This window comes from Electrona antarctica, assembly GCF_951216825.1.
Source record: "Electrona antarctica genome assembly, chromosome: 8".
Lineage (NCBI taxonomy): Eukaryota > Metazoa > Chordata > Actinopteri > Myctophiformes > Myctophidae > Electrona > Electrona antarctica.
This window is the reverse complement of record NC_136789.1, coordinates 1,602,501-1,745,000: the sequence shown is the minus strand read 5'-3', so window position 1 is coordinate 1,745,000 and position 142,500 is coordinate 1,602,501. Positions and strand designations below refer to the sequence as shown.

General features: G+C 41.8%; 10 protein-coding genes and 1 long non-coding RNA gene across 13 annotated transcripts in view; 8 read left to right on the top strand and 3 right to left on the bottom strand.

Moving 5' to 3' along the window:
- Positions 1-3,529: 3,529 nt before the first annotated feature.
- LOC306928063 (olfactory receptor 10A6-like) lies at positions 3,530-7,381 on the top strand (the record flags this gene model as incomplete). Its single annotated transcript, XM_079507982.1, has 3 exons — positions 3,530-3,906; positions 5,734-5,960; positions 7,005-7,381. 3 exons carry the CDS (start codon positions 3,530-3,532, stop codon positions 7,379-7,381), a joined length of 981 nt encoding a protein of 326 aa, XP_079364108.1.
- A 1,879-nt stretch (positions 7,382-9,260) lies between these two features.
- LOC306928062 (olfactory receptor 8G17-like) lies at positions 9,261-10,208 on the top strand (the record flags this gene model as incomplete). The annotated part of the gene is made up of 1 exon (XM_079507981.1): positions 9,261-10,208. Exon 1 carries the CDS (start codon positions 9,267-9,269, stop codon positions 10,206-10,208), a length of 942 nt encoding a protein of 313 aa, XP_079364107.1. The 5' UTR covers positions 9,261-9,266.
- Positions 10,209-17,139: 6,931 nt separating this feature from the next.
- Positions 17,140-18,090, bottom strand: LOC306928061 (olfactory receptor 8G17-like; the record flags this gene model as incomplete). Its single annotated transcript, XM_079507980.1, has 1 exon — positions 17,140-18,090. Exon 1 carries the CDS (start codon positions 18,079-18,081, stop codon positions 17,140-17,142), a length of 942 nt encoding a protein of 313 aa, XP_079364106.1. The 5' UTR covers positions 18,082-18,090.
- Positions 18,091-28,368: 10,278 nt separating this feature from the next.
- LOC306927520 (olfactory receptor 52N2-like) lies at positions 28,369-29,735 on the bottom strand. Its single transcript, XM_079507281.1, has one exon. The coding sequence runs from the start codon at positions 29,724-29,726 to the stop codon at positions 28,776-28,778; it is 951 nt and encodes a 316-aa protein (XP_079363407.1). The 5' UTR covers positions 29,727-29,735; the 3' UTR covers positions 28,369-28,775.
- Positions 29,736-32,237: 2,502 nt separating this feature from the next.
- LOC306928060 (interferon-induced protein with tetratricopeptide repeats 5-like) lies at positions 32,238-37,751 on the top strand (the record flags this gene model as incomplete). The annotated part of the gene is made up of 2 exons (XM_079507979.1): positions 32,238-32,299; positions 36,371-37,751. 2 exons carry the CDS (start codon positions 32,238-32,240, stop codon positions 37,749-37,751), a joined length of 1,443 nt encoding a protein of 480 aa, XP_079364105.1.
- A 7,137-nt stretch (positions 37,752-44,888) lies between these two features.
- nhp2 (NHP2 ribonucleoprotein homolog (yeast)) lies at positions 44,889-47,735 on the top strand. The gene is made up of 4 exons (XM_079507403.1): positions 44,889-45,444; positions 46,237-46,306; positions 46,551-46,656; positions 47,060-47,735. Exons 1-4 carry the CDS (start codon positions 45,285-45,287, stop codon positions 47,183-47,185), a joined length of 462 nt encoding a protein of 153 aa, XP_079363529.1. The 5' UTR covers positions 44,889-45,284; the 3' UTR covers positions 47,186-47,735.
- A 1,007-nt stretch (positions 47,736-48,742) lies between these two features.
- Positions 48,743-56,755, top strand: dnajc18 (DnaJ (Hsp40) homolog, subfamily C, member 18). Its single transcript, XM_079508302.1, has 8 exons — positions 48,743-49,159; positions 50,090-50,261; positions 50,847-50,992; positions 51,691-51,900; positions 52,031-52,143; positions 52,927-53,036; positions 53,715-53,887; positions 54,507-56,755. The coding sequence occupies exons 1-8, from the start codon at positions 49,024-49,026 to the stop codon at positions 54,629-54,631; spliced, it is 1,185 nt and encodes a 394-aa protein (XP_079364428.1). The 5' UTR covers positions 48,743-49,023; the 3' UTR covers positions 54,632-56,755.
- A 172-nt stretch (positions 56,756-56,927) lies between these two features.
- On the top strand, positions 56,928-59,765 carry LOC306927786 (cornifelin homolog B-like). Its single transcript, XM_079507638.1, has 4 exons — positions 56,928-57,420; positions 58,177-58,290; positions 59,130-59,284; positions 59,575-59,765. The coding sequence occupies exons 2-4, from the start codon at positions 58,197-58,199 to the stop codon at positions 59,695-59,697; spliced, it is 372 nt and encodes a 123-aa protein (XP_079363764.1). The 5' UTR covers positions 56,928-57,420; positions 58,177-58,196; the 3' UTR covers positions 59,698-59,765.
- A 6,116-nt stretch (positions 59,766-65,881) lies between these two features.
- On the bottom strand, positions 65,882-101,874 carry ppp3ca (protein phosphatase 3, catalytic subunit, alpha isozyme; the record flags this gene model as incomplete). Its single annotated transcript, XM_079507280.1, has 14 exons — positions 65,882-66,060; positions 68,751-68,804; positions 70,534-70,631; positions 72,365-72,449; positions 72,720-72,797; positions 73,404-73,529; positions 75,516-75,610; positions 76,007-76,084; positions 80,384-80,523; positions 80,947-81,092; positions 82,954-83,065; positions 83,590-83,714; positions 89,316-89,516; positions 101,820-101,874. 14 exons carry the CDS (start codon positions 101,872-101,874, stop codon positions 65,882-65,884), a joined length of 1,572 nt encoding a protein of 523 aa, XP_079363406.1.
- Positions 101,875-118,339: 16,465 nt separating this feature from the next.
- On the top strand, positions 118,340-119,118 carry LOC306927653. Its single transcript, XR_013790555.1, has 4 exons — positions 118,340-118,411; positions 118,495-118,611; positions 118,714-118,795; positions 118,965-119,118. It is a non-coding gene; the product is annotated as an uncharacterized lncRNA (long non-coding RNA).
- An 8,521-nt stretch (positions 119,119-127,639) lies between these two features.
- cxxc5a (CXXC finger protein 5a) overlaps positions 127,640-142,500 on the top strand; it is a 30,711-nt gene continuing 15,850 nt past the window's right edge. The window contains exons 1-2 of one of the 3 annotated variants that reach the window (XM_079507554.1): positions 127,640-127,966; positions 142,096-142,500. The exon at positions 142,096-142,500 is cut by the window's right edge and continues 670 nt beyond it. In XM_079507554.1, the coding sequence (XP_079363680.1) occupies positions 142,355-142,500 (146 nt within the window). In that variant the 5' untranslated portion in view covers positions 127,640-127,966; positions 142,096-142,354. Of the gene's footprint in view, positions 127,971-128,099; positions 128,218-142,095 lie in introns of those variants that run through there. The other 2 variants (XM_079507555.1, XM_079507556.1) reach the window with 2 other exon arrangements.

Sequence of the window (142,500 nt, the reverse complement as noted above, 5' to 3'; positions counted from 1 at the left end):
CGCTGCACCCTAATTCCTTGATAGTAGTTATTCTGGGGTCAATAAAGGTGTACATTATTTTATTTTATAATTGTATGAATTATATTCTGTATCTTTTCACTGCTATAAACATATGAATTCGAAAGCAGACCGACTGTCAAGTGTCTCAATATTTCACTTTTATTTGGGTTTCCATTTTTCCATACCATGATGGGAGCCTAGATTGAAAAAGCCATTTCCACCATGTAAACAATAATGCACATTTTAAGTAAATGGAGACCAAACCTTTCTACTATATTCATGTTAGTATTTTGATATGAAAACCCAGACAGACAGACAGACAGACAGACAGACAGACAGACAGACAGACAGACAGACAGACAGACAGACAGACCTGTCTCTGGCTGTTACGGCCTAGAGGAGATAATTACTGCAGCATTACAGTTGTTTGCTAAAAGCTCAAGAGACCACCCCTAATGGTGACTGTTTCATCCCTGCTAACCCGACTCCTCGTCACTTGTCAGAATAACATCACTCCGTGCAATAGGAGACGGTCATTAATGAGATCCTCTGTGAACTGGTCTGAACAAAACACCTATTAACAGTATATGATGATAATTAGGCCCAAGAGAGCCAGAGAGCGGCCAGGCAAAGGTTGTTTATCAGACCTATCTGGAACTCAGAAGATAACACTAATCACAGATTAGATACATTACACATGATAGTGATAGCTAATTCAAAATAAGTTAAGCTATTAAAAACTAATTGTCAACCCTGATAGCTCCTGGGATATAGAGGGCCTTGGAATTCACTCTCTAAGGCACTGCAATATTCTAACTGAAAACATTTCCTTGTTCTTCAAAAAAGGGCTTTGCATTGCATACAAATAGTATGAGTAATATATATATATATATATATATATATATATATATATATATACATACATACATACATACGCACGCACGCACACACGCACGCACGCACGCACGCACACACACACACACACACACACACACACACACACACACACACACACACACACACACGCACACATATATAACATATATAATATTAAACAGCACCAAACAACAGAGAGAGGGAGAGAGAGAGAGAGCAAAATGAGGAAAATAATTGGTACAGTAGGGATAAGAAGTGAGCCCTCTGCACATCCACCACTGAGACCTAAGTTGACCTACTGTATGTCCACTGGCCCTGGAGTCGGGTCCCAGATCCTACAATATGTTATCCCTAATTCTATTAGCTGTTGGTCAGTGGGAGCGATGGGGTTACCTTTGAGCTCTGAGCCCACACGGACTGCTCATTACACACCACACTGTACTACTGTACCATTGTACCAGTGCCATAAACACAACCCTTAACATACATGAATGCTCCTGGATTGTTACTCAGTACACACTACGCACGCACACATGCATGCATGCACGCACGCACGCACGCACGCACCAAGCTGAACCCAGACAAGACTGAGCTTCTCTTCTTCCCAGTCAAGTCCTGCCCGATGCGGGAGCTAACTATTTCCATAGACAACGCCTTGGTAACGTCTGTCCCAACAGCCAGGAACCTTGGTGTTGTCCTGGACAGTCAGCTCTCGTTCAAAGCACACATTACAGCCGTCACTCGATCCTGTAGGTTTACACTCTACAACATTCGACAAATCAGACCCTTCCTCACCCAGGAGTCAGCCCAGCTCCTTATCCAGACATCAGTCATGTCAAAACTTGACTATTGTAACTCCCTCCTTACTGGCCTACCGGCATGCGCACTTAAGCCTCTACAATTGATCCAAAATGCCGCAGCCAAAATTCTCACATGTCACTCCCCTTCTCTGCTCCCTCCATTGGCTCCCGGAGTACAAAACTCTGATGCTGGCATTCAAAGCAACTAAAGGTATGGCACACCCATATCTTGCAAGTCTGATCGCACCCATAAACCCTCCCGTGCGCTCAGAGCAGCCGACAAACGGAAGCTGGAAGTACCTTCGCTAAAAATGCCGGGACAACGCTCCACACGTCCCAAACACTTCTCCCTTCTGGCTCCAAAACTATGGAATGCACTTCTCATTACAATCAGAACTGCAAACTCACTCTCAATCTTCCGCCGCAGTCTAAAAACCCACCTCTTCAGACTCCATCTTAGCCCATAGCACTTGCCGTAGTACTTGCCCTGGCCTCAACCTCCTACAGGCGTATGCATAGGCTCAACTTATGTAACTTAAATAGCACTTTATGTAGACATAGCACTCTATAGTGTATACACATAGTTTCATTAGATAGACATTACACTGTTAGGTTCTTAAGCTTACGTATGATTCATGATGACCATTTTTTATGTATTTGATGTATTACCATGTTTTTTGTTCTTGCTTACTATAAATCGCTTTGGATTAAGAGCATCTGCTAAATGCCTAAATTGTACATTTTAATATAAAAAAGTGCTATAACAGGCCCAGGTAAAACATTTGGTGTAAAACATTTGCGGCCCTATTTTTGTTAGTGTCTTACCCCTTACCTATTTTTGTTAGTAAGTAAGTAGCCTTGCCGAGCCTATCTCCTGTTTCTGTAGCGTGAGGGAGCTTGATGTACAAGTACACCCCCTGGACATGACGCTAGTATGTCGCAGGGACTTACCCCCAATCCAACCCTTGATGCTGAGTGTCAAGCAGGGAGGCACTGGGTCCCATTTTTAGAGTCTTTGGTATGACCCGGCCGGGGATCGAACCCCGACCTCCCAGTATCAGGGCAGACACTCTAACCACAAGGCCACTGAGCTGGTTTGTTAGTGTCTTACCCCTTATCCTTAAAGTTCTATTTTGAAAAACATTTTTAAAGTGTTCAATTAGCTGATCTAGACCGACACGTTGTGAGCTTGTATGTAGATCGTCTATCTGAACTATTAAAAAATGTTTTTCAAAATAGTAAAAAGAAAAAAAAAGGCAAAGAAGCTTAGGGATAAGGCACTGATGAAAATAGGGCACCTTTACTTGGTGCACACATGCACACACACACGAACACACACACGCACGCACGCACACACGCACGCACATACAGGTTGCAAAACATAGTCTCGGCCACGCCTTCGGCCTGGCGGAGACAAAAATAAAAAAATAAAGTGACATCCAATTATAAAATGGACTGCCAATTGATTCTTCTACTAGGACAAGAGCACACCTCACACAGGCAGACCACAGCACACATCTCAACATCTAGAAGTTTGTATACTTTCAACAACTCTGCAATCTCATTATGATATGAAACGGTATGTTATATGAACGGTAATGTTTTTTGTAGATTCAAGGATACAATTGCTAGAAAAGATAAATAAGTTAATGGTGTGTAATTTAAATCATGAGACATGGATATACTATTTCAGTTACTGTTGCACATGCAGCGATAACTTTCACACACACACACAAATGGGAGGAATACAACATAATGAATGGTCAAATAACTTGAATTGAATTATGAATGAATTATTAACCTGTGACATTGTTTCCTTTTTAATTATTCTGTTTAGAGTTCTGTTGTTTCGGATGGAAAACGTGACAATGGTTACTCCCCTGAAGCAGCCGATTGTGTTTGAAATCGTGGGCTTTCATGTGCCAGAAGGCCAGGGGCCTTTGCTTTTCTTCCTAGCTCTGCTCAACTACCTGATGGTGGTGCTGGGTAATGGGCTGGTGGTGAGTGGCATCGTATGCGATAGGGCCCTGCACAGACCCATGTATGTGATGGTTTGCAACCTGGCAGTTTGTGATCTGCTGGGAGGAACGACTGTGCTCATTCGCCTCATGATATACTTCTTGACGGGGCAAAAGAGGATCGCTTACAACACTGCCATCTCCCAGGCCATCTCTGTGCACATTTACGGTTGTGCAGTGCAGACGATTCTTTCAGCAATGGCCTATGACAGGTATTAGACTAGTGCAGAGCACTACATTTAGGGTCAAAAAACACAATTTTTATTATGTACCTTAGAACAGTGATTCTCAAACTTTTGCAAGTCAAGGACCCCTAGAAGAGAATATTTGTTTAAGAGTTTTTAACATTAATACATTTTTTCAAGATTTTCTTTTAAATGCAAAAAAATTGCAGATGTAAAAGCTTAAGGCAGCAAGACATGACTACTTCTACAGTATATTCATAGACCGTACATATTTTCCTAGCTACTCACTGTTGAAAGACAGTCATTCTCTCTCATTATTCACTTTTGGTATAGTGTACACATCTTCTTAATACTATACGTCTTTCTTAATACTATATTTATTGTTATTTGTAGTTTGTGCATATTCATTCATATACTGTACTTGACAGACTGTTAAAAACTGCATATATCCAGCTCTATACTCATAGTTGATAATCTGTGCATACAATAATTCAGAGTCACTGCCAATAAATGTATAGTGATATATTTATTCATATATTCACTGTGCAATTATATTTATTGATTGACTGTACATATATATATAATCTTTTTATAACAGAAGCCCAGCTGGGGCAAGTATTAAACAGACATAATAAAATATAAAAATAAAACTCAATCCCCTATCCCACCCTCCCCCCACCCACAATCCAAAGGATAGTCGGAAAACATATACAAATAAATAAATATATCTATCTATATACACATATACACAAAAATACATACACAAAAAACAAAAAATGATCATAGCAGAGCAGATTTTGTTATGTGCATACGCACGGCACACTATGCAGTTTGTGTGTTGTGGTAGAATGTCATAAACGGGCCCCAGGTCTTGTAAAAAAAATCTCAGAGCCTGCAATTGAAAACCTTAACATCTCCAACTCGAGACAAGACATTATATCACGAAGCCACTGATGGAGACTGTACATATATATTCAATCATTCAGAGATACAGTGCAGATAATAGTGTATATATATAGCAGCCCAGCATTACTTTATGACACATGAATTTCCATCCGGAGATGGTACGATGTTTATCTTTATCTTGTGGCAGCGGTGGCCGAACGGATAGCGGCGCGGTCTTGATACCGGAAGGTTCCTAGTTCGAATCAGCCGTCCGACACGTTAAAATTACCACCGCCGAAGTGCCCTTGAACAAGGCATTGAACCACTACGATGAAATGTGTTCTATGAGCAGGGCCTGGCTGGAAACAAGTTCTTGAGCTTAGCCCAGATACCCTGGGTAAATATAGATTTCATTTCATTTCATTTCAACAAAAGGCCCAAACCACACCAGTTGCAACTCCTTGAGACAAAACCGTTTTAAGGTCAACCACACCAATGCAACGCCTTGCAACGCAATGAGTTGCATTGGTGTGGTTGACCTTAAAACGGTTTTGTCCCAAGCAGTTGCAAGTGGTGTGGTTTAGGCTTTAGAGTTGAACATATACTATCAACATGCTGAATCTTCACTAATAACTTTTTGTCTTCAGCATTATGGTTAGAACATTGAGGTCCTGAATTCAAACAAGGGTGAATTAATGGGCTAATGATGGATGTGCATTAAACGGTGTGGTCATATACTATACTGTACTGCCATTCGTGCTACTCTACTTCAGGACTGTATTGTGCTTTCTGTTTTCTGTGCCTACTACTAATACTAATGTATCTAAACAAAGCCTTAGTTTTGACCTGTTTGTGACCATTGCCCATATAAAATGTAAATATAGATGATGAAGTGAGATGATCAAACTATGTCCTAGATGCGACAACTGGTTCTACTAATACACTAATTATGATGACTTTGTTTCACAGGTATTTGGCTGTGTGTCAGCCACTGAGATACCATGCCATTATGACGTCTTCACGGCTGGTCTTCTCATGTGTCCTGCCCTGGCTGGTTGCTTTTCTCTGCATCGGTGTGCTCTTTGCCCTCAATGTGGGCACACCGCTGTGTGGCGCCATCATCAACCATGTCTACTGTAGTAACCGCTCCATTCTGCAAAATGCCTGTGCACCCACACCAATAAACAATATCTATGGTCAGGTTTAAGAACATTCAATTCACAATAAGATGTTATAAACAAACTTTGCCTATTCTTACACATTTTGGAATGAAACAAAGTGTTTATTAGCTTTATTAGTAAAGTTATCAATAACTTACTTCCAACAAGGAATTGCCTGTAGCTGTTTTACACAGCTGTTTTACACAGAAAAGGACTTATATTCTATTCTTTATTGTGTAGTTTTTTTTGTTTCTTAACAAGTTATTCATTGGTGTTTACAGTGTTACCGGTTACCCTGGTTACAGAGTCCTCACAGAGTCCCCCCCCCCCCCTATTCATGTCAGTGGAAGTTGCGCAGTGGCGTTTTGAAGCACCCGGAAGAACCATCTACTTCCGCATTTGACCACCAAATTTTGGTGGTCAAATGCGGAAGTGCAACCGAGCTAGCCTGGCTAATAAGCCAGACTAATATCACACAACACTGTCGCGGTATATTAGTCTGGGCTGGCTCCACTTGGATTTCATTTCCCGGGGGGCGGGTTCAAACATTTTCTCTTCGACGCAATTGGTCAGAGCTACTGTCAGTCAAAGGTCTCAAGCATTGAACGTCACTGTACCAAAGCCCGCCCATATTGCATACCGTGTCCCGATTGGCCCGACCTGTTCTCGGTTGTAGGAAAGAGGCGTGCTACTGAGCCTCGCCAGACCCTAATCCGCTGGCAGGCAAATTTTTTTTTTGCCAACGGCTGATTCGGTCTGGTTTATTAACCAGGCTACAACCGAGCGCTCAATGTTAAAGCCCAGCTGCACAGGGTTTCCCTGTCATGAATCCACGGGTCCGCCTGCAGTCCCTCCTCTTACCACTAGGGCCGAGCGCCTCAACATTGGAGAGCCTCACTGGGGCCTTGAGGGCAGTAGCATGTTTATAATCTTCTATTGGTTTCCACTACGCTTCAGAGTAAGCCTGCCGGAAACCAATAGAATGAAAGGTTAACTCATTGTTAACTCTCTTCACTGTCATATCACAGTGAAGGGTTCGAAAAAGTGTAATGTATAAATGAGTCCCTTGTCTGTCTTCAGGTTTGTGCATGTCCTGGTGTCTGAGCACCGGTACCTTCCTCGTTATTGCCTTCTCCTACATCAAGATCCTCCAGGCCTGTGTTAGGCAGAGCGCCGACAGTGGGAGTCGCAGCAAAGCAGTCCAGACCTGTGCGACACACCTGGTGATCTACGTCTTCTACGAGTTGTCCTCTGTGGTCATCATCATGAGCCAACGATTCAGCACGGCATCTCCGAATGTCAAGAAGTTCTGTAGCATTCTATTTGTTATAATTCCACCAGTCATTAACCCCATTATCTATGGCCTTGTCACTAAAGAGTTGCGCTTAAGTATAATTAAGCAATTAACCAAAAAAAGAATGCTCAAACGGACCTCGACTGTCAAAGCTAACAATTGAAAGGTGCTTTATGGACCTGTGTTTTTGAACATCTGGTTTCACAAATTAATTCCGCATTGTCAAACCACTGAACCCAAAATTGCTCCCGATGTGCTGGTTGGTACCTTGCATGGCTTCCGCAGCAATCGGTGTATGAATGTGTGTGTGATTGGCTGAATGTAATGCACAATCTATGTAAAGCGCCTTGGATAAAGGCGCTATATAAATGCACCATTTACCATTTACCATTTGCAGATTCTTTGTTCATCTTCATTTTATTGTAATTTGAAACATTTCCTAATTATCAATTGATATGTAAAAATACACTGTAGGTTAATATTTTATTTACATAATTTGCACCATCACATTCTTACACTTTGGGGATTACCCCCCTTAACGTGGCGTTGAAGTGAAGATTATAGCACAGACCCTTATACATTATATAAGAGCTTATTATATAAGAGCTTATTATATAAGATTATAGCACAGACCCTTATACATTATATAAGAGCTATAGGGTAGCATTCCATTTTGTTTGTCTTTACTGAGAGACAGCCAGTAAGAAATCTGAGACTCTTCTCATGGGATTTGAACAGACAAGCGAGGGCATTATATAGCCGCAATTATAAATGTTTGTCTGCCTTTGTGTATGTACTGTATGTCTACAGTATGTAAATAATAGTGAAAACATATGGAGACAACATATGGAGTGTATAATAATCAAAATGTATACTTTTGAAAATGGCAGAGGCTATGCCTTTTTTCATTCCACCCTATCACAGATATTTTACCTACAGAAGCCGTACATACATAACCTCACACCTATTTTACAGTATATATGAAAATAACCAACATGATATTGATAGTTAAATTATAGCTATATCTTCTGTGACACAAAAAGGATGACCAAGACCTTCATGGCTGTTGAAATTTAAGCTTAAGAATTTTGAAAATAAGTTGTCATATTGTGTTTTATATTCATATCAAGCTAAACGGCAAACCTTTGATCTAAACAGAATGTAAAAAGACTTCATGTCTGGTGGACTTTGAAAATGCGTTTGAAGTTTTCCTTACAGGAAAAATTGTTAAGTTGTTGAATAAAATTTCGTTCAACTAAATGAAAATGTATAATGTCCTCATTACTTCTCCCTGGAGAATATGTTGACAGTTACTATGACAGCTGACATCTTGCTGACATCTTGCTGAAAACAAACCCTTCTCCACCATTTATAAAAACAGACAGAGGGTGTTCTTGTTACTTGCTTAAGGTTGTCCGGTGAATGTTACAACAGGAACAAGACGGACTGTTGAGGAACGAGGAAGAAGAAGAGCAGGTATTTCTCCATCTAATTTTTTTTATTTCAAGAAAAATATTTTCATCATTCCAATTTAAGTTGAATGTCTTCATTCTAAAGCAAAAACCAATCAACTATATGGTGACTCATAATAATCTATATTGAGTGATGCTGCTTTCTTGGTTTTTCCATTGCTTTTTGTAGACAAAGTAATTGTAATTTCCTAACCTTATAGTGTCACCATTCATACTAAAGGCAAATTGTTTTATTTTGTTTGTTTGTTTTTTATCATGGAGTCAAAATATCTAGAGTAGATACTGCCAATCATTCATAGCAGTGGATAGAAGAGTTCATGTGAGCTTTAAACCCAGATCTGTGCATTTGCAACCCCCACTAACCTTGAGTACTAATTAAACATGGTCTGACTACTGCATGTTCTTCTAAAACTCTGACATGTTTGTTTTGTATTTCTCCAAAGTAGAATCCTTCTCTTCAGTTTCTATGTTTTGCCTTTACTTTAACAGGAGACTACTATCTTCTACAATATGTGACTATGTGCCTTGGGTAACTGTTTTGAGTCCTAACTGTGTCATCTCTCTTGTTTTAGGTCGATGGATAACTACACTTACAACAGCCTCGTACTCCAGCTTGAGGGGTTAAAGGTCACAGAGAAATCTGTGGTCCCTGTCTTTATCTTCTTCTTTGTTTCCTACTTGTTTATTATGTTTGCCAACGTGGGGATTGTAGTTCTGATTGGCATCGAAAAGAGCCTTCACCAGCCCATGTATATTCTCTTTTGCAGCCTGCCAATCAATGATATCATTGGGAACACTATAATGGTACCTCGTTTGCTCAGAGACATTCTGGTGCCTCCGTCTGAGCGGCTCATCAGTTACAATGAGTGTGTGGTCCAGGCGTTCTGTACGCACATGTTCGGTACAACCTCTCATACAATACTAATGATAATGGCTTTCGATAGGTATGTGGCCATCTGCAATCCCTTGCGCTATACCACCATCATGAGTGGTAAAATGCTGATTAAGCTGACTGTGTCTGCGTGGGGTGTAGCTTGTGTTTTGGTGGGTATTCTACTTGGCTTAACCATACGGCTGAACAGATGCAGGACTATGATCACAAACCCGTTCTGTGACAATGCTTCACTGTTCAAACTTTCTTGTGAGAGCGTTTTTATCAATAATGTCTATGGGCTCACTTTCACTGTGGTACTTTTTACATCATCTATAGGGGGTGTAGCTCTCACCTACACTAAGATCACAGCTGTTTGCCTGACCAGTAACAACAAGAGTTTGAACACTAAAGCCCTGAAGACATGCAGCACTCACCTGTCTGTATACATGATTATGCTTTTATCTGGAATTCTTATCATTGCTCTTCATCGTTTCCCACAGTTGTCAGACTATAGGAAGCTCTCAGCCATTCTGTTTCACATCATCCCTGGCAGCCTAAACCCCATCATTTATGGAGTGCAGTCTAAAGAAATACGCAAATTCTTGTCAAATGTATGTCGGTCCAAACAAAAAGTGTTTCCTTAATTTTAAGTTTACTGGCTTGTTAGTTTTTTCTTTCTTTTTTAATTACTAATGATGAATCCTGTGAAAACATGCACCTGGAGTGTCTTGTTGCGATTTCATGTCTTTTGTTGGCATGTATGTATTATACCTACAAATGGTTGCAGTTAGGTGAATTATAAATAAGTATTAAAATATGTCTACGGTCATTTTGATTGCTCAACTTATTATACGCCACACAATGAATGAAATTATAAATGTGAATCAATTTTGAAGTTGTACATCATTTGTTTTAGGATTGGTGCCAATCGGATAGTATTTAAAATAATTCCCCATCAGTCCTTATTCTTGCTTAGAATATGGATTGTTTTTTTATATACAAAAAGAGCATCTACATACTCTGCATTCAGAATAAATGTCTTGAACCCACAATGTATAAACTAAAATAAAACATAAAACATGCAGATAATGGGCTTGTTTAGACACAGCTTGCTAAAGTCTGATAACATAATTTGAACAATGAATTTGGTACAGAAATACAATATTATTCTGATTTGTATATTTACAGCACTATATGACGTTGCGGGCATCCACGCACGCACACACACACACACACACACACACACACACACACACACACACACACACACACACACACACACACACACACACACACACACACACACACACACACACACACACACACACACACACACAGTAGGCCTATATGTCAACACAATAATATATGTATGTATCATGTAGTACTATAGGGTGTGTAGGATGGGTGACAAATTCCAAATGTACTTGTACAATGAATTTAGCTTTCTCTCTCCATTCTGTCATAAACTATAGTAAAACCAAACCAAAGGGGGTAGAGTGGCTGGATGGTAACTGCAAGGTTGCCAGTTCGAACCCGGGCTCCCCCAGAGTTGGTGTCGAAGTGTCCTTGCACTATATATTTCTAAAACATTTCAAAGATTTATTTTCAGGCAAACATGTCCACCGTAAGATGAACCTAAATAGGTTTGAATGGGGTTTCTAGGTGTAAGTATGTAGGACAAGTAGCCAAAGTTTGTGTAATTGCCATTGAGAATGCATTGGGCGTTTAAGTTAAATAACTCCGAAACTACAAATCATTTCAAAGTAAAAAGTTTCAGCATGTGTCTCCACAGTAAGCTGAATTATAAAATGTGTGAATGGAGTTTCTAGGTGAAAGTGCTTTTTTGACGTGCCAATATCTGCCATTGAGCCCCATTGTGAATTTCTCAAATTTGAAAGCACTATATTTCTAAAACTATGAAACATTTCAAAGATTCCATTTCAGGCAAACATGTCCACCGTAAGATGAACCTAAATAGGTTTGAATGGGGTTTCTAAGTGTAAGTATGTAGGACTAGTAGCATGGCAAAGTTTGTGCTATTGCCATTGAGAATGCATTGGGCGTTTAAGTAAAATACGGGGGGGACATATTTTGACAGCAGAAACTGCCTGTCATAATTTCTCCCTATTCCAAAGCCCCCCCCAGGTACATTATATATTTAAACTATTTTCTGCAATGGTACACTTATATCATATATATTTCAGTGGGTAGATCTTGTTGAGCTGGTCATTTTGAAAGTAGATCTCACGTCATAAATGTGTGGGCACCCCTGATGTAGGCCTACCGATTTCAACAGTTTTCCGTCTGAAGTCTGAAGTCCCTAACACAGATCAAAGGAGCAAGCTGAGGGAATATCTCACAAAGTTTGTGAGATTTGTGTTCTCAATCTGAGCAGGCTGGGTTGCACTGCTTTGATTGATTGATTGATTGATTGATTGATTGATTGATTGATTGATTGAGTACTTTATTAGGCAGAAATGTAAACAGAGAACAGTTAACTTATTTTACATTCAGGTTTTTACATTCAGGTCCTGGGTATTCAATTCATAATCATGACATGAAAAATCAAAATCATCACAAAAAATTATAAAAAAAGGTATAGTTTGGGGAAAAAATAAAGGGGGTTATAAAGAGAGTCATGCACTTGACTAAGGGAGGAGCGATCATTTTGTCTCCCTTTGGCCTGTTGAAAGGTAGATTTTCAGACATAAACGTCAGTGATTTGGACGTCAGCGATTTGCATTTCTTTTAGGGAAGGGGTAAGGGCATTCCTACTCATCTGATGGACTCCGGCGGTGCACCATCTATAGAAGATGGAACTTGGAATATGCAAAGGACAGACACAGACATTGACCCGGTTTCCCAAAGGACACATGGTGTAAGAGGTATGGTGTATAGCACATGCTCAGATGCCCTCTAGGCCGCACACAGAAGCCTAGTGTGAACATAGACATTCCGTGCATAGATAATGCATGGAATATTATATAATATTATATATTATATAATATAATAATAATAATATAATATATATTATATTATATATATAATATACAGTATATATATTAAGAGTAAAGAGAGCCTACTGTCAGCTGTCCAGCAGTCCAAATATTATTCAATTGCATTTCAGAATGGTAGACCTGAGGCCTACCATACTAGGCCTGAGGCCTGAGGCCTACCATTGCGTGGAACATCTATGCACGGAATGTCTATATTCACAGGCTTCTGTGTGCGGCCTAGAGGGCATCTGAGCATGTGCAACACCATACCTCTTACACCATGTGTCCTTTGGAAAACCGGGCCAATATAATTTTGCTGTGCTGTGACATACTTACAGAGATCTCTGAAAGGTATAAATGCACTTGTACCTGTACTAGTACTTGGATGCCTGTCTATGACGTCTCTGACGTCAGTGCAGACAATCATTGGTTAAGGCAAGGGTCACTCTTCAGTCTTCAACGCTCCCCACTACATATTGTATAAAATTGCATGTGTAAACTTTTCCATAGATTTCATAGATAGCTTCATAAACTATCATCAGTGTTGTGTGAATTCATGTTTTGTTTGTTTACACATTGTCTTGTATATGAATATGTTACATTCATGTTGATGTGTATTTTTAGCCATTATTTAACCACTTAACTCTCAATACTTAGGCCCCGTCCACACAGAGACGGCTATTTAACCACTTAACTCTCAATACTTAGGCCCCGTCCACACAGAGACGGCTATTTTTTATAAACGACCCATATAAACAAATCTTTTTAAAAACTCAGTAGAGATTTTAAAAACTCTGTTTATGCGTCCCCGTGTGGACAAGATAAACTTTAGCTATAAAAATACCTATAGGTGTTTACGAAGCCTTAGTAAGCTTGGCCTTGGCTCTATACTTGGTCTTTTATTTCTTCCCTATTCTCGAGAACTCGAGAACCGTTCGCCCCACCGACTTCAAATTCAACACAGGGAGTGCAGTGCCCGGTGTCGGTCGGACCCACGGTTGTCCAAAACCGCCACAAAAGGCTACAGCTGACATCACAAGGCTAAAATGGGTGCGTTAATTTGGGCACTGCGCCAAGGCGCTACACGGTAAAGCGGCCATTAATTACTCATTGGTGGGCGTTACTTTAATCAAACCAATCAGAGCATCGGCTGCCGTTCCCTTTAATCCTATAGAACACTAAACACGGGTGATTTTTACCCGGACGATGTCTGAGGTGAATTTCACCCGTGTTTACTGTTTAGTGATAGAGAAAAATCCCATACAGCCACAATTGGTATTTTTTTCACTGGCCCAGGAATGGTCCCCAGCTCCTTTTTTAAATAAATAATACCCACATTTTTCTGATTTTGCCACCCTATGATATCTATTTATTTATTTTTGTGATGATGAAAAATGAAAGAAGACTACCTCAAGTTGCCATGTATTGTTGTACTTCAATATATTTTGATAAGATATTTTTTTGGGAATATTTTACATTGGGTAACATATACCCGGGTTAAAATTATTGATGGTTTGACAAAAAGGATGTTTAGTGTTCTAGCCAAATTAACCATTGGGCCAGTGGGGCCGTGGCCCAAGGGCCCATTGTTCTCAGGGGCCCTTGGCTCTCAGGGGCCCATTGGGGAAACTGGACTACACGGTACTGGGTTTGAGGTCCTTCATTGTTATAAATGTAGGTAAAAAATAATATTCTGCACGCATGCGCGCTATGGGGGCCCCAAATAAATGACAGGCCCAGGGGCCCTCGTTGGGGTTAATCCCGCTCTGGTTCTAGGGTTAAAGATCAGACACAGTCTATTGTCTGTGCGTTAAGTGGTGAGACCAAAAGAAAATGAAACATCATAATGTAATGTCCAAGTGATCGCAACCCCAATGCTTGCATTATAAGACATAGCCTTTCATTGCATTTGAATAAAACCACACACACACACACCACACACACACACGCACACACGCACACACGCACACACACGCACATGTCTTTCAAAGTGTTAATGCATGCGGTGTGTGTGTGTGTGTGAGAGAGAGAGGGACATGTCATGTGTGTTCGTTCCCTGGGTATTGAACTTTTTAAAGATTGAATGAAGTGAGTGAATGACCTATGTTAATATCTCCTGCAACCAGCTTTACTTACTTACTTTATCAGACGTACGTAGGCATTGTCGCCTGCATCAACGACACGTCTGCTCATGAGGGGCACGGGACGGGTAGCATGAAAATAAAGCATGCTACAATCCAGGTCTAGTGCCTGCTTACTGTACGTAATCGCCCCTCAACTTATCCGCGCGTCCAAAATAAACTTACGCCTGTCAATTCTCAAATAGGCCTATAGTGAAAATAGAAGATCTACAGTACACACTCACAAATAAGTTACACGCAAATAAGTTACACGCAAATAAGTTACACGTTGAGATCTTGATCTATTTTTGCCCTTTATTCGTTTATTTTAAGTTGATCATCATGACATGCCCAAAAAGGTTGATCATGATTAAAATGTACTTTTAGATTAAAATAATGGATCAGGATGTTTACTGTCCTAGTGTCCTGGATAGTTGCTAGCTAGATATTCCATCCCAGCCATAGCCTGATGTTTTGTAGTGGAAGAGAACTACTAATGCATGCGATTGTTATAGTTTGTGGAACTTTGCTAAACTTAAATATTCTACATTTTCAAACGGTGTATCTAATATGTTGTTAATGTAACTAAGATAGGCCTATTAGATGGTAAAACAATTATTTGCCAATAACATTGAAGCTTTGACTGTTTACTGTTGTTTTATCCTACAGTAGCCAGCTTCTACAGTGTAAATATAATGTACTGCTAGTGTAGGTCTAAATTAAAATGGTGATTAAATACATGTGCATTAACAACCCTCTGGTGTCTTGCATTGCTTTAAAATACAAAATTACTATCCTTTTTCTTCAGGACTGACATCTCCGATTTTACGGTTTTAACTCACACACCGACCAGAGTACAAATATTGTGTTAAACCCAGAAGCCCTCTGGCCTGGGCCGCGGTCCAGGCACCTTGGCCGGTAGCCCAAGCCTGGCAGTGTGCCGTGGGCTCGACTCCCGATCCCGACGGCCTTTACTGCAAGCCTACTGTCTGTCCCTCTATAAAAAATCACACCCGTGTGAACTGAGTGGTGCAACTACACATTTATTGTTATAGTTACTGTACATTAGAACCAGGAAAGCATCTGTGTCATAAGTACTCTTATGACGTCACATACTAACCATACTAACCTGCTCGTTTTTTTGGTTGCTAACCATAGCAACCATGCTCGTTTTTTTGGTACGAACAAACACAGGTACACGGGACACGGGTACAAAGCCAGTTGTTGGAGTGGTTTGCACCACTCAAAAAATAAATAAAATAAAGGCGAAAGCCACAAGAAAACATTTAAAAAAAAACAGAAGCCCTCTCTTCAGAAACGACACAAGACATTCCAATCATTAACCATTAGGTTTAATGTTCAACTTCATTTTCATACACTTATATATACATTAGCCCCCTGGCTTTCTCATCCATTATATCTATAAAACCATGCAAATACTGTAAATGATAAACAAAAGTGGGGGGAAAAACGAAAAGAAAAAAACTAAAGCCTATATGGTTTTAGAAAAAGTTAGTATAGTGCTTCTGGTTCATTATTCTGACAGCCTGAGGGTAAAAAACTGTCTTTGAGGTTCCAAGCCCTGATGTCTGAGGGATTCTCTGTTTAAAGACATATCTGTATGTACAGTATATTTGATCAGTTCAGCAGTGTAAACCAGTTTAAATAAGCGGCTTCATGACAGTTTCTGCAATAATCTTTTTTTTATACCTTTTTCTTGAATTTTTATGTTTTCACATAAAGATGAATGAAAGGTATAAATTATAAGCACTGCAATAATCTTTTTAACATCATCATTAGTATTGCTTGTAGGAGGCACACTATAATGGTTACATGCTAGTGCATATACCGTAAGAATGATTAAATAGAGTAGTACTGCCTGTAACACAGATAGCCACATTCAGTGACAGATCGCCCATAGCGTATGGATCATGCAGCTGTTCCACAATGACAATTTATAATATGGTACTACTACTAACTCATTGTTACTCTCACATGACTGGTGAATCTCAGCAGCATACCGCTATGAGAGAAGCGAGAAACTGAATTTTCAATTCAAACTTTCAATTTGTTTCCCACAGTTCCCAGGTAGCATCAATGTATAATCATATTAGCTAGGTGCTAGAATTGTAATCATATAATGCCACAAAGGCATTATATACACAATGAATATATAAACAAGTGAAGTACAAAAAAAGACCGGCACAATGCAAAATGATACTCCAGATGTGAGGTTTACATGAGGATCAATCACAATCATTTCAACAAGATTTGTAGAATTTGCATATTAAGATAATGAAAACACTTTTTTGGAGCTAAATGCATTTGTCAAGAATTTGCGTATTTCTTTAGACTGCATCATTAACCCTATAGTAATTTAAAAATGCGTATTTCTTTAGACTGCATCATTAACCCTATATTAAAAAAGAAAGAAAAAACTAAAAAAACAGTACTTAAAATTAAGGAAACACTTTTTGTTTGGACCGACATATGTTTGACAAGAATTTGCGTATTTCTTTAGACTGCACTCCATAAATGATGGGGTTTAGGCTGCCAGGGATGATGTGAAACAGAATGGCTGAGAGCTTCCTATAGTCTGAGTACTGTGGGTAACGATGAAGAGCAATGATAAGCATTCCAGATAAAAGCATAATCATGTATACAGACAGGTGAGTGCTGCATGTCTTCAGGGCTTTAGTGTTCAAACTCTTGTTGTTACTGGTCAGACAAACAGCAGTGATCTTAGTGTAGGTGAGAGCCACACTGCCTATGGAGGATGCAAACAGTACCACAGTGAAAGTGAGCCCATAGACATTATTGATAAACACACTCTCGCAAGAGAGTTTGAACAGTGAGGCATTGTCACAGTAAGGGTTCATGATCATGGTCCTGCATCTGTTCAGCCGTATGGATAACCCAACAAGAATACCCACCAAAACAAAGGCTGCACCCCATGCAGACACAGTCAGCGTAATCAGCATTTTACCACTCATGATGGTGGCATAGCGCAAGGGATTGCAGATGGCCACATACCTATCGAAAGCCATTATGATGAGCACTGTGTGAGAGGCTGTAGCATACAAGTGTGTGGTAAATGCCTGGACCACACACTCATAGTAACTGATAACACGCTCAGAGGGAGGCACCAAAATGTCTCTAAGCAAACGAGGAACCATAATGGAGTTACCAATGATGTCAGTGAATGGCAGGTTACAAAAGAGCATATACATAGGCTGGTGAAGGCTCTTCTCAAGGCCAATGAGGACTACAATCCCCACGTTGGTGAACATAATAAACAAGTAGGAAAAAAAGAAGAAGAGAAACACAGGATACATAGATTTCTCTGTGACCTTTAATCCCTCCACCTGGAGTATGGGGCTGTTGTAAGTGAAGTTTTCCATCAACCTAAAACAAGAGAGATGATGACGTTATGACTCAATATGTGGACAAAATGCCAGAGTGGCTGTTAACAATAATGCAAGACAGTTCCTTTAAGCTTCAGCAAGAAAGTAAAAGATGCTGTCAGTGATTTTCTTTTTCTTTGTTAAAGTAAGTGTTACATGTATAGCTACTGTATGCCCATAGCAATCATTGCGATAAAGTGTTGGTTCAGTAACGGGCCGGGTTCAGAGTAAGTATCCATCCATGGGAACCAATGTTTCCCATGCCATGTGGCACATAGAGCAGCAGCCTATCTCCTGGTTCTCCAGCATGATGGAGTTTGATGTACAAGTATACACCCCCTGCGACACTTTAACCACAAGACCACTGAGCTGGTTCTCCTGCTCTTAAATAAAAATAAATACATTTTCAGGTCAGGATACCAGTTGCATCCAATCAGTAGAGAGAGATATGTTTTCCCCTCAATTTTGTTCTACACATGTCAAGCTGACAATTGCATAGTGGCAGTACATTACATTAATTTTGCATTTTTGAAGAGAATTTGTAATAATAATACCTTCTTCCCTTGCTTCTGTTGCCTTAATCTTTAGCTCAACAACTCCAAATATTCACACAAGCCTGTCTTCACTTCTAAACTAAAGACCTTATCCTCTGTCCCTACTTTTATAGACCACTTTCAGACATCTGAATAATGACTTGCATTTACATGATGTAATACTTGTCAGGTGTGTCCCATGGCAATGGATCCCATGTCACATCATTGTCAAAAAACATGTTCTTAGATGGGAATGCAGCTATAGTACTCGTGTTGAAAACATTGCAGACAAATTCCAGTATTGTTTTGAATTATTTCGTTTTTGCAGTTTACACCAGCCAGTGATGGGCAGTACTCACCGGTACGTATTTCAATTACAAAACGGGCCAATCCTGCAAACTTTGAAAGCCAATATTAGCCAATTAGGATGGAATATGAAATATCGGACAGATAATATCAACAAATCTATTTTTCAAAAGTCAGCCTCCTGGTGGCGCTATAAATGGTAAATGGTGCATTTTATATAGCACCTTTATCCAAGGCGCTTTACATAGATTGTGCATTACATTCACCCATTCACACACATTCATACACCGATGGCGGCGGAAACAATGCAAGGCACCAACCAGCAGCACATCAGGAGCAACTAGAAAAAGTGCCCTTCTGGGCACAGGTCTCCACCAGGAGGAGAGGAGTGTGTGTGATGTTTGGCAATATGCCTTTGATGGCAATTGGATGATTTGAGGCATTTTGTTCCAAAAATGTGTTTTGCAAAAATCAACCTGTTGGTGGCGCTATAACAGGCCAATGTGAAAAGGGTGGGATATATTCCTCAGCCTAGTAAGAAAATGTGTGAAAGATTTCACGTAAATTGCACGCTGCGTTCATGATTTGAGGCTTTTGTTCAAAACGGGGCAATCTTGCAAACTGTGAAAGCCAATTATAGCCAATTAGGATGGAATATGAAATATCGGACAGATCCGACTTGAGCACATGACCATAGAGATACTGTGTAACGATTTGTGAGATTTTTGGACAGAATCTGGAGGAGTAATATCAAAAAATTTGTTTTACAAAAGTCGGCCTATTAGTGGCGCTGTAAAAGGCAGATGCGGAAAATGCAGGTCAAAGGTTTGTCCTTGGCCTCTAGGGAGTGTGCATGGAACGTTTCACGCAGATCGGTGCAGTTTTAGGTAAAAAATGTGAAAAGCTGCCTCATGGTGGCGCTATAACAGGCCATTCTGGAAAATGTGGGGCAGAGGTTCATCGTTGGCATCCAGGGAGTGTGTGTGCAAAGTTTGGCATCGACCGGGTTAACGGTGCCGGAGATTAGCTGGTAACGGACGGACGGACGGAAGGACGGACGGACGGACACACGGACGGAGTGCAAAACATACTCTCTCCCCATGCCTTCGGCCTGGTGGAGACAATTAGGGGTTCAGATTCTTGCTCAAGGACACTTCGACACTAACTCTGGGGGAGCCCGGGTTCGAACTGGCAACCTTGTGCTTACCATCCAGCCACCGCCACCCCGTTCTAACAGGCCGTTCTGGAAAATGGTGGTTCATCATTGGCATCCAGGGAGTGTGTGTGCAAAATTTGGCATTGTCCGGGTTAACGGTGCCGGAGATTAGCTGTATACAGATGGACACACACACATGGATGGACGGACGGACGGACACACACACGGACGGACTACAAAACATACTCTCTCCCCATGCCTTCCGCCTGGTTGAGACAATGAGAGGCAGAGTATATGGGTTGTCGCCCTTAGGGGGGTCAGATCAACATATGGAATGAATTCTGTACTGGCCATGGAGCGTGTCTTGAGTATATGGGGTTTGATGAGGTCAGATCAACATATGGAATGTCAGAACAGGTCAGCTCCATATGGAGATCTAAGGGTGGCAGCGGGGGCAGTGTCTTGAGTGTACAGGGTTTGATGAGGGCCCACGTAGGGCCGGGCCTGTTGAGTTGAGAACTCTAGTTTTTGCCGGCTGCCAGGTGCGGCTGGCGGCTGCAATAGTAACTTTGGGGCAGGCCCGTCTAGAGTTTAAATGGACAGGTATCAGTCAAAAGGGAGACATCAAAGAGGAAGGATGGATGGGGAAGGATCGACATATGGAATGTCAGACCAGGTCAGCTGGTCTGACATTCCATATATGGAGATCCATATATGGAGATCTAAGGGTTTGAGGTTTGAGGTGAGATGTAGAGTTGCTGGCCAATATTGATGACATCAGGGATCTCCATATATGGGTTTAATATTGAGGACATCATGTGATGTCACGAGGCATGACCATATATGGGGCGTGGCTGACTGACTGATTGACTGACTGACTAGTCGACTGACTGACTGCCTGACTGCCTGACTGACTGACTGACTGACTGACTGAATGCACAATTTCCTAGTTAACCTGCGGTTGCAATTATTCTAAATAAAATATGTGCACAAAATGTTCTCTGTGAACTAATATATATTAACGCAAACTGGAGGCCCAAACTGAGGCCCTCTACAGGAAGGCTGGAAGGGAGAGAGCAAAGCCATTCTTCCTGAGGAGTCTTGGTTCCTTCAACACGTGTAAAAGGCTGCTGCAGATGTTGTACCAGTCTACCACCAGTCACTCCTAAATGTGTGTTCTATATCATCCACCTGTTGTAGAGGGTTTATTTCTGTATACCGTTGCTCTGTATTGTTGATGCTTCTTGTTTGTTTTTCACGACTACTTTTTCTTTTTCTTACCTTTTTCTTAAGGGAATGGTTGCTATGAGAACTTCATGACGTAATGGTACATCAGTGTCTTATCCTTCAGATGGAAGACATCTACAGTAGGGCCTATACAAATCAAGACAGAGCAGTCAGGTGACTTCATGCTGAAGCAAAAATCAAGGGAACAAAATGGAGCAAACCAGGTACTACTATGAATTTATTCGACTTTCCTCTCATACATGTCATAGACTACTTATTATTCCTTACTGTAAGTTCCAATAGCCTGCAACATAACATGATGCAAAATGTGCTTGTCATGTAATACAGAAGTAGGACAAGAATACATTTCTCAGTTCTTGCTGTTTCATTCAATGGCTTAGCTACTACTTTGTCAAATCTTAATCGTCTCTTTTTGCATTTGAAATCCGAATAGGAAGCTACTGTGTCAAAGGTAGTATTATAGCTTTCTATTCGCATCTTCCAGACAATATACAGTACTACATCTTCTCTCACATGCATCTTGTTTTAGGTTGAAGGAAAACTACACTTTCAACAGCATTACACTCCAACTCGAGGGGCTAAAGGTCGCAGAGAACTATTCACACCCTATTATTGATGTGCTTATTGCCTCACCTGGTCCACTTTTTATGTGTGTGTCTGTGTGTGTGTGTGTGTGTGTGTGTGTGTGTGTGTGTGTGTGTGTGTGTGTGTGTGTGTGTGTGTGTGTGTGTGTGTGTGTGTGTCTGTCTGTGTGTTTCTATGTGCAGGGCGTTGCTGAAAATGAGCACCTGTGCTCAGCTACTTCCCTGGGTAAAAAAAAGAAAAGAAAACTGACACTGTATTGTGTTCTTACGGCTGGGCACTAAAAATGATCTGCACAAGGGCACTTATGGGGATTAATCTGGCCCTGCTTGTACATCATGATTCATGATGATCATGCGTAATGGGTCTTTGTGTATGTCAAGGATGCAACAACAAAATGTCAAAGAAATCAAATAAGGTTATAACAAAGCAAAACACTTCATTGCCAAGTATTAGGGCTGTAGTATTCAAGACCAGTCTCGCCTTAACTTTTTTTGTCTTTAACAAAAACATATTACTTACAATTGTGTGCCTTCAATTCAGCTATTTAGCCCCTAGTTATGACCACTACAGTTATTTGTATCAACATTTGTATCAAAATAAATTAACCTGTGTGTCTAGATTTTGTCATGTATCCTGTACCTGAATCACACAGAAGTATGATTAATCAGATGTTTTTATTTATTCCAAAATTGGGAATGTATTTTTGAGTGGTGCAAACCACTCCAATAACCAGCTTTGTCTGTATGTTTGTGTACCTGTGTACGTGTCCGTGTACCTGTGTACGTGTCCATGCACAGGTGAGCATGGTTACCATGGTTAGTGTGTGATGTCACTGACATAGCTGATCAGACTATATAAGACCTTGCAAACATAAACATAACATGTTGTTTATTTATGTTTATTTATTTTTCTTTACAACATAGTAATTTCAAAGCAATTATTTACATATATTCACATATATTTCACATATATAACCCCATTAAAACCAGTAACGCTGACTGTACTGGATCATCACCTAGATCTGCATATATGGAGAGGACTTTACTGCATGTCTCCGCATCTCTCTCCATTTCCTGTCAGCCTACTGTCTGTCCCTCCATAAAATATAAAATAAAGGAGAAAGCCACAAAACAAAAGATACAGCTGCCACTCTTAGATCTCCATATATAGAGCTGACCTGTTCTGACATCCATATTTTGTTCTGACCTCATCAAACCCTGTACACGCAGGACACACTCCATATATGTCCAGTACATAATTCATTCCATATGTTGATTTGACCCCCCCATGTCAAAGCTGAAGTGTGCACGCGACCTCAGGGCGTCTTACTGCATGGTTGTGTAGTACAATAATTGCATATGGTATGGTATGCCAGGGGGAAAAAACATGAATGTACATAAGTCAGTGATTTGAACTCCCCCCTGTCAGGTGTAAAGGAGCAACTTGGACACCCAGGCATGAAGGAAGCATGAGTTCAAGTCCGTTGCTCTCCCCATGTCCCCCATATATGGGGACTAGGTTGGTGGAGGGTGTGTAGAGCCCAGGATCACATTAGATGATTGACACAGGGGTGAAAAATGGGTTACAAAATCGTGGGATAAATAAAAATAAAAATAATTAACCGGGATAAGTACAACTAAAGTTTTAACTGATTAAATAATTGCAAAGTAAATCAAACATGTAACTCAAAATATTGCAACAAAGTAAACACAAATAAATGCAGATAATAAGGCTTAAGATGTGCATGGCTGAGCTTGCTTGAGAAGTGAGGGCTGTGAACAGAGTGGGAGCTTTACAGTCTCTCTCTCTAGGTCGTCCTCAGACGAGCCTTCCATCGTCGTTTCCAATCATCCCGGTTCTCCATACATCTGACCAGCTCGTTGGTGCTTTGAGCTCCTGCATCTTTCTTGAGTACATCCACATATGTTAGTATGGGACGTCCTCGTGACCGGTGCCCATGCATGTGTTGGTTCCCACAGCACCAGTTTGCTGGCTGGGAGCTCTTGGTGTCTTTGGCAGTGTCCTGCGAGTCTCATTCTGGCTGCTATTTTGTCGCTCACCCTGAATATTCCGGCATACAGATTCTCGTTGGTAACATGTGTACTCTTGCTGATGTTGAGCACTACACGTAACATTCTGGTGTAGCACCCGTCTAGACCCTTCTGCAGAGTTGGCTTCAGGGTCCAGCATTCACTGCCATATAGGAGAACAGATTCTATACCGTCGCATAGAAGAAGCTGAGTTTGATTTGTCGGGGGAGGTTGGAGTTCCATACACTGGCCATGCCATTCAGGGCCCTCCATGCAAGTTCCTTCCTCACTTTTAGATCTTGCTCTGTTGAGTTGACCCATGTGAGCCCAAGTACTTGAAGTCATTGACTTCCTTCAGAGCAGTGCCTCCATGTTGTTGTGAGAGGTGGATGTTCCGTTTGGATGTTATAGGTGATCACCTCAGTTTTCTTGGCATTCAGCTGAAGACCAACCTTGGCACACTCTAGCTCTGGCCTTAAGTAAAGGCTATGGACCAGAGCTAGGCACACTCAGACTCCACTCTGCTCAAGAGCTCCTGTGCTTGCTCCATGCTCCATGTGGTTGGAGAGCAGGCTGATGTCATCCGCGTAGTCTAGGTCTGTCAGGACTACTGCAGGGTGTCTTCTTGACCTCCTTGGTGTAAGAGTGAGGCTAAGATCCTGCTCTCGTCCACGGATGGCCTTCCTGAGCGCGCAGTCCAGGACGATGACAAAGAGGAAGGGTGTCTCCTTGCATTACCCCAGCCAGGATGTCAAACTCCTCACTGTCGCCATCTGTTGCCATCTGGGGTCACCACCGCTTTACAGTAGAACAACTTTATCTGTTTTATTTAGCGGATTGTTGACTTTATTCAGCCAAAAATCTAATATCATCATCATCATCATCATCATCATCATCATCATCATCATCATCATCAATAGAAAAAGAGAATCATCCAGTGCATGGGATAAAAGTACAAATTATAATTGTGGGTCAACAAAACAATATCCTGTGCAGTTTGCATGGTGCTGGGGGCAGGCTAACCTGCCCAGGGCAGCGACACTCCAATTAGCCACAGCAATTTGGGTGCTATTAATTAGCAAAAAATGAGTTCTCCACTGCCACTGGAGGAGGACTCACCTGTTCCCAACTCCCAGCACAGTCGTAGATAGAGACAGTTTCATTATTAACACCTATAGTCTGCCAGCATTTATTAATAACTTTGATATAATTCACGCCAGCATTTTCCCCCATTCAACTCTTATTTTGAAGAGCCAAAAACCCAGACCGGATGTTATGATCTTATATTATTATATATTATATTAGTGTGTGTGTATTAGTATCTGTTTACCATCCGGGCTACTAAAACCTGATGGAGGGAGGGTGATGACATCGTCGGCTCTGGGCCGTGGAATAAACCTTTGACCAGAAATGCCATCTGGCCCAGACGGTGGCGTAACCGCCTGGGCACCCGACTGGTAATCCAGTCGCAGTGTGCCGCGGGTTCGACTCCCGAGCCCGACACGGCCTTTACTGCATGTCTTCCCCCATCTCTCTCCCGTTTCCTGTCAGCCTACTGTCTGTCCCTTCAAAAACCAATAAAAGGCGTAAGCCGCAAAAAAATATCTTTAAAAAAAAAAAAAGCCATCTGGGAGAAGGAATAGGAGATACAGGTGATTGAAAGAAACAGATGGGTTTGTATGCGCATCAAGATGGCGCGTTCCAGTGTTATTGATAACACTAGCTAGCAACCCAAAGCTAACGTGAGTAGCATTACGACTTGATCAATCAAAAGCACTATAAAAGACCAATTGCCATACATCTACGGCATTGGCATTAAGCGTAACATTTATGAATCGAGTAGATCATGTGTTCCGCCAGGATTAATTCATTATAATGCATCTCTACCACCAGGATTTCCAAATGTTACTTACACTGTGTGTGGTGTCAGATCCATATCCGGTCTCCCGCTCGGCGTGCGTGCGTGCGTGCGTGCGTGCGTGCGTGCGTGCGTGCGCGCGTGCGCGCGTTTTTAGGCTGATCAACAGTGTCACTTTAGGTCACCCAGCGGTATTGCAGCTGTTCATACTCCAAACATACATAGGGACATAGGGATACACACATACCGGTACTCCAAACATACGAGGGACATATATAGGGACACACTATAGGGATACATTACACTCTACTCCAAACATACATAGTAACTAGCCACATGCGGCCAGTCATTGCAGCATTGTGCACTGCTGAAAACCCCCAGAAAAATAGATATCATGGGGGCCGGGGGGTGATTGATTTTATTTATTTTGATTGATACTTTATTAACAGTTTGCAACAAAAGGCACAGTTGCAGATTCATATACATTGTCAATTTGTCACCTGCCACACCTGCGTTGTGAATAGAATGTGTTTAATACAATAAACACTGTGGAGCTGAGACTCATGTGTGCGGACTTCTTTCTTCTCTGTATGCATCAACCTTTTGTCCAGCACCAGCGAGGGACTGGATGTGCGGTGCGCTAGCCACCTGTTTTTAAACAGATTTATATAAGAACATGTAACCCGAGAACACTAATGTTGAAAATCACTAATGTATATTCTACCCGATATAATACATTCCATAAAAAGGGAATTCCACATTCTGGCAGCATAGCAGTAGAATGAATTTGGTGCTGTGAATGTGTGTGTTTTCACGCTATAGAAGTAGTCTGACAGGTTGGGTGTTTCTGTTTTCAGACCAGCATTGCAAGGGGTATTAGGTGGGTTCTGGGTGTAAGGCCTAGTAGTAACGGTTTGTTTTGAGAGGTCTGCAGGTGCTTAACGCAGTGTTTAAAACAGGGATCAGATTTATACTGAGTCCAGTGTATACTAAAGCATATACTCTCAGAGTGTACTACCAACCTGACATTTTTCACAGAAAGCTCACGCAGACACAAACAACGACTGCTGCACAGACCTGCTAGACAGGTGTCTGCTCAGGATCCTAGTCCTAATAGTGTACCCAAAGCAGACCCCAGATTTCCACCTAGGACCTTGCAGCAGGCCACCTGGCCACCCACCCGCCTAGTGACAATTATGAATTGGTTTTATGAAAAAATAAATCTTCTCATAGGCTCAGTGTCTGACATATTAACATCTTTCTTTTTCTCTCTCTCTCTCTCTCTCAGCTCCCTGCAAGATAATTTTGCATCATCTGCTCTTGACTGTCGAGGTGCTGTAGATTTGTTGTTGATGACTTTGCAACTCCAGCACGAGAACATCAGTTGCTCTTGGGAGGAATTACATTTCCAAGGCTTTTCTTCCATGATACTGTGGAATCTAATCTAACCAATACATCATTGCACTGAGTGCAGTGCACTGCTCTCAGGGTATCATTTGATTGGTCTTCTAGAATCTAGATCATAAAATCACTGATAATATATTCAACCTAATCCAACCCATCTTGCCACTTCACCATGTGTATTACAGCCTTCTCCAGCCTGGAAAATACTGAGCACCCTGTTGGTGGTTGGTTAGTGGCTGAGGAGAGACTTCCCAGCATTCATCAGGGTGTGCCCAGGCCCGGTGTGTTATATTGTGTATTTGTTCATTCATTGAGATGAATGTAAACTTTTATGTATGTGCAGTTCAGGGAAATCATGAGCGATAGAGGATGTCATGTCGCATTTACACTGATTAACTGGGTTTTGTCTTTGTGTGCTTGCTGTTTGACAGACACAATTGAGATTGTTATTTTAATTGAAGAGTTACCATGTTTATTGATCCCACTGTTCATTACAATGCCACAAACCCCCAGACTCTGCATGCAGTGGGGCAGCTACTTTCCTTATTCTTATTTTACACAGTTAACACTTCAAATGCCTGCCCGACTTTAAACTCATAATGCAGGAGGCAGCAGGAGGTTGCTTTACTGAAAACGAGCGCTTCCATACTCCAACACTCCAACACAAAAATCACCTGCAAGGAATTAGCTCATAACATCAGGGGTGGGTTTTTATGAAACAAACACTTTGCTGGCAAGATTCATACATTCAATCAGGCAACCCATTAATTCTTGATTTATAGAATAGATAATAGGTGATGTATTAATATATAAATGTATTGGTATTAGAAACATGAACCGTACGTGTAATTTGTTTTTGTTGTTATTTTGTTTCCTTGGCCTGTTTTATGATTGTATTACATGTTCTACTATTGCACTGTGGATAGACTACGGTCTACCTGTTCTCTGGATTGCACTTTGGGTCAACTGCTGTTGTTTTTAAATGTGCTATATAAATAAAATTGACTTGACTTGACTTGACTAATACTTCTGGTATTAGGAGATAACTGAAATGCAACAACTATTTCAATTGTTCTTTTTGTATTATAATCAGAACAATTATTTCTAAATAAATTGATGTGATATTGTGATTTCTTTATTTCTTTATTCATTTTATATAGGTCGTGAAGAAGCCCCTTAGCGTTTTTGCATTTGCCTGCACTACTGCCTTCCTTTTTTCAAAATCATGCAGATAAATTAGTTTCTCAAAAAATTAAAATCAAATAAAAATCAAACAATGAAACAACTTTAAAACAGATACATGTTTAAACATTTGATGTAATGAACATAAATACAAATTATACAGTATATTGTGTAAAATATATGCATGAACTAAATGAGAGCAGCTCCTCTAAACAATCAAACAATCTAATCAGCTTGCGTGCGATTAGATTGATCAGCTGGGAGATCACTAACGGCAAGTACTAACGGTACACAAGTACTGTTAAAACATCACGTATTCAGGAAGCGCAAGCATCTGATTAGACTGAGTAAACATTTCCATCAGATACTTAACAGATGCCCGGCTGCTCTCATTTCCTATCCGCTGCAGCCACTTTGTTATTACAAAACATGCCGGTAATCTTGAGTCTAATTTCTTTGATCTGCAACCCATAGATAACAGGATTGAGTACAGGGGGGACCACATGACCCATAATGCCTGCCAGTTTCCTATGATCAGCCCAGTGGGGGTAACGGTGCAGAAAAACAATGGTGAAACCCGAAATCAGGAGTATGATATAGACAGCGAGATGGGTGGTGCAGGTCTGTAACGCCCGACTGTTGATGGTCTTGTTCTTGCCACTCAAGCACACAATAGCGATCTTCAGATAAGTGAGTGCTGTGCTCCCGATGGAGGAGCCTAGGAGTAGCACGGTGTAGCACAGACCATAGATATTATTGACGAAGACATTCTGGCAGGAGAGCTTGAACAAGGAGGCGTTGTCACAGTAGGGGTTGAATATCATCCACCTGCAGCGTGACAGGCGGATGGTCAGGGCTAGCAGGATGCCCACTAGGACCAGAGTCACCCCCCAGGCAGACAGCGTCAGCTTCACCACCATCCTGTTGTCCATGATGGTGGCGTAGCGCAGGGGGTTGCAGATGGCCACGTATCTGTCAAAGGCCATGACCATGAGCACCGTGTACGCCGTGCTTCCGTACAAATGTGCAAAGAACGCCTGGATGACACACTCTATGTAGCTGACGAACCGCTCTGTGTTCACCACGAAGATGTCGCTCAATAATGGAGGAATGACAACGGTGGCCCCCAGGATGTCATTAACGCTCATGTTGCAGCGGAGCAGGTACATGGGCTGATGGAGGGTCCTCTCCTTGAAGATCAGAGCCATCAGGGTGAGGTTGGAGATGATGATGATGATGTAGAGGACGAGTAGGATGATGAAGGCAGGAAGAGAGGACTCATTGGTGACCTTTAAACCCTCCCGATATAAGACATCCTCTCTGAAAGTCTGGTTGTCCATATTGCGGAGGGTCCATAAAACCTGGTGAAAATAGTCAAACATGCATGCTGTAGTAATTAGATCAGTGGTCCTCAGATATTTTTGTCTCGGGTCACTCCTGTAAATAACTTTTTCATCCATGGCAACCCTGAATTACATTGTTACTTTATAGCACCTTTTGTCCTATATTGTCCTATTTCACAAGGAGGAGAGAATATTTGTTTCCATTAGGACAGACGGAAAATACTTTTATACTGGGCGTTTAAGCACTTACACCCCGGCCAGCAACCCTATTCTGGGGGGAACATTCAGCAAAAATAGCAGATCTGTGACATGTTGCGAGCCTGTAGATCTGGTATTTTTGGTGAAGAGACTTTGGTGTACTGTATATAAGGGTGTAAGTAGTTAAACTGAAGTGACAATGATCAATTCCAAATATTATTCCTTGGCCTGTTTTATGATTAAGTATGATTAAGTATTCTGAGGCACCCCTGGACAAAAAACAAAACAAAAAGTGTTGTACCCTGCCTTTTTGTTCTTCTTTAACATTGTGTTTATTGTCATGATTTGTCATGAGCCGAGTTGGCTTTGTCCACGGCGTAAACGTCTTTAAATAAATACTTTTTGAAAAGCCTATGGGGGAAATGAATGGGGAATTATTTCCTGGACCACTCCTGGACTGGACGCTCTATAGTATATGCAATATGTCACTGGCCCTCTGGAGTGAGTGTGGAAATAAAGTGGCCCTCTCCATCATTGCAGTTGCCCACCCCTGCACTAGACTAGACTGTAGACATATACTAAAAATATCAAATTGATCAATGTGTAAGCATCATGTCTTGTGAACAAATGAAACACGAGGCTGGATTGGTGAAATTGGGTCAACTCCTTATTGCACTGATAATTAAACATCATGTAAACAACTCAAAACTGTGTATATTCTGTTAAAACATACAAGATGAATATTTCATATTATTAGTTAGTGTGTGTACAGGTACAGGTACACCTTACCTTGTGTTACATAAACCACCCTCCACCCCAGAGCAGAGCTCAAATATAGGCTACTTTTTATAGTGTTATAGTGGCCCTGGAAGGCATATTATCTGCTACTGAATTCTGAAGGGGCTGTGACTAGGCAACTGTTGTTTTTGACTTTGACTTCTCTTTTTCCCATGGTGCAGAAAACTTAACTTTGACATAGAAATAACAAGGTTTTGTGTGATCCCTGTGAGGGATTAGGCTACCTATCTCAAGGGAGTTTCAAGTCCTGGATTCCTTGACAAACAAGACCAAAGAACCACGGTGCTTTGCAAAATGAACAGTAGTAATGACAGGTAGGCTAATGACTTGAGAGGGCAGGTGGACGGACCATGGCCATGTCACTCGGACATAACACAAACCAACCATAGCCTCATCACTATGATTCATTGTCACCGTTAATTTTGTATTTTTTGCATTGAACATTGAAATATATACATCCAACATTTAATCCTACATTTAAGTTGACCTTTTAGGATTTATTTTTCTGAACACTTTTTTTTTTTAATTAAGATTAGTTTTTTGGCTTTTCTGCCTTTACTGATAGTTTCAAGTGAAGACTGACAGGAAAGAAAGAGAGAGAGAGAAGGGGAGAGACACGCAGCAAAGGTTGTCATGAACGGGACTCGATCAGGCCATATGTGGCATGCGCCTGGGCCGGTGCCCAACCTTTTAGGATTTCTAAAGAAACATTGCACAAGGCACAGAAATAAGAAATAACTGACCAGTACCAATTATTTAACAGAAATAGATTCACATAAATTCACTACCGTATACCGCATAAATCCTTCAAAGTGGAGTGTGGAGCTGGACTTTTTCTTTTTTTTTAATCCACTTGTGTCTTCAACTACTGTTAACAGGATGAAAACTGTTTTCATGCCGCTGTGGATAACATGGCAGCATGCCATGACATGTTAAAAGATATATTGTAAATGTTGTATATTTTAATCAGTATCGGTTTCCTATCCTTTGGTTCCTCAATTTCATCACTTTTTAACTATTTCTTCTAATGCTTATCCTGCCAACCTAACAAATTAAGCGCGAGAAGCCTTCCTTCCTGTGTTTCTCTAATGTACAGCATATATACAGTACATCCAGGCCTCTCATCCTGTGTCCAATCTAATAAACATTTAACTAGTAAAATAACTTGGATCATGGACACACACGAGTGTGTGTGTGTGTGTGTGTGTGTGTGTGTGTGTGTGTGCGTGCGTGTGTGTGTGTGTGCGCGCGTATGCGTGTGCGTGTGCGCGTGTGCGTGTGCGTGTGCATGTGTGTGTGTGTGCATGTGTGTGTGCCTGCGCGCGCGCGCGTGTGCGTGTGCGCGTGCGTGTGCGCGTGCGTGCGTGCGTGCGTGCGTGCGTGCGTGCGTGCGTGCGTGCGTGTGAAATAGGCCACATCTAGGGACAAAATTAATGTTGTACATACAACTAGCTGATTGGGGTCACATTGGGGACAAAATCCCCCACCCCACCCCCAAGGAAAAGAATGTGCATGGCATCTAATGAGCAGTCCAAAAGGCCTGGAAGCTCAGAGCTGCTCCAGGTGACCAAGAGGTAATAGAATTAAAGATAACAGATGCATTCCGAGCCAACGGACAGTCAGGGATCACTTTGGGCTCCCGTGGAACAACAGCCCTGGCCCATATCCAACCAACATCTTCTTAGCCTGTGTAAACAGGACAACATCACCCAAACTGCCCTTCACTGGACACCAGGATAAACGTAAAAGAGGCCGACCCAAGAACACCTGGCGTAGGACAGTGACACACTGACATCAGACCCTGCATCACACCTGGGGTTCTATAAAAACTCTAGCCCAGAACAGACAGGAGTGGAGATAAGTAAGTAAGGAAGTAAGCTCACAAAACATGCATTAGCTTGTTGATTAGCTATTTTTACTTAAAAAAAAAGAAATCTGTTCGACAAGTTGGACTGATATCACATTACATTGAGAACATACAGTAGGCCAGAAAGTAGAAGAAAGAAAGTTATGATTTCTTTCTAGGACTACCTATAAATCGACGAGGCCTTTTCCATTTAGATTTAAAAAAAACTTAGTGGCATGCCTGTCCTGTGGTGGAATAACGCATCACTGCATGCCTGGCTGAAATCTCACAGTGGATGTCTTCCAAGTTCCAACCACCTCAAGCTGAACCCAGACAAGACTGAGCTTCTCTTCTTGTGTCCCAACCATAGACTGTAAAGGTCCCAACAGCCAGGAACCTTGGTGTTGTCCTGGACAGTCAGCTCTCGTTCAAAACACACATCACAGCTGTCACTAGATCCTGCAGGTTCACACTAATCTAGACAACAGTCTTGTCAAAACTTGACTATTGTAACTCCCTCCTTACTGGCCTACCGGCATGTGCACTTAAGCCTCTCCAACTGATCCAAAATGCTGCAGCTCGCTTGGTCTTCAACCAGCCAAAATTCTCACGTCTCCCCCCTTCTCCGCTCCCTCCATTGGCTCCCGGTCGCTGCATGCACGCACAGAATACAAAACTCTGATGCTGGCATTCAAAGCAACCAAAGGTATGGCTCCCCCATATCTTGCAAGTATGATCGAACCCTACAAACCCTCCTGTGCACTCAGATCAGCCAATGCAGGGAAGCTGGAAGTACCCTCACTAAAAACGCTGGGACAATGCTCTGCACGTCCTAAAAACTCTTCTCCCTTCTGCCTCCAAAACTATTGAATGCACTTCCCATTACAATCAGAACTGCAGCCTCACTCCCAATCTTCCGCCGTAGTCTGAAAACGCACCTTTTCAGACTCGTAAGGCCCGTAGCACTTACCCTAGCCCCTTAGATAGCACTTTTTTGTAGACTTAGATAGGATTTTATACAGACTTATAGCATATTATGTAGACAGCACTAGAATTGCATTGTATGTAGTCATAGCACTTTATAGTATATGTATAGTATATGTATAGTTTCATTATAGAGATATTCCACTGTTACGTTCTGTAAATCACTCTGGATTAAGAGCGTCTGCTAAATGCCTAAATTGTAAATTGTAAACTGTGGTCTACTAAAAAAGTTCTCAGATAGACAGATCAGAAGTTTTGATGTTTACGTAGTATCTTAATAGCACTTCATTGTATTCTTTGGACTGCGTTAACTTACTTGACCATGTATGTGGGGAGGGGGAGGGTTGTGGAGGGGTTGTTTGTGTATTTTTGTGACATTTTTTAAATAAAATAAATACCATTTGAGCTTTTGTTGACTACTTTCACAAACTGTTATGTTGTCAGTGTTGTGATCTAAGTCTGATAAACATCCATTACCTGGCAATTACCTGCCCCCATCAGGACTAATTATCATCACAAACAGTTAATAAGCTCAAACCAGCTCACTGAGGATCTCATTAATGAGCATGTAAACTCCCTTGTGAGTGTTAAAAAGTGTGCACCCATTAGAATTCATCGCATCATTATGCTATATTGCAACATGTGCTATATGAGGTTATTCTGATGAGTGGTGATGAAAGAAAAGGCTACTAAATAAGAGACCACTAGGGAGCATTATGGTCTCTTGAGTTTTCAGCAAACAGTCATTTTAAAAGTTTGTTTAATGACTTAATACATTTAAACTCAGTGAGAACAAACTTATTTAAATAGCTACAATGATTAAAATAACAAATGTGTTTAGTTAACGATTTAAACCCTTAATATTTCTATTGTAAATCACTTTGTAACCTGTTTCGATATATGCAATTGCAAATAAAGTTCATAATACTTTGTTGTACTGTACATCAATGGCGAAAATAGCAGATCTACAAGCTCACAACCCATCACGTTGTGATGCATTGTGAGCTTGTAGAACAGCTATTTCTGTTCAGGTGCATAGTTAACTAGAAAAAGTGCCCTTCTGGGCATAGGTCTCCACCAGGAGGATAGGAGTGTGTGTGATGTTTGGCAAAATGCCTTTGATGGCAATTGGATGATTTGAGGCATTTTGTTCCAAAAATGTGTTTTGCAAAAATCAACCTGTTGGTGGCGCTATAACAGGCCAATGTGAAAAGGGTGGGATATATTCCTCAGCCTAGTAAGAAAATGTGTGAAAGATTTCACGTAAATTGCACGCTGCGTTCATGATTTGAGGCTTTTGTTCAAAACGGGGCAATCTTGCAAACTGTGAAAGCCAGTTATAGCCAATTAGGATGGAATATGAAATATCGGACAGATCCGACTTGAGCACATGACCATAGAGATACTGTGTAACGATTTGTGAGATTTTTGGACAGAATCTGGAGGAGTAATATCAAAAAATGTGTTTTACAAAAGTCGGCCTCCTGGTGGCGCTATAAAAGGCAGATGCGGAAAATGCAGGTCAAAGGTTTGTCCTTGGCCTCTAGGGAGTGTGCATGCAACGTTTCACGCAGATCAGTGCAGTTTTAGGTAAGAAATGTGAAAAGCTGCCTCATGGTGGCGCTATAACAGGCCGTTCTGGAAAATGCAGGGCAGAGGTTCATCGTTGGCATCCAGGGAGTGTGTGTGCAAAGTTTGACCGGGTTAACGGTGCCGGAGATTAGCTGGTAACAGACGGACGGAAGGACACACACACACACACGGACGGACACACACGGACGGAGTGCAAAACATACTCTCTCCCCATGCCTTCGGCCTGGTGGAGACAATAATACATGATAAGTTTCATTTTAGTAGAAGCCAAACCTATATGTGAGGTAGGCTACCTAGTATCATGATTTTGTTGTTTTGTGTGTGTGTGTGTGTGTGTGTGTGTGTGTGTGTGTGTGTGTGTGTGTGTGTGTGTGTGTGTGTGTGTGTGTTTGTGTGTGTGCATGCGTGCGTGCTTGCGTGCGTGCGTGCGTGCGTGCGTGCGTGCGTGCGTGCGTGCGTGCGTGCGTGCGTGTGTGCTGTGGAGGAACATTTTATTACATGGAATGACAGCTCCATAATGACAAAACGGTCAGTGACAGACTATTGTGGTGGTGTGTGTAAAATGTGTATTTAACCCTATCTCTGGGAACAACATAAAGAGACAGAAATTATCTATATCTATGAAAATATCAAATCCATGTGTCCTGTGTCACATTTTCCACTGTGTATATTCTCTGACTATGCAGATAATACTTATATCTGGGTATGCAGGATAGATTCACTGGGCAGCAGAAAACTCATCTCAACAAGTTATGGGCCCAGTGAAACGAAAGTTAAACCTCAAGGTACAACTTTATTCCATACTATTATCGCACCATATAAGTTAAACATGAACTTTTAAGGTGCCACTCCCAGACCAGGGCAAATATACAAAAGATGTTTAGAAGTCGTACTCAAGAGATTACGGCATTGGCAAGAAGTAGCGGCTACCACACACATACAATGAGGTAAGCACTAAAAAAATCTGTATTTGTTTTACAAATAAAACAAAAATGTGGTCTATCTATTCATATGGAATATTTCCCTATACATTTCTCACAAATAATAACATAAATCCGTATAAGTAGATATAGTCTGTATAGTCTGTAGCCTATATTACTTCTTCATGAAAAGAATAATGAAAAGATTCACATGGAAAATATTATATTTGCCATTTCTCACAAATAACACCATAAATCTAATGTCCGTGTTTTGGTTTTTTTTTACTTTTATCGTTAACCAGTCAAACAACATTAAGGACTCAGCTGGAGGCACTGGAGTGTCACTTCACATGGGGGATAGACTACAGCAGATTCAAACTATTGCATCTCCGAGATGACCTAGAGGACATTGGCACTGAAGTGGGATACCAATGGCTGGGTCACATCTATAACCTGCAGGCATACATTCACTACCAATTAAGCTCTCAAGACCTGGGTTCCACTACAAATGATGCTTTGTGCTGCTTCAGCAAGGCAGCAGAGGCCTTTCGCCAGATTAGAAACACCGTTTCAGATGAGGGTCCCTGGCTACTGGTGAACTACAGCAACATGGCTTGGCTGCACTTCCACCTTGAAGAACAAGCAAAAAGCCAGGAATATGTTGCAAAAGTAGAGGCTCTGCTTCAAGAATATCCATCTCCATCTCCAGATGAGCTCCATGCAGAGGTCTATGCTGAAAAGGCCTGGACCCTGATGCATTTCAGCCTAGAGAGAAAGCAGAAAGCCATAGAATATTTCCAGAAAGCTATCAGTATGGAACCTGACAGAGTGGAGTGGCTCAGTAGCCAGGCCTTGGCCATAGCGAGCACTTCACTCGACTCCACTGCACTGAACCACACTCCAATTCAGGAAGTTGAGCTCTTGAAGATATTGAAAACTGCGAAGGAAAATGATTCCGAAGATTTGTATTTGGCTGCGATCTATCTTGGCAGACTTGCTAATACAGGCGAAGTGATCGAAAATCAGGCACGTGCGCTGGCTCAGAGAGTCTTGCTACAGCCTGTGAGCAGCTACAGTGGTATTAGGCCATTACTGAGACTTTATAGAGAGCAGAGACTTTTTGATGAAGCTATTGACTTGGCAGAAGAGGCTCTGGAAAGGCATCCCGATGGACCAAGTAATAACCGCTATCTGAAAAAGATTCTAGCAACATGCTACAAATGGAAAATCTTTCAAGGGGACAATCTCCTGAAGAAAAGTCTTACTGATCGGGCCATCAGCCTCTTTGAGGAAGTTATCTCCCTTTACCCCCATTCTTCTCCCCCATTCTTCTCTTTTCTAAATCTAGCCCTTGCCGCTGTTTATGCAGAGTCAATTCAGTACACGGCAAAAGCTGACCCGATATATAAAGAAATGCTAGAAAGTAACCCAGAGCCAAAAGAGTTACAGATGCTTTACAACAAGTATGCAAAACACTTAAATTATCATGTAAAAGACCGCCACATGTCAATAGAATATCACATGAAGGCAGCAGAAATACCACTACCCTCCCAATATCGTATCAATAGTATAAGCATTTTGAGACATATTCAAAATCGGGGGATGAACAGAAGGTGTCAAGAAATACAAGATTTCTTGGCTACACTTCAAGAGGAGCCTGACACCCTATACCGTGGGAACTAGGTGTACTTGGGATGCGACTGCCCACCCCTTCCCCAGCTACCGCCCTGCACAGGAGGTTGAGGACGTTGAGAATGTTCTGGGTTGAGAAAAAACCCAGAACAAATGCGGTTTGCAGATCTGTAATGTTCGGGGCTATTTCAGTATGGAACACGTTACTGTTGTAATCTAAGTACTGGACACTCGTCTGGTTCTGACAGACAGGTAGTGTGTGCAGGCTGGGTGGTGTGTGACAATCCTGTTGAAGTATTACTTTGGTACGGCGACGGCGGGTACCCGGGAGAACAAATTAACGAGACACGAGACAGTATCACGCTAAGGTTCACAAAGTTTATTACACAAACAGGAAACATATATAGTGCTGGATCATAATGACGTGACAATAAGATATGAGACAGAAGAACGTGCCTACTGCAGCAAGGCTGACCTTGCTGCCGCCTAGATGTCTCTCGTAGCCTATCTATAAAGTATGCTACAGTACCAGCAGTACACAATACATATCAAGTACACTGTAGCTCATAGACTAAGATGTACTGTGCATGGGCTAATATCATAACAGTTACCAACTATAATCACGGAAGCACGTAAGGCTAGTTTTAAGAGGCTCCTTAAAAGACACCTGATCAATTACCCCAATTTTAATTTTAATTAACTGACATCATTTAAGGGGATGTCTTGTTTAGTGTTTTTATTTCTCTGTATTTTTAATGTCTTAAATGCATTTGTATTTTGTATTATGAATGTATTTTTTTCCAAGATTGCACCTGTTTTTATTGTGCAGTGTTATATGTATTGTTTGTTATGGACCCCAGGAAGAGTAGCTGCTACTTCGGTGGCAGCTAATGGGGATCCATCTGAATAAAGATAAAGAATAAAGTACATTTCAAGCACAAACTCAATACAAAGACTGTTAACTGTGAGTGGACGACCCAATTAAGCATTACACTTGTTTACAAGAGGGTCCACCTTGTTCAATTCATCAAAACATTTAGAGACGTACAAATAGACACTTCTATATACCGGTAGTCAAAGAACAGAACAGGAATTCATCATAAAGGAGGTAAAAAGGGAAAAGAAACATATACAGTGAGGGGGGAAAAGGGTGGGCGGTGGGGGGGGGGGACAGAAGGTGAAGGTGAAGGAACAGAAGGTGTCAAGAAATACAAGATTTCTTGGCAACCCTTTAACTGATAGGCCTACCCTAGCCGTGGGAACTAGGGGTGCTGGTAGTGCAGCCACCCCACCCTCCCCCAGGCACTCTGCTAAATGCTTAAAATGTAACTTATTATATGTTTTATGGAATATGAGTTATATTTTTCCATCATTTTCATTTTAATTGATCTGATTAATTTTGAGCTAATAAAACAACTCACACAGATGCACAACCAACAGCAGATTATTTTATTTCTGTAATACATGTACCGGTATTATACACTGTAAAATGACAGTGTTACTGTTACATACATAGGCTGCAACAAAACAATGTTTACAGGTACTACACCTTCAGCCTGGGCAAAAATGCAAAACTATTGCCTGCATTTATTCTGAAAGGTTCAGTTATGACAGACCATTATTGTACAAAAACAACTCTGAACTAGAAAAAGTGCCCTTCTGGGCACAGGTCTCCACCAGGAGGATAGGATTGTGTGTGATGTTTGGCAAAATGTTTAGGAGTAATATAAAGTGTGTGTGTGTGTGTGTGTGTGTGTGTGTGTGTGTGTGTGTGTGTGTGTGTGTGTGTGTGTGTGTGTGTGTGTGTGTGTGTGTGTGTGTGTGTGTGTGTGTGTGTGTGTGTGTGTGTGTGTGAGTGAGACGCGGCCTGTTGTAGCGCCACCATGAGGCTGATTTGAAAACTGTCAAGTGGCATTTCTTCCTCAACCTAGTAGTGTCAGGATGGATAATTATGAGAAATCAAACAAATCACATGATCACATAACTATGGAGAGCATGTGTACCGATTTGCGTGAAATTTGGATAAAATCTGAAGGAGTAATATTAGAAAATGTGTTTTACATATGTCGGCCTCCTGGTGGCGCTATAAAGAACAGATGTGAAAAATTCCAGGCAAAGGTTTTTCCTTGGCCTCTAGGGAGTGTGCATACATGGTTTTACACAGATCGGTGCAGTTATAGGTAAAACACAAATCGACCAGTTATAGCGCCACCATGAGGCTGAGTTGAAAATATTCAAGTGGCATTTCTTTCTCGACCTAGTGGGAATGTGCGTGCAAAATGTCACGGAAATCACACCATGTGTTTGAAACGGAGTACTCCTGCGAACTTTGGAAGCCAATTTTAGCCAATCAGGATGGAGTGTGAAAAATCTGAAAGACCGGTTTCGTTGAATGGCTCTAGAGAGACTGTGTACCAATTTGCGTAATGTTTGGACAAAATCTGTAGGTGTACTGTCAAAACATTTGTTTTGCACAAAGCGGCCTCCTGGTGGCGCTATAACAGGCCAATGTGAAAACTTTGGGGCAGAGGTTCAGCTCTGGCATTCAGGGAGTGTGTGTGCAGAGTATGGCTGCGATCAAGCCAACGGTGCCAGAGATTAGCTGTTCACAGACGGACACACGGACGGACGGACGGACGGACACACGGACGGACGGACGGAGTGCAAAACATACTCTCTCCCCATGCCTTCGGCCTGGTGGAGACAATGAAGAATAAGCACATATAGATTATTATAATTGCAACACAGCTTCTGTTGGTCAACACCTAAAGACTTCCAATCGTTTTCAATATATGATGTAAAATAAATAGTGTCAGAGTTAGAGGTTCATTACTGGGCAGTAAGTTTACAAGTTAAAAAGAAATCCATGAAAACAAAAATAGATCACTCGTTTCCTCTTTGAACTCTTGTGACTCTTTTTTGAAAAAAAGGGAAAAAAATAAAGAAAAGATCCATTAGGCATCCTTACTCAATCTAGAACCCTAGAAAATAATTTAACCCCATGAACCATGTCGCGTCCCTATTCTGGGCATGTCATAATAGTGAACATTCTGCAAAAATAGCAGAACAAAAAAAGGGGACCAAACATAGACCCCGGGGGACCCCGCTCAATGAAGTACCGTTTAAGAGATTAAAGAATGGTACTAACTTACTGTACATACAAACATTGGAATATCCATATGCAATCATCCAGGTAAACTTAAAACTAATTTTTTTTGGATCCTTCACGTATATTATTAGACTTGCTCCTTCAGGCTGTACCAGTGTACCACTCACCTCTCTCGGGATTTGGAGTGACTGCGATGTCTGTGACTTCTGACCTGGTGAAATGAATGTTACTTTAGAATAGGTGGTGCATATATCTGTCTAATCAAGCTCCATTACAACAAGCTCCATGTTTACTGAAAACCAGGCATACATCAACAAAAATAGTTTCAAAGGAACACACACGTTTCCTTATTGACATCAACATACTGGGTGAGGAGAGTGTCATGTACTAAAGTCACAAAGTTCAATCCTACTACTACTACTAATAATAATAATAAAAAGTGCCCCTCTGGGCACAGGTCTCCACCAGGGCAGGCCAGGTTGTGGCCTCCTGGTGGCGCTATAATAGGCCAATGTGAAAAGGGTGCCATTTCTTCATACACCTTTGATGGCAATTGGATGATTTGAGGCATTTTGTTCCAAAAATGTGTTTTGCAAAAATCAACCTGTTGGTGGCGCTATAACAGGCCAATGTGAAAAGGGTGGGATATATTCCTCAGCCTAGTAAGAAAATGTGTGAAAGATTTCACGTAAATTGCATGCTGCGTTCATGATTTGAGGCTTTTGTTCAAAACGGGGCAATCTTGCAAACTGTGAAAGCCAATTATAGCCAATTAGGATGGAATATAAAATATCAGACAGATCTGACTTGAGCACATGACCATAGAGATACTGTGTAACGATTTGTGAGATTTTTGGACAGAATCTGGAGGAGTAATATCAAAATGTGTGTTTTACAAAAGTCGGCCTATTGGTGGCACTATAAAAGGCAGATGCGGAAAATGCAGGTCAAAGGTTTGTCCTTGGCCTCTAGGGAGTGTGCACGCAACGTTTCACGCATATCGGTGCAGTTTTAGGTAGAAAATGTGAAAAGCTGCCTCATGGTGGCGCTATAACAGGCCGTTCTGGAAAATGTGGGGCAGAGGTTCATTGTTGGCATCCAGGGAGTGTGTGTGCAAGTTTGGCATCGACCGGGTTAACGGTGCCGGAGATTAGCTGGTAACAGACGGACGGAAGGACGGACACACACACGGACACACACACACACGGACGGAGTGCAAAACATACTCTCTCCCCATGTCTTCGGCCTGGTGGAGACAATAAAAAGACATGATAAAAGAAGAGGTGAAAGAGACTGAGTTTACCAGCCCGAGCTCAGTCAATATTTTGGAAGGGCCCTGCTTGAGTATCTATAGCGGCAATCAGCCTCATCGGAAGGAGCCTCTGCCATTCAAGGCTAAAATAATAATAATAATAATAATAATAATAATAATAATAATAATAATAATAATAATAATAATAATAATAATAATAATAATAATAATAATAATAATAATAATAATAATAATAATAAAATTAAATAAAAAGGCAAGGCAGTACAATCAATTCTCAAACTCACACGTCCTCCAAAATCTCCTGATAGCTTGTTGTCGACTCTGGACTTGATATAACAGAGTCGACCAACACCAGCCGGTGACACGGCACCCAAAAATCATCACTGACCTCACACTGAAGTCAACGCAGCCATCTACCAGGAGATTTTAGAGCAAGATGTGCTTCAAACGGAGAGTATTGGGATGTGTAGCTGCTTCAGTCTGTACACAGGCTACTGCTGCATTCAGAAAGAAGGTAGGAAGTCCGCACAACGTTCTTTAAGCTCCCAGTAGTTTATTAGGAAATCAGGAATCAATGTTTCAACCCCTCCGGGTCTTCATCAGGATCCCTGATGAAGACCCGGACGGGTCGAAAGTTCGAATCGTTGATTCCTGATTTCCTAATAAACTACTGGGAGCTTAAAGGACCACTTCACCACTTTTCAACCTATCTTTAATAGTTCCTCACTAGTAATAATCATGATAAAATAGCACGATTTGTTTCTACTCAGTCTGTGTCTTATAGGAGGGATGTGGGCAGTTTAGAAACCGTCCTCCAGTGACATCATCATTAGGCAGATTTTTCATTTCATTTCATTATCGTGAGAACGATGGCTTCCATTTTCGCATTGCAACTTTTCAGAACTAGAAAGCCTGCCGTTTCTATTAGCTTGTATTCCCCATCAATGATGTCACTGGAGGACGGTTTCTGAACTGCCCACAGCCCTCCTATGAGACACAGACAAAATAATTGTGCCATTTTTTCATGATTATTAGTGAGGACCTATTATATGATAGGTTTCATAGATTGAAAAGTGGTGAAGTGGTCCTTTAAAGAACAGTGTGCGGACTTCCTACCTTCTTTCTGTATGTATATTTTTGTCCTGCACCCGTCAACATTTTTTAGATGTGCGTGCTTCCCGTTTGGATTATCTCTCATACTGCTGCAATCAGCCATGCTTACAAGGTATAGGGCCAGGCTATTAACCAGAATCATGTGGTGAAATCAGCCCTCTAAGATATATTGGGAGTGGATGGGGAGGGAAGCATCATGTTCGACGTGACATCTTTATTGACAAAATACACATGCAAAAACACTTGTACATGAATCTGCCAAAAGGATGAAATGGCAGGCAGGGTTAGCAGATAGTATTACAGAAATACAAATATATTCATACAGTTTTCAATGTACAGCGAATTGATGGTTAAATAGGTCTGCCATGCATAAGGCAGTAGTAAGTATGTGTTTTGCAGTGGCTGCCACCTGCAAGCTTCTGGTTTCCCTTTCCCAAGAAAAACAGAAACACCATATCATATTGTGCTGCTCACCCCACGAACCCACCTCACCCCTGCCCACTTTGACAGGCTGGAATGGCTTAGGGTTGACGACAGAGTACAGCATCTTGCAATGGGTCTGGTCCACAAGATTCGATACACCACCAAGATACCCATACCTGTCTAAATACTTCCTTAATGTCAATGAAGTCTACACCCACAACACCAGAGGGAGTTCAACAACCAACTGTCATTAAGACATGTGAATCCCTTGACTCCTTCAAAACCTCTCGCAAAGGGCACCTACGGACGGCTGCAATTCGAAACTGGCCCCGTAAAATCTGAATACCCTACCCCCTTAGACAGCACTTTTTAGACTTAGATAGCATTTGAAACAGACTTATAGCATGTCATGTAGACAGCACAATAACAGTACAGCATAGTATAATATATATGTATAGCTTATATGTATAGTGTCATTATATATAGATATGTTCTAGTTACGTTCTTAGCTTACGCATGTTTCTTGATAAATGCTTTTTATATATGTGATGTATTCCCATGCTTTTTGTTCTTGCTTAATGTAAATCGCTCTGGATTAAGAGCATCTGCTAAATGCCTAAATTGTAAATTGTAATCCCCACCCACCCCTTTTTCCCCTTACTGTATATGTTTTTTCCCCTTTTTTCCCTCCTTTATGGTGATTTCCTGTTTTTGGCTATATAAGGGTATGCGCGTGACATCATCATCATAGTCATACCTGGAAGTTATGCGGGAACGCCTACTGAGTGGGAAAGAAACTACTTTCTAGCATTGACAGCCCATACATCCAAACAGAAAAGTCTTATTTGATTGCATTAAATGACTTTAAACAACATTAAATTCACTTTGTCACTCACTTTGCCACTCGATCTGCCATTCACTTTATGCATGCGCATACCCTCTATAGTAGTGTATATTTGTACGTCTAAATGTTATTATGAATTGAAAACGGTGGACCCTCTTGTAAACAAGTGTAATGCTTTATGGTGTCGTCAACTCACAGTTAACAGTTTGTGTATTGAGTTGGGCTTGGAATGTACTGTAATTCTGCAAACTGTTAATAAATACTTCAATCAATCAATCAATCAATCAATCAATCAATCAATCAATCAATCAATCAATCAGATTTTTGTACTGAGCTACTTAATACTGAGGTAACTGTTTTAGGGGCCTGCTCTATCCTACATCAGTGGTTCTCAAGTGGGGCCCATGGGACAGGGACCTTCAGGGTTCCAAATCTGGACCCAGGCATATACACATAATTTATGTAGTGTTCTGTGTTCATTTGTACACTCAGAGTTATGAGGGTCGGTCCATGACCTTAAAACGTTTGAGAACCACTACCAGCCTATTTTTCGAGTTTCAAACAGCTGCTACACATTCAGTGCAGTAGGGGCGGTATGTTCTTTCTAATGTTGGTTTGCGATCTACCATTTCCAACTCCAAGTAGAAGAAGAGGAAGCAGCCGGTAGCAAGCAAGCACTGCAGCAAGCCGTTCCTGAGCTGACTGCCGAGGCACATGTTTCCTGCGCAAGTAGTTGGAAGTTAACTTGGAACTCAACGATCTAACCTACATATCATCATTTAATTATAATCGACCAGCTTTATCAGACCCTCCGATTAAAACATGACGAAAACGGTGAAGGTTGAAAACGACGTGGAGGAGCCCACTACCCCAGGCGGTAATGAGAAGTCCTACCATGAGCTCATAGCTAACATCAACCCCATAGCCACGCCGCTGGCGTCACGGAAACTCAGCAAGAAGCTTTACAAATGCGTCAAAAAAGGTAAGAGTATAATGAGTAGTAATGAGATGTAACGCTTCCATTCTGGTGTGATCATAAGTTCATAACTCTATTGGGTGTGATACTTGGCAGTGATAGCTGCTAACCGCTAAAGCTAGTGAGCTGCGAGCACTGTATGGTGTCGTGGCCGTGGTTTGTTTCACCACTTAAACATGTCTTTGCAGTACGACGGTGTCGCTTGCCAAAAATACACATAAAACAGCCATGCGAAAAGGCTGGGAAGTTGGAACGAGGCTAATCTGCAGCTAAGTTTAGCCAACAAACTAAAGCTACAGTACATTGTACAAATCACATGCTGGTACTAGTATTAACATGCACGTGGTGTTATCCAACCACACGGACTGCAAGTACCCCATCTGGTGGTCAGCAGAGGTACTTCATTATTGTGTACAACAGTGAAACAGTGAAACAACATGACTCTATGAATGACTACACAGTACACACACACACACACACACACTAATAGACAGCTAAAACATGTTCTGCCAGACCTTTGGGTCTGAAGAGTCCAAGTCCAAGCTGTTTAGACCGATATGTTGGCAGTCAATTCTGATTAATTAGCTTGTAGGTTTGTTTGTTAGTATAGAATGGAGTCATTTATGATTGAGTAGGAATGTTCCCTGTTTTCCTTTCACCAGTCAAACTCATTCATAATATATGTGAATATATCCTGTCATTTATGGTGTATTGTAGTCAGTCACTATGGCTGAATAGTTATTTTTCCTATTGTGGAGTTTCAGCTCCTTTTTATAGACTTTGTCTCTCTCATCTTAGCTGCCAAGGTAAAACAGATTCGACGAGGGGTGAAAGAAGTTCAGAAATTCATCAACAAAGGAGAAAAAGGGTGAGTTTGAAGAACTGTCTGGACACTGTCCACACCTAATAATTAATTAACCTCTAAACATTTCTGTGAAATGTCAGTATGAATTTGTCAAAATTGATTAGCAATTGGGACCAAATTAATTAATTTCTTTACATCAGTGATCAGTTCCTCTTCCAAATACTCCCAATTATCTCTTTCTCACTATTTCATTCTCTCTCTGTCTCCCACCTTTTCTCTTGCTACTCCTAATCCTGACGTTTTGAAGGATCGTGGTGCTGGCAGGGGACACCCTACCCATAGACGTCTACTGCCATCTGCCCGTCTTGTGTGAAGACAAGAGTCTGCCATATGCATACATCCCATCCAAAGTGGTAGGTCCTACACTCAATTTCAATTTATGATACTATAGTTAAACACTGAAGATCTTTGCTGTGAATGTACAGCATTTCAATAGGGGCGATGGCCTGATTTTATGTTTTCAGTCCCTTACATCAGTGCTTTTCAAACATTTTCATGTCAAGGACCCCATAATTTGTATTTGGCTGTGGACCCCCATTTGAAAAGAAAATGGCAGATCCACAAGTTTACAACACATCACATTAGGACACATTGTGACGGACTAACAAAAAACAGAGTCCCTGGAACATCCTCTAGGACCAGTGGGCATCTGTGCACCCCACTTTTAGCTCTACCTTCCAAGTGTCAACAAGTGACAACTGATTGATTTGTATATATAATACATCAATCTCTTTCTTTCTGTCTATCCCTCTTCAGGACTTGGGCGCCTCGGCAGGCTCTAAGAGACCAACCTGTGTGATCCTAATCAAACCCCATGAGGAATACCAGGAGGCCTATGATGAATGTTTTCAGGAGGTCACAGGGCTGCCCAAGCCCTACTAAAACACTGCTAAAAGATACTATAAACACTCATTCCAAACACACACCACCTAAGAGCAAATTTTACTGTCTGTTCTATAGACAGTCGAGGAAGCAAGCAGAAGGATTTTTGGAAAGATCCTACCGAAAGGACATTTGTAAAAAAAAAAATCAGCCAGTCATATGACAGTTGACCATTAGCAGGTGATGGTAATTTAGGTCAGTCGGTGCACAGCATGTTTACACTGTCGATTGAAGCCGAACATGGCTCTTGGTTTTGGTCGCAAACCTGACATGTTGCTGGTGCAGAGTAAACATGCTAAAGTGAAATTCGATTCGAAAAAATATTGATTTTATAATTGTTTATCAATTAAAGTAATCTGTCAAAGTGTTTGACTTGATCTTGACGGTTTTCCAATTCTCTGGTTTATCTGGTGGAGCATTGCAACTGTTAGTGTTTTCTTTGAAACTTTATATGAAACTGTTAACCATTTGTTTTCAAATTATATGCTTTTGTTGTTAAAATGTTAAGAAATCTAACTTGTTTTTTAATTAAACAATGTGGAAAAACATTCCTCTGTCTACTCTGATATTAATTTGAGTCAATGTGTATAGTTACAGACTAGCATTAAAAGTACAGCAGGTACTGCCTTCAGAACTGATGTATATGTTATGTTCACAGTTCATGTCAGAGTTGAACCACTGCCTCACTTTGTGACTAGTGTTGTGAACTAGGGCACGGCCACACCGCTCTTTTATTTAGGGGTGCTCCGATCAGGTTTTCTGGGACTGATCACTGATCTTTTTTTCTCATGATCTTGTGCATAGCAGCACAAGGGGAACATTTGAATATTTCCAAAATTATTACATGTCAAAACCCACAACATAACTGTTCCTGTGTTTGTGGGGAGGAAGGGGAGAATGTATACGACTTTTCTCCAGATCGGGTAAATTGCCGATTTACTGATCGAGTCATTTGGAGTGAAAATCGATTGGAGCACCTTTACTTTAATTCTATGAGAGCATGAACTTCACGATAGTGAACATTTGAAATAGGCCTATATAGCCTAAGATTTAGACTCATGTATTTTATCGATTCTGAATCGATTCAGATTCAGAATTGATAAATAAATACATTGTGAGTTTAAATCCTAGGCTAGGCCTATAATGTAGCCTACTTGGAAAAAAACCTGGCCTGCCATATTGTCATATGAATGATCTCCCAGGAAATTAAGGTAGGCCTATAGACAGGATTACTCAGCAACATAATGCATGCATGTTCTATTTCTCAATGTGAGGACTCTGGGACCAGAAGGGCTTTTTGGAGAGATTTGATTTGGCTGTAATCTACTACTACAGTCTACAGTAGTGCTGTGTGGCTAAATTACGGCTCTCAAAGTGGGGTCCGGGCAGCCCCAGCCCCAGGGGTCCTTGAGCGGGTCCAGAGACTCCAGACAGTTTAAACACTAAAATGGCAAAGTCCCATTGTGATTACCTAAACCTCGCGTCACCAGGCTTACATTATTACTAAATTGGGTTTTATTTTGAAGTTCGCCAGCCGGAAGCCCTTTTTGTTTTTAGCTGACCTATGTTTTTGATTGCTGAGCTTAGCGAATTAGCGTCCACTCCGTCCAGTGAATGCTGCCCGTTAGCTCTCTAATGCTAACGTTACCACGTCTTGTTGCAATGCTACATGTCCCTGCTGTGGGTTCGTGTAAATAATTCGTTTTGAATTAATTCATGTTAGTGGCAGCCTAAACGTCTTGTCTTGTCGGCGGAGAACGGTGCAGAGAGGCGGACCGAAGCAGCCAGCCAGCCCCTTTCGGACCGACAAGGGACCAGACTGCTGGGCCTCAAAACAAATGGATAGAATGGATAAAGAAGAATCGGATCGGCTCATAGAGAAAGCGAAGCTGTGTTTGCGTTCCGGACGGAAAGAAAATGCACTGCAACTACTGTATGAAGCCCAGAACATTTACCCCAGCACCAGGGCCAGAGGTAAAATTAAAACCAGCTGACATGCAAACACATACACAGGAACATTAGGCAATGGCAGTGTGTGGCTAACGTTGGTTAGCTCAAGAGCGAACTGTTGACCGAAAATACATTTAGTCCGATAACAAATTGCAGTTAAGTTTATTCATCGCAAATGTTTACAGCCCAATGAAGTCAAATGTTGGGTGTTTTGGTTCCCAGACCGCACCGCGGACTGTGTGCGACTGACCTCTTCGAATACCACTGACTCATTGAAATTCTATATTGCCCATTATGCTCATTGACCCATGACATTACCGTTCATATATCTCGCCTGTTTCGGCTGGTGGAGATCAATTAAACTGTATACCGGTAATCCGGTATGCCATTTAAAACAGAAACCTATGGATCACCACTGGCTTGGGTCAATTTGGGCGGGGATGGGTTAAATGACATATTGATAACAATATTATTAATAAGTCAATTAGATACAATTCTTTAATTGGTTTTATTTGTCGAACTAATTGGTAGATTGTTTTGGTAATGAGACGTTTTAAGCATCAAAGCATGCATGCTTTAAAAATAATCAAACATTTGATGTAGACTAGATAAACACATGGCATTATACTCTAAGACTGGGATAGGCAAAGAGTGGGCAGTGTTTCAATAAAGTTATAAAGAAATGTCCAGTAGATGTCACTATTTTATCATTTTGTTTCACAACAAACTTGAAAGCAAATGCACACTTTGTCTCATTATTACTTATTTATGTGGCCCCAAGGCCCACACCATCAGTGTACTTAAGTGCTTTACAACCCCTCCCCCCCCCCACACACACACACACACACAGGTGTCATAGAAGGTTGTTGTCAAGGTAGCATAGGTAATGCTACACTAGTTATGTAATCACAATTGAATTAACAGCTGATGTGAACCCCTCTGTTTTTCCTAAAGTGCTGATTGATGCCATATTGAGGAATGGAAGCTCTGCTGCCCCAGAAGCAAACCATGTACCCCCACCATCTGGCTGGAGAGATGAAGACATGGCAAATAATGATGACAAGCCTAGAGGAAGTGGTGAAGACAAGAAGAGTTACTCAGAGGATCAGCGTCAGGGAGTTTTGAGGTGCACAGTCAGTGTAACATGTTGCCGTCACTTATAATCAACTGATGTGCTGTGCAAACAATGTTCCAGTTGGAAGCCGCAAGCAACTCTTAGATCCTATTTTTAATATCTGGAATCTAAAGTTACAGTCCGTAGTGCGCTGTTGAGGGCAGCGTTCAGCTTTTGAACATGGGGGCTACGGCTCCAGACTGGGGCACAGTATTTAGCGGTGCGGAAAACTAGGGCCTTGGTGGAGATACACAGTGTCTTTGTGGTGGCTCCCCACGTCTCCTGCATTATGTACAATTTTGGAACAGGTGCATGAAGGACCATTGAGTGCCTCCAAACTCCAACACTTGAGAAAAAAACTAGCAGACAGAAATTAGCTCATGTCTATGGTGGGTTTTTATGAAACAAAAGGATCATACAAGCCTTCTGTACGGTGTACAGCTGCAATGTTTTTTTAATACAATCACAATCACTGTTTGAATGTATGGGCTGTCGGGGGTTGGTATTGCAACTCTAGATTGCAGATATAAAAAATAAGATCTAAGAGTTGCTTGTGGCTATTGGATTGTGACATGCATTTGTGCTGTAATCTTGCAGGATAAAGAACTGCAGAAACTTCTATGAGATCCTTGGTGTTTCCAAGGATGCCTGTGATGAAGATCTAAAGAAGTCATACAGGAAGTTGGCACTGAAGTTCCACCCTGACAAGAACTGTGCGCCGGGAGCGACTGATGCATTCAAAGGTTTGATTGATTACTTTATTAGAAAAATGCAAACGGCACAGGGTACAGTTAAGCACTTGGTCCTAAAGGATGGCACCGGAAAAAAAAACGTGAAGCGTTCCTCGCTTCACGTTTCTCGCTTCACGTTTTCAAGGTTGTTGCCTGGATCAACACAGGTCTCCTCCAGGTCTGCTCAAGGGGCGCAACAACACAAGTGTAAATAAAAGCTAAACAGAATCCAGGTCTGGTGAGTCGCGGGCGTGTGCACGTAACGAGCACGCGCGCAACAAATTCACGGGACTATGCTCACGTAAATTTGCTTGCATTGTCGCACCGCGACTTCTCAGAGCAAAAACGCAGGTCTCATTGAAAATGAACTATAGGCTCGTTTTATCGCTCCCCGTTTGCAAGGCCCTTTAGACATCTCAAAATCATGAAATCTAATGTACAGACAAATAGAAATAAATCAGGGGGGGGGGGGGGGACGATCACCTTCTCTCCTTTTGACCTTCTAATTGTGACAGGTGCAGTTCTGGGGCTCCACAAACCTTGTCATGTTTGTTTTCATTGAGACACTGGTATCACCTGATAGGGATGTTGAGGGCAAGAGATCAAGTGCAGTTTTATTTTTAGCCCTGCTAGCGACAAGGTCTCTCTAAACATTCAAAAATCCAAACTGAACAAAAACAGGGCATAATGCTTCCCCGTTCTTTCTCCAGCAATAGGCAACGCATATGCAGTGCTGAGTAACCCAGAGAAGCGACTACAATATGACCAGTATGGGGAGCAGAGTCCAGCCTCGTCAAGCGCGACATCCCAACAACCTGGTGCCCATCCACGCCACCACCGGAATTTCCAAAGGGACTTTGAGGCGGACATTTCCCCTGAGGAGCTGTTCAACATCTTCTTTGGAGGAAGGTTTCCTACAGGTAAGTGCATTTGGATGCGTGTGTGTCATTTGATTGGACAGGCTTAGTGCTGAACGAAGACATTGCTTGAGTATCAGTCTTAACTGCCACAAGCACACATGCCATGAAGATGCAATGTCTCTGTCCTCAGGTAACATCCACGTCTACACCAACAGAGGAGCGGCCTACTCTCAGTTTTATCAGCCCCGCCGTCGACGCGTTTACGAAAGGCGCGAGGACGAGGTAGAGGAAAACCAAAGCCAGGTCAGTGGCTCCTGCTGCTAAATAATAGATTTTAAAATGGATTCAGGAGCACTTTATTCAGAGCGGCTATTTAGACTGGTTTGCTTAGTCTTGTACTTCTGTTTCTGTCCATCAATAGCCTTGCTAGCAACAAATTCTGACAAAGCCTTCTGACGTTGGGTTGCATTCTGTGTCTGTTCACTATTGTTATAGTTTTAGTTATTTAGTTTTGGTGTAGACTCTGCCACACACTTGACTTTAACAATTTTTTAAACAAAAAAAACTGCCCTACAAAGCCAAGGTGCAGTAAATATGTTTTTGGACATACCAACTTATTTGTATATGCCAAAGGTCAAATTATTATTAATTATCATTTTTTGGGGGGATAAACAATTACCTCAAGAACATATTTACAGTTGGTGTAATATCACTAATTTGCTGATAGCTCATTTGGCTGACCAGTTGAAACACCAGTTACTGCACTTTGGCTTTGTAGGTTTATCTAGTCTCTGTCAAACAAGTAATTCAAAAAGAAAATAACTGTCCACATCTGCCTTTATTTAAGTAACTTCTGTGGTTGTGTGGTTTGAGTGTCTACCCTGAGACCAGGGTTCAACTCCTGGCTGAGTCATACCAAAGATTATCCCTTTTTTTTGTAGTCTGCATCAAGGGTTGGATTAGGGGTAAGACAATATGCGACATGCTAGCATCATGTCCAGGGGGCTCTTGTCCTATCAGCCACATTCTTCTTACTTCTTCTTACTTACTTAAATGATTATCTCTTGTGATTTTCATCTTCCACAGAACACCTTCACTGCATTCCTGCAGCTCCTTCCCGTGCTCGTTTTGATCCTAATATCAGTATTCACTCAGATGATGGCCACCAACCCTCCCTTCAGTCTCTTCTACAAACCGTGAGTCCCTCACATGATTACAATTCAGGCATTTATTTAGAATATGCTCCCGTGCAGATAATATAATTGAAAACTTTTATCAGTTGGATTCAATTTAAGCTGGATGAAAGAATGCATGACATCAGACGATGCAGAATGTGTTATCAGGGGTTGAAACTAAGGTCTCAAAAGCACTTGCCCATCAAGCAAGAACAGGTCATGATCTACTTCATAGCAGCAGCACAGGCTTGTGCTTCATCATGTAGCCATGTTGCTCCACAAAATTAATGTATTTCCGGCTGACAAAAGATTATTTTTGGCAAGCACCGTGCAATGCCATATAAATTGTCCTTAAAGATGGCTTCTTTGGCAGGTTTATTTCTTCTGCCTGTGACATCAACAATTTAAACCAGCTGTAGGCTAACAGCTGGGCTATAGAAAACAATCTGTGTTGATAATCTCAGGATTCCTACACTGTCTTTATTTACTGCAATGAGACTTCTGAATACGTACAAAAAAGGAAAATTAGTAATTACTTGAATTGTGCAGTCTGTTGTCATTAACCTGGTCTATTTTCAGGGCCATGGGGCTAGTGGTGTCAAGGTGCAGTCTGTTGTCATTAACCTGGTCTATGTTCAGGGCCATGGGGCTAGTGGTGTCAAGGTGCAGTCTGTTGTCATTAACCTGGTCTATGTTCAGGGCCATGGGGCTAGTGGTGTCAAGGGAGACACAGAACATGGGGGTTCCGTACTACGTGGATAAAGGTTTCCAGAAGGAGTATCGTGGAGAAGATCTGGATGAGCTGGAGAAGACCGTTGAAAGCGACTACATGGAACATCTGCAAAGCAGCTGCTGGAAGGAAAAACAACAGAGTGAGTGAACAGCTTAAGATTCTTGACCCAAGAGGCCTTACCTTATTTGGCTTGATACAGGAAATGTGGTTGCAGCTTAGAATAAAGGACCTCTGTCGAGATGGAGAGGAAAACAACTATATTTAGAGGTCAATATGATGCCACACCATTATTAGACCCTGACTTGTGTTTATATTCATATGTTTTAGGCAGTTTTGTTTTATTTAGCATGTAAAGAGACAAGAATCTGAAGGAAGAAATGGGGAAGGATACACAACAGCTAAAATCTATCTGGGAACATTGGAATTGATTATGTTTTCGACGCACTCTGCGAACCAAGTTCATCTTCCGGTGCACTGTTACATTTTAGTAATTAAACCTCTTGAGCCCCCAATCCCCCGCCGGCGGGGGCAGAGGCTGCCCACCTCATGAACAGCTCTCAGCGGGTAAATGGGGCTGGTCAAGGTCTTAGGTTCCAACTCCGATATTTTTGATTTTCCCTCCTGGACCCCCCTGGGGTTTAAGAGGCTAAGCCACATCTCATCCTCACCGGGTCCAAACAGAATGGAAGTGCTAAACACCATGTGGCTATAGTTCTAAGCTTTCTCCTCTGTCCCGTCTTCCTCTCCTACGTCTTCAGAGTCCGACTTGGCGAACCTCGGAACCCTCTACCGAGACGAGAGGTTGAAGCAGAAGGCCGAGTCGATGAGGTTGGACAACTGTGAAAAGCTGCAGCGCTTTATTGGGCGACAGAAAGGCGAATGAAGAGAAATCGGAGAGGAGGAAGAAAGCATTTCTTCCAGGAGTATCTTTGGACATGAAACTATGCTTCCAGTATCCTGCTGTTAATTTACTCAATCCGGCCACTTTATAAAAGAAATGTTGTATATGGCAGACAGATCTGGTGGAATCAATGTGCCTTCTCTCCTTGTGAAAATATGTGAAGAGAATTTTATGTGAAGCTGCCATGTCCATTATGGTACTTGAAACATAAAGCGTAGACTGACTGCAGCAGTGTTCTGTGAAGTACGAGATCCTTAATACTTTCTTATATTAAGGATTTGGGGTTTGCCTGACAAAAGGATATGGTGGCTGTATGTTCACGGATACAAAGTTAAGTTTTCAGATTATGTGGTTTACCTCAACTTGATTTCACCCTTTGTGTGTGTGTGTGTGTGTGTGTTTGTGTGTGTGTGTGTGTGTCTGTGTGTGAAATTAGAGTTTATTTAATTATTTATTATTTCCTTTGAGGGGAAAGTTGCTAAGGCTGTTTATTTTTATGTAGAATGTGACATACACAAGTTTCAGTGCAATGATTTGAATATTACTGCAGTCTTTCAACACAGCATCTGTACTGTGAACTGAGGACCTTATTATTGTGAAGATGCAAAAGGAGAGGAGGGTGTAGTGCTCTCTAGGCAACTGTCCTTCATTATTGTAACGTGAAAGACAATGGATTTGGATATGTTGGCAGGATATTTTTCTAATCTAATATGCTAGTTTAAACAGGATTTCACATGCCAAATTATTACATACAGAAACTGCTTTTTCTTTCTATGTTGCTCTCTCTCTCCTTGCCTCTGCATGGCTGTTGTACAACTTTGCATAGGTTCTGTAGTTATATTTTATGTCTGCAGTCTTCCACCTACAGGTGTTTGCTTCAGTTACTGGGGATCTACACTGTTTGCAGTTCACGGCAATGGAAGCAAAAGTACAGTATTGGATAGCAATGGGGCTAAAATACATTTCCCCTCAAACATTAAATGTACGTTAGTTTCCTACATACATCATAGTGAACCTATTGTGTACTATTGAAGATTTTGTTTTTTGGGGGAAATGTTTTTCAGACCCAATTTTATAGAAGTTTTGACAGGGGAAGTTACAGAATTCACTTACATCTGTCCAATGATCTGTTAATTAGTTCAACATTTGTGAAAATGAACAGGTTTTTTTTACTCTAAAGCCAACCCCTAGCCATTAACCATTAAAATCAATTCTGATGAGTATTCCATAGATGTTGAATTGGAGATCAACTTTACAAACTTTTAGATTGTCTTTTGCCATTGAAAACACCTACCATGACCGCCCCTAGTACACAGACTACACAGCAAAATCCTGGAACACATACAAACATTTTAAAATAGACCCTTACAGGTTGATCACCCAGGATTCTGTTGTGTAACACAGTATTTGCTGTGCACTATGACTTTGCCAAATTGCCTTAGCTGTTGTCATTCTGTTGAATGTTCAGTTTCCTGTCATGCACTTTTGAGTTATTGTTAGTGTATATAACCTCTTAATGTTTTTAGTTGGGCATTGCTCAAGCTCATTGGTAGAGCTGGTCTCATATCAGTTCCACACTGTCCCTATTGCATGCATCCTACCTGGAAGCCCCAGTCATTTTGGCGACCACATATTCATGTCCAGACATTTAACATTGTAAATGCTCATTAATCAGTGTATATCTATTCTCATCAAATGTACATATTTGTGCATTATTTTCAAGACTACTATATCTATGAACATGCCCAGACTGAATCAAATTCATAGCAGAATGAATAAAAAAACAAAAGAGGAAATACTTGTTAATAGAAGTATTTAAATTTCAGCAAAGAAAATCATGCTGTGCAGTGTGCGTTGATTTATAGCTTAGATTATCCACAAATTGGATTTACTTCTCAAATGACAGATTGCTTTAGTGGTGGATAATCATGTTTTAGTCTGGTCACAACCTGCTAATAATGGTTTATGTGCAACTGGCATATATGTTCAGTCTGGTTAGTGATGGGAAAATACTTAGGTACATTTCTACTGTCTTACTGACTTGATGTCCAGTTAATTTGTACTGAACACATTTTGAAGTTGGTTTATTAAATAGTTATTCAACAACTACTGTATAAGGTTTGTTTTCCTTTTATCAACAGATTCCCCTCCCCCAAAGGTAGAACCAGGATGATAAGCTATAACAAATATTTTTGATGAACTTAACATACCTGTTTTTTACCTGCGGCTATTATATTTTATTTTGCCTCAGATGTTCAAAGGTCTAAAACGTTCGCTCAATGCAGTAGCTTACACATCACAACCAATTTGAGTCAATTCACTATTCAAGATTATTAATAACTTGAATTTACAAAACACCTTTCAAAAACCCAAGTACACAAAAACTTGATTCCACAATGTTACCTGTTACTTTGTTTTAGGTATGCATTGAAGTCGAACATTGTCCCAAAGTCGCCATGGCAGGGTTTCCCTAATCAAACTGAGGCTGAGTTAATGTGCAGTAATAGGGCTTATTTAACTTTAAACCTCCAGGACATTGACACTTGTAATGCTGAGAATGTTTCCAATGTGACTTACTCATTTTCTTGGTACTGTACTGTACTGTACGTTTGTGTCCCACAGGCGATCAATCCTAAACCCTGACTGACAGGTTTGGCTAGTTCAAGGCTTTCGGTCTGTATGTACTTCGCAATAAGAAAATGACATGTTTCCACCTTCAGTTACTGAAGTACCAGACATCTGTCACAGACAACCAAAGCTCTCACACGCCGGTAAGGTAGTTTTATAGTTTATGAATTGTGAATTGGTATACTGCAATAGGCTAGCAGGATTACTACTAATCAGTGGTGCCTATATGCAATAAGATCTTAATTTCTGTACGTACCTTGCCTACCTGATGAGGACAGAACATTTAATGAACCACAATGTATAATTTTACATTCCATTAATGTCTCATATTGGCTGCAACTGTTGTTTGTCATGTGTAGTTATGCTTTGTGGCCTGTAAGTTTCTAGGCTAGGTTTTAGATAATTATAGGGTTTAAAACACTTGAGTAAGGGTCAAGTTAGTAACCACATTAACTTCACAGCTTTATTCTGATTTCTCAGTGTGGATTTGATGTTTCTGGGCTGTTCCGCAGAATCACAACTCCATTGGTTTCATTGTAGTGTTCTAGTCTAGTACAAGTGTATTTTGGTGTAAATTCTATATTGAGTAAGAATGAGGAATGGCAGAATACATGCACATTCCTTTCAAGACATGCGTATTAAGTAATCAGTACACGATAAACAGATTTGCCATCTGTGTGCTTACTGTATCCCAATACATTAATGACAATGTTTCTGAATCAGTGGGTGAAGAGACAGTAACAGGGTCGCAGACAATGAGGGATTTAAAAGAGGAAATAACCTGTAATAGTTGTAAAATGTCATGTGAAACATATATGCCACATTGTCGATGCTGTTTCAAACCCTGGCATTTTATTTGCAGTATGTATGTATGTTTTAACATGTGCGGTGCATTCTAGCTGCAGAATAACGCCTCACAATGACCCCCTTGGTGATCTCTCAGCCTGTGTCATCTCTGGCCTCAGATGAATGGACATCAGGAATATGTAACTGCTTTGATGATGTGCCTGATTGTAAGTTTTACTGTACTTCTCAAGGATTGATTGACCATAATTCACATGGCAGCGATTAAATCCGATTTTGCTTTTGCGTCATACTGTCCTGTCAGGTTTGAAGCAATTTCTATGAAGTAATGCACACAGCAGAAGAGAGCAAAATGGCCCCCCATCTCTGTTTTACATTTTTGCTTGTTTTAGTTTCAACAATGGGAAAACAAACAAAATGCATTTACTGTAAAGAAAATATAATTCTATATTAAAATTGGCTAATGGGACGACCGTCTGTCAGACGGACCGGACCACGTCAGGGACGGATTAACCCACACAAGGGCCCCTGGGCCGGTAAATTATTTCCCCCCCCTATAGCGAGCGTGCAGACTTGAGTTTTTGTAATGTTTTTATCAAATTTTTGACCTAAATTTAACAAAATCAATGGCCAATGAAGGTCCCCAGGTGTTTTTTTCAGGGCCTCAAACCCATTACAGAGCATTACATTTTTCTGAAGGGCCCCTGAGAGCCAAGGGCCCCTGAGCCACGGCCCCAATGGCTAATTTGGCCCTGGACCACGTTGTCACGCTCTGACTCAGTCATGCCCAAATATATGGGGTGTGTTGTCTAACCACAATTTGTCATCATGGCATGATCAGGCACAAACAAATCAGTCAGCCTAATTATATGGAGCTCAGCGACATAGTTGTGAGGGCAGCCCGGACTCATAGGCGTGAGCGCCGCATAGAGACCCGACCTGAACTTCTAGTTAATGAAAACAGTAAATGTAAGTATATATACAGGAAGTCAGAGGAATTCATTTCTTAGTGCTTACATCATTGTTCTGTTTCTTTCCTTGTTGAAAGGCTGTTTAGCATTCTGGTGCCTTCCCTGCTATATGTGTATAACCTCGAGGAACTACGGTGAGTGCCTCTGTCTCCCCCTGCTGGACGTATTTGGGTTTATCCCACCTAGCGGCATGTCAATGAGGGCCTCCATGCGTGAACGTTATCGCATCAAAGTAAGACACTTCTATATGCACAATAATGGTTCACTATTCACACAGAAAAATCTTTGTTTAACCCAATGACTAGAAACCTTAAATTATTGTTGGGATATACTCTCAGCCACAACACTGAGGCATGATTCTGGTTTTAGTTTTCATCTCTGGTATAGCCTACTGAATACAGCGAAGTAGCAGTAATACTGAATTTATATTATGTATTTAATATATTATTATTTGAGCTAATTACATTATACTGTACATTTGGTGTGAATTCCCTGTAAACGTTGCTGTGTGTCGCTCTCCAGGGTACCATTTGTCATGACTGTGTGTGTGCCACATTCTGCAGTCCCTGTGTCTGGTGCCAAATGTCCAGGGAAATGAAGAAAAGGACAATCCCAATTGTGCTTGGGGATATTATCTGTAGATAATGAATGGTCACTACTTTATGGATGACATTGTCCATTGTCCATTTGGTTACATTTCTGTGCTCTCTGGTGAACAGCCTGAACAGGGCATACTTTTATATGGACAGGATGCATTATGAGTGCACATATTTATCATGTTTTCTATAATATTTGTCAAATTTGAAAGTGCGGCTTTGGGATATTAAAGCTGTTTCTGAGTCTTGTCGGTCTTAATAGCAGATTATCTTTTGTTTTAGTTTTTACGTAGTTTAAGTAAATGTATGGTATATTAGTAAACTAATATACCACACTTTACTCTCCATTACACAACATTATTTTTGAGTGAAAAGAATGCAGCTTCTATTTCTTTGTCAATCATTTTGGATTGACAAAGAAAGGTAATAATCTATGGTAAGAATGACGTGGGTCTACACATACACACATGGGTCTACACCAGGGGTGCCCACACATTTATGACGTGAGATCTACTTTCAAAATGACCATCTCAACAAGATCTACCCACTGAAAAAATAAGTGTACCATTGCTGAAAATAGTTTAAATATATAATGTACCTGGGGGGGCTTTGGAATAGGGAGAAATTATGACAGGCAGTTTCTGCTGTCAAAATATGTATTTAACTTAACTTAACTTAAACGCCCAATGCATTCTCAATGGTTCATCTTACGGTGGACATGTTTGCCTGAAAATAAATCTTTGAAATGTTTCATAGTTTTAGGAATATAGTGCTTTCAAATTTGAGAAATTCACAATGGGGCTCAATGGCAAATATTGGCACGTCAAAAAAGCACTTTCACCTAGAAACTCCATTCACACTTTTTATAATTCAGCTTACTGTGGAGACACATGCTGGAACTTTTTACTTTGAAATGATTTGTAGTTTCGGAGTTATTTAACTTAAACGTCCAATGCATTCTCAATGGCAAAAGCACAAACTTTGGCATGCTACTAGTCCTACATACTTGCACTATAGAAACCCCATTCAAACCTATTTAGGTTAATCTTACGGTGGACATGTTTGCCTGAAAATAAATCTTTGAAATGTTTCATAGTTTTAGAAATATAGTGCTTTCAAATTTGAGAAATTCACGATGGGGCTCAATGGCAGATATTGGCACGTCAAAAAAGCACTTTCACCTAGAAACTCCATTCGCACTTTTTATAATTCAGCTTACTGTGGAGACACATGCTGGAACTTTTTACTTTGAAATGATTTGTAGTTTCGGAGTTATTTAACTTAAACGCCCAATGCATTCTCAATGGCAAAAGCACAAACTTTGGTATGCTACTAGTCCTACATACTTGCACTATAGAAACCCCATTCAAACCTATTTAGGTTAATCTTACGGTGGACATGTTTGCCTGAAAATAAATCTTTTAAATGTTTCATAGTTTTAGAAATATAGTGCTTTCAAATTTGAGAAATTCACGATGGGGCTCAATGGCAGATATTGGCACGTCAAAAAAGCACTTTCACCTAGAAACTCCATTCGCACTTTTTATAATTCAGCTTACTGTGGAGACACATGCTGGAACTTTTTACTTTGAAATGATTTGTAGTTTCGGAGTTATTTAAGTTAAACGCCCAATGCATTCTCAATGGCAATAGCACAAACTTTGGCATGCTACTAGTCCTACATACTTACACCTAGAAAACCCATTCAAACCTATTTAGGTTCATCTTACGGTTTGCCTGAAAATAAATCTTTGAAATGTTTCATAGTTTTAGAAATATATAGTGCAAGGACACTTCGACACCAACTCTGGGGGAGCCCGGGTTCGAACTGGCAACCTTGCAGTTACCATCCAGCCACTCTACCCCCTGATCCACCGCCGCCCTGTTTTGGTTTGGTTTTACTATAGTTTATGACAGAATGGAGAGAGAAAGCTAAATTCATTGACAAAGTACATTTGGAATTTGTCACTCATCCTACACACCATATACACACATGGGTCTACACATACACACATGGGTCTCCACATACACACATGGGTCTACACATACACACATGGGTCTACACATACACACATGGGTCTACACATACACACATGGGTCTACACATACACACATGGGTCTACACATACAAATTATGACACTTACGTATACAAATTGTTTTAATGTTTCCAGTGAGTGAGTAACTTTGCAGCACCATTTTTGTTCATGCATATTTTATTCAAGAGTAAAAAAACGTGATTTGTCCCATAGGGCATGCTTACAATGTGTATATCATTTTAGGAAGTCAAATGACAAAACATATTTTCAGGGATAAGGAAAGAATGTTGCTGTGTGTGTGTGTGTGTGTGTGTGTGTGTGTGTGTGTGTGTGTGTGTGTGTGTGTGTGTGTGTGTGTGTGTGTGTGTGTGTGTGTGTGTGTGTGTGTGTGTGTGTGTGTGTGTGAGATTTATGCAGACAATACAAGAACCAGAAAACAGTTGAATGAAAGGGGGAAAAAATCATAAGCTAAATTTTAGGAATAGTAAGAATATCAGCAATAAATATAATCAGAATATAATATTTCATCCTAAAAGTAAGTGAGACACATGGTTTTCACCGTGTCTGGTTTCTTCTTACATTTGAAAACCATGCGATCATGCTTTGGCAGCCTGAATGTTGCTTTTCATCACTGAGATTATGTTCATTCACACAACCAAACAACTTCTGTACATCAATAAAACAGAAGAAAAACACAAGGCTTCAGACCCTAAATGGACATTTGTGCCATACAACAAAACAATATAAAAAATAATGATGATGGTGATAAATAAAGTAAATATAATGAAATGGACAAAAACTATTAAATGAGGTCATAGAAATATGTATCAAAACCAAAATAAGTGTAACTTTACAAATATAATTTAGAGGAAAATAATTCAAGTTTACTATTTTGAAACACATCACAACTGTAATCTCACAGAACAATTAGGAACTTAATTGCATGCAACGATGCGTTCCATACCATAGATGCTGTGTTAAAAACTGTTCCTGTCATTGTCCATCCTTGTAATTAATATATCTCTGTGATTGAATATAAAGTAGAAAAAATTATTCCTGTATGAGAGGAAATTCTAGAAATTCATGTGATAGTTTGTCATTTGAGCTAAAATGCCTGAGTGGTACATATTGCAAATTTGACCTCTAGACAATTTTAATGTGGGATTTGAAATAATTGTCCTGCGTCTGAACAAATGTATTTCTGGTTCCAACTTGATATCTTTGTTCCTCTAATTCCTGTATATCATGCTGTTATATCTTAATTCGATTGCTTAAGATGTGGGTTGGACTCTATCAGAAAATAACATTTTAAAATAGATGTCATTATTAAAACGACATTAACTTGGAAGTGTGGGTGCTGATGTATCATTTCCTTGGTAATCTGGGGCAAAACAAGACAACAGTCTAAAAACCAAGAGGCAGATACAAGAGGCAGAAATGGGTTTTCTCAGAAGGGTGGCTGGCATGAAGACAACTTTTCATGATAGACTCAGTGTAGAGCCCCTTCAGATGGTTCAGGCATCTAGTAAGGTTGCCTAGATTGGGTGCTAGGGAGGTTTTCCAAGCACACCCAGCTGGGAAGAGATGGAAGGATTATATCTTCACACAACGCCTCAGAATCCCCCAGTAAGGGCTGGCTAAAGTGGCCAGGGAGGGAATGGAAAGTCTGGCATTATGTACTGAATTGCTACCTCTGCGACCTAGTCTTGCATAACCAGACAACTATTCCACAATCTCTGAATGCTATATGGTCTGGAATTACACCTCCTGAAATACAAGTCATCTGTTTGTCATTTCCTTTCACGAAAATATATATTATATATTTTAAAATACTTTCACATTTAAATGTCCATTTCTGCTAATAAGCAGGCTTATTATTTAAATGCTTTCGATTTATTTCTAAAATTTATATTAGGACATATTTGCGAGACCATAAAGACAAAATGGAAGTGGGAAGGAGGCTTCACATCCGCTTTCCATGTTAATTATCAAAAGAGCTTCCGTGCTCCAGACTGTATGACCGGAAGCAAGCATTTGAAAATTGTGGGAGGCAACAGTCTGTCCACAGGAGACTATCTGCAGCCTAGCCAGAAAAGCCTGGCTACCGAGGCTAGGCTAGCCTTGGTAGCCAGGCTTTTATCTTCGTTTGATCTGGCAGATTGCAGGATGAACCCTACTGCAGCCTGACTTATTCAGAGTCAGGCTGCAGTAGAGTTCATCCTGCAATCTGCCAAATATATAATGAGAAAAATGTTGTGCCAAGTTTACATTTTGAGTCTTGATGGTGGCGCCAGATAAAAAATGTTATGGGGATCCGGGGATCAGGAATGCACTCAGCAATTTTCATGGCAATCCATCTTTTAGATTTGATACCTCCTGATACTTAAATACTAGTAACGGTAAATAACTTAACAGTCTGTGGCTGTGCTATTTTAAGTAAAACAGGATTAGAAAGTGCACTGGTGGTATCTCCTCTAATACAATTAATGTTAATGATCTTTCATGCCTACACATATGGAACATACTTATCCTTTTCCATATCTGAACCATATTTTGCACACTGAGCTCTGAAACACAGCCACCCTACATGCTAAAACCCCTAATCAATTTATTAGAGGGACTTTCAACAAAAGCCTAATTTGAATATTTCAGAGCGGAATACTTCATAGAAAATGGCTTTCTTGTGTCTGTATCCTTTTGAAAAAAATTTCAATAAAGTGTTCAATCATTGAGCTAAAGATAGAATCTGATTATAACATGATATAAATTGAGATGAAAGTTTTTTTTTTTTTTTTTTCACCATTGATGCAATTTATCTCAAATGACCTAAAGGGGCGGGGTACATTTTATACCTTCATAAACTTGTAGAATTTCCTCCTCACTTTGATAAGAGTACTTAGCGTAAATCTTAGGCATACAATCCCACTCAATGCATCTCAACATATTTCCATAGCACAACAAAATGTGCAAAAAGTCAACAGGGATGAATGCGTTTTTTTTGAACTACTGAACATATATTCATATATATATATATTAATATTTACCTGCAACAGCAGTTTTTGAGCTATGCGCATTCTTCATCTACAAACAGGTGAGAGACAATCAGGTGGTGTGTGAAGTGGGGGGTGCATCCAAAACCTAAAAAAAAATCACTTGTTTCCTTTGCTACCTCCTAACCTCATAACATGGAAAGCGATGTCTATGGGCACACATTGATGACACAGATGCTTTCCTGTGGAACCGCGTGCACCCTCTGCTAGTCAAGAATTGAATCAAGGCACAGCCTTCCTTCAGTGCCTCCCCACACTCTTCCCTCTCAGCTCTCATCCTGCAGTCTTATCTCATTCTCAAAGACGAAAAAAATGCACTTTCCTCCTTCATAGTAGACATGGGTAGTGAGTGACGGAAGTTAGAAGAGGAGCAGTAGCGGAAAGTTTTGAGATGCAACCGAGATGGATTTTGATCTCACACTGTGGTGGTTTTGGCTGAGCATGCGTGAGCACCCACTCCAGTTTCGCCCAGCAGACTAATGGCATCTTACCACAAGAGAAATCAATAAATTAAAGTCCTCTGGCAAAACTGAATAGCAAGTTGTAAAAGGTACATGTTTCGCTTTTCAAATGCCCTTTTCTTATAAATTAAGTGTTCTTTTTTATTTGTATTCGATAATACTGTACCAGCAAAAAACATGTTCTTTTCCCTGTATAATGTGAATTAATGAGTGAAACTCAATAAACCAGTCAAATGATTTGTGTGGCGTGGATACGGCAATTAGTATGTCTTCTGTCAGGTCTTGTAATGAAAAGAGCAGATGTTCAATAGTGCTCAAACTATGCAGCCCTCACTGCCAGTTCAGTCTTGTAGTTGAATTGACAAAGGGAATGATAGGCAGACACATCTTTACACCACACACCATGAAGCCAAACAAGTTTACCTGCAGCCTGCTTGGCTTCTCTTTATCCCTGCCCTAAGCTCTTGACCCAAGCCACTACCCCCCTCCCCATTCCCACGTGTGTGCAGTGAAATTTTCATACTTTCCTCCATTTGAGATTAGCTGTCATTAGATGTCATGTTCTGTCTGCGTGGGGCCTGATTTGGTTTCTTCTATATGTTCTGAGGCCTGATATCGCGATTTGGCTATGTCGTGCTGAAAGCTAATTGACAGCAGCACGTTATTTAGGGGCGGCGACGACGCATCACTGGGCGTTGCTGTTGTCGTCCGTGCCGTTAGCTTCTGCCATATTCATCTTTCCCATGGAGAGATCCACGTTATTCACCCCTTCCCTGCGTGGTGGCATGCGCTCATTGACACGATCCAAGCCCTTAGCCTCCGCAAAGCTGTTGATCTTGTGCTGAGGAGAGAACCCCCGAATGGCTGAAGACAAAGACAGGAGGGAAGAGAAACAATAGACAGGATCAGTCTCTTGCATTGTATTGACACGATTCTCGACATAACTCACCCTGTTAACAGTCTGTGCACCACTGGCTCTCTCATCTGTAAGGGTATAAATTAATTTAAATGCTATATAGCATATTAATGCAACTAGTGGTCATCAGTGGAGCAATCTACATATTCTCTTAATGCACTTGACAAGGACTTATCCAAATTATTTGTTTGCACTTATCTTTGTAATTTTTTGTTCTATATGCTCTGTTTAAATATAAACCATACACCAGGTCAAGTTCCTTCTACTGTACATGCGAGTGTACATGGCAGAAACTCTCCTCTACATTACTGCATTCCTATTAAGATTTCATGATTCATTTTCTTTTTCTTTTTGTATCCAACTAAAACATTTACAACCATGTAATCAGCACTCACACCACCCAGCTATTCAAGGAAGAAGTGTCCAATTTACTGCACCATCTTTTAAAATGTAGGCTATATAAATGTTTGTGCTGCTCTATGTACTGCTGCAAAATCTGTCCAGGAACGGAACGGAACGTCACACGCACGTACGTGCACTCGCACTCACACGCCTACATGTGCGCATCGCAACATGCGCACGTACAGAACAGCTGATATAGCCTAAGTCTATATTGTTAAATAGTTTTAGACACACAAACACAAAAGTAGACTTACTGCACAGTAGTGAAACTAAAAAGTTTGCTTTGTACGAATTCATCTTTTCTTTGATGGTGGAGGAGGCATTCTTGTTGCGTGCAGAACAACACAAGCAGTAGCCTACTGGAGCCATACTACCGTGCTGTGTTGCTTGTAAACTGTGTATGAGAACGTGCCCTCAGGTAACAGTTGAAGCTGTTGTTATGCAACGTAGTAGCCATTTGAATTCGGCACGGTACTTGACACGGTGGGAAAATAGGAGGAGGGGGGGGGGGGGGGTACTTGGTGCGTCTTGGTCTTGGAAAGTCTGGTGATGCGAGGTATGGGTTAGGTGCGTCTTCTCTTGAATCTAGGGGGACGCATTCTAGCGTACATGCACGTGCACCGTTCCGTTCCGTACCTGCGCGTGCATGTCACAATTTGTTTGGTACCACGGCATGGTACTGCGTTCTACAAGCATGACACCACTGATCTTGATATGAACACATGAAACAGCCTTCAAGATGCATTAATTTTGCAATGCAATGCCATTGTGATCCAGATGAAGCTTACCAGCCAAGCCCACAACCATCATGCATCTCTAAGAAGCACTTGACTTTGTGAGGTTGGTGAATATAATGTCCAGATGCGTAGAGCACAGTAGAGCAGTGTTTTGCACAGGGTCATAGTCTAGAAACTATTTCAACAAAGGAGCTTTGTATTAACTATTCTGTTGGGGTATTGGAAAGCTACTGCTGTAGAGTTTATTTCCTTTTAAAAGGGCCTGATGTACACAAAATGGCCTCCATTAAAACACTTTTCGTGCCGGCATGTTTTCGGGCACCTCAGTAGTCCTTGCCAGGCAAAAACTACAAAATTACGTCATTTCGCAGGTCCTTGGATCGGCCATTTTAAATCCAGAAGTAAGAGCGCAACCTGTCCGTAGCTAGATGGAGTGATCAACTAGCATAACAGATCACAACATGCTAACCGGAGCGATGCGATAGCCTTTTAGTGGCATCCTAAGTTCATACTTTGTCTCATGTCACCAAATCTGAGGGTCAATTCCGAGATAAACCCCGCTAAAGATCGCGGCCAGTATGGGATTCTATGGAGGCCGAATTATCATTATTTTCGTCACTTTTGGTTCTCGACCGTTCCAACATGGTTGCCGGCCCCCTTGTCGTCGGGGCCGGTAAACGGGAGGCGTACAGTATGACTGTTAAACGTTCAAACGCGAGGATGGCATAAGAGTGGAGTTTTATTAACCGTTTTTGGACGTGTATGGCTCGAAGTGTGTTAAGAATTCATTCATAAATCATGTTCATTGCTTCATTATTAGCACTAGGAGGAATTGCTCTGGTGAATCTAAATTCCAGATATCTAATATTGTCTTTATTATGACACTACCACAAATGAAAGTGCCTCCCATTATCTATTTTAAACACACCTCTGTAAAACTATTTTATGGTGTGTTAATAGCAGATGAACAATTTTGTACTGCACAGGCAGGTAGATTCAATGCTTTGCTTGCAGGAAAACCTGACGCCTTGTTGGGGGCTTTTTGAGTGGTGCTAGCCACTCCTATACGCAGCCTATGTGTGTCTCTGTGTCCCTGTGTTTGAGCACGAACAACTGAAACACCTCGATATTACCACTGTATGGCACTGTTGAGCAGCGTCACACACACACACACACACACACACACACACACACACACACACAGAGGGCTTGTACAGTACAGTACAGTACAGTACAGTACCGTACAGTACAGTACAGTACAGTACAGTACAGTACAGTACAGTACAGTACAGTACAGTACAGTACAGTACAGTACAGTACAGTACAGTACAGTACAGTACAGTACCACTCACTTCAGACTGGTCTGATTTTTTGTATTTATTGAGACAGGCCAATGAGGGAGAGTGGAGATGGAGGAAGTCATGCAACACATTCCAGGCGGAATAGGCAGAGATGATGTGATGCACTACTGGCCTGTCCCGGACTTGACATGGATTTACCTTCTCCATCCTCGTCCACTTCTGGTTCGATCGCTTCAATGGCTTCTTCGGTGGCTGAAAGGGGAGGAGGGGAGCAGGTTACTTATGACGAAGCCATGCAGAATGTGCATTTCAGCAGCCCTGGGCGGAAGGCAGATCTAGCATCAAGCTAATGAGAGATGTATGCATATGCACTGGCATCACAGCCAGGAGGAATCAGTGGAGCATGCGTTGGTCGGACAATTCACTCAGGTCTCAGAATGGCTGCTATAGGTGGGTGACGGAGAAAGAGCAGGGCAGGAGAGCCTAGAGATCCATAAAGCCCACGACAATATCTTCAATGACTGTAGCTGGGTGGTGGCATAATGTGGACTTGTCTTCTCTTCTGCTCTTCTTTTGATGTGAGCACATTTTATATATGTACTTGTTGTTCATGTATTTGTGTTTGTGTATCTTGCAATTCAATGAGTGGACTTGGGCAATTATAAAACAGAGAGGGGATATAAGGAAATAAAATAAATATGAAAAAACAGACATTTAGACAGCAACAGATAGATATTCTAAGACCTGATTTCTTTTAAGAAAAGAAAAGTATGGAATCTTTGGATAAGGTATCTCACTTGAATCAGAGCCCAGGGTTAACATCTTTAGAAACCATGCAAATTGTTTACATCGTAGCCAACTTTGTACAATGAACGGTCCATTGCTGTTGTTCTAACCTTGCTTTAAACTAGTGATCTTAAGACTCTGAAACACTAGCCTGGGGTCCACCTATGCTTTCTATGGCATAGGCAGCTCCCGGCAGGATCCGCCGGGAGAATCTAGATGCAGCTGCGCGACATGAGACTAATTTATTAAAGCGACAGAGAGAGAGAGGAGTGTGTGTGTGTGCGGGTGTGTGTGTGTGCGTCAATTTAACAAAGGTGCAGACGATCAGAAATCAGCAGAGTGATCGACGTTTGCGCTACTCTATGCCGATAGAAAGTGGACTCGGTCCCAGACTTTTTTTTCTCCCTGGAAATAAAAACGTCTGGGTTTCCGAGGCTACTGAAACACTGACTAAGCCAATGTTGGCGTGTTGATTACTCGTCTAATTTGATGTATTACGTCATCAGTGGTAGCCAGGCATCTGTGTGGGTTGGGCACCCAATTCAAATGTTGAATCTGCCGTGGGACTAGTTGAAGATAGAAGGGGGGAGCTCTCTGGTTGGCTTGTTCAGCCCATAATACCTAGTTTAGACAGTGAGTGTGTGAGAGAGAGAGAGAGAGAGAGAGAGAGAGAGGGAGCGAGACTTGCAGGCAGTTCACAGATGCAATCATTGTATTGCACCCCTCCTCAATGGGCGACATTGATTGAGCTGGAGTATCAGGTGAGGGACCCCTCAGTACCTCCACCGACGGCTGTGCACATACTACAAGCTATTTTCGGTGACAGACACTTATCGATGGCCCAACGACCGGACGGCCCGGCGTCGGCTTGTTGTGTAGCAGCCTTAAGAGTAGATTAACCTAACTTACATGAGATAACGAAAAAGGGGATAATAAAAACTACACCTTCAGTAAAGCTTGCTGTGGTGCTTTGTGTTTTTCTGTGTTACAGACAGACAGACAGACAGACAGACAGACAGACAGACAGACAGACAGACAGACAGACAGACAGACAGACAGACAGACAGACAGACAAATTGGATCAATGAGTGGAAAGAACAGTGTGTTGAGATGGGTGGGGAATGAAAGAGACAAAGACATAAAAAGGAATTGTAAGAAGGGAGAGACAAATGGCCCGTGCTGGGCTTGTTCTCACCACTCTGCAGTGTCTGTTTGCCTCCAGCGAGCACCCCACTGGGCAGCATGCCAGTCGGCGTCAGACCCTTCAGCGTCAACACGTTCTCACTCTCCTCTCTGCAGGACACACACGAGGAGGGAAGGAAGGATACACAGGTCAGTAAAGTCCTCTGAACCCAGCACACACACACACACACACACACACACACACACACACACACACACACACACACACACACACACACTGTGTAATAAGTTTCCTGTGTTCTTTTTCGCATAACCTATAACTGGAAAGATATCACACAACACAGGGTTAATGTGTAAAGTGGGAAATTGGGTACCTTAATTATTGCGACCGAACAAATAGGACCCAGGACCCAGGCCTATTTAATCCATTAATAAAATGTGCCCATCGTTTATAGCGCCCGGACCACTTTTACCGACGGACCGGATGTTGTTGTGAATGTGTGTGTAGCAGCCATAGAGTATATATATAATAGAGACTGAACTGGCGCGAAGCTCCGCCCCCCCAGCTATTCATGTCAGTGGAAGTTGCTCAGTGGCGTTTTGAAGCACCCGGAAGACTGCCGGAAGTCCCTCCCAGGACCTCAACTTTGAGGTCCTGAGTGACGTAGGGCAACCGAGCGCTCAACGTTAAAGCCCAGCTGCACGGGGTCCCTCCTCCTACCACTAGGACCCAGAGCTTCAACGTTGGAAAGTCTGCCTGCCCCCTTGGTAGCAGCTAACAATAGCCACAACACTAAAGATGCGATCGACAACAACGGGAGGTAAGAATAAATCTATCACGACTAGCGACTGGACCGCGGAGGGCCGTCAAACACAGGATCTTTTTTTATAATTAGGCGGGAGGACATTTTCATATCACTAATTTGACGGAGATTAATCAATCTCCGTCTCGGGCACATGACGCATACGTGACGGTGATTTACGTCCTGATTTGGGCCCTTAAACTGTTAACTATGGAATCAAGCATTTCCTGTCAGTTAGTGTGTCGTAGTACCATACTGTATATGGTGCTCAGGTCTCGTGACATCATGTGACATCATCAGGGATGGAGATATGGAGATCCCTGATGTCATATTGGCCATCAATTCTATATCTGACCTCAAACCCTTAGATCTCCATATATGGATATAATTCAGAAGCTGTTCTGACATTCCATATGTTGATCCTTCCCCATCCATCCTTCCTCTTGTGGATGACTTATTTGACTTATATACCTGTCCATAAAAATTTCAAACTCTAGACGGGCCTGCCCCAAAGTTATTAGTGCAGCCGCGCCCGGCAGCTGGCGAAAACTAGAGTTCTCAACAGGCCTGAAAATTAATGCCAGTGCGTGCGTGCGTGCGTGCGTGCGTGCACATAGTGCTCCGATTTTTGGGGTGGTCTTTTTGTGGGGGTCCCTCGTGCCATTTCACACCAGAAATGTAGTACATTGGATGTCTTATGCTCATGGAGAAAGATGTTCCACAATTACTTGGCCCATGTCATTGGACAGTAAAATAAGCAATACGTTCTCATTACCCTTAACAGGTCACATATAGACCATTGATATGCACGAGATCTATTGTTGTCGGAGGAGCCGATTTTCTTTCTCAAGCAGCCCAGCCTAGCTTGGGCAAGAAGAGTTCCATTGACTGGGCTGCTCAACAGACTACGCTTCTGTTAGTGGACGCGTTCTAGCGTCTAGTACGTGCACCATACTGTGCCGTACCTGCGAGTGCGCGTGAATTATTGGTACCACGCTGTACACACACACACACACACACACACACACACACACACACACACACACACACACACACACACACACACACACATACACACACCTGAGAACTTGGAACATCTTGGCCATCTTCCCAATGGCACGGATCTTGTTCTTAATCACCTCCTTGCGTTGTGCAGCTGCATTGGCTGAAATGACATTAATTGATTATACGATCTGAACTTGAAAATGAAGCATGTACTGCCATACTATAAGATTCGCTGCTAAGTTGCAAGATGTAATGATCTAATCTATTTGCATTACAGATATGTATATCAAATGAGCACTGCACTGAACCATTTAATAATTAATTATAATAATAATTTATAATAATTTATATTTTAATAAAAATACTTGCTATTATTATAATAGTAATAATACACTTTTTTAAAGCAGTGTTTTGTATGTCTAAGTCTTACCATCAAAAATCTCATCTTCTTCATTCACGAGTTCGTCATCTGAGCAGATACTGAGCACATTCACCAACATCTCCGTGACTGGATAATGGAGAAGGCATGAAAAGATAACTGAAGGATAACTGTTGGAATTGCAAACTAGTTGTATTCATTCATAAACCAAACCATACTATAAAAGGTAAATATGAGACATAATAACATAATTGCCAAAATAGGGGATTTTTTTAAATCTTGGGCTATGCATTAACCCGTGCGAACTGAGCTGTGTGTGTGTGTGTGTGTGTGTGTGTGTGTGTGTGTGTGTGTGTGTGTGTGTGTGTGTGTGTGTGTGTGTGTGTGTGTGTGTGTGTGTGTGTGTGTGTGTGTGTGTGTGTGTGTGTCAATCAGGAGTCAAACACAGTTGTTGACTTAACCGTGAGGGTTGTAATGACCCCTCCTTACGTGTGTGTGTGTGTGTGTGTGTGTGTGTGTGTGTGTGTGTGTGTGTGTGTGTGTGTGTGTGTGTGTGTTGTGTGTGTGTGTATTGTATTGTATTGTATTGGCACCATTAAACCTAACCAAATCTTACAGATGTTGTAACTCTGTAACTGTGTAGTGTATAAATCGAACTGAAGGTCCGGAATCACAACATTTTGAGAACCACTGCATCACACATATTTGATCTCATATATTTCTAATTAGATGTACCTTTCTCTCCAACGAAGGGTAGAGACCAGGTGAAGACATCCATGAAGTTAGGCAGCCAGTAGGGATGTGGTGAGCAGTTGAACTGTCGGATGTTCATCACATTGTTCTCATACTTCAGTACTGCAGCTGTGAGGGTGAGTAAACAGCAGTTCATATTTAATAATTACTATTAGTTAATTCTATCTATATAATGGGCACACTCTACTCACAATGGGTTCATGCCTGTTTGAGCTCAAGAGTTTGAGATTTACAACTATTTAATTTTCTATTGCTGCATGTATATATCCAGTAAAACCCTTAGAGTATATATGAATAGAGACGGCACCCGGATGAAACCCTGAGGCGAAATGGACATAGTGGCCGAATTTGATATTGCAGCGTGGGCCCACACGCATGAACGCGCTGGTCCGTTGACTATCATTGTGCACATTCACGATGACACGTGAACGCTGAATGCCTGCAATGATAGTCAGCGGCAGCGCGTTCATGTGTTTGGGCCCAATCCATCCCAGAATGCACTCTGTTCCTACCCAGAATGCACAGTGAAATCGCCTCATGCGCTTTTGAGCAACTTAATGCAAGTGGATGGGAGGAAAACTCGGGTGCCGTCTCTATTCATATATACTTTAAGGTAAAACCCAGTATGATGTAAGAACAAAATGGCCGCAGTGTGAATATGGTCCAAGAGGCCAATAGTAAGAGGGTCCAACTTTGCTTTACTTCCCTTATCTGCGTGAAGTGGGCGAACACATTATTAGGAGACGCGGAGAATGTTGGAGTCTATTCATCACGAGTGAACGTGAACACAGCTTATGAACCATTCCTTAACTCCATGGTCACTGAACTAAATACTGGACCCAATCATCACAAGGCACACAATATTTACAAGATATTCATACTAAAATGGCTTCTTTTAGCGAGACAAATCAGGAGAAAATCTACTTTGTTATCGACATTTCTTTATCCCAGCAACAAACTCTAGTGAGATTTGAGAGGAGTCCGGAAGAGTCTCTCTGTCCATCTGCAATTTGACGGACGACACATAGGGGGCTCTGGCACCATATTTAAGATAAGAGAATATGTGAATATTATAAAGTGAAATGAATGGACATATTGAAAGTGAAATAAAATGTGTGTTCCAATGCTTCATTTTCCATAACTGTCTTATACTTTTGGTTGATGGTGGCTGATTTCCACATGACGTTTTCAGTGTTGTTGTCAGCCTGGGAGAGGGGGGGTGGTGGGAAGGTCGGGGAGAAGCAAACCAAACCTACTTTATTTAGGAGACCATTTGTAGGCTTTGTGTACCATTTCACCTCTAGTGGCTCCAATGAAGTTCGCCCAACTTCATAAATAAATAATCTTTGATATGGTCGTATAGGAGTTGTTTGTAGTTTATGTGAGTGATTCAAGTCAGTAGGAGGGACTATGACACAGTGAGCCACTAGAGGGCCCCGCTGAGACCCAGCTGAGGCCCAGCATTGCTGACACTGTTACATCAAGGCAGATAAAGCCACATGGAGATAGTCAGTGGGGCCGACAGTCCCTCCCACGCTCCCCGTCTCCCACAGCCCATGGCAACCCAGATGCACGTTTCAGAACACTAAACAGGAGCTTAACATACCACGGCTATTTCATACCTTTAAGTGGCCATTTTGATATGTGCAACTTGACAAAAGAAAGTTATACAGTACATGTGTACAACTGTTGTTGTTGTTTTTGGGGAGCAGGGGGATTACTCAGTGATATGTAAATGTGTTTGATGTCCAGGTACAGTTTTGCTGTCTTGGTCAGGTACCTTTGGCATCCACATAGTTGTTTTAGACATATTGTTTTCCTGACCTCAAAAGCTAATATTATTAATTCGATAGTATGTAGTATGTAGGTTTGATCATGTTCACCTGGTATCCATGGTTACCATCTAGCACCTTCTTCTTCTTTTTCTTCTTCTTCTTCCTTTTATTTTGCACTCTACTTATGTGACCATTTACAATATCATCTGTAGACTAGGATTGGTCTCATTTACTATGATCTTGCATTTTGTAAATCACTCTGGATACAAGCTTCTGCTCAACAGTAAATTATAAAATATGGATGATGAGGTTGCCTCACCTTTATTGTTGTAAACATCCAGGTAGTTTGGCGCTGAGAAAATGGTAATGAGGGAGGGGAACCCAGTGGTCTGACTCTTGCGGTACATCCGATAACTACAAAGTGATCAGGAAGAGATAATAGCAGAAGAGAGGAACAGCACATAGTTGTTATTCATTCGTGTGTGTGTGTGTGTGTGTGTGTGTGTGTGTGTGTGTGTGTGTGTGTGTGTGTGTGTGTGTGTGTGTGTGTGTGTGTGTGTGTGTGTGTGTGTGTGTGTGTGTGTGTGTGTGTGTGTGTGTGTGTGTGTGTGTGTGTGTGTGTGTGTGTGTGTGTGTGTGTGTGTGTGTGTGTGTGTGTGTGTGTGTGACCGCTTTGCCGGTCCATTTTAGATGCTAAATATTTAGCGTCAATGCTAGCGAGCTAAAATGTGTGTGTGTGTGTGTGTGTGTGTGGGTGTATACATATATATACACACACAAGTACTGTTATATATGCATTGTGTTACATACCCAGCATCTTGTGCTTCGTGTGCTCTGATGACTGATAGCAAGTTGTTGCTCTGTAGGAACTCACATACAGCTGGATAACTGCAAGGCAGAACATTAACAAGGTTTTAGGAAGCTGTCACCATTACAGTGAATATTTATTGAATTACACTATACTAAAAACATCTTGTCATCGAAAACACTATAATTAGTGTAGTGCATAAATAGTGCATAAATGGTCCATGTAAAATATAGGTTCCAGTCAGTGTGTACTCACACACATTTTACATGGTTCTCTCCAGCTCTTTAGTAAACAGAAAATACATTTCTCTAGCAATGACTAGTCGAGTCCACCTAAAGTCCAAGTCCAGACCAAGTGTGGGTGGTAGTGATGCGCGGGCCAGCTTTTGTTCATAACCCGCCCGTCCCGTCCCACCACGGGAGCCAACCCACCAACCCGCCCTGCAAAACAATATACTGTATTAATCAACGACCCGCCCGCCCCACGGCCTGCAAAAATGGCTTTTCAACAAGCAGCGAGTCCAATCCATTCAATTGCTTTCGATAGAGAGAGGGGAGAGAGGGGAGACTGGGCTATTTCCCCATCAATTTACATCTGTGCAGCATTTTGTTCATAATGTTGGCTTTACTGAGAGAGAGAGAGAGAGAGAGAGAGAGAGAGAGAGAGAGAGAGAGAGAGAGAGAGAGAGAGAGAGACAATCAATTGATGAAACGGTAGCACACAAAACCATAGCGCATACAGCCCCATGGTTCGGTTTTAGTAGGATAGAGTTAGACAATTCATATTTCCCCTGTCTTTTATAATTGTGTAGGCTACGATTCAATACATGAGAGAACATTGAACGACAGTGAGTGTCCTGTCCTACATTAAATGGGACATTCAAATTAAGTTGACGTGCAGCGGCCGGGATATCAGGATAATGAGGATATCATTGGCAGCTGTGCATAGGCTACTTGATCAAATAAGCAACATTGAACAAGCTAGAAGATTTCAGGAGGAGTATAGAGACAGGACAGCAGGAGAGAGGGAGACAGAATAGGAGGGAGAGAATAAAGTAGGCTACCGGAATGCTTTTTTCCTTCTCCATTTTTTTTTCTTTTTCTTTTTAGGAGGGGGGGTTGACCCGCCGCGTCCGCCCCGTGATAATTGTGCTGAAAACCTGCCCGCGGGACCTGCGGGCAACGGGCCGGCCCGTGCATCACTAGGGGGTGGCTATCAGAATAAAGCTTTAACCTTTTAACAATGTATGCAAATTGCAAAACAACAATAGCATATAATTAACACAGAGAGATTACAGATTACTATAAAAAAGCATCTTCAATTATGAATATACGGTGAAATCAGGTCTGTGATGAAGATGATGTGAGAGAGATGTAATTGTGGTTCTCAACCTTTCCTGGATCAGGGCCCACTTGAAAATCTTGAAAGCGGCCCACCCACAGATGACTGGGCCGTGTGCAATTTTAATGATCATCAATCAATCGAATGTGTTCCGGCATGGATCAATTGAAGTAACACAGTATCCCTATTTATCGGTATCAAAATGAAGGGTTTTTTAAAAGAAAAAACATCATTGGCATTTTCTTTTTTTTTTGTATATAATTAAAATCGTAGTGTTTCACTTGCGATACCCTCGAGACCACCAGTGGCCCCTGGCCCACATGTTGAGAATCACTGCTCTAAGAGCAACTCCTCCCACAGCTCGCAGTGCCCTCAGAGCTACCTTCTTCAACACGGAGCGAGCCAATGAAACCTGTCAGGCTGGAACTGCAGCCTGCAGGAAGCAGTGAAATGAGAATCGACGATTCTCGTATCACTGCTTCCTGCGTTCCAGTTCTCCAACCTGACAGGACTCAGGAGCTGTGCCTGGAGTTGGTAAATGTCCAAATCCGGTAGTCCACATAATTAATCAGGAGACCTGCTTGACAACCATGGTTTGCCATCTATTTTGTTTTCCATGTTTAGGTTCTGCAATGAACTGCTGCCACGAGTTTCGCTGTCATTTTCCTTTTTTCTTTTCTTTTTTTTGAGTGGTGTAAACCACTCCTACGACTGGCTTTGTTAGTTTACGTGTCTGTCTGTCTGTCTGTCTGTCTGTCTGTCTGTCTGTCTGTCTGTCTGTCTGTCTGTTCGTAAAAAATGAGCATGGTTGCTACGGTCACTCAGTTCACACGGGTGTGATTTCATTACGTCAGACATTACGTCAGACCACAGCTGATCAGGCTATATAAGACCTTACACCACTCAGTTCACACGGGTGTGATTTTTTTTTACCACTTGAACCGCAGCATCCATATTCTGGGGGGTCGGGACATTAACCAAAAGTAGCCGATCCACTCCTTGTAGATCCGCTATTTTTGTAAAATGTTTGGTCCAAGTACAGAGCCAAATCAGGGTTTAAGTGGTTAAAGGCCTCTGTGCTTTATTGGATAGTATTAGTACAGCATGGAGCAGAGAGAAGATACAGGACAGAGAGTGTTGTTAACAGCTCTTGAGCCATATGCAAACCCCAGGCTCTCTTTAAAGATTTTATGGCATTTCATTGATTTATTCAGAGATTTATTCAGGAAGGGAGAGAGAACAGAGATGATGGCATGTTGCATGTTGCATGTATACCTGTTCAGGAATCAAACCGAAGGCAATGTGGTCATAGGTTGGTATTCATACCCCAACCACTGCATCGATGCCCTGTCTGAATTTGTTGATTTGTTTTTGTTTTCTTCAATTGAATCACTTACAAAAAAACAAAAACAAATACAAAAACAAATCTGTGATTATTGTCTCCGCCAGGCTAAAGGCGTTGGCGAGACTATATTTTCGCCCTTGTCCGTCCGCCAGCCGTCCGACACGTTAAAATTACCACCGCTGAAGTGCCCTTGAACAAGGCATTGAACCACTACGATGAAATGTGTTCTATGAGCAGGGCCTGGCTGGAAACAAGTTCTTGAGCTTAGCCCAGATACCCTGGGTAAATAGAGATTTCATTTCATTTCATGTGTGTCCCTGTGTGTCCGTCCTTCTGTGTACAGCTAATCTCCAGCACCGTTGCCCCGATCGACGCAAAACTGTGCACACACACTCGCTGGAGGCCAGAGCCTGTTATCACACCACCAGGAGGCCCATTTTTGCAAAACAGATTGTTTTATATTTAATATTACTATTTGGTCCAAACTTGGTACATACTACACATTATCTGCATCTGTAGTCATGTGATCAAGACGGAGATTGGTTTCCAGGAGTGGTCCGTTTTGAACAAAAGGCCTAAATGTGTGTCCGATTGCCATGAAACTTTGGACACACATTCCCATTCCCAGTAGTTCCCACTAGGATGAGGAAGAAATGCCATCCTAAATGTTACAGATCGGCCTCATGTTGACGGTATAACAGGCCAACTTATATTTGTAATTTGCAAATCGGTACACATTATCTCTATAGTCATGTGATCAAGACAGATCTGTCTGATGACTAAAATCATGAACACAGCAGCGTCCCACTAGGCCGAGGAAGAAATGCCAGCATTTTCACATTGTCCTGTTATAGCACCACCAAGAGGCCGATTTTTACAAAACATTTTTTTTATATTTAATACTCCACCAGATTTTAAACACTCCCGCAAATCAACATATTGTGTCTGTGCAATACATTCATACAATGTTGGCCCAACAACCTACCTGGCCTTGCATTTGTCAAGTTGCAGTAGCCTATGTAGATATTGTTAAGTGAATAAATCAAATTCGCCTCAGGGAATGCTGACACCATACTATCTTATGATATACAGTATTATGCAATGTTGATATGTAAAATTATGCTACGTTATCTTTTGTTATGCTATGTTATACACATACAGTATGTAAGTTGCAGTATGCTACGTTATGTTACTTGAAATACAGCCCAGTGCATCCTCCCCAGCAACAATCCTCTGTTTCTCCATTTCCTCTCTGTTATCCACAAACCCATCAAACTTTCAAAGTGTTTTAATTATTTATTAATGCTCAAAGGTCTACGCCGGAAGAAAAACAAGGACATTGCCATACCGTGAGCACCTGGATAAACTGATGATGAATGAATGAATGAATGAATGAATGAATGAATGAATGAATGAATGAATGACGGTCACATTCATCAACATGTTCAGGTTCTAGAGTCGTGAAGTGATGTGTAGTCAGCAAAATAACCCCAGCAGCGGCGCATTTTCTGGCCAATGTTGCTAGTCTTCCCTTGCTGACCGGACTATGAGTTGCAGGTAACGTAGGTATTACATGGCAACACGATTATGACCCTGTGTGTATTGTTGGTTGACTTCGTCAGAATGTCTGCACTTCCAAATGAAACAGAAACAAGGGATCAGCCAGGGATGAGGAAATGAATGTTCAACTCACCTGTAGAAGTAGGAACAGCCCCGGACCGAGTTGTGACTGAAGTACTCCTGGGTTTTCTCATTGCCGTAATCCTCCAGAGGGTCAGACCATAGCAAATCGCACATGGGCCCAAACGCTGGTGGCTCCTTGAACCGGTCCAACTACAAACACACACACACATACACACACACACGCACACGCACGCACGCACGTACGCATGCACGCACGCACACATGCACGCATGCACACGTTTTCAATTGTTTTCATCTCAAGGACCCTGATAACTCTCACAGTTACAGAGTACCCCCTCAAGAAACCCCACTATGAGAACCACTGCTTTCCACTAGTTATATTACAATGAGAAGAGAATCTCAGAGGTATGCACAATATGCACGCACGCACGCACGCACGCACACACACACACACACACACACACACACACACACACACACACACACACACACACACACACACGACTCTAGGTTGTCTCACATGCATCAGTACACCTACTGTACACACGTACAGACATGCACACAAATGTAGTAATATAGTTAATAGTTATGTTGATTATAGGTGATGTTTACCTTCCTAATGTCATCTAAGGTGTGTATTTCAGGCGACAGCCCGCCATGGACACACAGAAACTGTTGGTTCATGAGAGCGGCCAACGGAAGGCAGTCGAATGCATCCATACATGAGTCATACACCTGCTCTGAGTACTTGATTTTACCTGAAAGGCAATATATATGTTTTGTCAGCAATTACTCAGTTATGGAATAACAGGGGAGAAAACGAAGGCGGCTAGAAAGCTTTTTACCGTCCTTCCTTATTCAATGGCACGGGAAACATGACAGTATGTTCCTTTAAATATTTAAACTCATCTGAGTCTCACTTGCTCGTCTTGGTTTCTTGTTGTGTGCGTGTGCGTGCGTGTGTGTGTGTGTGTGTGTGTGTGTGCGTGTGTGTGTGTGTGTGTGTGTGTGCGTGCGTGCGTGCGTGCGCATTATCCGTGAGTGTTTGTATTGTCAATGCCCCAGTTTCCAATGAACAAAGATATTTGTCCTGTCCCCGTTTTTGTCATATTCATTCCTTGTCCCTTCTATTAACTCCTTCAGCACCACGTTTAATATTCTTTATTCTTTATTCTTTATTCAGATGGATCCCCATTAGCTGCCACCGAAGTAGCAGCTACTCTTCCTGGGGTCCATGACAAACAATACATATAACACAACACAATAAACAATAACACTGCACAATAAAAACAGGTGCAATCTTGAAAAAAATACATTCATAATACAAAATACAAATGCATTTAAGACATTAAAAATACAGAGAAAATAAAAAACACTAAACAAGACATCCCCTTAAATGATGTCAGTTAATTAAAATTAAAATTGGGGTAATTGATCAGGTGTCTCTTAAGGAGCCTCTTAAAACTAGCCTTACTGGGTGCTTCCGTGATTATAGTTGGTAACGTGTTCCATACTGAAATAGCCCTGAACATTACAGATCTGCAAACCGCATTTGTTCTGGGTTTTTCTTTGACCATGTGGCCACTAGTAGCCTGCCTGGTAGCATGACTATGACGATCTCTCACGTATTTGTGAATACAGTATGTGTATATCAAGTTTTAGTCGCAAATTGCCACGCTTTTCAGCCGCCGAGCTCTTCTTTTGAAGAGCCACCAGCTGATTTGATGAACCAGAAGTACCAAGAAATAATTTCCGAGGCATTCGTTAGATACAGCGATTTTTTATTGAGCTCCTAAAACATTGATGTTTTGTATGATCACCTCAATCTGAGCCTCAATTCCGAGATAAACGCAGCTAAAGATCGTCGCTAGTGTGGATGGAGGGAAAATAATCAATGACATCACCAACGCGGAAGCAAACCGTGGAGACGCCAAGAACCGGTAAAGATTATTCTAGCGATGGTGGATGCATTATGAACTAAGGGGTCGTTCAATGTCGTCCTAGGCAATCTAGGACTTTTATCCAATGTCGCCCTAGGCATAGAATGAGGTAATAAGCAAGGGAGGTATAATTGACGGGTTGCCGTCAATTGACGGGTCACAGCTCATTATTGAGAAATAAATCCCGAAATTGTACCGCTTATTACATAGCTACTTAATAAATTAATTCATAAATTGACCCAAAAGTAACAACAAAACAAGTATAAGTATTTCCTTGCTTATGGTAATGAAATTATTTGTTGACCACAGAAAATACATTTTCGGTTACTGCATCGTCTATTTCTTGCTTCAAATGTTTTCAAAAAACATTCTCAAGAGCAATATTTATTTGTAAATGACATTATGTGTTTGTTTACATGGTTGTCATGTTGTACAGCATAGAATTCAAGCAGCGCATCCAGGTGCTCTGAGCTGAGGCTTTGATTAGACAGCTGCCTTTTATAGAGCGCATCGTTCATTCATTATTCAGAAATAACACACCGCTGAATTCAGCGATTGACCAATCAGAATCAAGCCGTGTAATAATTATGAATAATGAATACCAAATAAAGCATGACAATTAAAACATTAGAGACATTAAGGCAGAAAGACAAAATGATAAAAAGTGAGAGGTACTCACATTCTTGTTTGAAGGTGAAATATTCTGTCAAATGTCTACATTCGTGATTTCCTCGCAGTAAAAATAGTGTCTTTGGATAGAGGATTTTCAGCGACCAGAGGTATAAAACACACTGTCAAGAAAGCAGAGAGGGAAAATATTAAATTTGCACAAACGGGGGGAAAATAATGTAATCATGTGGAACTCTGGGTCCACATGGGAGGGCATGTGGAGTTCAACACAAGTTAAAACGCACACGCTTTCCCAAGCATTGCGTCATTCGTGCACAAGACAAGCCGGGAAGTGTTTAAAATAATAAAGCTTCAGTGAAATTTTGATGTTTAAGAAGTACTGAGGAAACAGATTATACACTTGGATTATACTCTTAAGAGCTGTATTGGAGTTTATAAATGGATTTCTTTATATAGTTTTGCAGTTCAATTCAACTTAAATTCATCAAGTATTCTCTTCATTTTTGGATTTGTCAATATTATTAACCGTGAAGGAATGTGAGGTTTTTCCAAAATAGCAGATCTGCATGCTCATACATAAGCTATATGAGCATGTATATCTGCAATTTTCGAATAGCCAAAGACTAGAATATATAAATGAATGAAAAATGTGTTATATAATATAGTGAGGAGCTAATTACCATACCTCAATACTGAAGTAACCGCGGTCCACATAATCGCCAAGGAACAGGTACCGTGTCGTGGCTGGAGATCCCCCCACTTCAAACAACTTCATGAGGTCAAAGAACTGCCCATGGATGTCTCCACACACTGAAACACAACACCCACATGGATGACACCGTCAACCCATTTCTATGTCTTTTGTGTGTATTTTTGTGTGTACACCCAAGAATGCATGCATGTCTCTTTTTAGGTTGGTTGATTAAGATAGAAGAAGAGTGTGTGTGTGTGTGTGTGTGTGTGTGTGTGTGTGTGTGTGTGTGTGTGTGTGTGTGTGTGTGTGTGTGTGTGTGTGTGTGTGTGTGTGTGTGTGTGTGTGTGTGTGTGTGTGTGTGTGCGCCTGTCTGTGTATCCGTGCGTGCACACAAGCACAGACACACACACCCAGTCTGTGTGCACGCACGCACAGACTGAGAAAGATTCTATAAAATCAGCTGATTGATAAACAAATGGATCAATTGTTCAATAGATCTGTACTGTACTGTAGTTCGACCAATATACAATACACTGTACACATACTGTAGATAGAAGGATAACGTGAGAGGGGAAATGAGAGAAGATGAGGGCGTTGCAAACTCTTGTTGCCATGGTGATCTGTGTTTTAGGGATATATAAATAAATAACCAAAATGTCTGCTGGGCTCATGCGTTATCGTTACACGCTGCCATCCTTTTGCCCAAGAGGGTTTTTTCTGGATCTCCTGCTGTGAGAGACAGTGGGGTGCCTAGGCGTTGCTCTGAGTTCCTGGGCTCTGCCAGCCTCGTTCCAAGTCTTTTCTCATGTCTGAGAAGAAAAGCCTGGTAACAAGCAGATGCAGAGCGTGTATATAGGACGGGACTTCCATTGTATGCACTTCCCACAGAAGCTTTCTTACTTCAACCTATTACAACACTGGTCTCAGGCACAGAGAATGTAAACAGATCTGCAAAGCATCAACGTAATTTCCTTGGGCGGTACTTACTTCTGCCTTGCGTGCCTGTTTTGGGCATGGCACGGGTTTTGAGTTTGTAGATCTGCTGTATCTGCTATGATAGAGGTGTGCCTTGATATTTGGACTTTCTCCATTGGTATGCGTTGGGCGCAAAGAGTTTGAAAAACACTGCTCTGAAGATGTGTCAGGAGAGCTCTATAGAACGAGCAGCCATCTAAAATGTAATATGAAAGACTACATGATTCATTGATAACTGTAGGATGCTGTCAGATAATGTGCGATGTTGTCTTTTTCACGTCAATCTTTTGTTAGCCAATGCCACTTGTCACTGTACAAAACAACAAGAATCTGGGAGCTTGTGTTGAGATGTTGAAGGTACAACACAACGGCCCTGGAGTGCAAGGCTCCATCTCCTTGCATGTCTTCAATTTTTCATTATCTTCTTACTCCTTCTTCCACTTCTCATTTCTACTCTCCCATCTCCTCTCTTTTCTGTCTCCCCTATCAGCTACGCTGTGGCCTTCGCCCACTCAAAGCTTAGAGCAATGTGAGTGGGAGACTCTGCTTGTGTGACTAAAGCAATCGAATACATGCGCGCGCACACACAACGTACCTATGCAAGTAGAGATTCATAACTAAACGGCACATGAATTTGCACGCACGCACGCACGCACGCACACACACACATGCACACACACACATACACACACTGCTGCAGACATTCAAACCTCATTCTGGAGCTAGAAAGGATGAAAACCCACCTCCACAGTCCCCACGCTCACCAAAGCCCATACGCGATACTGAGCTTGTCATCCATATTTCATACTTAATACATAAAGCCTCCATTTTCCTAACGCAGGTCGACAAGAGGATCCTGGGTCGTCTCCTGTGGTGAATGACAATGCTGTCTGAATCACTCTAGACCAGATCACAATGTTTGAATGTTTGTAAGCAAACGGGTATTTTCAGACAGAATGTCTATGGACGTTTTCACAATACAAAACTAGAACTGCACTCTGTCGAGTGCCTACTTGCACGTTGCACACAAGTAGGCCATAAATGGCCTACTAGTGCGCAAGCAGAGCACGCAAGTACTGTTGACCGCTACAAACTTTAAAATCTCAACTGCACTCTGTCGAGTGCTTGTTGCACACAAGTAGGCCATAAATGGCCTACTAGTGCACAAGCAGGCGCGCACTAGTGTTGAAAGTAAAGTAATTATAACCCGACGTTGAAACATATCTTAATTACGTCACCATCAACATCTAGTTCCGAGCATACGCATAAAAAAGCCAGCACGACCACAATACTTGCGCGCTCTGCTTGCGCAAGTAATAAAGTGTTCAGAACATATATGTCCAATTGTCAACCAGTAAGACGCCCTGAGGGCGAGAAGCTAGGGCGAGGTCGCGTGCACGCATCCGCCTGGGTGACGGCATATGGAATGTCAGAACAGGCCAGCTCCATATATGAAGATCTAAGGGTGGCAGCAGGGGCAGTGTCTTGAGTATACAGGGTTTGATGAGGTCTGGCCATATATGGAGCGTGTCTTGAGTGTACAGGGTTTGATGAGGGCCCAGGTAGGGCCGGGCCTTAATTTTCGGGCCTGTTGAGAACTGTAGTTTTCGCCGGCTGCCGGATACAGCTGCACTTGGGCGGGCCCATCAGTCAAAAGGGAGACATCGAAGAGAAAGGACAGGTGGGGATGGATCAACATATGGAATGTCAGAACAGGTCAGCTCCATATATGGAGATCTAAGGGTTTGAGGTTTGAGGTCAGATGTAGAGTTGCTGGCTCCATATATACAGATCTAGGTGATGATCCAGTATTCTGTATGTATGTATGGCTATCCAGGGTTTGATGAGGTCGGTGTCGTGATCTTCATATATGGAGGCGGCCATATATGGTGGCGTGACGTGTCGAGGCGTGACCGTATTTGTCGACATTTCTATTTAATTAATTTTAAAATCTAAGTATATCGATGTATAAACAGAAAAATAACGTATTGTTTGACGTTGTATCGTATCGTAGCATTTTGCAACGGAAATAATCGGTATCGAATTGTTTAATAATATTTTTGTATCAATACTAAGTACTTGTGCATTGTATTTAGCAATTTTAAAAGATAAAAGAAAAAGAGGGGTTTAATTACTTTTCCATTCCATATAGTTGGTCTATGGATAAATGTGTGTATTCTCTGTTCATGTCAAGGCCCATGTGGGTTTGTCCATATGTGTTCAAATACAATGTCCATGTATTTGCCAGAAAATCACTGTTTACTTATTTATATCCAACATTTTAAGTTCACCTTAAAGAACCTGCACTATCCACAAGTTTCACACATTATTGTATTTGCTAAATAGTTACTGTATTGATTTTAATTTAATCGTATCTTATCGCCATGAATGAACCAATATCGTCCATGTATCGTCAACCATGTATTGTGATAAATAATATCGTATCGCTGTTAAAATGTATCATTACACCCATAATTGCGCTCCAATGCCACGATGCCAGCGTTATCTACCTACCGGAAATCCATTTTTGGTTGTGGTGATGTCCTGATGATTCGGTTTATAGTGGCTCAACTTGAGTGAAGATGCCCTCTGTTTATATTCAACGTTTTACTTTAAATAGTATCTAAAATTGCACCCAATGAACACAGTGCTTCCGTAAAGCTCTCGTGAACAGGGATATGAATTTCTGCAGTCCTGCTATAGTAGGTCTACTCCTGTTTCATGATCTCAGAACAAAGGCACAACTCTGAAAGTGATGGCTCCCTGCCGTTAAAACACCCACATGCACGCACGCGCACGTGGGTGCACACACACGCACACACACGCACGCACGCACGCACGCACACACGCACACACGCAAGCACGCACACACACACACACACGTCACACACACACACACACACACACACACACACACACACACACAAACACACACACACACACACACTGATTCCTTGTATCCCTGAAAGAATCACTATCACCTCCAGTAGGACTAATTTTCTCTACAGAAATACAGCACGGAATATAGCACACAAGCTAAGCGGCTCAGCTCCCAACGGTACGAATAGAGAAGTGTCACTCATAATTGTCTAAATGGAACATACTTCTAGGCCAGTGTTCCCAATGTGGGGTCTGGGTGTCCCTTAGGGGGAGGCCAAACATCACACTGACAGTGTGAGGCCCTGTCGGTTTTGAGGTAATACAATTTGAACATGTTGCACGAAATCGAAACAAATTCTCCTGACCATCTCTAAATAAGTCCTTGCTTTCATCCACTGTCTCTTGCTGCTTCTCAATGTGATATCAATCATACTCCACATACAGTATCTGTTCTGTTGCCTTGTAACCAACATAGTTAACACCCACATGATGTAACATTATTGTAAAGTACAGCAACATTTTCAAATTAAAACATGCCTGAGATACACGTGTGTGTGTGTGTGTGGGGGGGGGCTCAGCTCTTGGCAGATGTAAGAGGGGACTGGGGAGTCAGGGAGAAAAGGTTGAGAACCACTGTTCTAGGCCATGTTCATACTGTCAGAGATGTCTCTGTATGTTTGTGCGTGAACAGCGAATCTCCGGCACTGGTGGACTGAACAGCGTGTATCAGAGTTTAGGTGCACGGAAAGGCCGATCATCCCAGATGATGAGGCGAGGTTTAGGAACAACCGAGAGAGGCCTATCTGAGGATCTAAGGCTGCGCTCAGGCTCATATGGGAGCAGCACAACTAAAATGGAACCTTTCTTCGAATACTCAATTGCCAGGAGGAACAATGTCAAAGGGAAGTTCCATATACGAAAAAGTCCTTCTGCACACCTACAATGGACAGGTGTGTCGGATAACAGGAAACTGATAGGTAGAAAAAAGAGAATCCCGCACACTGTCTTCACTTAGGTTGGTTTTTATTGCAACGTTTCGGTCGTCAGACCTTCATCAGGCATAAAGCAGTACTGACAAACAGTCAGCATAAATACATCTCTGAGATCAGCGGGGGCCAATCAAATGACACACACCAATCCGTTACCATGGAGAGGGAAGTTCCATGAAATATGGGACTACTTTTATTTGTATATTAAAGGATGGTTGCATTAACAATTTGTAATTGGTAATACATTACGGATATAATCACTATTGTCAACAACAGAATGTGGAGGGGTGTTGTCCATTGGGGTTTTTCTTTTTTGACTGCTAGTTGTTTTGTTTTTTTTGTTTTTTTTTGTTTTTCTTGTCTCTTTCTTTTGTGTAAGTCATGTGTATTTTGTATGCTTTATTGTAAAATCATTAAAAAACTTTGATGACAAAAATAAATAAATAAAATGGAACCTTTCCATTGTAATACTCGAGTCAAAGATTCCAACTTGTGTCTGGAACACAGGGTAAAAGCAGGGCCACCTACCTGTGACCGGTGCCTCAATGTCCAGCATGGTTCATGTCTGGAACACAGGGTATAAGCAGGGCCACCTACCTGTGACCGGTGCCTCAATGTCCAGCATGGTTCATGTCTGGAACACAGGGTAAAAGCAGGGCCACCTACCTGTGACCGGTGCCTCAATGTCCAGCATGGTTCATGTCTGGAACACAGGGTATAAGCAGGGCCACCTACCTGTGACCGGTGCCTCAATGTCCAGCATGGTTCATGTCTGGATCACAGGGTATAAGCAGGGCCACCTACCTGTGACCGGTGCCTCAATGTCCAGCATGGTTCATGTCTGGAACACAGGGTATAAGCAGGGCCACCTACCTGTGACCGGTGCCTCAATGTCCAGCATGGTCTTTTCCTGGCGGAGGATGGCTCCTCCCTCATTAATTATGCGAAGCGCTACGACCTCATCCACGCGACCCTCCTTGGTGAGGTGGGCCTTGAGCATGTCCACACGGGGTTTTCCTTCACTGTCAAACACCTCCTTCATTGTGAGGCGATGGCTTAAGGGGAAGGGAACGGCTAAAGAAAAGAAAAAGCAAAGACAAAATGGTACATTTAAACAGGATATAAAAGTAGCAATAATTATTGTGGATTGTGGTATGGGGGGAGGGGGGGGGCTTGGATGGCAAGCTTTAGAGAACACAGCATCTTTATTCTAATTTATGTCATTTGTAATAGACCATGAATATGTTCCCCATGTCCAAACTTTCAAACAATTGCACATCTGAATCTGTCATCTTGCCAAAGGCAGCTGGGTTGGGTTTGGGTTGACGGAAGCAGAAAAGATGCTACCGTTGCACTCCCGACACCTTTGTACCTACTCAGCAGAGTCACTTATTCCTCGGTGTGCTACACCATATGGTGGTGACCTATAGCTTAATTAAATGCAGAGAATCCCCAGACACATTCAAGAGTCCTGCTGTAAATGTTATAACATTTTGGTACAATGATGTCATGACATCCTGCCACACTAATAGCCAGCGCAACGCGTGATTTCTTTCTACGTACGCTTTAAGACATAGACCCGCCCTTGGTGACGCCCCGCGCGTCTGATTGGCCAGAGTTCGTTGTTGTCAATGTCAGAAACAGTCAGAGATGGCGCCTGTGACAGATGATGACAGGCGATAGGCGTAGTATTCTAAAGGCACAGATGACGCTCCAGAATTAAAGGCAAACGAATATTGTTTATGCGGTTTGCTTTGATTGAATGAATTGTGATTCGATCTGGGTGTTCTAATAAATAAAGTGTTTGTGGTGATTAGCGTGTGTCCGTATTTACTAATATTGTTTACGCGGTTTGCTTTGATTGAATTGTGATTTGATCACAATGTTGGGTGTTCTAATAAATACAGTGTGTCCGTATAAAGACTCATAACATAAGTTCACCGTCATGAATCATGTCATGATTATGATTGTCATGCGGCGACGATGTAGGGTTTTCTAATAAATAGGCTACAGTGTTTGTGTTGATTAGCGTGACGATGTAGGGTTTTCTAATAAATAGGCTACAGTGTTTGTGTTGATTAGCGTGACGATGTAGGGTTTTCTAATAAATAGGCTACAGTGTTTGTGTTGATTAGCGTGTGTCCGTATTCGGTCTATGCCATAATGTGAATACGGTGAATACTACAAAAGGATAAAGCTGAAGGTAATAGTATAAAAAAGTCCCTTTTTACAGATAAATCGCTAAGCTTCTCCCTACTTCTCTCCCTACTTCCTCTACTCTTCTTCTGGCAGCAGCAGCATAGCTAGCCAATAAGAGGGTTCGCGGCCAATCAGAGGCAGGCGGGCCGCGCAGGGCGTCACCAAGGGCGGGTCTATGTCTTAAAGCGTACGCATCCTTTGTCCGCCTTCTCCTACCAAACCACACCGTTTGCACACATCTCACCATGCACAACACCAACAGCATGATGTTACCCCCCTATTCAAATGTATACATAGCCTAATATATTGTATATAAACTCAGCACAAAAGGTTCGGGAACTTAAATTTGGTCTGTTATTTCTCACCTTTAATAATACCAATTGGTATTTAATTATATATCGTTTTTATCGTTGATTAGTCACCTTTACAACGAGGTATAGCTTGTAAGGATAAGGCATTCTTGGCATGAGCAACATTCAATTGCCAAACAATTGTCAAAACGGCAAATGTTTGGTATTAGGCATGTAACGATTCACTCAACTCACGATACGATTCGTATCACGATATGAGGTTCACGATACGATTTTTCACGATATTGAAAAAATATATATTTTAAAGAAAAATTACCGTTTTTTTAATTCTATATAATTTATCTTCCCCCCTGAGATGTTTTATTTAACTACATTGCAAAAGAAGTAGCATTCCTTTTGACAGTGCAGAAACATAATTGCCTTCCTTGATGAGCATCAACGACCATCAACACCTGGGCACAGTCACAGACACACACAGCTCCCCTCTACAGTGCTCTACTACTGAAAGTGACTATAATTTCTCTCCAAAAGCACTTGAATAAGATGGAATATGACTAAAGCTCACATTTCACATCACACACTAGCCCCCCTAAAAAAAAGATAATTTTTTTCAATGAATCGATTCGAATCGATTCATATCGTCGGGATTAATATCGATATATATCGATATACGATATATCGTTACATGCCTAGTTGGTATTCACCCTTGCTTTGAGTAGCTTAGCCTTAGCAGATTGGATGATTGCACTCTCCCACAGTAATGAGGGAAAAAACAACACATATTGGCCATTTTTACACTATTCATTTTTACACCCAGTGTTAGGGAACTCAGTAGCATCTTGAAGATCCATACGCAGCTACAACAGCCTGGCATGGTATGGGGCGGTATCTCTCTCACAGGCAAGACAGAACTCGTCATGATTGAAGGCAATCTGAGATGAGATTCTGGAGCCAGCAGGGATCCCAAATCTTCAGTATCTGGGACCTAACGCCAGGATGACAACGCTCGCCCCCACAGCTGCAGCCAGGATCATCACAGAGTACCTCCAGGATTTGGGAGTGGAGAGGATGGAATGGCCTTCCGTGAGTCCAGACCTCAAACCACCTCAAACCAAAACACTTGTGGGATCAGCTTGGGCGTGCTGTACGTGCTAGAGTGACCAACAGAACCACGTTGGCTGACTTGCAACAAATCCTGGTTGAGGAATGGGATGTCATCCCACAGCAAAATGTGGCTAGGTTGGTGACCAGCATTTATTTATTGAAACGATTTCCAGCACAGGATGAAATCCTCTACGCCAGACTCATAACAGACATAATATACATATTAAAATTCACAAGTACACACACACACACACACACACACACACACACACACACACACACACACACACACACACATACATACATACATACATACATATATAATATATGGGAGGAGAATACGTAGCAATATTATCAAGGGGTTTTGCAAATTAAGGAACCATTTCTGTCAAGTTCAAAGGTTATACAGTATGATTTTGAAGACTATATGAATATATAAGTATTAAGAAGAAGATGACGTATGGACGTATGTATGTATAATGTATGTAGGTATGTCTATATGTTTTTTTTGTTTGTGTATATGTGAGTCATGTATCAGTTGGTGAAAAAATGAAAAATAAAATGATTGAAAGAAAGGAGCAGGTGCCAAGCTGCTGTGGCTGTATATGGATCTTCCACATGCTACTGAGTTCCCTAACACTGTAACATTGTAAAAGTGTAAAATTAATAAAGTGTAAAAATGGCCAATATGTGTTTTTTCCTTATTACTGTGGGAGAATGCAATCCAATAAGCAACTCAAAACAAGGGTGAATACCAACCATTTGCCATTTGACAAATGTTTTGGAGGCGCTACCCGCACGTTTAGCTGTGTTGCTCATTTCAGGAATGCCCGGTCCTTACAAGCTATACCTCGTTGTAAAGGTGACTAATCAACAATATAAAATACAATACCATTTGGTATTATTAAATGGGGAGAAATTACAGACCAAAGTTAAGTTTCCGAACTTTTTGTGTATTCGTTTTTTGTGACTCTCATCTAACTGAAGCATAAACTGAAACATTTGACCTACTTTAATTATGGATAATTCCAGAGTATATCATCATTTATTAATTTCTGGAAATCAACAATATACGTAAGTGCAGAATATAACCAACCGACTCACAAGTTTTTCTGACATACAACAGTCGGCATACATTTTGTGTAATCAAAATAAGATCAGTATAGGGGCTTGATTTTGCACAAATATAAATAAGTTGATATTTTTCTCCCTTTTTTTTAAGGCCTACATCTTTTTCTAGATAGAAAAAAGCGGTCCAAGTACAGAGACAATCAGGTCTGGAGGGTTTCGTAGATTTAGTTTTAGTTTTCACTTAGCTTGATACCGGCAATGCAACTTTTGCATAATAATTAACACAATTCCTCTGCAGTAGTTTTTTCTTTGTCAGGTGATCTTAAGCCACTTTTGTTTCACTATTGTCAAATGAACCATGGCTATACATACCACTTCCATATGTGGTTATATTATTTATTAACCTGCATTATAAATGTGTTTATCTGAACTTGCCCCTGCTCAATGTGCCTCTTTTCCCCCTATGATATGCCTACTCTGTTTATTGGTGTGTAGCAAATACTGCAGTCTTTATTCAAAACCATAATCATGCAAGCTACATGCTTGCATGTTGCATGCTCACACTTTTTTCACATTTGAGTGTGCCAGCTGGGAACTTCAGCTGGGAAGTTCATTGCTCATTGACGCGTACAACAAGATCACATTTAATTTTCAGACTGTTCTGTAAGCATGCAGCCAGCCATAAGGAAAAAGAAAAAAAACTTGACAAAATGTTTTCTGATCTGTGTGTGTGTGTGTGTGTGTGTGTGTGTGTGTGTGTGTGTGTATGCATGCGTGTGTGCATGCATGCGTGTGTGTGTGTGTGTGTGTGTGTGTGTGTGTATGCATGCGTGTGTGCATGCATGCGTGTGTGTGTGTGTGTGTGTGTGTGTGTGTGTGTGTGTGACTGTGTGTGTGTGTGTGTGTGTGTGTGTGTGTATGCATGCGTGTGTGTGTGTGTGTGTGTGTGTGTGTGTGTGTGTGTGTGTGTGTGTGTGTGTGTGTGTGTGTGTGTGTGTGTGTGTGTGTGTGTATGCATGCGTGTGTGCATGCATGCGTGTGTGTGTGTGTGTGTGTGTGTGTGTGTGTGTGTGTGTGTGTGTGTATGCATGCGTGTGTGTGTGTGTGTGTGTGTGTGTGTGTGTGTGTGTATGCATGCGTGTGTGCATGCGTGTGTGTGTGCGTGTGTGTGTGTATGTGTATGCGTGTGTGTGCGTGTGTGCATGCGTGCGTGCATGCATGCGTGTATTATATGTGTATTATACATGTATCATTCTGTCATCATTGCATGGTAAAATGGATGTAGCACGCTTGCTGCTGCAGATCCAGTATATATCCTCCCAGCTACACAGTGGGAGCCTACTGTACATAAAGACCCTTTCATTACAGTATATATCCTCCTAGCTACACAGTGGGAGCCTACTGTACATAAAGACCCTTTCATTAGGGCAGAGCTTTTACAATAGAATACCTACAATTACAAATGGTATAATATTGTACAAATACTTTAAATCTCTGCTTGACTTTGCCGTGCAAAGACTTACATTCTTACACATTTAGTTGCACGCACACGCACGCACGCACACACGCACGCACGCACGCACGCACGCACGCACGCACGCACGCACGCACGCACGCACGCACGCACGCACGCACGCACGCACGCACACACACACACACGTGAGAGAGAGAGAGAGAGAGAGAGAGAGAGAGAGAGAGAGTAGTACAAATTGACAGCTCACTTCTACTGGGCACCCAAGCAAAGTGGAACTACTGTATGCTGTATGTTGCTGGGCAACAGCAGTGGCAGCTGAATACTGTAGTGTAGCCAGTATGGAATGCTGTAATTTACATGGAAGGCTCACGCAGATGCAGAATAGATGGATGCAAATGCAACTATGCAAGTGTAAGTGCAGCATATGCAGATCCAGGTGTAGATGCAACATGTGCACTGTGCAGATGCAGATCCAGGTGCAGATGCATATGCAGATGCAGATCCAGGTGTAGATGCAACATGTGCACTGTGCAGATGCAGATCCAGGTGCAGATGCATATGCAGATGCAGATCCAGGTGTAGATGCATGTGCACTGTGCAGATGCAGATCCAGGTGCAGATGCATATGCAGATGCAGATCCAGGTGTAGATGCATGTGCACTGTGCAGATGCAGATCCAGGTGCAGATGCATATGCAGATGCAGATCCAGGTGTAGATGCATGTGCAGATGCAGATCCAGGTGTAGATGCATGTGCAGATGCAGATCCAGGTGTAGATGCATGTGCACTGTGCAGATGCAGATCCAGGTGCAGATGCATATGCAGATGCAGATCCAGGTGTAGATGCAGATCCAGGTGTAGATGCATGTGCAGATGCAGATGCATGTGCAGATGCAGATCCAGGTGTAGATGCATGTGCAGATGCAGATCCAGGTGTAGATGCATGTGCAGATGCAGATCCAGATGCAGATGCATTTGCAGATCTAGATCTAGGTGCAGGTGCAGATGGTGCCACATATTATCTACCACTTATACTGTACATCATTCCAATTCTTTAGCATTAATGGTGCACAGTCACACATAATAATATTTACGTGGCAGACATTTTGTTCTTACATCATGCTCAGGGGTGGGAAACCCCAACCACTCCGATGGGGTGTAATCAATTCTACCCTCTGTTAGTCATTGACTGAATGAAGCATTCAAAAGCCCTCCTACTGCGAAAGTAGTGTGCGCTATCAAGGTCTTTTTTTAGCCAGTTTATATCAAATTATATTGTATTTTTGCGATGGATTGTGGTATTCTCACATTCATCAAGTTAGGCATGCTGGCAGTGAGAGACAATGTGGTGCATAAAAGGTCCTTAGAAACAAAGACAATATATTGGGTTTATGTCATGATTTATCTATGGTGGCCCAAACATATTAACCTGACTCTGCCAGATGGAAGAGAAGCTTGCTTCACAATCACATTTGTTTCACGACATACTTCCATCTGGGATCTCTGTAGCCCAATCGCTGAAGAAAGCCGTCCCTTTGTTCAAGCTACTTGGCAGGTGATTGGATGGGACCGTATGTCAATCATATTGACGTTTCTACATGACGTATGGTGGTGTTGGAAAGTAAACAACCCCTGCGAACGGCAAAAAACTAAGGCCTGATAGCATCGGGTTCAACACTTTTTAGAAACCCCTCACTATCGTGTTGGATGTGTAGGTCATGTCTTCGCTTGCTTTCAAGAATCGAAGACGATTTTTCAATTTTAAGGCGATAGGAAATACAATTGCAACAGGTGCGAACTGATTGGTTCGTACCGGGCGCAGGACGGATCAACGCCAATTCCTGAGCGATCCTGCTGTATTTTGAACTTGTCAATCAATCACATAGCCCTAAAAAAGAATCCTATTACTAAACATTGGTCAACTTAAATTACAATTAGATGTGACTTAAGTCATATTTCATAGTGATATTGTTATAACATTATGTTTTAGCACCTTTGTTCTCAGCACATAATAGAGGACCCAGAATAATAGCAGTTAATTGCATTCACCTATAGTAGATCGTAGAAGTAGTAGTTCATTGTTTTTATCAGGGGTTGTACCAGCTATTCATAAATACATTTAATATAAATTACTATGTTTGTGTGTGAAGGCCATACTGGCATACTAAGATCTTAGTAGCTATTACTAGTAAGTTTCATACTAAAGATTTACTAAATCGGGTTGCGCCACTCAATCTTAATGAATGTCTCGACAAGTAAAGGTTTATTAATGTGTTACTAACAACATGCTGCATAGCTATGTCCAAACACAAAGCAATCAGCAAAAAATAGAGGAAGTTGCTGCAGCATTATAGCTTTAACAGAACTGTAATATGCCTTTTGTGTTTCTTTTATGTCTATTCCTTGTACCTTTTATATGAGTCCCCCAGGAGTCTATACTAGGGCCCATCCATTTTCCCTTTAAAATGTTGCTGAAAAACTAAAACAAAACTAGACATTAGAAGAAATTAGGGGGAAACATTGGTCGCCTAATCCACGATTCGATTCAACTTTCGATTTTAAGGTCACGATTCGATATGATACGATATTCGATACGATTCAATCAATATATTTTTTAAACCTCCTATTTTCAGCACAGAGCGCTATATGATTATTAATTTAGGCTAATGTTTTGATTTGTAAAGAAAAACACTTGTTTCTCTGCAATACGTAATTTGTATTTGACTAATAACAAAATGAGAATGAGAATAGCATCAACAATATAAAATTTGGGTGCCCTAACATCATTTTGAGATGTTTCTTTAAGATGATGAGATGACAACATTATTGTTAAGCTCTACTCTAAATAACTAAATAAAATAAAAGTAAGTTAATAATAGGCCTGGGACTCGATTAAACATTTTAATCTAATTAATTAGAGGCGTTATAATGAATTAATCTCAATTAATAAAAAGAATATATATTTTTTTTTATCCCACGATTTTGCAACCCATTTTTTCCACCCAGTGTCAATTATCTAATGTAATCCTGGGCGCTGCATTTCCTCTGCCAACCTGGGGGGGCAGCGGACTGACCTCATGCTTCCTTCTATGCATGAGGAGTCCAAGCTGCTTCTTTTCACCTGACAGGGGGTTGTTTCCCCAGCCGGACGTTGTGCGTGGAAGGAACACGTTATTCCGACCAGTTCCTTTCCCCTCCATCAGGCGCCCCGGCTGGCCAGGGGGAGGTATTTTAGAGACCAGGATTACTGCATGTTTTTTGTGAGGGTACCTACCCTAGGGGACACGGAGAGAACATGCAAACTCCACACAGAAAGGCCCTTTCGCCAATCCCGAAAAAACGGACGGACGTGCGCATGCAATGAAATATCGCGAGTCGGCTCGTGATTTCGAGCGTCAATTTGATTTGATTTTGATACATATTGAGAATCGTGACATAATATAATATTATTGAGTGTTTGTATTGTAATAACTATTCTGAGTCTGACCTTATACCCTGACAAACATCCCTGTATTATATTAAAAACATCCACTAATAGCCTACTGAAAACGAATACAAACTAAACTAAAAATAAACTTTTGTAAGCAATAAAAACTAAATTGAAATGAGCAAATCCATTCTGCAAATGAACTGAATTGTGAATTGAAGAAGAATTACAAGAAATATGTCCAAGATGGATGACAGATTCCAAGAGTGGATTAAAACACCTTTTTTATTGAAAACTACGGTCCTCCGGGTTTCCGAACCTTCCCGGAGAATAATCAGACAGGTGGGGTAACCAGGAAAGCACCTTAGATTTTGCATTTGCACATGTTCAGTGTTACTTTGAGGCAGGGGGTTTCTATACCCACCAAAGGTTATACGTTTTTGGACTCTCGTAGATTGAAAATGTCAGAATCGATAAATACATCTACCAGAGTCTACATTTTAGGCTAGGCTGGCTATAATGTTGTTGTGATTTCAATGTTATAGTTATAGTTGCTCCTACAGTATAGTTAAACTGTTAATAAAATCCTGATCACACCCATCTCCCAAATGCAACTGTATAGCTAACATCTTCTTTTGTAATGACACATGACGTAAAATAGACACTTTGCCTATTTGCTCAGACACTATGACGTAAAATTCTCCATTCATTGTCAATGGGAATTTAATGTTTGTGTAGGACGAAGTTTCATATTCACTAAAAGCTGAATATAGGAGGGGCTAGCATCCCTCAAAAACAATGCATTTATTAGAAAGTGCTAAGAAATGTTACATTTGAAAAGAACCAGCCAGCATTTAAAAAGTATTTCCCAAGTCATACAGTTTCACTCTTTCTTTGAAGCAGGATTTCTAGAAAATGACAGTCTGCAACATACAAGCATCACAGCTCCCACAACATGTAGGCATACTGCAGTACATGTTAATCTAAGAATTCTGAGGAATTGAGGAACTGAGGGTGGGTGGCATGGACTACTAGAGATTAGAGAAATGTCTTGTGACCAAGAGATCAGAGATGAGTTTCAGTCTTTGTACATGAGGCAACAGCCAATGGTGTTTTAGTGCCCTTGAGCAAGAAGAACCTGCTCACCCAAGTCCCCCTGGAAAGACAGCATCAGCAAAATATTCCAAGTGCACGGTGGAATAACTATACACTAACTGACTAACAGGTGAGAAAGTGTATGGTAATTCAAGGGGAAAAGAGTGAGAATGTGAACTGATGAAAAATAAAGTAAAAACTTGGCCAATGACTGGCTGAGTGGTCCACTGGTCCAGGCACCTAGGCCGGTTATCCGCGGGTTCGAGTCCCGAGCCCGTCGGCCCTTGCCGCATGTCTTCCCCCATCTTTCTCTCCCTTTCCTGGCTAATTACTGTACCCTATCAATAAAGGAAATGAAATGAAAATTAGGCTTATAAGAACCCCCCCCCCCCCCCCCCAATCTTACAGACAAGCCTCTTGCACACGTGTCCAAGAAAACAACTTACAACAGGTCAACAGAAGATATGGGAGACTATACTCACACAATAAGCCTATCTCACAGAATTTCCCCGCCCCCTAAATACGCCCCCTTTCGGGGTTAGTGGTGATAGCGTGACGTCACTCCATAGACGCTACATGTTAACAGAGGTAATTTAAGAAGTCTACAACTTTTGTTTTCTCAAGGTAAGGTTTGTTCTATCTGTTCGACCTGATTTACCATCTTGTTTGCTTCATAATAATATTGGTCTGTCACATTTTTACATTAGAAAATGTACTTAGATTCTCCAGAGAAAAAAACGTGTAAATGCTCATGTTAAAGACACCACTATTTACCGGAAGTGGGCGTGGAAAGCGGGCTGTGAGATAGGCCTATCGAGCCACTCAATAAAAATATCTCATGATGGGTCTCATGGTGACACGCTTTACAGTTGGAAAGTTTTTTTCCTCAAGTGCCACGTGACAAAGTATTAATTAGCTTAAAGCCCCCACCCCTGCATGTGAGGTTGACATGCTGACAGTTACACTATACACCACAACCAGTGGCACTAAAGGAAGCAGTTTACCTCCTATATATTAAATACAAAAAAACATTACAAAATGATTATGATACTTAATGTCGCTTGCGAATTCAATATAAATATCGACATATGAATTGTTCCCAAAGCAGACAATTATCTTCTTTGGAAAATATGAACTATCATCGGGAAAATGTGGCTCTCCTAATAATTTATTTATCTAAAAGTAGACTACATTGTCAATAAAATATAATAAAATACAAAATCAATAGTTGTACATACAACTATATACCCCAAGGTATCAGGTACCGTCGCCCATAATCCATCTCGCCCTCGCTTTTCTCCGCCGACCTCACGCCAACCGCTCGGTGCAGCGGTTCTTGTATTCTTTATTTTGTTTTACTGAGAATAAGGTTAGAAATAAGTTTGGGGTTAGACATAGTTTTACTGGGGTTAAGTTTAGGAATATGTTTAGGTTTAGGCATAGTTTTACTGAGGTCAAAGTTAAGAATAAGGTTAGGTTTAACCGTTTAGGCATAATATACCAGGCTGAGCAGTTCCGCGGCTGTATGCCCGGGGCGAGTTGGTAAATGGGCGACTCGTTTGGTATTCTCCCACACAACTCCTGAGTCTATTATTGGTCCTTGCAGTGATCACTGATCAGCATCAATGACTACTTCACTATTAATATTATTATTATTATTATTATTATTATTATTATTAGTTGTTTGTTGTTGTTGTGAAGCAATTTCTGCGTCAGGCTATACCTGTAGGCTAGTATGGTATGAATTTTCTAAAAATGTAAGCTAAAATCTCATGCAAGCATTTCATCACCCTATAAGTCTATATCAGTAAGCTGGGGTGCCAAATGGGAACGAAAAGCTGGGAAATTCCAAGGGCCCTTGGCTGACAGGGACCCGATGATGACAGATTGTATAGTTTAATGAATATCGGGGTTCCACTGTGATGTTGTCAGGGTGCCCAGAAGGAGATTACTCTGTTGGCATTATGTCCTGCATGGCTTAAAGACCACATTGTTCATGTTATATTCTGTTGAACTGTCCTTGATCGCACAAGAAAATGGTGTATGTAGGCCATGGGAAAACTCAGCAGGGCTACTGTAGTAGCCTAGGCCAGGTTAGGCATGATTGTGGAGAAATTCAACATCCTGCATTGATGCAAGTTACCATGATCTTCTCCCCCATGTGACACTGTGACAGCATGAACTGCTCTACTTTTCAATAATGCAGCTTTAAAAATGGTGTGTGCCCATTAGAACTCAAAGGATGGCTCACTCAAAACCAGTGGACTACTAAAATGCACCTAATCAAATGTCAATTTCATGCCCCCTTCCTCTCCCCACTGGCCCTGTCAAAGCCTGTGAAATCCTGCTGCATCACTGCCTCAACGTCAGTAGCCTATATGCCGTTATAACCTCCGCCTGACACAACATCGCGATGGCAAATGTCTTATATCTCGAAACACGGAACAAAATGATCTCTATCGTCCACGCAGACTGCGCAGCAGAGGAAAACACTGCCTTCACTGTTTGTCAACATCAAAGCGCCAGTAGCCCAGTAACAGAAAAGATGTCCACAACTTGATGATGGCCCACATATTAATCCGCGGTGTGCAAATAAAGGCCAGATTAAAAGCAAAACAACAAAGCTGACACACAGCTAATGCCGATGTTACGCACCCCCCAAAAAACACATTACGAAGCTGAAAATGTTAACTTACATTTCACCACCCGATCGGTGGCGTTTAAATCGATGTCAGCGTTAGACATCTTCATGGGCTGTTGCCGCGTCGAAGAAAACGCGTTTCTTTCTGTAGAAACGCTATTTATCGTCGATGAGTCTTCTTCGCGGTTACGAGAGGACAAGGTTGGTGATGTGGCATCACTTGGATGATGCGTCCTTAAGTGTATCGCTGCCTAGCTGTGCTGCTGCTGCTGCTGCTGAGGATGATTTGTGGCGCTGCTACCCACAGTCATCAGAGTGGATGCTGCTGCTGCTACCCTGATGATGCTCTGAACCGCTATGTGGGGGAGGATGTGCACGAACTGGGAGGGCGAGATAGAGGGGGAGGAGAGAGAGAGAGAGAGAGCGAGAGGTGGTGGGGCGAGGGGGGGCCGTACCATTCCGACATGGCGATGAGGGGAACTCCCACGCAAATGTTCCACGTACGGGACTGCCTGATGCCACCACCATCAGATGGAGGCTGAGACGGGGTTGCCCCACGCACGCACGCACGAACGCACGCACATAACGCCAGTCGCCATGTTTTGGTATATTTTGCTATGCCAGCAGCCAGCACAGCAGAGATTAATGTAGGATAGGCTACATCGTTTAACACGTCCTATAGGCCTCGACGACCTATTCTGACGAATCATGAATTATGCAGCATAGCTTTGTGCTGCTCACGCATCATGCAAATGTGATTTCATCCATTTCATTTTCATCATCCGACACACGCACGTGCACAGTGCACAATGCATATCGCTGCACGTGTGCGTGCCAGTGAGTGCAGTGAGGAGAGAGAGAGAGAGAGACGGCTAGGCCTATACTTGCATGATCAAAGTGTGCTCGAGGCCCGCCATGCGCGCGCGGACACACACACAAACACACACACACACACACACACACACACACACACACACACACACACACATGATAGCAGCCTACCAGTTTCCTGTAAAGTTTCACTTGGTGGAGACAGACAGACAGACAGACAGACAGACAGACATCTTTATCGATCCAGCAGTGCTGTAGGCTACATTACAATGTATAAGCCTATCTTTTTTGTATCATCAGATGTCCACTGTCCAGCTTAGTGTTGTGCAGCCACTCCACATGCAGTCTGCAGGTCCCACTTCTTCATAGATGTTTTGAAGCAGACGACCCCACAGGCTCAGGGGGGTCCATTACCAGCGTGGCAGATCTTCTCCTTTGGCGCAGTCCCCCCGGGTCCCAGATGTAGCAGTGGTGCCGCCCCCCCGGGTCCCAGTGACAAGTTAAGGCCGCCACAGACAGACCCCGCTCCCAAGGGAAGACAGACTATGCACCCACTGCACACGAAATGTGGTGGAAACAAACAGAGCTACACTAACCACCTACCCACTGCAAGATATCAGAGACACATATTTCCCACATATTACACACACACCCAAAGTGAGTTTAAAAACGACCAAAAACTCCCATACCTATTGGGAGAAATTCAACAATGTGCGAACACAGCAGCAAGATTTGTGAACTGCTGCGAAGAAGTAGTGGTGCACGATATAATCGATATATTTAGCATATCTAAATCGTCTATATCGGCCATAAAGATGCCATATCCGTATCGGATCGCTCTCAAAATAATACAGATTATTTTCACAGATATTGATGAGGCTAATTCTCGCTAGGACTGGCAGGTAGAACACAGAGGAGGACTGAATTGGCAATTGTGTTGAGTTTCATATTACCTTGACGGAGGCACCACAGGACATGCCAGTGAGGCATTGGATAATTGAGACCCTTGATGACACTTTGGCCTTCACTTCTTCTAGGTGTTGTTTGAAGGACAGTGTCCTATCCAGGTGTACACTAAGATATGTTGCTGGAACTCCAGGCACTTGTTGACAAACGTCGTCCAGTTCCCAATGCTGAGCCGCAAGCGCTACCTGCGAAGGTAGGCTGTCCAGATGCCCATGTCCTGGTTGAGACCATGAGGTTGAGGTATGTGACGCGTTTTGAGCTTGTAGATCTGCTATTTTAATACCGGTATCAGTAATATTCCGATATTAACCTGCAGGCCTCCAGTTGCCCATGTATGCTCTGAGTCTACAGTATCTTGAATGGGACACGTATCAGAGAGATGAGTCTGTAGGATATATAGGGTCTTCTACAGGTTTTTGGGTTTTAGGCAGGGCTATAATAACAAGTTTTGACAACGGTATACAATGCCAGTTCTTCGGGAGGTTGGACCTCTGGAAGCATTGTGGGTAGAAAGTGTCAAGCAGGTGTTTCTGTACACTGGTGGATCACAAACTCAGGATGGATGTTATCATGGCCTGGTGAGTTTGCTGATGGCCGCATGTATCCTGATAGATTAGCATCCATGGCCAGGCCACCTGTCACAGTATGTGGCTCTGTGTTGCCATACTGTGGCTGTGTGTGGGCGTCGGCTTTCCTCCCAGCTTCCAGCCTTGGCACTCCTGTCTGTGGTCACCTCATCGCACTCAACTGACACACCTGCCGGCCATCAACTCATCAGCCCTGACAGTATTTAAGCCCTGGTCTTCACTTCACTCATCGTCAGATCATTGCACAACCTTTCATGGTAGTACTATAGCTTGACTCTAGCCAGTGTTTACTAGTGAAGTTATAGTTTAGTTATTTCCTAGTATTTGCTCCTGTGTTTCCTGCAAACTCAAGCTCTTCTCCTCTCCTCCAGAACCCAGCTCAACTATTCTACTGCCTGCTCGTCTGCCTGTCGCCTGTCTGGACTGCTCCCCTCATTCTCCATGTTTGTTTTCCATGCAACCTTCCACAATCTCCAATTCACCATATTGTGAATAAATATCTTAATTTTGCTCCTGTGTTTTGGCTCTGCATTTGGGTTCAACTTTCTGCTACCGTGTCACCACCCTGGAGAGGGAAGATACCTTGCACGAGGTCAACTGGGCAAGTTCTCGTCAGCACCCGGGAAGCACCTGTTCTTAAGGAGCTGGAATGCAATGGCGTTAGCTCACTTGGTGTCACCGGGCACTTGGGGGGGTGATGTCTCTCTGCCTGATAATTGGTTGATTGGTCTGGATATCAAGGCTTTGAAAATGACACCTTAAATATTTTCTAAATCATGGATTTGACCTCTTTATCCGGTCCTCAGGTCTACATCTGAAAATAAATATTATGGCATACTAATGCTGAACGTTTCATGCTTTTTTTCATAAAGTGCACAATTTGCTACAATATAAGAGCTTATCCGCTGTATCCACTAATGTGTAACCCAGGTCAAAATAGCCAAGTCAATAAAATAAGGATCTAAATATAAATGGATTTAGGATGTAACCCATGTTAGAATATAGTAACCAAACATCTATAAAAGAGCTTTAACCATGAAAACTAAATAGGATTTGTCTAATACTATTTTACTATACAGAGTACAATGTATGGGTTTATATTCTATCTGTATTCACATTCTTCTACTTGTGTAGTGTCTGTATTCACATTCTTCTACTTGTGTAGTGTCTTTGAGAGCCCTGTGAGGAGCTCTGAACAAGCCAATGAACCAATTGACCAATCAGGTCTCTCAATTAATAGACTGCACTTTGGAGAATCACCAGCCCAGGTGATTGCATGCTGCAGAGCACAGTTGTTCTGGAGAGAACAGGAGAGAGAACTTAGGCCCAGGCCACACCACTCTGGATCTTTTGCAAAACGGATATTTTCGTCCTCCGTTTAAAAAAAAATCCCTGGCCATACGACAGAGATATCTATGTCCACACCCAAACGCAGAAACGCATTGAACACTGGATAAAATCACTGCAGTAGCAGCCAGGTTTCAATTGTAGGCTATATTATATTTGATTTTATATTTACACTTGAGGTGCCAATCATATTTTTAATGAAGGAATAAGTACCGCATTTTAAAAGCCACCTAAATTGTGAGTGGAAGTATATGTTTCTTTCATTGTCTGTCAGCATGTCACACTATGTGCGTAAATCTCCAGATCCCGACTCTCGACTTTTCTCTCCATATAATTTAAAAATGATAGACACTTTACCATTGCTCTGGCGACCTGGCAAGTCCTGCACAGAAATTTATAGCAGAGTCAGACCTATATAGAAGTGTCCACAACCAGTTGTGAGCTTGTAGAGTGGCTATATTTTAGGCTAATACAAGTTCACGCGCACATTGTCAGCATGTAGGCACAGTGACATGCAGTCAATGGTGCGCCCTAAACATGAGAGAGATGTGCCATAATGCGCACGCACGATGTGATCCCATTCACACACCTCTCTCTCTCTCTCTGCACCCTCTCTCTCTCTCTCTCCTCGCATGACCATGATGCAAAATACAGCACGATATAGTTTCACATGCGGCTATGCACACACCACCCATAGACTTGTTGGTGTAGGCTACTGCGCAATGGCATTTGGCCTGGGTCCTTATTGGTAGGTTAATATCCACAGTTTATCTGTAGCGTCCGCAATGAACCTATTGGCTTCGCACTCGGCACCAATACAAATGAAACTATTTGAATAAAGGTTGTACACATCAGTGAAATTAACCTCTGGGAAAATCCCTAATTGAGAGTGTAGACATAGCAAGCGCACCACAGCTCATATAGGCTGCATGGCTATACGGGCTTGGGCACTACCCTACCATCTCTCTATATCATTTGATGAAGGCATATTAAAAACATGACTTGTACACCCAATTAAAATATAAACTTCACGGAATATATACCACTTCGAATTAGAACAATCGGTTGAAGATTATCTGAATATAGCACGAGTAAAATCTCAACCTCTTTGCGCAACGGGCCATTGCGCTGAGGACTGGGCTGGCTTTTTTACCTATACTTGTGAGGACCTCTGCTTGACAAGCTGCATGTGGGCGGTGGCGGTGACATCATCGTTTCTCAAAAACTCCGTTTCGCATGACTACACCGCTCCACTGATCCGGATATTTTCGAAAATCTCCACTTATTTATCCGTTTCAAAAAACCTCCGTTTGAGTGGCCGAAAACGCCGTTTGCGTGTGGCTGAAAGGCCCAAACGCACAGCGAAATGTGCGTTTTGCAAAAGACCCATATACGTGTGGCCTGGGCCTTAGAGAAGCCTGTTGAACAGACAGTTTGACAAACAGAGAGGAAAGACAAGATTTGATGAATGTGAACAGATTGTTTTCATTTAAAGATAGAAGTTTGATCCTGGAACCCTTTTAATTGTGTGAACACTGACTTGGTGAGTTGAACAGTACTGTTTGTGTAGCACTGTTTGTGTGAATGCAGCAGCAGCCATGTTACACTCTGCCTAACTTTCATAATAACAGTTTTGATTTAATTGTGTAAACAGCGAATTGTAAATGTATTGTTAGTAGTTGAACAATTTTTGTTTCTAAACTTTTAAGGGTGTGATTCTAATTTGTGATATCACCTGTTTTGTAAACAGGTCAGGTCTTTTTGCTTTGATTGGATTGATTCGAGTGACTCTGGCAAGTTACCCACGATTCTACGGATCAAGATCCTCAACAACAGTACCCTTAAATCAGATAAGACATTTGGTTTGAACACTCCCCATTTCCCTCTCATCTCACTGCAGTACAGTGAGCCTCAGTGCTACAGCCACTTGCACTGCACACACTGCAAGTAAATACCTACTCGGATGGACATACAGTGAACTTTACAGTCACACTTTCATTCATTATTTACACTCAGTGAACTTGTTTTGAGATACACACACCCAATTCCATACTTACTGCACCACACAGTAAGTGGGAAGTTCATTGACATTTTAATACCTTAAAGGACATTTATGGGTTATTAAGTTCATGGGAATTGTAATGTGATTGTTTATATAGTGATTTGATCTTTAAGTTCATGTGACTTGAATGTGGATTTGTGATTGTTTAAGTTGAATACTGAAGATAATTGTGAAGTGAATATACATTTACTGGTTTATGTTTAAAGGTGAAACGAAGGTGAATTGCATAGATGCAATGCTCTGCAGACACCAACTGTAAAAATGAGCAACATGGTAGACTTATGCCTTACTTGATCTTGATGATCTTATTGTTTGTCTTAAATGCTTCTAGCAAGTCATTATGTAAGGGTAAGAAAAAGGTGCACACCATAAAACCTGGATGGAATGAGCATGTGACTGAGCTACATACTGCTGCTAGATATGCTTTTAAAGTGTGGGCAGATTCAGGTAGGCCCAGGCAGGGGACCCTATTTGAACATAAACAAGCCACAAATGCTAAATATAAATATGCGGTCCGCTTCATTAAAAAAAATGAGGATAAAATGAGGGCAGACTCTCTGGCCAGAAAGCTGCGCAACAACAGCTGCTTTGATTTCTGGCAAGAGGTCAAGGTGCTAAACAACAGTAAAACACCCTTACCGTCCTCCATTGATGGAGTGAGTGGATCAGCCAATATTGCTGAATTGTGGCGACAACACTATCATGATCTGTTCAACTGTATTAAGAGTGAAGCATTTGAGGTTGATATGGTTGACTCCACTGAGAACCTGGCAGTTAGATCTGAGGACGTATACAATACGATATTGAGTCTAGAAAATAATAAATCATGCGGCCCGGATCACATCTCAGCTGAACATTTGAAATATGCCAGTCTTAAACTTCCCCCTCTTATTGCTCTATGTCTTACTGGGTTCCTGTACCATGGTGTTTTACCAGATTCCATGTTATCTGTGCTGCTAAGCAAAGCAAAGTTCTTTGTTTACCCAGGGAAGTGGACTAAGCTCAAGATGCTTGTTTACAGCCACACCCTGCTCATAGAACATTTCATGGTAGGGGTTCAATGCCTTGCTCAAGGGCACTTCAGCGGTGGTAATTTTAACGTGCTGGTCCGGGGATTCGAACTGGCGACCTTCCGGTATCAAGACCGCTCCGCAAACCGTTCGGCCACCGCTGCTCATACCTGTCATAAAAGATAAAGCTGGGAAAATTAATAATATGGATAACTACAGACCTATTGCTTTAGCTAGCATGCTGTCCAAAGTGCTGGAGAAGATCCTGTTGAACAGACTAGAAAAGTATATAACCACAGCTGACAACCAGTTTGGTTTTAAAAGAAAACACAGAACAGATATGTGTATCTTTGCGTTAAAGGACATTATAGCAAAATATAGGAGTCAAAACTATGTTATGTTTTATTGAGTAACTACAAGGTGAGTAGCATCATTAGCATGCATAAACTTAAGGTTGCATATAATGATGCATTACGATTACTAGTGAGGGTACCAAGATGGCACAGTGCCAGTCAGCTGTTTGTGAACTTGGGGGTGCCTACCTGTCAAGCCCTTCTAAGAAACTTAATGTACAAATTCATGTGTCTACTAGAGTGGGGTCCGGGGACCCCTGGGGGTACTTGAGGGAGTTCTAGGGGGTACCTAGCTCAATTAGAGATAGTTAGGAACCAAATGGACCCTTATGGGTCTGTAACTCAGAGTATACAATTGGAACCAAATGGACCCGTCAGGGGTCCATTTGTACACTCGGAGTTAAATTAACATTGATTTTATAATATAAATTGGGGGTCCCAGAGATAGAAATGCCATTAAATCAGGGGGTCCGTAGCATAATGCGTATGTGAAACTGGGGGTCCATGAAATTAATGTTTCGGAATCGCTGCTAGAGCCGTAAAAATCCTCCCTTATCGGGTCACTGGCATATGTTTTCAAATGGGGGGTCCGTGGCCTAATAAATGTTGTTTTGGGGGTCCTTGACATGAAAAGGTTTGGGAACCACTGGACTAGAGGAGTCTGACAACTGTGTCATCAGGTTGTTAACCAACCCTGTGCAGAGCTCTAATAGGTTCAGGTTGTTAACCAACCCTGTGCAGAGCTCTAATAGGTTCAGGTTGTTAACCAACCCTGTGCAGAGCTCTAATAGGTTCAGGTTGTTAACCAACCCTGTGCAGAGCTCTAATAGGTTCAGGTTGTTAACCAACCCTGTGCAGAGCTCTAATAGGTTCAGGTTGTTAACCAACCCTGTGCAGAGCTCTAATAGGTTCTCTTCCATGATTTGGAGACATTGGCGAAACTGCCTCTACAGGCTGTGAGCATATGCACTGTGTGTGTATGTATGTATGTATGTATATTTTATTTTTTCTATTTTTAATTTGTTTTATTTACTGTCTTTTGTTCCTCTGTATGTGATCTGGACCGTGAGTCTTTAATAAAGATTGAATTGAATTGAATTGATAAATAAAAGTATTTTGATTTCATAAAAATACATTTCATTGGTTAAAAACAATACTTGCTGTGAACCTAAAATAGTAAAAAGTTACTTAAACAACTTAACTTTAGTTACTTACCTTAGATTAGATTTAAAACCTGAAAAAGGAAACTAAAATAGATAGTAAATACATAGGACTAAAATAGGATGAATAGTATACTTACCTGCTTTCCTGTGGGAGCATAGGTTTAATAGGAGGTACTTGGTGACATTCAACTGTCTAAGCACAGTTGTTTTCTTTTGTTTGATGTTTTTGAATGATTATTATCATTGTTTGTTTATCTGCCATTCTTTTATTTTATTGTTATAATACAAGCCATCGGGCTATTACTAAACCGAACAAGATTCCTTTACAGGATCTCCTCACTGGTCAACAAAAACACCTTGAAGACCTTAACAGGAGCCCTCGTACAAGGTTTCTTTGACTATGCATGCACCTCCTGGTACCACAGCACCTCAAAGGCCCTTAAAACTAGGCTCCAGACTTCCCAAAACAAACTAGTCAGGCTCCTACTTGGCCTCACCCCCCGAACCCACCTCACCCCTGCCCACTTTGACAGGCTGGAATGGTTTAGGGTCGACGACCGAGTACAGCATCTTGCAATGGGTCTGGTCCACAAGATTCGATACACCACCAAGATACCCATGTACCTGTCTAGATACTTCCTTAATGTTAACGAAGTCCACACCCACAACACCAGAGGGAGTGCAACAAACCATTTACAACCCAGATTCGGCACAAACAAGGGACTAAATTATTTTTGCTCCTATGCCACCAAAATGTGGAACGCCCTACCAACAGTCATTAAGACCGGTGAATCCCTTGACTCCTTCAAAACCGCTCTCAAAGGGCACCTACGGATGGCTGCAATTCGAAACTGGCCCCCGTAAAATCTGAATCCCCCCCCCCCCCCCCCCTTTTTTTCCCTCACTGTATATGTTTCTTTTCCCTTTTTACCTCCATTATGATGAATTCCTGTTCTGTTCTTTGTCTATATATAAGTGTATTTGTACGTCTCTAAATGTGTTGATGAATTGAACATGGTGGACCCTCTTGTAAACAAATAATGCTTAATTGGGTCGTCCACTCAGTTAACAGCCTTTGTATTGAGTTTGTGCTTGAAATGTACTGTAATTCTGCAAACTGTTAATACATATTTCAACCAATCAATCAAACCTATGGTCTGTGGTCTAAATCATTCTCCTTGCTTACTGCTCCTCCGAACCTAGTAACTAGTCCTATACCCTGTAATTAATAACTAAAGGGGTACAAATGCAAAGTCTGGATGCAGCATGGGAGCTTCTCTGGTTCTGCACTCTTGGGCTTCACTGGGGATGTGTATGTCAGGACTTTTTTCAGGACTCAGTTTTATAGTACAAAGTTTGTGTTTGTTTTGATTTACTTTGACTCAACTGCCTGTGTGTGTGTGGTTAAGTAATCAATTTGCAGGTGTGGTGGGGTTGCCATGGCAATCAATTGGCTAAGGCAGAGGCTGGAAATTGCACAGGTGAGGGGATTTAGGCTGATTAGGCCCACTGGCAGAGCCTGACCAGAGCCTTTTGTGGTGGTTCTGTAGAACCGTGGGTCCGACCGACTCGAGGCCGGGCACTGCACTCTGTGGGGGTGTGGAACGCGTGTGTCGAATGTGAAGTTGGTGGGGCAAACGGTTCTCGAGTTACGTGCATTACAACCGTACACACACACACACACATATGTGGTGCATTTATAGTAGGATTATTATTATAGCCTAGTGTATGGCATTGAGGTATAAAACTGTATGTCAATGTTCTAAGCGTCTGTCTGCCTGCCTGCTTTCCTGCCTGCCTGCCTGTGCCTGTCTGCCTGCCTCCCTGTCCGTTGATCAGGTTATGCCAAAATACCAAGGACGCAGTCCAGAAATGTAAGCATTGTCCTGATTTCTTTTGTGGGCTAGAATAATAGAAAAATACATCAGAAACAAACATCAGAAAACAGAAAAAAATTTGTTTCTTTAAAGTCAAGTCCTCCTGTCGATCAGATTATACTAAGATCCCCTGACCGTCTCCTCATACAAATACTTGGGCATCTGGATTGACAACTCACTAACTTGGAACACACACATGTAGACAATCTCTAAGACTGCACTTCCTCCGACGTGGTGTTGAGTGTTGACCAAAAATGTATGTTAGTGTTCTATCGAGCAGTCTTGGAAAGCCTGGTCAGATTTGGTATCAGTTTGGTTCGGTAATCTCTCAGTGCAACGGTGGTCCAAATTGTTCAGATTGGTGCAAACTGCAGGGAAGATCATATAAGACAACTCTCCTCTCTGCAGTCTATTTATGAGCCGGCTACATTAAAACAGGCTCTAAATGTCAGTGATGTTATGTTACCCATGTTTTAAATGGAGAGTTTGTAATTCTGCCCTCTGGGAGAAGAGGGTACAAAGAACCGAAGTGGAAGTACATCAGGTTTAAAAAATCGTTTGTACCAGTGTCAACTAAAATGTTGAACGAGGCTCTGAAACAGCAGTGACTGTAAGAGTTTAGATCATTCACACTATGTGTGCACTTGTGTAATGTTGTGTCTCCCTCTGTTATGTATTTTGTTTGTCATTAATGTTTTGTGTGTGGACAATAAAGTTTACCGTGATCTTGACCAATTGGATTAAGCACAGGTGGATAGGCTTTGTTCAACAGCCTGACAGTTGCTAGATAGAAACTGCCACAGTAAGTATATGGCTCTTGATACTCTGGTATCGCTTGCCAGGTCGAGGGTGCAGCATTGGCGTGAACAGGCTGTGACTGGGATGATGTCTGTCGGCTGTACCTGATGATACTCTCAGCCATCGCACCATTGTTTCATTGTATTTCCTGGTGGTTTTGGCGGCTGGAGTTGCCTCAAACCCATAGCGTAGCAGTTATAAAATATCAAAATTTATGATTGGTATTTAGCTTTTGATTTTATGTGTCCACATAACATCGATGGAGCCAAATGTGGAAATGAAATGCTGGTGGTAGTGTACCCTACAAAGGCCTGGTGATGTATTTTTAGATATTATTTGTCATGTAATTTATAAGCAATGCAGACCACAAATGTGTGACAACCTCACTGGTATGACATACAACAGCCAAAGTTGTTTCTTTTCAAGTAACACGATTTGCCACACCACAGTAGGCTACTGTTAGTTACATGAAAAAAAATACAAGGCTTGTAGTGACAGCGGCTCTGTCTCTCTCTGAATATATATAGTTAAGGAAAGTTAACGAAATTTGTGGCAAATCTGCAAAAATAAATGCTTACCACTAGCTTTCTTCACACGTGTTTATAAAGGTGTCTACTACAGTATCACCTCAATTTATTCCAACCCAACTCCCTTGGAAACTTTGACAGATGCAGAAAGTCGGGGTACCATGCATTAACAACCTATATGGAGCCAAAATCTTTACATTTTCATTCTGGTAGCATGTGACGGGTCAAACTAGGGGGTTTTCATGATTCTGAATCCATTGCAAGCATTCATTTTGTTTTGCATGAAATGCACTCCTTGGGCTAGCCGTCATAACAAATGTGAGGTCATCACAATTGGAAAAGTGAAAAGTGACTGTGTGCCTTTTTTCATGCAAAACAAATGCTTGCAATGGATTCAGAATCATGAAAAACCCCTAGTTTGATCAATCACATTGTTTTTGCTTATTTAGTCTACTTGCTGGCTTTGGCACCATTCAAACGTGCTGATAACGGATGATTTCGCCGATTATATGCATGATACCAGTCGAATGGGGTGCTTGAGGCTTCGTTACCTCTTCCCTGATGGCAACAGTTTGAACATACTGTCATGGGGGTGTGTGGGTCAGTGGGTGTCTTTGATGACCCTCGGGGATTTCCGGCATGGGCAGTTGACATCCAGTGATTCGTTTGGCTGTGCGTAACACCTTTCTCAGAGCCTTATGGTCCCTGTCAGCGCAGCTCTGGTGAAGCTGTTTGTCAACAGAACAGGCTCTAGATCGTTCCTCTGTAAATGGCCCTGATGGTCGTGCTGTTGTAACCAACAGCCTTTGCAGAACCAACAAGGTGTGAGTTCCTCCCATTTCAGCTATGAGATACCGTTTCTGTTATGAGATACTGTTTCCTCCCCCTCCACCAAAGAGCCATTGATGGTGACAGGAGGTTGTGGGTTCCCCTGGCCTATAGTCCACAATGACCTCCGTCCTTGTAGACATTCAGCAGGCGGTGGTTCTCTTCACACCACTGCTCCTGCTGGTCGGTCAGAAGTCACTTCCTCTCTGTACACTGCCTCATCATCTCCGGTGATCTGCTAGTCTAGCCTAGATGGTAGTGTTGAACGCAGAGCTGTAATCAAGGGGCCAGTGAGGCACTCCAACGTTGAAGCACTGGGCCCTAGTGGTAAGAGGAGGGACTACAGGCGGACCCGTGGATTCATGACTGGGAAACCCCGTGCAGCTGGGCTTTAACATTGAGTGCTCGGTTGCACTTCCGCATTGGACCACCAAAATGTGGTGGTCCAATGCGGAAGTAGACGTTTTGAGACGGTCCTTCCGGGTGCTTCAAAACGCCACTGAGCAACTTCCACTGACATGAATAGCGGAGGGGGCGGAGCTTCACGCCAGATCAGTCTCTATCCTTTTATATACTCTATGGCTGTAATCCACGAAGAGTGTAGATTCATGATAGTGATATAGCTCTGGTCCATAGCCTTACTGCTTCTGATTCTGCCCTGCAGTAAGGCTCTGCTACTTTCGCTTTTAAATCTCACATGGAACTCAGACCAGCCTCAAAAGTTTTTGCTACTCACCAAAACAAAGGCGGGTTGTGTCATTAGAAAGCCTACTTTCCTTAGTGGGAGCACTCTGAGCCCCCCACCACACGTATAAACGGTACTTTTTGGCTAAAAAGGGATTTTGTTTCCACCGGAAAAAAATACTTTTAGTTACTTCCGATATTGCCCAGAGAATTGCCTCATAGAGAATATTTTTCCTCCGGTGAAAAAAAATCCCTTTCTGGCCAAAAAGTACCGTTTATACGTGTGGTGGGGGGCTCATAGTGCGTCCACTATAAGGAAAGTAGGCTTTCTAATGACACAACCCGTCTTTGTTTTGGTGAGTAGCAAAAACTTTCTTTTTATTTACGCTAAAGAGGAGAGGCTGGTCTGAGTTCCATCATGTGAAATTTAAAAGCGAAAGAAGCAGAGACTTACTGCAGGGCAGATTCAGAAGCGTAAGGCTATGGACCAGAGCTAATAGTGATATAGATTTCTACTGTATGTTGCGATTGATTGGTCAGCTGCTGTATTTTCCCTATGGGTTATATAGCATGTGATGTGACTGATCAGTACAAGCTAAAACTGTACCTTCCCTAGGGAGCATACAGCAGCTGACCAATTAGTGCTGCTAAAGTGCCACCATAGTGTACTCGCTACTTAAAGGACAACTTTAGTTTTTTTCAACCAAGGTTCATGTTTTAGGTTGTTATTAGAGAAAGTGAAAGATGAGTGTTACTTTTTTTTTGCTGCTTTCTTTCGTTTTAGGGATTTTTGTTGTTTTTGACAGGGGGCGGGGGCATTCGAACATGGGGCTAAATATGTATTTTTTTACAAAATGTTATAGTGATTTATTTTTTTATTATTTACTATAGTCCTACTAGATCCCAGGCAATTACATCTGGCCACAAAATATCACTGCATGTGAAGGGGGTGACAAACTGACCTGTTGAGCCATACAACACAGTATGGCAGCCCCCTATAGTACCCCCCTTCACATTCAATAGATCCTCTGATCTTTTTTGGCCAGATGTAAATTAACACTAAATTAACACTCATGTTATACTTTCTCTAATAACAACCTAAAACATGGTTGAAAAAAACTAAAGTTGTCCTTTAAGGGACATTAGTTCGCCGGCGGAGCTTTTTATGAATTCAGTAAATAATTTGATTCAAAATATTTTGAAATGTTGTGTTCAATCGTTTGGCCTTTAAAAATCCCTGACATTTACTATATATATATTACTAGAATTTCGCGGGCCTTCGGCCCGCTCATCCTAACGCCATGCGATGCGTCGCAAATGGGAAGAAGGCAATGGCAAGCCATGATGTTTCCATTTATGCATTTGCTTGGAAAGCGCAAAGTTGCCAAGCTGGCTGAGTGGCCCTGTTTGGTTTTGTGTATGTGCGTATGAAAGCGAGCATGGCAAGGCGCAGGAACAGTATACTGTACTGTACTGTACTGTACTGTACTGTAAGTCTTTGTACTGTACTGTACTCATGTGTACTGTACTGTACTGTTCTCTGTACTGTTGTATTAGTGTTATTTTTTATTATTATTATTATTACATGGATTAATATTGTGATGTACTGTACTGTACTGTTCTCTGTACTGTTGATATTATAGTTAGTAGTGTTGTGTTATTATTTATTATTATTATTACATGGATTAATATTCTGATGTGAGCTTTCTTTCTGTACTGTACTGTACTCATGTGTACTGTAGTGTTCGCTGTATTGTTGATATTATTGTTGTTATTAGTGTAGTGTTGTTATTTATTATTATTATGATTGAAAGAGAGCATGGCAAGGCGCAGGAACAGTATACTGTACTGTACTGTACTCATGTGTACTGTACTGTTCTCTGTACTGTTATTAGTGTTGTGTTCTTATTTATTGTTATTATTATTATTACATGGATTAATATTCTGATGTACTGTACTGTTCTCTGTACTGTTGATATTATAGTTATTAGTGTTGTGTTATTATTTTTTATTATTATTATTATGACATGGAGTAATATTCTGATGTGAGCTTTCTTTCTGTACTGTACTCATGTGTACTGTACTGTTCTGTACTGTTGTTATGATGAGTGTAGTGTTATGATTTTGTATTGTTATTATTATTATTAGCGTTTTGTGGCGTGTGTGTGTGTGTGCGTGCCATTTCAGCTGCATCGCGAGGCGATCCAAAATCCCCCCCCCCGCGCACGCACGCACACACCACACACACACACACACGTGTCTGCAGTGACACTGCGTTGTACACAGCTGTTCTATTTCATCCTAACACTGGACGCCAATCATCCAGTGTTAAGCAGTCATCCATGATTCATAGAACCATAGTTACATACGTGACTTACGTTTTGTGTTGCAGCGCGTTGTTGCAGCGTGTGCGTGTAGTGTTGTTGTTGTGATCCATATATGCGCCTCGGTTCGTCCCGATTGTACCACGCCAGGTGTCGACGCGGTCGTGTTTGCATGATTGTAACTGTGTATGTAATCGCGGCGCTCTCCATCGAAGTTAGAATCAGTGTAGAACCTGTGTTGTTGTTCTTCTTCTTCTTCTACTTTTGGTTTCCGGCAGGCTGTACACTGTGTGTGTGTGTGTGTGTGTGTGTGTGTGTGTGCGCGCGCGCACGTGTGTGTGTGTGCGTGTGTGTGTGTGTGTGTGTGTGTGTGTGTGTGTGTGTGTGTGTGTGTGCCGTGTAACTTCCGGTAGTGTTTCCGGAAGTGTGAAAGGTAACACGAAACACACGTGGGTCACGTGGTGGGGTTTTGAGCCATTGGGAAGGGGTGATGTAGTGTTGCCAGGTCCACGTATTGTAAGCGAGTGGTAGTGTGTGAAAGTATAGGCTGTAGGCTGTAGGAAGTCAGGGTTTGCGGCCTTGTTTACATAGACGTGGCAGCAACGTTTGACAATGTTGGCGGCGCAGCCAATGAAAAGAGTGGAATCACGGGATGCAGTGTTGCCAGGTCTGCGAATTGTAAGCGAGTTGTAAGTAGCGTGTTGAATGGCATTTTTTCTGTGCTTGTGTTCATAGACGTGGCAACAAATTAGGCGGGGGTGTCGGTGCTTGTGGCGTGTTTGTGTTTATTATTGATATTGATATTGTTTGCGAGTGTGGACGGGAGCCGGCTTTAGTGGCAGTGCGATGACAATGTTTACGCGGGTGTTGTTGAGTGTGGCCGTGCGGCGCGACATGAGGAGATAGGGATCGAACGACGCGGAGGGTAAGTCTGTGACGTGTTAGTGTGTTGTTGCAGTGTGTGTTGCTCCTGCTTCGGCTTCGGCACCCAGCGTGTCAGTGACGTAGTAGCTGGTGCCTTTTGTTCCTTGTTCCTGTCTTGGGGACACCTTTTCAAATGTATAATAGATGATGATGATGGATTTGATTTGTGTCTTGGTTGTGATTGGTAAAGCTAGACATTCTGTGTGTAGCCACTAGAGGGAGGCAGAGGAAATAAATGACGTCATAAGTGACAGGTGTATTTAAAGCCATTCTGAACAGGCAGGTAGAAGTTCTGAAATCCATGGGACCTCACAACACTGCTAGTAGTGTTTTTGAGAGGGGATGTGTGAGCCGATCTGTCAAGGGGTAAGCCTGTTTTCTGGTCTTTTGTATATGCACTTTTATTATATTTTTTTATGTTCTAAAATAGGAATGTTTTATATTGCCAGGTCTGTACTATTGTTGCTGTAATAGCGGATGTTTTCCTGTGAGAATTGTTTGGGGTGTGGCCTCCCCAAACGTGTTGGCATTGAAACTGGAGAAGTGTGAGTACTATATTATTGTTTGTGCACAGCTGAACAAAGATGAGTTAATATATTTCCGGTATTGTATGTGATTCTGTGTAACTTTTGGGTCTAACTTGCATGGATTATGTGATTGCTTAACAGCTACAGGTGGAGACAGGGGCCTGGTTGTCTTCCTGTGTGACACCAGAGAGGGTTCATGTGTTTATCTTGAGGGCTATATTTGGTAAGGGGATCCTTTTATTGATTTGCATATTGACAGTTTGTAGATTATATTGGGTTTATAGACATTGCATGCTATATTTGTGCATTACATTGTGTGTGTGGATATTGGGCTTAAATTATGTTGTGAACTAGTGTTGAAATGTTTTGACTTTGGTTGTCATTGCTTATAGGTCCATGTTGAACAAGCCCTATAAAGGACTGCTGTTCCTTTCTCTTTTGATTTGTTTTGTTTGTTCTCCCCATTCCCAAAACACTAACAATTTTGATATGCAAGTAAAGTCATTTTGTAACTTGTTTTTATAAATAAAATGTTGTACCATTTAATCTTGGGTCCTGTCTCAAATATTTATTAGCGTGGTCACATGTGGTCATTTATTTGAGAATAGCACGTTGTTAAGCAAAAGCTTGCAATAAAAATGTAATTTGAGTCAAATGTAATAAGATGTAGCCTATGCATAGTGAGGTGGTCATTATTGGAAATTAAACCGTTTTTTTTATTTTGCTATTATATTCCTTATAGCCTACTTTATTTCTAAACGTGGGTATTTATTTCAAGGAATTTCAAGGGCATTTGTGTATGAAATGAGCTTTACAAATAAACTTGCCTTGCCTACTGTATGTGACGTTTATTCCATTACCATGACCTCACTATACATTGACCTTAAGTAATTCATCTTAGCATTATTTTTGTAGGGGATTTCCATTGATCAAAGCAGCCATGCCTCATTTTGAAATAATTGTTCTCCTTACATCAAAATGCATCATCAAACTATAACTTGGGGAAGGTTCACAGTAATACCAGCAAGTGGCGCTCTAATCACACAAATGAGACTGGAAGCAGTAACAGAAGGTTTAATATGTGGAGTGGAAGGATGATGCCAAAACATTGAAAAAGCTTTTAAAACTAAATTTATGCTACTTTTACCCATGGTGCTCCTCCAGTTAATCCAGTTGTCATATTTAGAATTAATCTACAAATTGATTTGGTTCCCCAATCACCTCATATACTAAGTAACAAAGTTGATGTGACTATAGTTACACAACACAATGTTTCATAGCATGATTTGTCATATTGTCACATTGCCACACCCACCACATTAGAACATTAAGGGATTGCAATTAACAAAATATAAAAATACATGGCTATATTGTAATTTTAGGACATGACAGCTCAAATGGATTAAATACATGCCTTGATACATAAAATAAATGTTCAACAGCAGCTTGAGGGATGTTTTATAACGTCCCATTTTCCTGGTTAGTTAATAGTGAGATGTTGACAAGCAACAGCTGGTCTCACTGGTTGTCACTAACCTGGGAGTAAAAATGGACCCTCCACTGAACTCTGAGACCCACATTAGACACCTGTGCAAAACGTCCTCCTTCCACCTCAAACATTTCAAAACTCTAGGGTCCAATATATCCAGAACAGCGCTGCTAGGATCCTGAGGAGAGTGCGCAAACACGAACACATCACTACCCATCCTCCGTTCACTCCACTGGCTTCCCGTCTCTTTCCGGACCGAATACAAGTTATCCCTGTTAGCTCGTCAGTGCATTCACGACAACACTCCTTCCTTCCTCAAGAAATTAGTCTCCCCACAACCCTCAATTCGCAACCTCCGCTCTTCAAACACTAACCTCCTTAAAACCCCCAATACCAACATACCATGGGCGACTGGGCCTTCTGCTTGGCAGTGCATTATTAATACAATCCATTATAGAGTGTATGCGCATGCATAAGGTGAATGGCAAAGCGACAGGCAAAGTGAGTTTAACATTGTTTAACGTCATTTAATGCAATTAGATATGACTTTTCTGTTTTAATGTATGGGAGCTGTCAAGGCCAGAAAGTAGTTTTTGCCACTCAGTAGGCATTCCTGCATAACTTCCGGGTTTGATGATGATGTCGCGCATACTCTCTATTATGAATGAAGGGAGTGGGTGGCGTCATCTAAGACCTGGGTTGCCTTTTTGGTGATGGACCTGTTGTATAGGTTTGTCTATCGTAATATCACTGGCCTGGTTGACTTGGCTCAGCTTGGACTATAACTATAACTGAGAGTTTCCCATACCAGGAGAGAATGTACCATGGTCGGGGTGTGTTCACTGGCCTTAAATCTCCTTAGTTTCCTGAGGAGATAGCTGCTGCCTTGCCATTTTATAAATGTAGTCTGCATTGGTCCGAATGTTTAGTTAACTGTCGATGGCTGTTCCCAGATGTTTAACTGAATGACCTGCTATATGTGTCCTAACCCTCATGATTGCAGGCTATGCCACCTGCTCCATAAATCCATAAAAAGTACACACACATATGTGTCGGGCTTGTCTACTAGATGACTATAGGCTGCTGCACTTTACCCAGAGTGGGAGTGCATGGTGTCACACCTCGGTTGTCTCTGTAGGCAAACTGCTTGGGATCCATGAGCTTAGCTGTTTGCGATGCGAGTTCCTTGCTCATTAAATGCTCCATGCATTTGCTTAATGGAGGTGTGAGGGTGATGGGTCTAAATTCATTAAGTGATTTTGTGTGTGCTGTTTTAAGCACTGCCATTGCCATTTTCCAGGCCTGGAGGACAGAACTGATGTTATGGAGCATCTGGAATAATTGGGTAAAGATGGGTGGCACTTCTTTCAAGACCCTTCCCTTGAGCCCATCTGGCCTCTAGGAGCTTTGCGATGGTTGACTCTGAAGAATCGACAATTTCCTTTTCCTTTAATATCACTTGATGTTTATCTAAGTGCATTTACGCTAATCACATGGATGAACCATACAAATGTAGTCATGTCATTGTATGTAGTGCCACCCTTTTGTCAAATGTTCCATTACTTTTCAATTAAATGTTTCCATTTTCTCCCCTCCCAATTCTAGCACTATGGTGCCACTATTATACCTTATTCTTTTCATTAAAGAAAGAAAGGCACTAAGCAAAACTACATTGTTGAGGTAGGATGTAAAATGCAACAATGCCTCTAATTCTTGTTATGGTTAAGGTTGGAATCATGGCTGTTGATCATAGGGTTAGGGTTAGTGACAGTGACAGAGGTTAGTAGTACTAGGTTAGTAGCACTTTTATCTCCAGATATACAGTAAGTCAATATACTTCTGCTGGCCCAAAAGCTACACTGTCTCCATTTTCTACTTAAGGGTTAGGATAACGGAGATATTGGCAAAAAAATGACCTGTGGTGTTACTTTGGGAGATTTACAGGCATACTTGCAACATTCCTCAGTATGTGAGGGAAACAGGACGCTTACTCTCATCCCACTAACACCACTTCTGGGCTGTCTTTAGGCCGGGGCTCCCCAATACTGCTGGACATGTGTGCAGCTGGAGAGACGAAGGTCATGTAACACTAATCCTGCTGCCCGGCTCGGGAAAAGTACTCGCCCTCACTTAGTGAGAGAGAATAACAAAGAGCTGAGTGTGGCTGCAGCCTGCAGCCCCAGGTTTCAGAACGCCATTTAGTGGCAGCGGTGGCCGAACGGATAGCGGCGCGGTCTAGATACCGGAAGGTTCCCAGTTCGAACCAGCCGTCCGACACGTTAAAATTACCACCGCTGAAATGCCCTTGAACAAGGCATCAACCACTACGATGAAATGTGTTCTATGAGCAGGGCCTGGCTGGAAACAAGTTCTTGAGCTTAGCCCAGATACCCTGGGTAAATATAGATTTCATTTCATTTCATTTCATTTCACATGTCCTGAGTCATAGCGTTATAGCTGTTCCCCTCCCTGCCTATGTTCCCATGCATGTCTGTATTTTACGCACACTTGTTCTTTTAATTCCTCATGCTGTCTTTCACTTTTGCTTAACTCACTCACTGTCCTTGTTTTGTGAATATCTGACCCCAATTTCTTCCTCAACCTTCAGAGAGACTGTCCAGATGGAGATTATGATGTTATCTGTCACCCCCTAGTGGTTGTGGCTTAGGAGACCGATGGGGTCCTCAGAGTCAGACCTCTATGCTTCAGACCTTGGGGGACTTCAGAAGGTCAAAGATGAGGAATGTTTACATGTCCTCAGAGCAGGGAGAAATAATGTGGTTGGTGTGAGCATTGTAGGGCTAGAAATCTGAAAACTAAAAACTAATCTGAATTATGTAAAAACAACAGCAGCAGAAGCACATCTAAATCTGCCTTTAAAACCATGAAATCGTTACATTATTCAGACCAGTTTTATTATCAATGACCAAATTAGGAGGAATTGGGTTGGAAATGATTCATTACCACATCAAATCATTATACCGTATGAACACAGTTTCAACACAGTTGAAATATACTTCTACAAGTAATTCTTGATTGCTTTCTGCATGTTCATATGTGGCCTTTATATAAAATGAGCATCTACATTGTGCATCCGCCTGGGTGACAGCAGACTGCTGGGCGAGTGCTGGTGCTTTTGGCATGGGGGGTCAGATCAATATATTGAATGAATTCTGTACTGGCCATATATTGAGTGTACTAGGGTTTGATGAGGTCAGATCAACATATGGAATGTCAGAACAGGTCAGCTCCATATATGGAGATCTAAGGGTGGCAGCGGGGGCAGTGTCTTGAGTGTACAGGGTTTGATGAGGGCCCAGGTAGGCGCCGGGCCTTAATTTTTGGGCCTGTTGAGAACTCTAGCTTTTGCCAGCTGCCGGGCGCGGCTACACTAATAACTTTGGGGCAGGCCTGGGGCCCATCTAAAATTTGAATGGACAGGTATCAGTCAAATGAGACATCGAAGAGGAAGGACGGGTGGGGAGGCATCAACATATGGAATGTCAGAACAGGTCAGCACCATATATGGAGATCTAAGGGATGGAGGTTTGAGGTCAGATGGAGAGTTTCTGGCCGGCTCCATATGCAGATCTAGGTGATGATCCAGTCTTCTCCATGTATGGCTATCCAGGGTTTGATGAGGTCAGTGTCATGATCTTCATATGGAGACGGCCATATATGCAGCGTGTCACGAGGTGTGACGGACTGATGGCCATATATGGTGGCGTGATGTGTCACAAGGCGTGACGGGCTGATGGCCATATATGGTGGCGTGACAGATCGACTGACAGGTTTGGCTGGTTTCTATATAGTACTAATCTACTAACCCCAAAAAAGTATTAATGTGGCCACAAAACAAGGGAGAGAGAAATCTCAACTCAAATCTTTCATCAATGATGTCACACCAGGATAAAACTGCAGCATGGGTTTGAGTGTTGCATGAGACATGTGTTCATGTTTACCCCTTTTTTAATTTCAAGGATCCCCAGTTTGATATGTATCCCCATTTGACTCCATTTGATCTCTGGAGCTACCATGTAAAATATTGCTAATTTAAACTCTCTAACTGTGTACAAATGTAACCAAAGGGACCTATTTGGTATCATTTGTACTCTTTCTGAATTCTGTTACGGTCCATTTGGTCCCTAATAATTTATCCAGGGAGCCCGGGAATACCCTCATGGACAACTTGAGGTCTCCAGACTCCACGTTGAGAATCACTGCTCTGTCCAAAACAAAGACAAACAGAGACAGAAGAAGTGCTTATTATTGTTATTTTACCTCTGTTTGCATCCAGTTAAAGAGGTACCTGTGTTGACTAAACTTACAATGTAAGGCAAGGGAACCACTTAGGATTGTGATAACATATTTTCATATTGCACTTCACCATTTATGGAAAATGTAATAAACGTAATAAACCATCCTCTTTAGAAAACCCCTTGGTTGCAGGGGTAAAGTTCCTGCCCACCAGAGACTAGGGGTTCAAATCCTTTACTTTACTTTTACTTTACTTACGGTCACTGTCAGGTGAATAGAAGCAGCCTTGATGCTACACACATTGGAGGAGACACGTCCCTATAGGACTAACGTTATGGGAGTCTGCAGTAACAAGAAACTAACAATGACAATGACTAAATTGTGAGAAAAGGGAAAGAAGATAATTGCCTCCCCCTCCCACACACACACACACACACTCATAACCACACGCACACGCGCACACTCTCTCTCTCTCTCTCTCTCTCTCTCTCTCTCTCTCTCACACACACACACACACACACACACACACACACACACACACACACACACACACACACACACACACAGTGGTGGCCTTGTGAGTCCTGTGAGACTTTCTGAGGTCACCTCCCCACTAGATTGTATCATAAACCAAAGAGTGTCCTACATATGGTATAAGTCAGTGGTTCTCAAAGTGGGGTTTGGGGACCCCCAGCTGGGTCCTTGAGGGAGTTCCAAGGGTGTCCCTAGCAAAATGAGTTCACACACAACACGCCGTAACACTTTATAAGCTTAGATCTGCTATTTTTGAAACATCTTCTCTTATGGGGGTCCCTGGCAAAAAAAGAAAGAAAGAAAAAAAAAATCTAAGTGTTCTTATTGTGCATGTCTGAAATAGAATAAAGACGTAAAAGCATCAAAGGTTTAAAGAATGAATGTAGTAGTGCATTGCAGTGAGTTGACATTTCAAATGTCAAGTGTCTTACTATAAGTTAGAATAGTGAAAGGGACGGTACGTGTTCAAGGCTTGTTAATTATTGGAAGGTGCTCTTTGACTGCTTTGGCTCAAAAAGGGGAAAAACCTCCAGACTTAATAAACACACATAAAGCTTTGATGTCGAGCTTTAAGAAGATCGAGTGCATTGGAGTCATTTTAGTTGAACTTGAAAAACTGTACCAATCGAATCATTTGTGCACTCAGCGTTAAATTACCACTCAGGATTCTACAGTGTAGCAAAGTAATAGCATGTTTCAGAATGTTTCAGGACAATAGCTGCAGTTTCTGCCCCGACCCATACCCATTACCCGGTATCCATCCACATGCTGGACTTTACAGATGGCCAGTCAGCACGCACGTTGGCATTCTCTTTCACCTCGCCCTGGCTGAAACTGCAACCCCTCCATTCACCAACACCATGTGACCACACAAGCTAATTATGCCCCATAACATCTCATCTTGAAATTGGTCCAACTTCAAATGAGGGATATTTAAATTCTGGAATGAGTTGACATCAAAGTGCATGGCTTTTGTTAATGGCCAGTAATGGAAAACGTCCCCGGAATCAGTCCTGTCCTGTCTGTGCGCGTGTGTGTAATTGTGTTTAATTCAATCTCATTTGCACTGTCAAATTTAACACACATGACACATCTTCTGACCTCTCCCATGCTTTCAGCCTAAAAATATTGGATAAATTGAACTAGACTAGTTCAACTATTCTCTTAACAGATCACAGCCATGCTAACACATTTTTTTTTATTAAATTGGAGATGAATACAAAAATATCTGTAAAATATGTTCAAAAAACAATAAAACAGCAAATTTAAATTGAAAGATCAATATTGAAATGCTCATTAACGTTTTATTTGTTTTTATTTTATTTGTATGTTTTGAATTGATATTTCTTATTCCCGCAGGTGTCAGTGGCCACACATTCAGTTGTGTTGCAGAAAAAACATGCAATACGCATCCACACTGATCAAAAACAATACTTCTGTTGGTTTGTGATTAAATTGTGTTGTCACTTTTAAAGTATCCTTTTTCAGCCAGTATGCCTATCACATAGTAGTTTTTTGACACATGCAACTGGTTGCCAGGTTTTTGTTTTTGATTGGGTTCCGTTTGATAGGCGTTTGGCAAACAAAATCCCTGCGTAATTGCGCTTTCGGTGTGCCTGTATGAGTTCAGTATTTGTGTGTGCAGGGAGGTCTGCTGGCTACTGGCACTGTTGGTTGAACAACATCCCCTCCCCTCTCCCCCTCTCTCTCTCTGTCGAGCTGCCGCGATGTTTTCCAGCTCGGAGCCTCAACCGCACGGCTCGATCGATTCGCATTGATTGTCCCTGACGAGCTGCTCCACTTTCTAGCCAATGTCAGCCAGTCTGCAATCGGGAAGGAGAGAAATGAAGGAAAATCTCTGCCGCCCTGGCGGTGTCATTTCCACACACTTCGGTTGGCCGCCTGCCAGCAGACAGGACATTCGAAAGAGGTGGAGTGGACTCTGGGGCTGCGTGAGAGGAGGAGCAGAGCGGAGCGCGCGACCATCACAGATTGACCAGCACTCCTGCGCGCTCAGAGGCAATGCAAGCTTATCAACTGTATTATGTATACAAAAACAGCACATTTTTACACATTAACCTAATATAGTAGGCTATAGTGTAGTGGATTTAATTTACAGTTCAGTCGACCCAGGACAATAAAGCAGGGACATTAACAGCCTAATGTCACGTTGATAGCAGTTCGCTTATAAATAATAACCATGTAAGACATCCTTACTTTATACTCAGATGAGATCATTGTTCTTCTATAGTCTCCACTCTTTTCTGTTGCTCTAATCAATATAAGCCAATTCTTCCTAAATTAATATGTTAATACAAAAGTTTAAGCTTAAAGGGGTATGACAACATGTCAACTTATACACACAGAGACTTAGAGAGACAGAGATAATGTGTGTGTGTGTGTGTGTGTGTGTGTGTGTGTGTGTGTGTGTGTGTGTGTGTGTGTGTGTGTGTGTGTGTGTGTGTGTGTGTGTGTGTGTGTGTGTGTGTGTGAGAGAGAGAGAGAGAGAGAGAGAGAGGAGATGGGGGCTACTGTGCTGCTGCTCGTGCAGCCTGTAGCCTATTGATAGGAACAGTGCTGCTACTGCCTTTCAGGCATAATTTCATTGGTTAAAACTTGTAATATCAAACAACCGGACACACCCCGTGGCGACCAACACACATTCTAAAATCACCATGTCTTCATTTGCAACGAACAGGATATTTCCACCTGTATTGGGACGTTTCGGCGTGACATTTCCTCTCGTCTATCATGCGCCGCACAAAGTCCAGTTCGGTTTTTCCGCGAAGCTCCAAAAATCTATGAAATGTGTTTGCATGTTCCTCTCAGCGAGCGGGGATGTAGAGGTGGGATTGCTAGGATCGAGAAGCTGGGGAACCCACGCGTTCAGCTTCTGAAGAAAGTACCTTTTTCAATAATTTACGGTGATTTTTCTCCACTTGTCCTTAACGGACGAGCACTTCCGCGAGCTTAGTTATCGGAGACTAAGCTTTTTTTCACCCCCCTTGGCTTTTTTGTTGTCACCACCAGTCTGTGCGGTACAGGCTAGAGAGAGAGACGGACCGCTTGGACTGTGGGAGCCCTCCCTCCCCTCCGCTCGGATACTATGCTGTGGTAGGTGCGAATAAAATGGGCCCGTGTTTGCAAATATGCAGATACATCGAAGGGAGGGGAGGGGAGGGGGGGATCATACTTTGTTGAAGTCTGCTGAAAGTTGGGATGTCATCTTCTTAAAGGATCAAGTTGTGTTGTGTGCGGTGAGGAATAGAATGGCTCTTCTGTAATAGCCTCCAATGTGCGGCTGCAGATCATACGCTGCTACCGCAGATATACGGTGGTCTTAGATCAGTGAGTCTAGACAAAAGGTATTTTGTATACTTACTTACTTCTATATAATATTTGAATTTGAGTTAGAAGCGTGGTGGCACATGTAATGACTAAACCACTCCATTGGTGTAAATGGACAATATACCGTTATTCTTTATCTAAAATGTATTTTTCCCATTATTTTATAAGTCGTTGCTAGCGTAATATTCGGTGACAGTGTGGATAGATATTGTTTTGTTCAGAGCTTTTTGTGAGGTACTTTGCCTCCTCCACATTTCCAAGTGTCAATCTGTGAATCAGCTGTTAATGACGTGCGATGTACACTGAACTTGACACTCTCAATAAATAACACTTTGTAGGCTATTTATTTCTGGTGATGCTTATGGGCGATCTGGAATGCCTGCATGGGACGACAGATGGTGTTGCTGTTCTGTTGCCTATTCTGTTTATTTGAAACTTTTATTTGTATATCACGCCTTTACCGTAAACATCACACACACAATAGGATAAAAGCACCACCGTTAGAAAGAAACAAATCACTGACTGTCTGGCTCATTCTCAAAAACAGTGCTGATCGAGAAGGTATATAGGCTTACGGGCTATATACTCAAGAGCAGCTGCGATCTGAGTCTGACCAGAGATCTAATTGTTAAAGGTCAATTATTTCAGCTTGTTTTCTAAGATGTTAGTTATATCCTTAAAAAAAGAAAAAAAGGTTGGTTTCCGAGATTTCACATGGATCTTCTCGCAATCATCCACCGGTGTCTCCTATTGTGGGCTCCATTGTGTTTGAAAATGTATAAAGTCACAAATGAGTGCATAGCGGGATTGTTTTTCCGTCCAACTTTATGTTTGCCTAATTAGGGCTACGGAGGAGCGCAGCAGGCGGCGGACAGTGCAGTGGTGAAGCGAAGCCTTAAGCCTAATTACCGTCGCCAGGCTTTAAACTTCCACTGTGCGTGCATGATGTGCGTGTGTGTGCAGCAGCAGCAGCCTATCTATGTATCCGTGCGTGTTCGTGTGCGTGAGCCGTGCGTGCGTGTGTTTGTGCGATAGTCGATAGGAGGTGGGAGGAGTGGGGAATGTAGCAGAGACAAGTGAGAGTCCGCAGGCTACACGGCCGGAGGGGAAAGATTGCATTTCCATCCTGCGTTACTTGGAACTAATACAGTAAATCGGCCGTGTTCTTTCTCTGGAGAGCCGACCACGCAGGTTTGGCGTCTCACAAACCTGTCGGAAATTAGAGCGCATTAGAATCTCTCTCCCACCATTTCGAATCTTGCCTGCATGGCCCCGGCGGGCACCTGCATTCGGGGTGAAATGATGTCAGCGACGGGAAAGTTTGTTCCAAGAGTTTGTTTAAACCGCCCATCAGACAAATGTATCGAATTAACAGCGGGTAGGCTAATTACTTAACGATTAAGTCTGTTTGCGTCACTGTATCTGAAATCTTTCTTATAATTAGTTGAAGTAGGCTTGTGATAGTCGATTTTCTTTCCTATACAGTTTTAATTAGGCCACGTTTAAATTGACTGTGTAAACACTGCAACCTATATTTATTTACGAGGGACATTTTATAAATTCAAGATTATCAGGCGCTGACAGCCCCAAGCTAAATGGACAAATGTGCTTTAATAATGAGTGAAGTTAGCATGGTATATGAGGTGGACTGTATATCTTGTGGTATACTTTTTCAGTCAATAAACTGTTGGTTGTCAATAATCAGTTGAATATGAAAATACCAATCTGTGTACACATTTGTACTTTAATTATGACGAAAATGTGTTGTCATGTAGATTTACGCTCATGTGAACTTGAACGTGTGATGTTTTGGTTAGCAGGCACATTGCACTGACAGGTTTTCAAACAGGCTATCAAGTGCAGGCTAGAGTGCAAAGGACATTTACAGCTGCTCAAACAAATCATTGATATGATACACAATCAAAATGAAATAGCCTACCATTTATTTGCAAAGGTCAGATTGTCAAATGGCGTATTGTGACGTTTCATATACTTTAAGAATTAAGTAGCACGTAGCCTATGAACTCAATTTTAAACAAATTCAGACATTCTTTGTTTTGTTGCCTTTGAATTTCACTTACTTATCTTTTAAGTGTAGGCCTGACTACGTCATTGTGTTAAGACACAATCATGATCATATTACATTTCATCTTTATTGTAAGACATAATGGACTTCATCTCTTTCCACTCATCATATGCTTTGGTGCAGATTTGTGAAACTAAATAAACAAACAAACAAATAACACGTGGAATTAGCATGTGTAGTCATTTGAGTAGCCTATAGTAATTTTATCATATTCAATTCAAGCAAATTATCAGAAACTCTTCTTGGCAGTAAGTGTGAACCTATAGCGACAGTAGTGCAATGTGTAATAAGCTATTTTGTGACAAATCATAAGTAATGTTTGTGATGATCAGTCCTGCCAGTATGGTCAGAATACTCTCAGATCCAGACCCTGTTGTTGTTGTTGTTGTTGTTGTACTAGGTTAAAGGGCAGTCTCTTTCTATGACATCATAGGCTAGGTCTGGCCCATTTAAAGTCACATCCACAAATATCCAACTAGACTAGGTCAGCAGCAGCATAGCCAAGATCATAATTATGTTTATTTAATGATGTATTTATAATTGTCTTGATTAAACCGCCACTTCAATTGATTACATGAAAAAGGATTGTTTAACAAAATCTTAATAATACAGATATGTTGAAATTATGCAATAGGCCTGCATATGCTTAGCAACAAGTAAGCGGAAAATCAGATCCCTAGTGTGTGTCATACACAAAGGTGCCTTGTTTATGATTGTGTTAGCATGTCTAGATGCATGTTCAAACATTAAATGTTAATGAAAGACAACATCAACAGATCTTCTTCAATCTTAAGATTTCCGCATGAGAGACCACATTTCTACTAGAGGCAATGCCTTGACTTACTTGACTTATGCTCCTAGATGGAGCATAGGGCCGCAATCACACCCCGCCATCGAACTCTGTTTTGGGCAGTTTTCTTCAAGCAATCCCTGTAATTGTGTTTATGAGCTTCATGCCATTAGGCTACTGCTGGTCAATCAGTAGGTGTGTCCTACCTGACACCAGGGGAAGAGTAGGGAGACCACCTTCAACCACTACAGAGATGTGCAGTGGTTTTCGGGTGCAGTACTTAGTTCAGACTAGTCATTGGTCCACAAACGACAACCTACCTCGAACCGCAAGCACGGGAGCAGCGCATGTCCGACATGCGGAACGCATGACAGACTAATGCTCCGTCAGAATTACGTGCGGATCCCGTGGTTTTCAACCATTTTAATTTCAAGGCCCATTATTTATTCTGCATTTGAGCCACGAACCACCGTTTGATGAAATGTATCCTCTCAGACACAAAATCTAGAATATTTTGTTATTGTTGGATAAGATTTTGTCCATTTTGTAGCATGGACAATTCCAAGCTGTGTGGTGCCATTAGGAGAGCGAACAGGCAAATGTTGATCAAAATAACAATTCTTCTACATTCTCTAATATGCACAGTACTAAGTAATGCAGATCTTTAACAATAATTTAACTCTTGAGAGCGTAAAACCAAATGGAACTGCAAGCTAGGGTCCATTTGGTTTCATTTTACACTCTCAAGAGTTAAAGATCTATCTATTTGGTTAACAACTCCATCCTTTAGCTGGGGACCATCTGGGACCTCCTCAAGGACCACTGGTGGTCCCTGGACCACAGGTTGAAAATCACTGCTATATAGTATTAACATACTCTACCAAAATAACGTTTTATTAAAATAAATGTATACGTCTAAATATGACACAGTTGTGATATCCTATATCAAAGAGAACAATGAATGACTATGGTCTGCAGTCTTGGTTATATGTAGGAATTATATTATATGTAGTTATACAAGGAAGAACTTAAGGCATGGAAGGTATTTACTCAAGAATAAAAGTAAAATGTGTGTTGACATTATTTTGTCACAGTTCATCTGAAACTCATGTTGTTTGTATTTACATAGTAATGTGCAGATGTGCACACCACAACATGTTCCCAGTAAATGTATGTATCCCCATATGTGCAGGTGGTGAATAAATCTGATTCACATTCTGCAGAGCAGTTCTGGAAGTTAGAATGGTGTGTCGCAAATGAGCTGGTCTGAATAATGACCACTGGCTGAGATGCACATGGTGTGAATTATGAGCCATCGTGCTGTCGGGTAGAGACCTTGTATGACCAAAACCGTTCCTTTTTTATTATTATTTAAAAAACATTTTGAAATAGTGAAAATAGCCGATCTACAAGCTCACAGCACCTTGCATTGTGAGGTGTTGTGAGCTTGTAGAGCTTGTGCGATGAACTTATATTTGTTTGTCAGAGTGGCTATTTTGTATTTATTTTTATACATTGGAGATAGACAGGAAGAAACCCAAGTGGAACGCAGTGGGATGACGCACAAGAGGGATTTGATCCCTCAACAGTATGTGTGGCTCCAGCGGTGAGCAGCTTAACCGCTAAATCATCGACAGGCATGAGAAAGCATATCAACATCATTCAAAATGTAACCTTATACCACCTGTGACCAGACAATGTTCCCTAATCTATTCGTATTAATTTATTCGTTTAATAAAAGTCAGTTATGGCGTCATGCTTAGTAGTCATGAATTACATTTCCAATAGGACTGACAAAAGTTAATCTTCCAAAGCACCATATATGGGTAGGAAATAGAAAAAAAAAAGAGGGGGCGCCCGCTGGCCTAGTGGTCCAGACACATGGCACATAGGCTCTGGCCTGACAGCGCATTGCATGTTCGAGTCCCGTTCATGACGACCTTTGTTGCATGTCTCTCCCGTCTCTCTCCCTCCTTCCTGTCCGTCTTCACTGTACTGTAACTATCATAAAGGCACAACAGCCAAAAAATAGATAATTCTGATTCAGCTTTGTTGTAGCAAATAATAGATTACAGTTTATAGTCTTTTTTGCGACCATAGGTGGCATTTACTATGAAAACCTGCATTTCCTGTTCGTTCGTTGCGTCACCCATGCCTCCATAATACGTATGCCTTGTGACATCACGCCTCGTCACATCACGCCTCCATGTATGGTCACGCCTATGACATCACGCTTCTATATATGGTCACGCCTCGTGACATCACGTGACATCATGGAGATCCTTATATCTCCATATATGGTTGTCAGTCCAACCACTGTGGTTGCAGCAACGCGACTCAGACTTGCAAATTAACCAAGTTGGTACAACACATGGATCTCCATATGTGGAGCTGACTATCATCACCTGGATCTCCATATATGAAGATCACGACACTGACCTCATCAAACCCTGGATAGCCATACATGGAGAAGACTGGATCATCACCTACATCCGCATATATGGAGCCGGCCAGCAAATCTACATCTGACCTCACTGACACCAGATTAATAGTTTAATTTGTGCTTCTCAACTGTGCCGTATTAAGAAGCTCTCTTGTTTCAGGCCTGAAAACGTAGGCCTAAATTTAAAAAAAAATCCATATATGGGCATAACAGGGATTGTATTACGGCATCGGCTGGAAATGCCCATATATGGAGATCCCTGATGTCATCAATATCAAGCCCATATATGGGAATGTCAATATATGGCAGTATATATATGGTTATCACAGTCTTGTGATAGTGATAACCAGTGTGGTTGCCATGACGCGAGTCACACTTGCAAATTAACCAAGTTGGTACAACACATGGATCTCCATATGTGGAGCTGACTATCATCACCTGGATCTCCATATATGAAGATCACGACACTCACAGCTCATCACACCATGGATAGCCATACATGGTTTGACATACTAGATCTGAATATATGAAGCCGGCCAGCAACTCTACATCTGACCTCACTTTACAACTTTACAACTTACAACGCGGTCGCATCACGACCAGTTTGTAGAACAGCATTTTCTTTCTATTTGTCATGCAGCAATTGCAAAATATAGGGCTTAAGGTGTTAAGTAATATGAAAGTATTAGTTGTAATAGTAGTGGTAGTGACTGCTGCTGCATTGGATGGACACAAACAACAAATCTGTGTGTCATTTTGAATGGAGGAAAATGAGAAACCATGGGTTCTTGTTTGTTCGGTTTACTTTGGCTGGAGCCTCATGCTGAGCCTCTCAGTCTGCATCTCCATGATCTGCGGTCTGCAGCAGTGATGCCTGTTATTGACCCATTTGAAAACGGCTTCTGGGGGTGGTGTGCCGGTAGCTGACCGGATAGCGTGTCGAACACAAAAAGCATCGTCCCTGGTTCGATTCCACCCGGAGAGGTGCATTGCATGTCATCTTCCCTACTCTACCCTCATGCTTCCTGCTTCTCTATAGCAAAGAACCTTGATTGACAAGTTGATTGGATAATAGTGTTGCCATGTTGTATGGCAGAAGTATAGTGCAGGTTGTTCCAAAATAGAAAATAAGTAGGCGCCCTGGTGGCTGTTCCTGTCACTCATCACTGTCCTGTGCCAAAGATGCAGAAATGCCAAAAAAGAATCCTAAAAAACAGGGACTTGTGCCTATTTGACCTTTAATTAGAATGCCACCATGAAGCCAACTGGGGCAACATTACACAGAGGGTTGTTAGAACACTGGTTCTCCACCAGCCTGTTCAATTTCAAGGACCCCATGCAGTTTGATATGCATTAGGCCTCGCACCCCCACTTGATATGATTATTATCTCTCGGACCCCAAACTGCATTGTCAAATTCTAAATGCTAATTTAACTCTGAGAGTGTACAAATTGAATGAGGTTATTAACTCCTTTAGCTTGCGATGCCCCTGGGATCCCCGGACCCCACGTTGAGAACTAGTTTGTTAGAACACTGTAGCTGTGGCCCTGTAATAGTGAAGAAATAAACTATAATCTGCTCCAGTCCTCAGTGTTTGTTTGGTAAACAACCTACAGCACATTGTCTAGCTGTTGAAATGTACTATACAACTAAACCGCCTTCCATTATGAAGAACATGCAAAATGAGCATCTTAAAAGCTGGTGTACAGGCCATTCACGATTGTCTAACTTAGTGAGACATTATTTTTGGAGATTAATATTCCATCTGTAAAGCACTTTGAGCTGCATTTCATGTCATGAAAGGTGCTATACAAATAAAGTTTTATTATTATTATTATTATTATTATTGATAAGATTATCACAAAGAGATGATCTGCATGCATGGGCAACTGGCGGCCCGGGGGCCACATGCGGCCTCCACCTTCACTTAATGTGGCCCTCGGGTTAATATCAGAATACTGATATATTATTGATTTGCAAACATGACCCGCTTTAATTACTTGAGTCTAAATTAGTAGCTTAATGAGTAGTATTAAAATGTTATAGTCTTTTTATGTCCAATGTATTTGTATTTCGTTTATAAAGTTAACATTACTATAATTAAAGGCATTTGAAATTGACTGTGACTTTTCAGGATTTCAATTGAAAAATAGCAAAACAATAATTCAGAATTTCAATTCAAATATAGCAAAAAATAGCTGATCTACAAGCTCAAAACCGGTTTGAGTTTGTAGATCGTCTATATCGTCTATGTGTCTCTCTGGGAGGGCCACATTGGGAGAGTGGAAATATAGTGGCCCTCTCTCTCCATCGTCAAAGTTGCCCTATCTAGAGTAGAAGGTGATATTTGTAACCCTGGTGTGGGATCTTCTGTTGAGTGATACAACTGCGGTTTACAATAACAATATTATATACTGTAAGTGGGCACTCCTATACCATGGTTATGGGGATATGAATTGGATGTGCAGTAGGTAGGTAGGTAGGTAGGTACAATCAGTGGCTCAAATTAAGTACAGCACTTGAGTTAAAGTACTTAATTACAATTTCAATGTACTTTTGCTTTATTTTCAACTTCTAATCCACTACATCTCAGAGGTAAACGTGTAATCTTTACTCCAGTACAATTATCTGGCAGTTTTAGTTTTAGTTACTCGTTATTAATAATTCATCAAATAATGATTTTCTTCTTCTTTCTTTTGTTAATTTTTATTTTAAATAGCAGTTCTACAAGCTCACAACGCGTTACGGTGCGATGTGTTGTGAGATTGTAGATTGGCTATTTTCAAATAAGTAAAAAATAGAGCTTAAGTGGTGATAATGTACTGTAAATTATTCTTAAGGACATTCTGCATAATTACATTATTAAGTAATATTTTGATGCTGCTAATACATTTGTACTTTGACTTCAGTAATATGTTGAATGCAGGGCATTTATTTTATAGTATTTCTACACTTTTGGTATTGCTACTATCACTTAAGTGACAAGTCCAACATCTGAGTACATATTCCACCACTGGGTAGTGGCCGGGTAAATATAGTCCTCAATACTCTAGTTATTAAATTAAGGCACATGCTCAAATAGAAGTATGCCTAGTGTGAAAATCAGGCGAAAACAGGAAAGCTATCGCCGGTTACCACAGCGTATGTCAACCAACAGCAGAGTGCTAATAATACAAATGATATGGTGCAAAGTAACCAGGATCCAGGAACCAGGACCCACCGCACGCTAGCGCCTTTTTTGATTTTCATTTGATTTGGCAAAAGTAGTACCTATAATTCCTTGTAGGTACCCATATCTGGTATAAAGACTGACGGGAAAACCCTCCAGACTGCTGATTGGTCAGAGAGAATCATCACTGACATTGTTAGTTTGTTACGTCATGACGGACTCCCCAATACTGCATAGAAGCTCCCAAATCTGTTTAATTTCTTTGAAAATAGCCATTGACATTAAATGGCTCGTTTTGCCGTGCAAACAACAAAAACAAAGTGGAGGAGAACGTAATTAGCCCTTCGCCTAAACCCCACCCCAAAAAGTGATTGTCCAATGTCAATCCATATAGTTTAGCAACTGTTGCTATGCAGAACAAGCTTTCGTCACCTCATAGCTGTCAATGTTATTCTGCATTGCTGTGTTGTTGAACACATAGGCAGCTTAACATCAGGAAAGTTACACGACTGACCCGTCCAGGTGATGGCAATAATACTAATGACGGGCGGTCGTTAAAGTGGATGTTGGGTACTGTTTCTCCCCCTGTCATTTCCTCGTATTTCTAGTTTATTTAAATAATGTCATGCACATTTGTCCAGTGCATAGCCTATACTGCAGGCCTGATAGACTATATTTAGAAGACATTTTGATGCCCTTACTTGCTACTGAAATGATCGATTATTTATATGGAGAAATCCCGTTATTTAACATGCATCTTCTCAATGGGTGAGAAGGAGAGCTTGCCCTGTCTCCTCACTGCTAAGGATGGGTTGGGGGGGGACTTAGCAAAGTGCTAATTTCACAACCTATGCATTTATTTATTAATAACCTAGTGATGAGCCCTAAGCCCAGCCCACTGTGTCGCTGTCCGTGGTGCTAATGGCACTCTATCGTTCTTTTCATTCGTCTCATTCAAGATGTTACTTAAGCTCTAGTTGGATAATGCACTATAAATGCACTAAAAGTGTCTGGTACCAAAAGCGAGTAGAGTCGAGTTGAGTCGGGCCAGTAACATGTAGTGTAAATTGTAAGTGCCAAATAGCATCTACTGTACATAAAAGAATATGGAGCTCCTTGCTTGTGAATATGGCCATTGGCCATATTCACAAGTTTGTTTTGCTCTTATGTCATACTTGGGAGATTAGAAATCCCACCCCCCTCCCTATGAAGTAAGATCTAAATGGCCATTGTGTGAATATGGCCAGTGGTAAATTGAAGTAGGCCTGGGCGACTGGGATGGTTAGGTTGTAGCAATGGGGCAGATCAGTGTCATTGCTGATTTTTCTTTAAAACCGCTGATGTGTGGATTTTGCAAACATGGACATTTAGCTCGCATGCCACCAATGACCAAGTCATTGATCATATGACAGTTTATGAATTACATTGGATTTGTGCATTATTTTGCATCTGTGATCAAAATATTACATCACACTTGTTGATTGAATTTTCTTGTTAGTTCAGCCACTAAGAAGTGAGAATTCTCCTGGGTCTTGGTAAAACAGGAAGTATTGTTGTTGAATTGCCTCATGACCAATCAGAAGACTACTTTAATGTGCCTCTCTCGCTTAATTACAATGGAACTAAGGAGGTGGGATACTCTCTCATGTCTTTGAAGAGCTTTTTTCTAGAAACTTGTTTTGCTACGTAGCAACCGTAAAAAACAACCAGTGGTGTCTGTCCGCAAATATTTTACACTGTTTCACTTCACACGTAATGAACACAGAACGGAAGAATCAGATCTTTTATAGCAGAATTACCACACCACAGCCATTCTTATGTCCTGCAAGTGTCAATTTGCCATGCAGTCTCACATTTGCCCACGACGAGACAACGATGAAGTCAGTGGCACGGCGCTTTTGAGAAACCAGACCCTGGTCAGAGAGTCGGAGAAGGAGAAACTAAAACTGTGCGGCCGAGGGGCTGCGGGGCTTCTGGCTCTGGTTCGCTGGCGCCACATCCCCCTGAGCTGGTGAGAATGTGGGGGTTGTGCTCTTGCCTTTGAAGCTTTACCTCCCACTAATTCTGGCCTTCCAATTTCCACACACTGCAGACACCCCCCTCCACCATCCCACCAGCCACCCTCCCTCCCCTTCCCTTTGTTTCCCTTATAAGGCCTGGCCCCGTCCATTTCCTCAGCTTTTCTGTGGGAGGTGGTATGCTTGTTTGTGAACGTGGACAGGTCTGGGGAATAGCAGCATAGTTTGTCTGTTCATAGATGGCCAGTCACAGGAATCTCAGTGCTTAGTGAAACAAAGTGTTTGCATGTGTCCATGCCCAATGGGCAGTGTTCCACTAGCCTAGTAAACCCATCCTCTGATAGAGACGTGGACGTGATCTGTCCTGTTGTCCAGTTATGTTATGCTCAAAGTAAGACACTTTATGAATAATTGCTTGGAAATGATTTCAACGCAAGTGGTGGCTGCTCATGGAAGAGAATGAAATGGATTAATGATGTAAACAAACTTCATGTGATTGCTTACTAGAATTAAACAGAGACAATATCTTATACTTACTTATTTTAGCAACATCCAAGTGACCCTAATGAAAAAGCGTAACATATTCTCTTACATCTATTATTGTTTGTTGTTCATTTAGATCCTCATTAGTAACTGGCTAACTGCTATTTTAGCAGCTCTTCCTGTGGTCCAAAATGATCAAATTACCATTTCATTGAATAAGGCAAACTGCAGTAGATCGTTTTGGAGTGAAGTTACATCAATTTAGCGATTTATAAAGTAAATTCAGAGGTTAGCTTGAAAGTGCTGTTCAGAGTGCAAGGGAGATAAAATCTTTGTTCCCGCTTACAACCCTAAGCCTAACGCTAAGGTAAGGGGGGAACAAAGAAGAAGAAGAGCGCTTGTATACCCAGGGCCCACAAAGTTTGTGTGCAAAGTTTCACACCGAACGGTCCAACTGTGCCGGATATTAGCTGCTCACAGGCGCACACACACACACACACGCACACGCGCGCGCATGCACGCACGCACGGACAGACACACGGAAGCACAGATGGACTGACAGAGGCGAAAAGAATAATGGGTCATAGTTGCTGACCTTTGTTGATGATGACCTGATCACAGCCTCCATGTGTGGCACAGTGATACGTTACATCACTCACTAATGTCATGCATAAAAATAATAACCACTCAGAGTAATGTTACTGTAGTGTTGATGTGGGACTAAACTAGTGACATTGTAAAGTGTCAGGTATAGTTAGGAATATGTTTGTTTATATCCTTCAGGAAGCAATTCTCTGTAACAGCTGGACTCTTATTTCATTTATATTTATGTAAGTATCAGTATATAATCCAAAATCAGAAATATGGCTTACTTTCCCCCCCCAAAAAAATAAAAATAAAACAAAATATGTCTTTTCTAACAATCAGTGGAGCTCCAGGAAGTAGGTGTCCTCATTTTAGTTTGGTACTTTTGGGGGTTTTGTCCTGCTTTTGCTGATATATTTTTGCAGAATCTATTAGCACACTGCACTAAACATGCAGTGTTGTTAGTAGGAATAAACACAGCACCCAGGAGGAAGTGAACTAAGAAACGGGGGGAACCGAACCAAGTTCCTGCTTCTACACAAAAAAGGCTGTGTTGCCCCCATGAGGCAAACACACAGGATGGGTTCCCAGATTGCTTTTGAACTGAATAGGGCCCCCCTATGGTGGGTGTAATGCTTCTCAGTTGGTTTTGCACAGGATCCAGACGCTAGCCTTCTCTAAATTAATTAAAATGTTAGCCTCTCTGAATTAATTTGAATGTTACTATACCTTTGCTGTCAGGATACACCAGTACCTAACCGTTTAGTACATCAGCCACTTCATTATAATGAACCTGGTTCAATTCCAGCAGTAGACCTGTGTTTCATACCATCTCTTCTGCCCATACGCCTCTCTACACTGGCCTTGTTTGTCTAAAATTCTCTAAATGAAGTAAAAATGCATAAAATTAACTGTACAGTAAGCCAAAAAACATTTTTGCTTGTGTGGTCACTGGTCAGAGAGCCAAACAAATCATGGATGTGAACAAAAGCATTAGGGGTAATTGTGCAGCAGCGAAACAATAAAATGGCAAATCAGCGCTGATGTAATAAGAAAAATGGAGTGCAAGAATTGCCATAAACAACAATTTGACACAGACCGTGCACTCTCAAAGGTCATTCAAGGATGCCTTACATTTTCTCGCCAAGGGTTTTGAAAGTGGTGTGGCATCCTGGCCCATTATAAACACGACAAAGGGGCTAAGCTGTCAATCCATGAAGCTGCCTCTTTCATGAGCTGTGTAAGAAGAGCAATCTGGTGAGGTTTCTCCTTAATGACCTAAAGAGAATGAAGTCATTCTTTTTCAGCGGTCATCCCATAATGTATTGGACACATCCCAATTGCAGTAACTACTGTAGCTGCCAGCTGACTTGTGCCTGTGTGCGTGCGTGCGTGCGTGCGTGCGTGCGTGCGTGTGTGCGTGCGTGCGTGCGTGCGTGCGTGCGTGCATGCGTGCAGAAGTGGCTGTGTTGACTCCCTTGGAGAAATGCAGGTGTCATAGCAGCTTTAACAGTAGGTACGCATGTAACAGGATAGGTACTGGCAGTGGTGTAAAGTAATTAAGTACATGTACTCAAGTACTGTACCTAGTTTGGGGTATTTATTTGACTTTACTGTAATATTTCCAATTTCCAATACTTCTACTCCAGTACATCTCAGAGATAAATATTCAGTCGCTGTCCGTCTGAAAGGACCTTTACCTGCGTCTCATACTGAATAAAGCTGATCTACAAGATCACTACGTGTCGCACCAGCTTGTAGATGCACAACCAAGTACATAACTCAGGCTTTACTGTGCCTTGTGTTGGCATTGAAATTCAGTTAATGTGATTGACAATATTCAACCAAAGATTCCACTAATGGATATATTAATAACCAAATGCTTTCCCATTATTATTCTACAACTGACTGTTACATCCAAATGTAGCATTATATTTTTATTTTAACATAATGACCAGTGGAAGTTGCGTACTGTAGATCTGTGTTTGGAGTAAATTTCAGGATGTGCAGACTTAGTTTTCCTGCTTGCCTCCGAGAAGAGTGAAGACATTCTGTGTTACAGAGATAGCTTCCACAGTAGAACCCTAATTTGGCTCTGAAGTCTGAACTGGCTCATTTGTACTCGTATAGGTAAACACATATTTGTAACAGTTGTACACTCTTGGAATTAAGTTTACTGAGTTTATGAGATGCTGTGGAGAACATCTACTTGTTGTCTTACTTACAAATGTTCTCTCTCTCTCTCTCTCTCTCTCTCTCTCTCTCTCTCTCTCTCTCTCTCTCTCTCTCTCTCACTGTCTCTCTCATTCCCCTGTATTAAGCTTCCCAGTTGCCAGTGGAAGAATGTGGATGAGGGCTCAGCTTTAGTGTGGGCAGAAGGCTGTGGTGCCTGCCTGCCTGCCTGCCTGCGGCCGGCTGGCCAATCAGTCCACCGAGGTGAGGTGCCACTCTCACCGGGGTGCAGAGCGACCGGAGATTAACAAATAAAAAAAAGGCCTTGGCTCCCCATCCTTGCTCCTCCCGCCCCCCCCCTTCCCCTTTCCACTCTCACCCCCAGCCCGGGCACGTCCGCTCTGGACCATGTCTAGCGGACTGTCGGAGAGAAGCCGGACAGAGGACCTGGAGAACAGCAACTGCAAACCGGACTCTCCGATTGTGGAGCGACGGAACCGGAGTGGCATCATCAGCGAGCCCCTCAGTAAGAGCCTTAAGAACTCTCGCACCCT

Coding starts and splice junctions, on each gene's coding strand:
- LOC306927520 (XM_079507281.1), bottom strand. CDS start 29,726: ATGGACAACCAGACTTTCAGAGAGGATGTCTTATATCGGGAGGGTTTA.
- nhp2 (XM_079507403.1), top strand. CDS start 45,285: ATGACGAAAACGGTGAAGGTTGAAAACGACGTGGAGGAGCCCACTACC. Junction 45,445..46,236: donor TTACAAATGCGTCAAAAAAG/GTAAGAGTATAA, acceptor CTCTCATCTTAG/CTGCCAAGGTAAAACAGATT. Junction 46,307..46,550: donor ATCAACAAAGGAGAAAAAGG/GTGAGTTTGAAG, acceptor GACGTTTTGAAG/GATCGTGGTGCTGGCAGGGG.
- dnajc18 (XM_079508302.1), top strand. CDS start 49,024: ATGGATAGAATGGATAAAGAAGAATCGGATCGGCTCATAGAGAAAGCG. Junction 50,262..50,846: donor CAGCGTCAGGGAGTTTTGAG/GTGCACAGTCAG, acceptor GTAATCTTGCAG/GATAAAGAACTGCAGAAACT. Junction 51,901..52,030: donor TGGAGGAAGGTTTCCTACAG/GTAAGTGCATTT, acceptor CTCTGTCCTCAG/GTAACATCCACGTCTACACC.
- LOC306927786 (XM_079507638.1), top strand. CDS start 58,197: ATGACCCCCTTGGTGATCTCTCAGCCTGTGTCATCTCTGGCCTCAGAT. Junction 58,291..59,129: donor CTTTGATGATGTGCCTGATT/GTAAGTTTTACT, acceptor CCTTGTTGAAAG/GCTGTTTAGCATTCTGGTGC. Junction 59,285..59,574: donor GTGAACGTTATCGCATCAAA/GTAAGACACTTC, acceptor GTCGCTCTCCAG/GGTACCATTTGTCATGACTG.